At 37.4% G+C, this 120,739-nt stretch overlaps 4 protein-coding genes and 1 long non-coding RNA gene across 17 annotated transcripts; 3 read left to right on the top strand and 2 right to left on the bottom strand.

Moving 5' to 3' along the window:
• The first annotated feature begins 271 nt into the window (after positions 1–271).
• grhl3 (grainyhead-like transcription factor 3) lies at positions 272–11,543 on the top strand. Of its 2 annotated transcripts, none has more exons than XM_079632675.1 (15): positions 272–670; positions 1,884–2,043; positions 2,133–2,197; positions 3,025–3,241; positions 3,470–3,549; positions 3,732–3,882; positions 4,390–4,501; positions 4,793–4,887; positions 5,808–5,966; positions 7,040–7,121; positions 7,405–7,538; positions 8,179–8,305; positions 8,435–8,520; positions 8,627–8,691; positions 10,487–11,543. In XM_079632675.1, exons 1-15 carry the CDS (start codon positions 654–656, stop codon positions 10,602–10,604), a joined length of 1,668 nt encoding a protein of 555 aa, XP_079488801.1. In that variant the 5' UTR covers positions 272–653; the 3' UTR covers positions 10,605–11,543. The 2 variants fall into 2 exon arrangements, with proteins under 2 accessions (XP_079488801.1, XP_079488802.1); XM_079632676.1 differs by having other exon boundaries at positions 531–670; positions 3,109–3,241.
• Positions 11,544–13,089: 1,546 nt separating this feature from the next.
• cldn23l (claudin 23-like) lies at positions 13,090–17,263 on the top strand. The gene is made up of 3 exons (XM_079633467.1): positions 13,090–13,267; positions 13,511–13,570; positions 14,372–17,263. The coding sequence occupies exon 3, from the start codon at positions 14,434–14,436 to the stop codon at positions 15,106–15,108; it is 675 nt and encodes a 224-aa protein (XP_079489593.1). The 5' UTR covers positions 13,090–13,267; positions 13,511–13,570; positions 14,372–14,433; the 3' UTR covers positions 15,109–17,263.
• A 268-nt stretch (positions 17,264–17,531) lies between these two features.
• Positions 17,532–46,268, bottom strand: cnksr1 (connector enhancer of kinase suppressor of Ras 1). Of its 8 annotated transcripts, none has more exons than XM_079632299.1 (22): positions 46,017–46,194; positions 42,968–43,125; positions 38,633–38,835; positions 38,422–38,506; positions 32,832–32,873; positions 31,748–31,867; positions 30,438–30,497; positions 29,684–29,752; positions 29,131–29,250; positions 27,212–27,300; positions 25,513–25,542; positions 25,236–25,345; positions 24,312–24,436; positions 24,005–24,038; positions 23,741–23,916; positions 22,884–22,957; positions 22,406–22,477; positions 20,636–20,709; positions 20,167–20,240; positions 19,530–19,632; positions 19,244–19,422; positions 17,532–19,073 (listed from the first exon to the last, which is right to left on the bottom strand). In XM_079632299.1, exons 1-22 carry the CDS (start codon positions 46,066–46,068, stop codon positions 18,756–18,758), a joined length of 2,367 nt encoding a protein of 788 aa, XP_079488425.1. In that variant the 5' UTR covers positions 46,069–46,194; the 3' UTR covers positions 17,532–18,755. The 8 variants fall into 8 exon arrangements, with proteins under 8 accessions (XP_079488425.1, XP_079488424.1, XP_079488426.1 ...); XM_079632298.1 differs by having other exon boundaries at positions 25,513–25,548; XM_079632300.1 differs by lacking the exon at positions 25,513–25,542 and having other exon boundaries at positions 46,017–46,211.
• A 6,199-nt stretch (positions 46,269–52,467) lies between these two features.
• LOC307009832 lies at positions 52,468–53,878 on the bottom strand. Its single transcript, XR_013800114.1, has 3 exons — positions 53,730–53,878; positions 53,310–53,489; positions 52,468–53,185 (listed from the first exon to the last, which is right to left on the bottom strand). It is a non-coding gene; the product is annotated as an uncharacterized lncRNA (long non-coding RNA).
• Positions 53,879–58,105: 4,227 nt separating this feature from the next.
• rps6ka1 (ribosomal protein S6 kinase a, polypeptide 1) lies at positions 58,106–115,292 on the top strand. Of its 5 annotated transcripts, XM_079633951.1 has the most exons (23): positions 58,106–58,746; positions 67,944–67,988; positions 97,453–97,506; positions 101,676–101,792; positions 103,052–103,133; positions 103,971–104,051; positions 104,914–104,993; positions 105,074–105,180; positions 105,777–105,814; positions 105,901–106,043; positions 106,149–106,219; positions 106,942–107,030; positions 107,245–107,309; positions 107,423–107,525; positions 108,227–108,357; positions 109,308–109,433; positions 109,805–109,894; positions 110,909–111,067; positions 111,770–111,931; positions 112,642–112,718; positions 112,836–112,953; positions 113,031–113,168; positions 113,250–115,292. In XM_079633951.1, the coding sequence occupies exons 1-23, from the start codon at positions 58,684–58,686 to the stop codon at positions 113,370–113,372; spliced, it is 2,262 nt and encodes a 753-aa protein (XP_079490077.1). In that variant the 5' UTR covers positions 58,106–58,683; the 3' UTR covers positions 113,373–115,292. The 5 variants fall into 5 exon arrangements, with proteins under 5 accessions (XP_079490077.1, XP_079490078.1, XP_079490080.1 ...); XM_079633952.1 differs by lacking the exon at positions 97,453–97,506; XM_079633954.1 differs by lacking the exons at positions 58,106–58,746; positions 97,453–97,506 and adding an exon at positions 64,697–64,818.
• The last annotated feature ends 5,447 nt before the right edge of the window (positions 115,293–120,739 follow it).

The following is a 120,739-nucleotide window of genomic DNA, read 5'->3' on the forward strand; positions in this document are numbered from 1 at the left end:
ACACGTAATCATAATTGTTTTGGGAAAGTATGTGTAATGAGAGAGCGTAATTAAACGCACATAAATAATTGTGACTTCCTTGTGACTACATTATGACTATGTAAAAAGGATATAGTAAAATATAAAATAAAGCAAAATATAAAATAGTTTCAATTAATTGGAAAAGGCCATAAAAACAATGCAGCCAAAACCTCCCTCTTTCATTCTATTGGAGATTGAGAGAATGACACAACCTTTCATTTGCATATTAAAACCATGTTCTTTCACCTGTGCCTTTGGTTTCTGATCCCAAATAAGATGCATTTCACACCTGTGGCTGCAGACTCTCAGTCTTTTATATGAGGTGTTAATGAGTTAGACCCCCCCCACACACACTCCCCACTCATACTGAAGTTTCTCTCCAGCACTGAGAGAGTTAAGGGAGGATACACCTGTCCTATCACACACCTGTCTCAGGCTGGCAGCCAATCAGAGCAAAGAAGGCAATCTGCTATTTGGATAAATGGAGAGACGATGTGGATACAAATCAAACCACCTCATTTATCAGGATATACACACATAGACACACATTCAACCAGACGTACAAACACACCTGGGAGAAGAGACAAGATAACAAACTAAGGATTTTATCATCACTGCCTGTCAGAGGAGTCATGACCAAGGAGATTGAGTAAGTCATTATTTGTTACATTTATTTCCATTAGATTTTACAATGGTATTTTTTTTCTTTATTTTTTGCTTGGCTGTGCTGAACACATACCAATTATTATAATGTTTAAAATAATTGCTGTACCTGCTTTGCAAAAATCCTATTTGTTTTATTAAGGATGTATATATATATTAAAATATTAAAACATTATTATTATCAGCAACTGTCTAGACATTCTCAAATGAGTAGTTAATGCAGGACTAACAAATTCATTTTGTTTCATGATTCATCTGATTTTGTGGGTTGCGCTATAGTTTGCAGTTTCACCGCTCTGAGCTGTCTCTTCCTCTTGAGTAATGTCTTTCTCCTCTTCTCCCACTCTCCCTCTGCTCGCGTGTAAACAGGCCCCCACATGAATGAGTACATGAAGATCATTTCTGCTGAAAATTGACACCAGGACCCAAACACACATTCTCTGTCTCTTCAGCTCACAGACACCCTGGTGTAACTGTGGTCCCGAGTGCACAAAAATAGAAACACATCAGTCCTGTGCTAATGTGTTAGATGTTGGGGTCTATGTCAACATGCAGGTTTCTAGAATTAGTTAATAGGGATACTTAACAGGGATTTAAATTCTATGCAGTTTTTTTCTCTTTTTTTAAAGAAATGAACCAAAAATGCTCATTCATTAAGTGTGAGCACAGGTGCCTAAACAGCTCTGTTTGCATTTTAGCTTATCAAAGCAGACCACCTCATTGCTAATCCTAGTAGTTCGGGAAAGTCCCAAAACAAATCTGTTTGAGGAGTTCTTCAAATCCTTGTCTTTTGTGTGTGGTGCTTGTGTTAAGTTAAAATTAAGTTCCTTCACTTAGGGTTTGCTTCTGACCGTTGATCCATTTCAAGAGTTTTTGCCCTTCAGAGTATAGATGAGAAGAGAAAGTCAGATGTTTGCCATGAGTTTTCTTCACATTTAGCCTTTTAGCTTTTCTTTTTTGCCTGAAATGATGTGATTAGGGAGGTTTTCCCGAGCATTATATTGGCTTGAAGACTGAAGGCTTCACTTCATTAAATGTTGTGGTTTTGTCACTGAGCATCGTATGTGCACCAGAGGCACATTTTTGTGGCCTTTTTTTGCCATACATCACACTACCGACATTTGCAAAATCACAGGTTGCAGTTCTTGGGAATGCTTGATGTTTTATCTGTGCTAATATCTCATTCGTCTTTCCCCTAGGGCTCTCATGGTACAACAGAACGAGAGTTTCAACTACTTGCGCTATTCAGACAATTACATGATGGACTCTTGGCCTTACGAGGACGAAATCAGCAAGACTAAACCCAGACTTCAGTCAGATGAAGACCTGGCTATTGACATCTTCTATGATACCTGCAAGGTAATTATTTTATTTTTTAATTAAATATATTTATTTTTCATTATTCAATGTGTTATATACATGACTTATATTCTAAATATTTTTTGAAGACCTCAAAAGAGCCGATGACGACATGTACCCGTGGTAGCAGCATGTACAAATCCAGAGAGGAGAGGTAAGTTTGACCATAAACTTTTATGATTTATGAATCAAAATGCTTACAATACTAATACAGTAAAAAGTACTGTCAGTATAGTATCAGACCGAAGGCAAGATGAACATGTCATAACAGTTAAGGTGATGATACACAGGGCAATATTTTAAGCAATGTTGCTGGGCAATCTTGCCGAGCGATTGTTGCTTGGGCACTTTCCCATTGAAAATGGGCAATACATTTATACCTGAATAATTTAGATCGGCCATGGACCCTGTGTCTCATCTGGTTGCCCGTTGTTGGCAACATTGTCCATCAACATTGCTCAAAAAGTTGCCCTGTGTATCATCACCTTAAGTCATCCAGATTTAAATGTCACATTTTCTCCATCCAGTACTATATTGCTAGGTTGAGTAATTTAGCCAAAGATTATCTGAGGTCAGAGCTGGTTCAGCTTTTAATCCTTTTCTTCAACCCATCCCAAAAACGACTGAGTCACTACACAGCACCCTTTTGTGCAAGTGAAAAATAGCTGCCTATAGAGCTTGTTGTTGGTCTCCCCGATGTCAAACCCAGCCGAGAAACTCAAACAGTGAAAAAAAAATCAGCGTTAGGTAGCAAACAGCTCCCGCCCAGAGTGTTTGGCTTTGCTTTTCATGAAAAGAAAGCTCCATAAACAATGCAGAGATTGAGCAAAGCTTTTATTGACTTTAACACTTTTTTGTCGTCATTGTTTAGATAGGTAACAGATGACCTTGTGTAAATAGCATTAAGGATTGAGTACCATTAATAAAACATTCAATGTGCAACTAGAAGGTTCATAATATGTATTGGCATTTATCCCATAGGACACCAAACAGCTCTTCCCCTGAGCTGGCCACACTGGAGAACGCTCAGATTATGAAAATTCTTTCTGACAATATTCCCTTCAGCCACGTAAAGCAACCACTGGCGAGCACTGAAAGCTACCCAGTCAACATCAACAACATCTTGGAGTCCCTCCTCCCCCACCAGTCACAGAAATCATGGCAATCTCACCCAACCTTTCTCGAGGTCACCCCTGAGGTTTGCAAAGCACATTTATATATATAAAAAAATATAATAATATTTTATTTTAAAGTAGTATACTGTTTTTATTTAAATAATATTATATATGAATAATAGTATGTAATTTGTTTTTTGTTTCTGAGCCATTACAACAAAAAATATGTCATGAATGCCTAAAACAGGTGCTTTGTCGTCTATCATTACCATCAATTTATGACACATGTGTTTGTCTTCTTCAAAAAACAGCCTCTCAGCAACCGCAATGCGTTTGTGGGACAGACAAGCCCTGTATACTCCTACCCCAACTCTTCTCCAGAGAGATACAGGTGAGACAGGCTGCCTGAGCCTTTACAAATCTGTCATAGTTTTTTCTCTATCATTCTTTTGCCTCTATAAAAAATAACTGTGTCATTTGGTTACTCAGCTATAAAAAGTAATAGATATTAGTAGGCTATGTAAAAGACTGAGCAATGCTGTTGCATAGTTTTCATTTGACTTTTTTTCGCAGGAATGACTTCCAATTCGTTCTCGGCTCCCCACAAGCTTCCCAGCACAAAACTACACAAATACCCATGGTGTACCTCAACAAGGGGCAGTTTTACCCCATCACGCTGCAGGGAGTGGACAACGCTGCTGGGGTGTCATGCAGCAAAGTAAAAGTAAGTTATACTTTCATAAACACAAATTGAGAATTTCTAAAATTGCGTAATTGTTGGAAATGAAGGTCATAATTCATGCTCGCCATATGACATTTTTTTTCCCTTAAAAATAATTAATATAATCTTCTCCAAAGAGAAAGAGTTACTAATTAAGCATTTTTTAAAGTAACGTATTATTACATTTTTGTGGCTTGGTAACCTTGACTTGCAACTGCAAAGAAGAAAGGCAAGTTTCCTTAACTCTATACTAGGCCAAACTCATACTGTATGCATTTGCATATTGTAAGACTCTAAACTCAGGTGATGGAGAAGAAGGTGTGACAGATTGGTTCTTTTGTTTAAAGCATAAACTGCTGTGGTCAGTGACAAAGCAGAGAGAAAGGGGTATTAGTGTGGTTACATCGCTTGGTAAACAGCAAAACGCCAAGTATTTGTCCTACAGGGAGTCACCACTCTCTAATAACAGGTTTTAATAATACTTTCATTTCCTTCCTTTCTCTCTTTCAGACGGTAATCATGGCTGTGTTTGAGAATGACAAGAGTCCTGAGATGCAGCTAAAATACTGGAACCACTGGCACGCTCGACAGCCTACCGTCAAACAAAGAGTTATTGATATCGGTGCGTAATATCACTCTACCCAAAGAACACTGCAAAAACAATGCTTAATATTTTGTTGATTTCCAGTCAAAATATCTTATACATTACATAATATAAGATTTTTAAAGATATGTTGAATTACAATATTTTCGTTTACCTCATTGGCTACATGGCTTATCATTTTTATTAGGAAAAAAAGGACAATACTGATTTACTACTTTAAAGTCAGATGTCGTTTAAGGTGGAAGGTTTTGATCATGTGTTGAATTTAATATAATTTATATTAATAAATTCTTCTATATTGACTCTCAGCTGACTACAAGGAAGTTTTCAGTGGAGTGAGTAATTTGGAAGAGGTTGCTTTCAACGCGCTGTCCTTTATCTGGAACACCAATGAAGAAGCAAAGGTAAAAAGCACACACACGCACAGATCCACCTGTCACTTGTTTTTGTAAAGTGATGGGTTGAAAGGAGAATCATTTAGAGGAGTGTCAGAGAACAGTGGTATCTGCGGTATGCGGCCTCCTTAGGCACCTGTCATCATAGGGAATAAAAAAGAAAGAGGGAGGGAAAGAAGCAAGCAGGAAAGAAGAGAAAGAGAAATAGGGCACATTTCAGCATGCCCCTAGGGTAGTGATGGGTGGGACAACGAAACTCACAGCAGGTGGAGCAGAGACAGAATACAATCACTGTAACGCACTTGTATTGACTTAATAAAAACGCAACTACAGCAATATGATAAAAGTCATTTTAAGATTTATAGCTTTAGCTAATACTTGGAACAACTAAATCACCAATTCTTCTGTCAAATATCATAATTAAGTAGTCTAATGTTATAAAGTTTATAGTTGCCAAGCAATATGGCAACAGCCCTTTTTTCTTATCATAATTTGCATTCAAATATTTCAAATGTTAATCTGAAAACTAAATTTTTTGGACATCGGCACCTGTTCATTAATTTATTGCTTCAGTTTATGCATCATCCTATTATTTAGATGATTGTTTTTTTATTGTTTTGCCTCCGGTTCTAACATGTTGGATCTCGCCATGTTGTTCTCCATATGGACACTCCTTTTCTTTTGAAATGAATTGGAATTATTGAACAACCATTCACGTCATTTTTGCATATGACACATCTAATGTGTCTTATTCCTGACCCTTCCTTTTGTCAAAGCATAGGTTTTTGTGACAGGCCTGCGCATGAACTAAACAATGCATGTTTTTTTTACTCTGCATTTTTATTTTTCATGTTGTTGAGAGTAACAAATCCAGCTTCCTAATTAAACAATGCTTGCTTGAGATTTCATGTATCTGATGTGTTTCGCAGGTGCACATTGGCATCAACTCTCTGAGCACTGACTTCTCCTCACAGAAGGGGGTCAAAGGTCTTCCTCTGAATCTTCAGATCGACACGTATGATTTCAGCTCAGGGAACAACCGTCTTATTCACAGAGCTGTTTGTCAGGTCAAGATCTTCTGCGATAAGGTGAGCCAGTGCCCAATTATGTGTCACATTTTTTTTTTTTTAGAAAAAACATAATATAAAATGTTTAACTTCTATGAAATAAATTTAGATTTTAATTATATATTTATATTATTAAATTAAAACCGAAAGAGAATCGTATAACAGTGTGAAAAGATGCACGCATACATTTCAAGGCTTGATGAAAACTAAAACTTGCATCAGAAACATTAAGTTTCATTATCAGGGTGTGCATTGGATTTCTGTAGCTTGTTTGGCTCATCTTGGACTGCGTCATAAACTCGAAAACAAAACATCGTCCTGACTCATGACCTACTAAGTTATTTACTCATAAAGCGGTGTATGTCTGACCTCTGAACTCTTACTGGCACTTTTTCAGTTACGCGATAACTGTTTATCACTGAAGCAAAAAAAAAAAAAAAGACACTGAAGTATTTGTGAATTTTTCTTTTCACTATTTCAATGTCTCTCACCCTTACTATGTCGGGTACCTCTATCTGATTCCTATTGATCTCTTTTGTTGAGCTGATCAGATAAACGCCAGCACACTGCGCTATCTCCCTCATCTCTTTAAAGCTCATTTGAGTGTTCCACGGCGGCCATAGTTATTAGCTGATTGACTGTGTGGGTGAAATGCATGATGGGAAGGTCAGATTTAACACACGTCTGACTGGTTTAGCAGCAGAAGGTGAACAGAGTTCTTTACTGCATAGCTGTGGTTTCTCAAGCTGGATCAAATGCAAATCTACTACACAGCTGGCACCTAAACTAGACATGAACTCAGAGTTGTTTATAAGAAGGGTTTTATATATATATATTTCACAATAAATATTATTATGAAGTATGGAAAAGGAGTGAAAAAATGTAATGTTATTTCTTACTGATACCCTTTGTAACGTTTGTTTTATTATTGTCTCTTTTCAAATTAAAACCCCAAGCATCTGTGCAGTTAGTGTTTTAAGAGTTAAAAAAAAAATTGTATTGTTAATTCTTGATTTTACAAGCTGTCCTGATATGCCAGATAACTTTTTATTTGCTCAGATTCTAAATGTTTCATTGCTCTTAAATGCTTGCAGGGTGCTGAGAGGAAGATGAGAGACGAGGACAGGAAGAGAAGCAAGAGGAGGACCAAGAATGTTGCAGACTCCAGCAACAACGGTGAGTGCCGTCAGTCACATAATTACAGCCTGAGACTCTCAGGGAACACCCATTACCACCCTACCAAAATCGTAAGAGAATACAGAGCAAATGTTCCCCGTTTGGTGTCCATGTTGTGACTAATGATGTGTAAAAGAGGGCTCACAAGCTTAAATTACCTGCGCGGGCTACTAGCCAAGCAGTGTTTTCCACCAGGGTCTAATCTGCGTTAATTATGCCTTTATAAAACATTTTCATTCATTACTTTGAACGTTATGTTAAAACGTTTTTTTCTTCTCCTCAGGTTGCAAACAGTCCCTAGTCTCAAGCTCTGTTGGAAAGGACTCTACCTACTTTAAAACTCTAGATGATCACGTCACACAACCGGTTTTATTCATCCCAGAAATGCACTTCAGCACAATGCAGCGCTGTGGCCTGGTACGTCTGTCTTTCACACATATACACACACATGCTCTTCCCTACATCCTAGGATATGCGGCTTACCGCAGCATTGTTGAGTCATGTTCACCAACACCCCGAGGGGTGAGAGTATGGGAGCGAGAGAGGGAAAAGTGTGGGAAAAAATGTGGTGGGAAAGAAGTGGGCTTGGAAAAGAAAGAGAGAAAGTGATCTCGAGATCAGACATGCTAACTGGTGCGCTCCAGAGTTTACATGACAGCGAGCGAAACTCACCTGAGATGGGGACGGCCATGCTGACTGACACAGGGATTAACCCGTGGGATCTCAAACACACGCACACACACACATCTTCTGAGGGTGTTGAAGAGATGCTTTTCAGCTGTGTTTACACAGGCTAAGAGAGGAGGGATGGAGACTGTTCCGACAGGCCTTTTTCCCACAGTCCAGATTTCAACATCATTTCATAACACCAGTCGTTTGGCCTTTTTACATGAAGCCAGAGCCCACATTAACGTCTCTAGCATATTAGCACAGGATTAGGAAATCATGAGACCACCCTACATTTTGTTCTGCATTGTCACTGTGATAATATTGCTATCATTATCATCAGCATGTGACATTTTGATAATTTTGATTTTATCTCTTTGTTATTGTCCAGGTGCCCCCTGTTAGCCTGGAAGAAATGGAGAAGACATCACGGAAACGTATCAGCAGCTACGCAGAAGGCGGAGACCAGAGCAGCTCCCCTCCAATCAAACAAGCCCGCCAAGACGAGCAACAGAGAGGTACAGCAGACTCAAGATCATTTTAGTAAAGCAGTAACCTGGGAACATAACAAAACAATCAAAACAAATTGTGATAAAAATCACAATCCCACAGTTTTTTTGATAGTAGATTCTTTATATTTTATTCAGTTTTACTCTACGTCAGACGAGAGACTGAGGAAGTATTTGATGCCCTCATGTTGAACACGCCAACCCTCAAGGGCCTGAGAGAAGCGGTGAGTTTTTCAACCTCTCTTTTTACGTTACACATTTTAGCGAAGATCTCACTTCGAACCTTGAGAGGAATTGTACCTAAGACGTGACTCATTTCTTCCTTCTCAGATTTCAGAAAAGTACGGTATGCAAGAAGACACCATTGGGAAAATCTTCAAGAAGTGCAAAAGAGGGTGAGTGAGATAAAGCTGAACTTCACTGGGCGAAAACGTTTGGGGACTGTTGCAAGCTGTGACGAAGTCACGGATACAGATAGAGGGATGTCGAAACGCTGAACGACTGTTAAACCCATTTCTTTTAATCTGAGCTCCATCTCAACAAGCTGCCAGGAAGCAAAGTCGACAGACCGGGTTGACAGGAGATCTATAGTGTTTGGAATGTGATGATTGCTGCTCCCCCTTAAAAAGACAGTGAATTAAAAGCAAAAGAAAAGAAGGAAGACAAGATGATTTCAACATAGGTAGTCATCTGACTGCGCTGTATGTTTTTATGTGGTTTATGAAGCTCAGTGAGAAACAGTAGAGATGAGGGCTCTGATAGGAAGGCGGCGCTGGTGTCTGGTTGTGTAAGAGAAACTACGTGCAAACTAATGAGTCTCGGCTCTGAGAACACCATTTATCTCTTTGGTTGGTGATCACCCATGACACCATGTAGATATTTGCGCTTACCTGTTCACTCATCCATTGAGGAACATGTGTGGGAATAACTCACCTCAGTGCATCATAAAGTATAAGGCATTAAAATAAAGCATATAATTATATGGCTGTATTTCACATGCCTGCTGAAGCGTTCAAGGAGCGTTTGACCTAGATAGGTACAAAGAAACATGTCCAGGACCTTAAAAAAAAGCTTTTTGTCTTAATCAACCTAGCCTGAAGCTGTGTAACTTGGAGCTCAACTTTCCTCAGGCCGTTAGCTGATGATATGGCTGAGGGATAGGGACAGGTCGAGCCGCATTCTCGCTCGTTCTTTCGCCCCAATCTTCAATCAGACTGCCTCAACCCTCAGGGCTGGGAGAGCTGGCACAGCCTCGCTCTTAGTCGGTCATACACCCGAACATTGTATACATGTTGGTCGGTGGAGATGACTGTTGTGCCAAATAATAGATTGCGTAAGTCGTGAGATAAGGATTTGTGTTTTTAAGGATCTAAATCAGGGTCTGCCCTCAGAGAAGGAATGATGAATGCTTTAGAAGATTGAACATGAATGCTTAAGGTTTCTTTCAGCAGTCGGTAGGCCACAGTTCATCTGTACGTCAGTCAGTGTCACTCAACAGCTCAGTCATAGTGATTAAAATAAATAATGTGGAGCGATGTGCAAATGTCAATGACCGGGTGTCAGAATTAAAGCGTTATGCCATTTGTGCCGATGAGAAGCAACTTTTGATCTAAAATATCACTGTAAAAAGGTATCAGTTGACTTAACTTAAAAAAACGTGAGGAAACCTGTTGCCTTAAAACTTCATGCGTATTGAAAAAAGTAATGTAAAAAAATGTTTAAGGCAACGGGTTTCCTCACTTTTTTTAGTTTAAGTCAACTGATCACTTTTTACAGTGATTTAGTTTGTGTGTGTTTGGTTAAAAAAATACACAATGGTACCTATCACTATTATTACAGTAGCCTATTAGAGTTTTTTAATGTATGGGTATATGAAATGTTGTTTTTACATTTAGATTACTTTGTTGTCATATTACACTCTCTTATATTTATTCTTTAAAAACACTAATAATTTATTAACAATGTTAAATGTAACCTTTAGAAAATCTCAAAGTGAATATCAGGCTGTGCATTATAATGTTGTGATGTCTAATTTCACCTGTAGCATTTCAAATGCTTTTAATTATTAAAATAGTTTAGAATTTTAATATCGCCAATATATTGGTTATCAGCACAGCATGACAATTATAGGGCAGAATTTTAACAAGAATTTCTAGAACTTATTTTCTCTCTCTTTCTTACTATCCACAGGATCTTTGTGAACATGGACGACAACATCGTCGAGCATTACAGCAACCACTCTGCCTTCCTCATTGAGATCACTGAAATTATGATCAACCACTTTCAGATCACACTAATGGAGTTATAAATGACATCATCAACTAGACACACCACATCTGGGTCTGCGGGCAGCTTCTCTCTGCCCTCACGATCAAAAAGCACGACTGTGAGCCAGATTCTGCAGTGCCAGAGCTGTCGCTATGGAAACAAAAGAGCTCACCTGCCAGTTATATCACTATCAGTTTCAACAGACATATCAATATTGACCAGTGTAAATACCAGTTACCTCTTTTGTACCTTTTGTATTTTATCTACAACTATTTTATAACATGAGCAATTATGATCAACAAGGTAAATTGTAAATATTAATTGTAAATAGACATAATTATCATAATATTGTGCGTTGACATGATTTTTTAAAAAGTTATATGTTATTATTTCAATGATAAACTTGCCTTTTCAATGCTGCCTCTTTGCTGCTTATGATAGGCCTATCATTTCTACAGGATGTGAGGCGTTTGTATTGCTTTATGCTTTGCATGTTTATTAATCTTTCCGCGTTACTTAAGCATACTTCCAGTCAGGGTGCTGTAACTATCAGTCTAGTTTCACATCTGAAACGCTCCACAAACACACACAAGTGTGTCACACACAAGTCGCACATTTCCATCCGTAAAGAGCCGTGTAGGCTATCTGTCAGTGTTTCGATCATCACATTTTGAAAACTGGCTCCACACATTTCGAATATGTGTGGCTGTAAGGGTTGTCAGGACAACAGCTGGCCATTTGTCCTCCGACATTTAAACAAGAAAGTTCGGACGAACCACTGCAATAGCCTATCGAACTTGCCCAAACATCAGATTAAATCATGCTGACTCAATTTGTGGCTTTTACTTCACAAAACTTACATTTCAAATGCTTTGTATTTCTGTCAAACTATGTTGATATACTAAAGCTGTGTTTCCTTTTTTACTGCCTTTGCTTTTGTAAGGAAAATAAAATCCAAATCAAAAATCCATCACAGGCTACTCAAGTGTTTTGTCATTGAATTATTCCTTGCATAAATCGTCAATTCTGCACGCAAACTGTGATTGATGAAGTCAGAAATATGAACAATATAGTGTAGCCTAAGAACTCAAATTGAAGTTCACAGGTGCCATAATTTCAATTTGCACTTACCTATTTCACAGTTGTGTGTCAGATCACAGCAATGTTTCCCGCCTTGCTTTTCAGTGGCGGCGCTACTCGCGCAATGCGCGGTTCCCGCGAAAACAAACATGTTTTCACTAATGACTCATATGAGTCGGTTCTTTAAAATGATTGCCCCAAACAGACACAAACTTTTAATTCGAATCCTTCATTGACACACCGAATCCATTAGACCAGCTATTGCCTTCACGTTATTTTTCAACACGGAATGTGAATGTGCCAGACTTCCGATTTATTAGCCGGTAAAATCAAATAATATATCATTAAGAAATAGGCCTACCCCTTTGTAATATTAGGCTAAGCATAACAAGCTGTTTTAGATAGAGCTAAAAATAACTGGAAGCAAATGACACCAGAAATGTTCCTACTTCCCAAGTGTCATGAACTCTGCGCATTTACGTGCTTATAGTCGGAACAGAAATAATGGAGGACACCATTATTATTATTGCATATTTACTGGGAAATCTTATAAAAGCCAGAATTATATTTAGCGTTATTAACATATTAAAATTCGCTTTGCTATTGAGCTGACAATTCAAGAATTTCAGTCAAATACAGGCTTCACTGTGTATGAAGCATAGCCTACACGCTTCAAATGATATAGGCTACTCATACGTGACAAGGCGATGTAGATGTTGTGGAAACCGGAAACTAGTAAAGAATACCATTCACAGCAACAATCCTCTCCCCTCCGCCATGTTTAAAGTTCTATGACCCGCCCGACTCGAGATCTTGGGTATCAAAATTATCTTTGAGCTTAATCCCAGTGGTAAATACGACTTGAAGTTGAGAGGGTGTTCATGTCCAATTTTTTGGAAAAAACACTCGTATTTATGATAATTCCGATAGTATGTGAAGGCCTCATGACTCACCGATCTGCAAGTTATGCAATGCTTCTTAAACAGACTTAAGAAAGCAAATATAGTCAATATTGTATGTTTTATGTAGGGTAAGATTGGATAAAATGTCCAATTAATGACACCGAAATTGATTTTTTTTTTTTTTTTTGTGACAAGACAGCAATATCCCAATACATTTAATGATATGGCTATGGCTTTTTTTGTGTCTCTGGAACACAGTGATCTGCGACATTGTATTATGCTGAATGTCAAATGTTTTTGTGTCTATTTATTAATGAGGGAATTATTGGACACAATGTTTTTAGATTTGAGGAGTAAAAAAAAGGTAAAATTAGACCCTTGGGGCAAGATTAATTATTAACAAATATGATAAGAGACTGGATTTTAAATTAATATTTGTTTTCTATCCATATTTCCATGTCTCTTTTTCTTTCATCAGATCATCTGGTTTAGCAGGCAGTCTGCATTTTGCAGTCGGCACACGTCAGACTTGCTGTTTTTTTTCTGTTCTGTTTTGTGTGTGTGTGTCTGTTTGAAAGAAGGATGGGGGTGTATGGAAAGCCTCATACAAAACTAGAGAGAATCTGAGATTGAGGGAGAGAGAAATGACAGAAAGCAGAAAGATTCATCTCAGAATTAACAAAAAGAGCAGCTGAATGATCATTCATTTTTCTCCAGAGAGGTAAGTGGATGACACCTCTGCTATTTGTGATTCCAATAGAGAAGCAGATGACCGTAACATCTCCGGCAAATGCAAAATCAGGTCAGGATATAAGGTCAATGCACTTATCTTGCATCTTTGCTTTCTATTTGTAGTGTCTGCTGTGAGTAGTTTGCTAAAGCCTCATCCTGTTGATCCTTGTCATGATGGAATGAGTTTACAAATTTTACTGTCTCTGATCACACTGTCATGTTGTTTTTCCAGATATTTAATAACTAGTGCGGTTTGAAAACAGGCGTCAAAGGTGGCAGGTGCTTTCACAATGTAAGTAGCCTCATTTTGTTGGTGTGGCAGATTCTGTTGTTTTTTCATTAACATATGGGTGCTAGTGCACCATTTTATATGTTTGTTTTTAGGTTGCCATGCAACAAAGGTGACTGAAACAGGAAATTAATGTGTTGATAGATAGTACTGTACTCTAAGCGCATGAAGTGATTGACCAAACTGTTGAAACGTATAACCACACCCCTTCCGCAGAAACCTTTGAAGGTGATATTGTCAAGACGTTGGTTAACAACCGATTAGATGATGAAAATACACAGCTGTTGTCAAACAATATTGGGTGTCTACAGTTTCATGTATCTACAGTCAATTGCAGGTTCCCTTTTGTCCTTGTCTTCTATGAATGTGTGTGTGCTCTCTCAGCTCCCAGATGTCTGGCTTCCTGTCTTATATGTCTGTAAGACTGTTTCAAAATGCGTCCAGTTCACAATATCAACATCGATGACAACACAACCACACATTTACGTCAGAAGACACTAGCACCTGTGGCTGTGTACAGAACTGTTTCAGATATACTGTAGGATCGTCCAGGTTACTGTCTCTTAGCAACAGCAGGCCATTCACCTCCACTGTGCTGGTTGCCAGGAGTGACGATATTTCTTAGAGCTCAAAGGAGAGTCAACGGCTAACAAGACGTGCACATACGCACTCTTTCTCTTTTAGATCTAACAGACGGCAAAACCAGGAGTGTATTTCTGCCAATGGGAAACGGATTTAAATGAAAGCATCTTCTAGAATCTGCAAGTAGAATGAGTGTAACTGAAATGTGATTCTTTTCACCAGGTATTTGCCAGTGGTTTCACACTTAACATCGTCCTAAAGAGCTGAACATCAACAAAGACACGATGCAAACTCCAGCGTCCATGCTGATGGGAGTGGTGTTCGCACCCTTAGGCCTTGTGCTGATGTTCACTGCAGCGATCACCCCGCAGTGGAGGGAGGGTCAGGCGAGGCTTGGTGCGGCAGGGCGGGGCGGAGCAACGGAGCTCCTCCTACTCCGCTCAGACGGCCTATGGGAGAGCTGCCTGCAGGTAGTGCACTCGGAGGTCAAAGAATGCTGGCCCGTGTCGGGGTCCTACCAGCGGGATGCTCGGGTTCGAATGGTCCAGGGAATGGTGCTGTCGTCCCTCTTCCTGTGCGGCGCGGGGATCGTGCTCGCCAGCGTGGGCGTCCGCTGCTGGACCGATATCCCGCTCAGGAGTGTAGCGGCAGCCGGTGGCCTGTTGGTTGCGCTGGCAGGCGTGCTCAGTTTGGCTGCGTTAGGAGTGTATACTCGGCATCTTTCGAAGCTGGGGATCGAGGTGGATTCAACCGTATCGGAGACGCAAGGACTCAACGTACACAAGCCACCCCGGCTAACGCTACACCCGGCCGGGTCGCTCTACTTCGGCTGGGTGGGAGCTTGGGTACAGGTGCTGGGAGGGGCCGCACTACTTTTTGGGTTCAAAAGCATGAAGTGTTCAATCTGCCATAAGCAGAGACTCAAAGAAAGTGCTGAGATGTATGAGGTGAACTGTTAGATGGACCGTTTGTGAGAGATGAAAAGACACTTATAGTGTTCAAACACATTGAGATTGGATGAATAAGGCTATGTTCAGACCGCAAGCAAATGTGGCCCAAATCCAATTTTTTTGCTCATATGTGACTCACATCTTTTATTCATGACTGTGTGAACAGCACAAACCACATCGAATCTGATCTTTTCAATTCAGATTTGAGCCACTTCCATATGTGGTACTAAATCCGATACAGGTCAGGTGTTTTGCAATGCGACCTCACTGAACAGTCAAATTGGAATTCAACTGTTGCATCACTCTAGAGCAGGAGTGACCAAACTCGGTGCTGGATGGCCACTGTCCTGCAGAGATTAACTCCAACTTGCCTCAACACACCTTCCTGGAAGCCTTTAGTTTAGCTAGTAAGACCTTTATTAGCTGGCTCAGGTGTGGTTCTTTGGGGATTGAGCTGAACTCTGCAGGACAGTGGCACTCCAGGAGCAGGATTGGACAGCCCTGCTCTAGAGCAACATTCATCTCAATTCTGCACTCACAGGAGTCAGATTTTACCGACCCGAAGTTATCAAGACAGTTGCGAAAGGTAGTCAGTAATGGACAGTGATGTGTCAGAACTCATAAGTATTACAGTGACAGCTATTTGTGATACAAGCACAAATACAGATGATACAGATTTGAGATAAATGTTTAAAAACTCTACTGTGTTTTTTCGACTTTGTGGCAGATCACACTATAAATAAACGCGTTATCAGTTACTTTAATGTTCTCTGTTTACTTCCGACAGCGTGCTGCGTGACGTCTTTTATCGTTCTTTTGCGCATGCAGGTCAGTTCAGGACCATGATCAGTTCACACTGAAATATGATATTGGGCACATTTAAAACAACAATCTGAACAACTACGCAAAAATAGGATTTGATCATTAAGGCTTTTGTGAACGTAGTCTAAGAAATGTGAAACAGTACACGTGATGTCTAAAGAGAACCATATTAAAATGTTCAAATCAGTTACCAGAAGGCCCGTTCACACCAAGACCGCTAACTATAAATATAATGATAACTATTAAACTAACATTGTTTATTATAAGCGTTTTTATCGTTTATCAGTTAACGTAAAGTAGTAAAGTAAATTAGTTCTGAAAGTGATGCCATTGATATATTTCTTCTGTGTCGTCAATTAGAATGATTAACAAACTTTATAGTTATAATTTTTGGTGTGAACGAGCCGTCAGGGCTGGTTCACTCAATGCGTTTTTGCATTACACTGCACTGTATTTAATTGTTTTTCATGTAAACATGCCTTAGACAGACATATTTGACCATTGCACTGCATTGCTGCTTATTTCAGCGTTTTGCACATTGGCTCCATGCTTTTAAAATGCCTTAAGTTTTGTTAACTTCTTGTCAGCATCTCGAGACTTCTTTTCAAATCTGCTGCGATATGTCTTGCATTTGTTCCTTTGTTGCGAATACGTAAATGATTGTATGCGGTGTCTCTCTGTATTTGTCTCATTTCGAAGGCTGCGCCCTCTGGAGATCGCATTTTCTCAGCCACATATGAGACTGCCTCATTTTAGAAAATTACACTCACAAGTAAAACAGAAATTACAATAATTTACGTCAGTGTATGCCATTTTTTATTGGTTTCTTTTCTGAAATGAAACCAATGTCATTAGCCAATTAGGCTTATGACATCAAAGTACCGCGAGAGCGATTCAAAAGCATAAGGAGCCGCCTGCTCTCTAATCGCTCTCGCGGTACTTTGATGTCATAAACCGATCGGTCGGTGCAGCTCCGGTTCAAATCGAACAAGCCTATGCCTTATGACAGTCGGCAAATGGGACAGAGGGCACAACCTTAAAAATGACACAACTTTTATTTTGTGGTAGATTTTACTGTTCATCATGACAGTACTGTGTTGTTCTTTCCAAAGCTGTCCTGAAATGTAAGAAATGTAGGCTAGTGTCACAAGGCTGTAGGCAATTTGGGCTTTTCCCACTTGTGCTTGAGACGTGTGTCGTGTCAATTCGCAAGCAGTATTATTCTGTAATAGCCTATATTCTGTGTTTCTATTACTAACTGTACTTGTAAATAATTATGTTTTAAAATGTGTTATTGACTGTAATGCCTATGTGTAAGGCTACTGATTAAATGTTTCAAAGCATTTTTTTCCTGCTTCTCATGTTATGTGAAAATTCAGACTGCTTGAAATATTTCAGTCATCACAACTGCTGGTTTGTCTTTGTCATGCTAACTAATGATTTTACACTAAACGGCTTGTTCTGGTAAATACATTTTACACTTTTTTTAATGTTTTTTTATGTTACACTTTTCATATGTTTTAGATTGAAACAATTAGCCATTATATAATAATATTTTATCAAATGTTACAATAAATAAATAAAAATAAGGCACATTGCAAGGCATAATTAATGCATTAAAAATACTTTTATAATGCACTATATATAAAGGCTTTAAGTAAAGTGTTACAGAATGAACAAATTAGTAGTTCTTTTCCTCCCAAAACTATTTAATGAGCATTTAAACCAATTTCAGAGGAACAGATGCAGTGAGATTTGCTCTAAATAAACACAGTAATTGTACACTTTATATTAACATAAGGCAAATGACAAATCTCAAATTTATATTTCTTTTTACATTTTTTTTTATCTATGTCTATACATTGTATGAACAAAAAAATTAAAACAGCAAAATGAAATAAATTATTATAACATTTTGCGATTCTAATTTGTCAACAAGACTTTGTCTGCATGACAAGTCATTTAACACTCTCTCCTTTGATCAACTGAAAAGAAAAAAAAAGCTATTTGGCTGGTGATATTTTAGAATAAAATAAAAAGACTAAGAGAGAAGCTTCAGATAAAACATATACAAACATGCAGCCATTATACACATGCATATACAGTGTTGGAATAAAAACACTGAAAGACTAAAAAGGAACAGGTGGCATATGCTCCACCTCGTGAACAAAACACAGGGCGCCACTGTGTGGCAATTCTGGGAAAATTACCAACGCTGGGCATTTAATACAAACGCAATGCGAGGTTGAGGTAATCATTTTTTTTCCTCAGGAAATATAGTTTTTGAGCCTGCTAAACTTGTTTTCAGGATCTGCAATGTCAGAAATTATCTACAAAATAAAAAGGAAAAATTCTTATAAAAGAAATACTTTCTTGTCAATCGTGTCTGAACATACCGAAAACATTCATAAAACATTTGTTGACATATTTAAGCAAACCTTACACATATACCTAAAGTAAAAACAAATATGCATCATAATAATATAATTAATCTAAAATATGTTTAAAATTACATACATCGGTATAATCAACATCCTTTAGCAAGTGCCTAAAAGTTAAATGTGTTCTTTTGCCCATTTGTTGTAGTTCATCATACATTCAGTGACAGTTTATAGTGAATGTACAGTAGAAGTACAAAGTAGTACTGAAGTAGCTGAAAAGCTCCAGATAACAGATCTTTCTTCTTGTGAAACGGCCATCACTCTGTGCCAGCTGACTGCAATTCGGCTCCGCACATTTGTCCCAGTGTTGCACTTTTGTTTCTCTATCTACTGGTATTTGTTTTAATACAGTACAGGAGGAAAGTGGCTGTGTTTGCAAATTCTGTACACGTGTCATATGTAAAAGAAGCTCTCTGTAGGTGTTTCGCCCGTGACTGTTTGCATCGGCACCTGTGCATCTGTAGGAGTGAAGCATCTGTCATCAGGTGTCTCTGAGTCTACCAACTGTTCTCCATCACTCAGGGCCAGTCCGCTTGCCTCGTCGCTGACCCTGGACACTGTGTCTGTGCTTGGCGACTCTGCCTGTTTCTGCTGTTTCTCAATGTCCAGCAGCAGCTCTTCATTGCACTGCTTCCACTGACGGAACTTCTGCGATGAGAACTCAGAATCCTCTAGGATCTTGTTAATCAGGTGAAGCTCCGCCTCCTTCGCCTAAGAAACACAGGTAGCCAATGACAAATGTTGAGACCACTGTGTGCCTGACCTGGGTAATTATGTAGTACTGCATACTATACATCTATTATCGTTGACGTGAGTAGGAAATAATCCTAATAACAGTTCATGTTTGGTTGTGTGTGTGTGTGTGTCAATGCATGTCTAACCTTGAGTGTGCTCTGGAGGGCACGGAGTGTGTGTATCTTCTCATTGATAACAGGGTTTTTGTTGCGTTTAATGAAGGATTTACGAAGCTGGTCGTAAGTCTTCGGCTGATTCTGACCAGTCAGAGACACTCCTTCTTTCTTCAGGCTATGGAACATTTCATCCATCTCATCTAATTTTCCTGAGACATAGAGAGAATTTGTTTGTTTATCTTGACAAAGTTTCCAAAGGATTTAAAGATCTAAGATAAAGAAGCTGATAGGCTGATAGTTTATGCCGATCATTTACCTGCAATTTTACTGCCCCCTGCTTGTGAAATGGTTAATGGCTCTGACATCCTGTTCTGCTTACCCTTTATTCGAGGAAGTGTGTTTGATTGAGTTTGGGTTTTCTGTTACAAAATAAAGAGGAAAATCTGTAAACCATTTTAATTTCCAAGGAAAAGTATACAGCACACAATATTTTTCTAGTTTGGATAAGGGAAAAAATAACTTTTTTCCACATTGATAATAACAAGAAATGTTTCCATCTCCGAACCAGTAAATGATTGTAATAAGAATTTTTTTCTGAACCCCAATATCCCAGCATATCAATGATTTCTGAAGGATCATGTGACACTGAAGGAGTAATGGCTGCCAAAAATTCAACTTTGCCCTCACAGGAAAAAATAACATTTTAAAATATACTTAAACAGAAATGTTCTATTAAATTGTAATAATATTTCACAATATTATTGTTTTTACTGTCTTTTTGTAAATATCTAATTATTTTTTCCACACAAAAAATTAAATCATTAAAACCGGTTTTGAACCACATGAGGTTGAGTAAATGGATTTTTTTTTTATTGTTATTTGTTTTGTGTATGTATGTGAAGTGTGTATGTCGGTGTGTATTCGTGAGTGGGTGTGTCTGTGTTTATTCTCACCGTATTGACTTTCTTCCGATGAGAAAGTGGTGAACGTGATGTTTCCTCCTCAGATTCGGTTTCACTGTAACAGTCTGACAACAGAAATATCATTCATGAATCCAGCACTGACAGAATTTTTTTTACAAATACACTTGAAAGACAAGTAAATAAAAAGTTGCAAATACACTTGAGGAATAAGGAAACAAACATAATATTCAGTAGAAGAAAAAAAATTATAATAAGTTACATAAGATGACAATGGTATTATATCTGGTATTATGGTATATATTAGTTTACTGGAATGCAATGGGGAAAATCAGGCATCTATGTGTTAAAGGAATGGAGACCAAACTCGGTTGAAGGCATCAAGTTTGGACTTTACGAATTCTATGCCAGAATTTAATCAAAATTCTCAATAACTGTATATTGAAAATGTTGCATAGAAACAGCATTAGTATTGGCATATACACCATGAAAAATGTCCTACCTTCTTCACTGTCTGGTTGACTTTGGACATATTTCTTGTTTTTCTGAATGGCTGCAATTAGGCATTTAATCCATCTTTTTAGAGAGAGAGTGAGTGAGTGTGTGTGAGAGAGAGAGAGAGAGAGAGAGAGAGAGAGAGAGAGAGAGAGAGAGAGAGACACACACAAAAGCAGTCAAAAATACTGATTTATCAGTGATAAATTATCACCAATCCACATGTCTCACCATCACTAGTTTCCAATTTGCACTAGAAGTGATTTGTATTGTGTTGTATTAGGCAATGAACACTAGGGGGCATAGGTGACGTGTGAGAGATCCTTCATGCGTAAAACCCATAGACAGTATATAAAGGTAAAAACAAATGATTATGTGTGTGTGTGCTGTAGAAAAGAGCAATAAAAGGCAGGTAAACATGAGGTGGGAGTGTTTAATAGGTTAAAGGCGTTGGCATTAACATTGTCTCCAGTGCCGCAGACCGAGACTGTTGCTCTCTGTATCTGACTCTGAGCGTCAGCTGACTCACTGCTTTACTGCAGCTCCTCGAGTGCTGCTCAAGAGGTCAAAGTCATTAAGAGTCATTTTAGAGTTCAAAGCTTTTCACACTGAAGCTCAGATCAACCACTGCAACTTGGCAACAGAATATCTGAACAATCGTGCCCGTAAATAATAGACATAAATGGCATAAATCTCTTCAGATGAGACCAAGTCACCTGATTGGTCTAATATTATCATTTGGCAAATGAGTGGGGGAATGATAGGTGATAGTTAACATAACTGCCCAAGGTTCTCTCCAGAACATCATATCATCGGCTCTATTATTAGAGGTATGAAGCACCGGAGTTTGACTGGTCATTGGACAAATCATGCAGTGTAAAAGAGAGCACCAATCTGTAGTGTTATTACATAATATACTCAGCCCTGAATCACTGTAGAGGTGCCATGCAGTGGCTGTTGAATTATCTGATCAGCACTATAAAACTAAACTAAAAGGTTATTTTCACAAAATATGTTTTTAAAGAACAAATAGAAGGTTTTCCAGCTTATTTGCTGTATTATATTAATGGTGAAATGTGGAATTTCTGGTTTCCAAGCAGGTTTCCCAAAAAAATCCTGCTTTCCCCTTCGCCCTGTTTAAAATGCAAAATTCTATCTCAAGAAAATTGAAATGTATTAGTGTTATGCTAAGCTAGCAGACTAAGCTGTTTTCTTGTTACCCAAATGTTTATTTGACCATGTTTTAGCCTCAGTGATATAAAGTAATATGCAATTAAAGATATGAATGAATATATTTTCATGATTAAGATCAAGTCTGCTAGATTGTGACAGTCAACTGCACAAGCACTACCGACCCACAAGATCAGGTTACACAATTGTGTAAATTGCACTAAGCACAGATTTGCGAGCGTGTTTCATCATAACCTGATTTGCTTTTTTTTTTTATCAATAAAAGAACGAAGAGAGTGTACAAATCAATTCGGCTCTCAGTATATGCAATTTGTTCTAAATTTCCCACACATTGTTTACACTTTTTGTTAAGTAAACCTGTGAATCGCTTATTATTACACTCCACCATACAATGTACAATTGCATCTAACACATCTATTTAAATTCAAAGATCAAATCACAGTCATTTGCATATGAAGATAAACTGCAGGTGCACAGCAAGATCTAATCATTGTGACATTTCGCTACTCAATGATTTTTACTAAATGCTCTCTAAGACATAACTGTCGTATAGAGAAAACAATTGTTTATATGCAGCCAGACTCACTTGCTCATGTCGTTTACATTATCAGCGGCGAAGAAAAAATTCTGGAAGCGCTGGTGGCGCATTTTAAATACACTAGGAGAAAAAGAGAAAGAGATCAGATGATATTAACCATTAATCTTAGGGCAGAAGCTTTAGCAGCTTAATGAAAACTCATTTGTCATCATGGTGGCAGGTTGTGCTGTACAGTGTATGTGGACTGCGGGGGAAGATCTGAGGAATGTAAAGTGTAATTCTGTTATTCACACATCTCCGGCTAACTGCCCTCCTGTGCCAGATACTCTCACTCTCACAGCCAACCACAAACACAGAGTCCGAGGAGCCGGGCGACTTCTGTTTCTTTATGATAGTGTGAACACAAACAATCGTGCTGAACGGGGTTTAATGCTGTTCAGTCAATAGATATGCTTTTATGCTTTTAGCAAATAATGAATGGGTAAACCACTGCCAGCAAGTGTTGTATAGTGCAGAAGATACTCACTACTTCCTCTTGTGTTCTCCTGCGCTCTCTATATTGTAGCTGCCGATCTTGATTAATCCCTCCGCCTTCTCCTCCTGCGCAAAGAAAAGGGTTCAATAATTATTTTGTTAAGTACGTCATCTACATGAACTGATTTTGTACAAAATTGAGTTACAAAGATATTAAAATTATGTCTGATACCGATAAACTGATAACTAGTGTCATTTAGTGGGCGGTATTAAAACTATACACCATTTTGTCACCAAATTAGAGGGATAGATAGTTCCCCAAAAATGAAAATTTACTCACTCACATGTCCTTGCAAACCTGTATGCATTTCTTTATTCTACAGAACATAAAAGTAGATATTTTAAAGAATGGTGGTAAACAGTTTTGGTTCCCAGGGACTTCCATTGTGTGCGTCTATGTGTGTGGGGGGGATACAATGGAAGTCAATAGGAACCGAAACAGTGTTCAAATTATCTTCTTTCATATTCCATAGGAGAAAGAAGGTAATACAGTTTTAGAATGACATGAGGGGGAGTAAACGGCAGCCTTCTAATTTTTCCCCTTAAAAACAAAACTGTTGAAAATAAAGTTGCAACTTTTAAATGCAACAAGTTATGCTGGCATCACAACATTATAATGTACAGTAGGAAGAACGAATATTCAGATCATAATAAACACTGTTATTAAAGACTGTTACAACATCCAATATTGGCTTAAAAAAAAAAAACTCTAATATTGTCCAATATTGTAAAGATAAATTGTGCATCCCTTGTAAAGGTGAAAACACTATCAAGGAGAGTGCCAATTTGTGTATCCACTTATAAGTTTACTTGCAATTCAACCACTTTACAAAGTAAACTCGTACTAACCTGTTGGCTGGTATACCAATACACCGTAGGACCTTTCAGGACGAACCAAAATCTCTGCCATTTCTGAGTTATGAAGACATTTGCTTCTTTTCTCTTCTTCCAGAGCCAACCGTCACAGTCTGGCCGACCAAGTTCACGACAGGACACCCTCCTGCGGCTCATCGCTGTCCGTGTTCCTTATGTATACAAACGAATCAGGTTAGATTCATTATTTTGCAATAGATGAAATTAGGTGTTCTAGAGAAAAAAAAATCCATGCCTGACCTTTAGTAGAGCTCTTCTTGTTCTCCTTTTCTTCCTGTGGTTAGAAGAAACTTAGCATTACTCTGAGATCACATGGTTCAAAGAACATCAACTTCTGCTGATGTCATCCCAGTTGCCGCATTAAAACACTTTATTGTGAGATGCCACAGCAGATGCTTCTCAATGACTCACAATGCACTCAAGGGCACAAGGGTGACAAATCATTATAGTATCTCTCCAAAATGCATCTTGCTCTTTAACAAGGAGAAAGAACAAAGTGTACTGAATTGGATGTCACACAAAATGAATGTATTTTTAGTGTTCTTACTCTTAGTCCTGCCATGTCAGGACAGGAGCTGGTGCTGGCTCGTTTGAGCTCCTGGTCTCCTGGGGACGGACTTCTTTCTGCAGATGAACTGACTTCCAAACTGTTTCGACTCGCACGCTGAGAGTCTATAAGTGTGAAGACAGAGTTACATTTACCTTATAGAGCTTATAAGCTGCAGAAGTCTATAAACTAACAATTATACATGCTCAGCAACACAGAACCAATGAAACTATGGCCGTTGAAAAGACTACCTATAAGTAACATGAATTATTAAGCTGAGCTGTTTCAACCTGGCTTATGCTGTTTACTGGTAGTTTAACTGGTAGAGCCATGCTGTTGACTAGAAAAATATAGCCGATGAACAATATTTGGTTCTGTATCTGGAACCATTTTTAATAACTATATTTTTTATTACTATTAAAGATTTACTAACTTACCTCTGTTCTGTTATATTATTTATCTCAGCCTTGTTGGTTGTGTATAATGTGAAAAGTTTGCCATGATCATGTTAAATCAAAGCTACCGAAAGTTTTCTATTTCAATATATTTTAAAATGTAATTTATTCCTGTGATCTTAAGCTGAATTTTCAGCATCATTACTCCATCTTTAGTCACATGATCCTTCAGAAATCATTCTAAAATGCTGATTTGGTGCTCAAGAAACATCCCGTCACCTTTGATCAATTTAATGAGCCCTTGCTAAATTATAGTATTTACAAAAAACAAAACAATTACAGGAGCCAAAGTTTTGAACGACAGTGTACGTGAAGCGAACTGTACTTCATATTATGAATTGTGATGTCTGTGAAAAAATTTATTCATTACTTCTGGGTGGACAAAATGTACAAAATCTGCATACATTATGCATTCATTATGGGGGCTGATGTCTTCAGTGTTTTATGTTCAATCTGCAGTGACTTTTACCTGCCCCTGGCTGGTGGCGTTTTAAGGTGATTGACTGATGTTCATCAGAGCTTAGATCACTAGAGAGCGCTGATTTCTCCCGTTTGAAATGTGTGCCGTCTGCTGCTGATCTATGGTACATAAACACACACACATTATATGATTGCATATGACACAAAAAACGTTTCCTTTGCAATGCTATTATACAGATGCAGCTTTAATGCTATGAAAGCTGACCCAAACGCACACATACTATAGTTTAGCCATGCTACGCACACGCACACAGAGAGAGAGAAACCTGAGATAGCGGAGTGCTCGTATGTCCTCACTGTAGCTTACAGAAAAGAGTTATGAAACAAGAAATTAGTTTATGAAACACACAGGCAGAGGAATGGAGACTTTCACTTCTAATACAATTAACTGAATACGTGACGTTAACTAACCACACATGCATTATCTTATAGCTGTATATTACTGCTGAATGGAAATTACTTTGACACACTCATCTCTGGCTGATAACAGAAAACTTAACACTGAAACAAGGCACGTTTATAAAAAGTACTTAAATGTCCTAATTGAACAAAGGCCTAATCCTGGCTTAATCTGAACCCTGTCTGTGAAACCAGGCCAATATGTATTGTGAAAAGCGCTTTACAAATAAACTTGATTTAAATGGATTAAATTGAATACACAGTAAATTTACTGTAAAATAGATAAATAATGGAAAACATAGAATCCATGGTAAGCATCATGGGTTATCTGAGAGAAGCGTCAGAGGAAATTATAGGAGCGTCAGAGGAAATTCAGCATCAGAAACAGCAGCATATAGTGATTATAGGAGCGTCAGAGGAAATTCAGCATCAGAAACAGCAGCATATAGTGATTATAGGAGCGTCCGAGGAAATTCAGCATCAGAAACAGCACCATATAGTGATTATAGGAGCGTCCGAGGAAATTCAGCATCAGAAACAGCACCATATAGTGATTATAGGAGTGTCAGAGGAAATTCAGCATCAGAAACAGCAGCATATAGTGATTATAGGAGCGTCAGAGGAAATTCAGCATCAGAAACAGCAGCATATAGTTATTATAGGAGCGTCAGAGGAAATTCAGCATCAGAAACAGCAGCATATAGTGATTATAGGAGCGTCAGAGGAAATTCAGCATCAGAAACAGCAGCATATAGTGATTATAGGAGCGTCAGAGGAAATTCAGCATCAGAAACAGCAGCATATATTGATTATAGGAGCGTCAGAGGAAATTCAGCATCAGAAACAGCAGCATATAGTTATTATAGGAGCGTCAGAGGAAATTCAGCATCAGAAACAGCAGCATATAGTGATTATAGGAGCGTCAGAGGAAATTCAGCATCAGAAACAGCAGCATATAGTGATTATAGGAGCGTCAGAGGAAATTCAGCATCAGAAACAGCAGCATATAGTTATTATAGGAGCGTCAGAGGAAATTCAGCATCAGAAAGAACAGCATATAGTGATTATAGGAGCGTCAGAGGAAATTCAGCATCAGAAACAGCAGCATATAGTGATTATAGGAGCGTCAGAGGAAATTCAGCATCAGAAACAGCAGCATATATTGATTATAGGAGCGTCAGAGGAAATTCAGCATCAGAAACAGCAGCATAGTTATTATAGGAGCGTCAGAGGAAATTCAGCATCAGAAACAGCAGCATATAGTGATTATAGGAGCGTCAGAGGAAATTCAGCATCAGAAACAGCAGCATATAGTGATTATAGGAGCGTCAGAGGAAATTCAGCATCAGAAACAGCAGCATATAGTTATTATAGGAGCGTCAGAGGAAATTCAGCATCAGAAAGAACAGCATATAGTGATTATAGGAGCGTCAGAGGAAATTCAGCATCAGAAACAGCAGCATATAGTTATTATAGGAGCGTCAGAGGAAATTCAGCATCAGAAAGAACAGCATATAGTGATTATAGGAGCGTCAGAGGAAATTCAGCTGAGATGGCCAAACTCACCTGAAGGACAGAGAACGGACTGAAGCTGCCACCCTCCCCAAAAGAGAATGTCTGTTTTTCTCTTCCTCTTCTTCCTCTTCCTCCTCTCTCTGAAAGTAAAGAATCGATGAGATCCACGTTTGGAAAAACCCAATGACTCCTCTCATGTGGCTAGTGTTTTTTATTGTGGCGAGACATGTAGATGCGTGACAATGAGTTCATGTGTACGTTCATGTCTTGTGAATGATCATGGTTAGTTTGTGGCATGCATTAGTACATTTATGTGTCCATTTCCAGTTAGACTGTGCTAGTGACTGTGTTTGTGTGTGGGTTTATAAAGCAATACTTTGGGGACAAAATTGTTCAGAGAAATCATTATTATTATTTTAATTCTGTATTTTAATTCTAAATGCAAAAGCTTACTTTTAGCTTTAGGCTACATAAAAACAATAGATGTCTATGTGTCCTTATTTTAAAAGTCTAAGTGTTGGGTTATTATTGTTAACTAGAACAAAAAGTAAAACCATAAAAAAGTATTACTTGAAATAAGATAAACATTAACAGAAATAAAATCAATTATAAAAAATTATTGTTGTCAAGGCAACATTTCTATTTTTGTTTAGGTTGAAGTACTAAAATAACTAAAACATAATAAAAAGAGACATATGACTCAAATGTGTTTTACTCAAAATTCTTAAAATGAAAACAGAAATATAAATAAAATGTAATAAAAAACTAAACCTATAATAGTATACAAATAATAATAACAAATTAACAATGGAATGTGTTTGATAGCTCAAAAAGTGATTGTGTCCGGATTCATCAGTAAGTAATGGGTCTGGTAAGTGTGCATTTGTCTGAGCTCTTAGCGCAGCCCTGAGGATCAGTCCCTCAGGGTCACCAACAGACCCAATCATTGTAAAAGCCACATGACTGCTACATCACACACATCTCTCTCTCTCTCTCTCTCTCTCTCTCTCTCTCTCTCTCTCTCTCTCTCTCTCTCTCTCTCTCTCTCTCTCTCTAATTAAAATAAATCAATTTTTATTTTAATAAAAAAAATGTGTGTGTGTGTGTGTGTGTGTGTGTGTGTGTGTGTGTGTGTGTGTGTGTGTGTGTGTGTGTGTGTGTGTGTGTGTGTGTGTGTGTAATATCAGGAGGGTAGGAAGTGGGTACTGGAGGGTAGGAAGTCACTGCTGTCATGACGATGCATTTAATAAACAAGTTCAAATGGAAATCTGATTGTTTCTTTCATTTGAAAACGTTTATTGTAAGTGTGAACGTGTGAGAGAATATGTATTCATTGCAGTGTCACAAAGAGGAAATGTGCTCATCGAACAAACACAACCACGTGTGACGTGTTAACATGTGATGTCAATAAATCTGTTGCAAAGCAACCACTAAAAGAATCAACAGTGTAAAACCCTGGCAGCACCTCATATGAGACTCATGTGTTCATTTCAAGCTTATTATTAACACTGTCAAAACACATTTAGCTTTTGTTTAGACAAACAGCAATACCAAATGAATGCAATACAAAACAAAAAAATGTTTATAAACCCGATCCAAATCACATTCGTAATTGGTTTGAAATCGGTTTCTTTTTTAAAGGATTTTGTCGTTTAAACTCCCTGAATGCCAGTCAGGTTTTTTGTATCTTTTCTCATCATTTAACTTTTTATGTCATAACAATGTTTCTTTTTCAACTATTTATGTCATAGTTATGATTTGGGTTCAGTCCTAAAGATCAGATTTGATAACCAAATCAAATGAGTCCAGTGTGAACAAAGCTGAAACAACCCTAAAGGATTTAAAAAGCTGAAACAACCCTAAAGGATTTAAAAAACTGAGTCCAGAGTCATTGAGCTAAACTGCCAATTTAAAATGAGTATGTTAATGTATGTATATATATGTATAGTAAAAGGATGAGCCTTTAGTACCTCAGAATTTGCTTGGCTCTCCTTGCGTTTCAGGAAACCTGGAAGCCTTCTCAAAACCAGAGATACTCCATTTGGATTCTCCTCCAGTTTTTTAACAAGGTTTGTCCTGCTCCAGCCAACCTGGAATTGTATTTATCATTTACATTGCGTTAAATAAATGTATATTTGCATCCAAAATGGAGGTTCTTTCGCACCTAATGCTTGATGCGGCACCTTTCTATGGGTTATTTTCAGAAAACTGTGCTAGATTTATTTATTCATTTCATTTGAAAAAGTTATACCTGAAATAACAGAGGAGATTTCGCCAACCCTGTTACATTCAGAATGTTTCAGTGTTTAACATCAAGAAGCATCAACGTTTGTCTTTCTTCTATGTGCCTATCAGTAATAATAGGGCATTGAGCCACAAAATAACGATAATCCAATTTAGTGGACAAAAGACATCTGCTCAAATCCAGCGGGCAGGTCATCAAATGAACGACAGAAGTCTTTATGTAAATAACCTTTTACGATTATTTAGTGCAGTTATTAGCATTGAACAGTTGCTACTTACTACTATCTGTCCGTTGACCTGAATGACCTCATCTCCCGCTAAAATCTTCTCGCAGATCTCTGTAGAAGACTGTAAGACAAGATTTATGAGTATGTACAACATAAGATGTACAACAGAGTATATCAGTACCAAAAACTACAATGGCGTAGAAGGAACCACCCACAAATAGAAGCATCATGCCCATTCAAACTGACAAGTGCCGCTTTTGAAACCAAGTGCATTTAGAATGCAAACTCAACATATTTAAGGTTGGATGACTAATTATTTAAAATAATAGTGTAAGTTAAAAACTGTTTTACTTGTGATTAAATGTGCCTCTTTTCCAATACATTTAAATGAAACTAAAGGAAATTACATAACTCCCCTCTTCCCCCATTTCTGACCATAAGGCAGTTTACTTTGAAGCATAGTTTTCTCTTATTATCTAGGAAAGAAAAAATAATCAAACTCAAGATTTTCATTTTAAGACAGCTTTCAAACTAGCCCACTTTTTTTACAAAGAGGAAGTTAAGATTTCGGTCACACTGTTCTGAGAGTCAAGTTTGACTGACATACTGTATGTGTCGATTCATTAACAGGATCGTTGACAGCAGACTTCAAAAACACCCTCACGTATCTCCCAGCAGACAATTCAAGGGGTGATTTAAGTTTGTATATGCTAGAAAAACACTAATTTTCTACCTAAACAAATTAAATTATACTTTTACATCTTCCAAAATTTATGAAGCGCTGGGGTACCGTCAACCTGTCCTACCTCAGCTGCTGTTCCAGTGACAAAATGATTTCTGGATCCTGTGGTGGTGATCTCAATTCCCTATGTGAAAGAAATAATGTATCAAGCCAAGATTATCTTAGACCTCAGCTAAACTTTAATTCAATGGCTTATATAAAAGAGATGAAAATCCGGGCTGCTAATTGGTCTGTGAACCCTGCAGATTCGCTATAATATTTAGCCTTCCTGCCGTCTAGATCAGCGAGCATTATGGAAAGAAATTCAAAGGGAGAACTGAGGGAGCTTGTTCAAACCGGCACTGGTCAATGAATCGACTGCTGCAGTATTAGATGTTAGACAAAGTCCGATCTAAATAGTGTTGATTCTGCTGAAAATGTGCTGTAATTACAGAGACCTCCTGCTTAAGCGACAATGGACCAGGGTGGTCCAACCTTTATTAGTATCAGTCAGATCAATAATAATCAATCATGTCCAATTATTATATTCTCCGACTTGTTTCTCCAAAGCATTCATGCTAAATGTATCAAAATATGGACCTAATGAGTCTTCCAACAATATCGCTCCAGGAAACAGCAGAGGCAAGAATCACAAGACAGACATACATTTGATATTAAAGTACAATGTACTAAACAGTGTAAAAAAAAAAAAGTGTAATTAGATTTCCTCAAATGGTTTGTGGATGACTGCCAATGCAATCATGCATGTTGCATTGCGTGTTTGTGTCTGATATGAAGACACACACAACATAAATGCCCAAAATTAAATTCAAATATGTCAAACATGACAAAAGACTATGTGAACCTTTATAACTAATCAAGTTTCTCAGAGTATGGCTGTTCTTAATTGAGCTGGGGCAAATTTAAACCAATCATGCTATTTTTAATTGCACAATCTATCAGACACCTCACAGAAAAGCTTCTCTTTTGTGGAGCTGCTTAGTGTTGTTAAGGTACAGAAAGGAAGAGCTTTACATGATTAAACAACATATTAGCTGAATATAATACAAAGTGCAAGGACTGTCTGAGTAGAAATGATTTATTAACACTGTTTAATGAAAGAGATAAAACAGACAGAGTGCAGAAAGAAGATGCAATTGGTTTAAACTCCATCTGTACCTCTATACTAAGCACGGTTAGTTATTTAACATTTGCCAAACAAAGGGGTAAATTAAACAGCACCAAAGTATCTAAATAAATTATGAATCTAGAAAATATTTGCACTGCTGAAAGCCAGAGAAAAACAGGGACGCGCACTGGACAACATAGAGGATGAAACACAGAAAGAATGAATTACTGTACATAATTTGAGTTATAAATGATAAGATGCATTACCACGTGATCTCCTGGTGAGGTAGGGACCAGTTCAACACTCTCCAGCTGTGCAGTATGGGTAAGAAGAGTACATGGACTAACGGTCAAAATCTCATCACACACTGCTACCAACTGACGACACTAGACAGAAAGACAAAAATAAAAACACATGTCAGTGTAACTGACGATGGATCATCTCTTCTAAAGTAATCCTACATATAATTGGATTCCAGCGAGTTATATTTTCAAGTCACAATGTGCACTAACATTGTCCAAAAGTTCAGGGTCAGTAATTTATACTTTTATTCAACACATTAAATTGATCAACAGTGACAGACATTTATAATATTACAAAAGATTTCTATTTCAAATAAATGCGGTTTCATTTAAACCTTTTACATTATTCAAAGAATCCTAAAATAATATATCATGGTTTCCTTGGTGAGCATAAGAGACTTTCAAAAACATTAAAATACATCACGACCCCAAACTTTTAAACGACAGTGTAAGTGTACTGTCAATATAATACATTTATATAATATAATATAATATAATAATATAAATATAATATTAAAGGAATGTTCCAGGCTCAATACAAGTTAAGCCTTATCAATAGCATCTGTGACTCTTGTTTAGAACAGTAAACTAAATGTTTTATATTTATTAAAGTGCTGTAAAAAAAAAAAACAAGATGCACATTTGCTCTTTCATTGTACGCTTATTACACTAAACAATTTTTTTGAGTGAAAATTACTTTCTGTGGTAAATGAATGCATACCACAGAATCTGAAGTGTGTCATTTCTGTGCCACTACCAGTCACATGATGACTATGATATGCATTACATTTGTAAACAAACAAAAATAGAAATAATGTAGAGCTGTAAAAACGATGAATCGCATCTAACATAAAAGTTTGTGTTAATATATATATTAATACACACACACACACACATATATATCATATATAACAAACTTTTATGTTAGATGTGATTAATCGATTTGACAGCATTAAAATAAAAATAACGAAAAACCTTCATATTAATTCAAAGGGTCAAAAGACATGCGGAAAGTAAGAGTGAAAAAAGAAGACCCATGATCTCTTACTATGGAGATGATGTCCTTCTCCTTTTCAAACACAGCGGTTTCCTACAGGGAAGAGAGAGAGAAAATAGAGAACATTTACTAAATATGCAAGTGGTTCCACCCACTGAGGAGTTTGATGCACAATCCAGAGATCTACAAACACAGAGTTCATCTAACCCACTCACTCCTTGACTGATTCAACTCGTTCAGCCCTCTCAATGAAACACTTCCTTAAACAGAATGACGCTACACACAGCAAACACCCCTCGGACCATTCAATCCACAAGCTGAACTAAGAACAAGATTACGTACACGCAAACACACTCTCAAGTGTAATACCTGAACATGTAGATCACAGTCTAATTAAAGGATTAGGGTGGCCGCTTAGGATCGGTGGCAACCAGACATACTGATGCGGCAAATCTTATGTAACATCCCTAAAGATAAACATTGAATCCCAGACCACTAACAGATTCACTTCAGCCAATATACAACTCACTCAGCCATGATGTTCCGTACAAACAAAACCAAAGCAAATAAGGGCTCATATTCAACCTCAGATCTGTTTGAATTGGCTGAATGTTTTCAGTTAGTCCATCTGAGGAACAAAAGTGTGTACTTACTGGACTCAGGTGTGTGAGAGAGAGGATATGACAAAGCACGCAGCTGAATAATTTTGAAGGAAGGGATACGTGTGTGACAACGATCGCTCACTTCTCGTTACGTTAAACAAGTGTGTCACTTCCCCTCCTGACAGAGCGACAAAGTCATAATGTAAAAAAACAGTAGGTGGAAATACAGATTCAGAGAAATAAAAAAGTGATTGGATGGATGGATGGATGGATGGATAAATGAATGGATCGATAGATGGATAGGTGCTCTATAAACACAACAGTTTTGAGTAAAACAATGAGATCTGACAGAGAGTCGGCGTTTTAACAGCACAGGTTTCAGGGATTTCCCTTCAAATGAGAGGAATTATCTGCTTTGTTTAAGGTGTTTGGATAAGCATACGGTTGTGCTTCCAAGCAGGTTTTTATGCACAAGGGCTTGGAAGTAAGATGTGCCGTTGTCACGGAAACATAATTGTAAAATTAATGGAATGACAGAATGTATAAGGTCAAACAGGACACACATACACACTGGTCATGTAATTTAGTATAATATCTTCAATATTCACACCCTGCCAAAGAAAACTACCAAAGTGTCTTTTTATAGGTCATTATGGTGCAGTTCAAGCACAGTTCAGTATACAGCCGTGCAGAGAAGACCAACGGCCAAGGTCAAGAATTTCATTAAATACTACATTCAATTTCGGTTTATTTTTCAATAAACCCTATCGTATACCTCCAGAACACTTGAAATATACGGCACGTGTCTCATAGGATAATTCTGTGATGCCTTTACATCTTTTTTTAAAAAGCTTGATGCTGGTTGCCATTTACTGGCATTATATGGACTAACGCGAGGTTTTTTTTTTTATTCTCCTTTTGTGGTCCATAAAATAAAGAAGGGCATATGGAATTAGAACAACACCAGGGTGTGTAAATAACTTAATTTTAAGGTGAACTATCCCTCTAAACCATTTTGTATAATCAACTGGAAGCTAACATTTAGATCTGCCTCCGGTTTTTTAGTGCAACTCCCACATTTCAAAATCCAATCAACAACCAATAGGTAGTACCCACCCTTTATTTTTTTCTTTCCTGATAATACATTACACCTAGATGTACACCACAATATGGAAGACAAGAGCTGTCGCTACTTCCGTTTCTGCTTCTGAATCGCTACTTTAATTGAGGTAAGAAGGAGAGATTACGTCTCTTCTTGCCCTTGCTTAATTTAATTTCTTTTACCCTTTCTCTAAATATAAATTTTATTGTATCAGTTATTCATATTTCTTTTTTAATCACTATAGATATTTTGTCTTTTGATATTTTCTGAGCAAATGCAATACTGAAAACTAAATTTGAAAACTCAGAAAACGAGTAAAAATGAGAGATCTTTGAGACACAGCTGATATTCATTGTCTCCCCAGTTCTGCTGTTTTCCTGGTCTTTTAGCTCTATTGAGGCTGACATCCTCACACAAAGGAGCTTCATTCAGCTCAAAAGCTTTTACCTTGTTTTCTTCTAGTCCTCAACAAAGCTCCTCGTTTCACATTGATAATGATCATTGACTCTATTTTAACACTGCAGAAAGAGAGCGAGAACTTCCCTCAGTGATAAAACACAGGTCAGCTGTTGTCTCCCCTTTCTATATCTTCCTCTCCCTCTCCTTTTCGATTTACTGGCGGCGTGACAAATAACTGCATTTGCAGCAGCATACAATGACAAAAATGGAGCAGACCAAAGTATATAAATGCTTCTGTCTCTAGGCAGAGACAAACAACTAAATCAAATGCTCTAGTAAGGGGGCACAGCCTTCAGGCCAGCAGACCTGGAGATACTAAAAAAAGATCTGCCTCACATCCTGCATGGGTTCGTTTACACCTTTCCAAGGCATAAACAACACGCATGCTTGTTTTCCCATCATGGTGGGAACTTTCCATTGAGCTGATGAGATTCTATGCCCCTATGACTAAAACCTAACTCTTACAGAAACCTTTATACATTTTAACATTGTCAATAAGGCATTTTAGAATGTTTCTTAAGCTTACATTCCATACTGTACTACCTTCTAAAACTCTGTCCTTCATTTTAGGAACTCCACAGAAGAGACGACTTCTAAAATTCCATGACACAGACTGTTTATTAAATAAAACAACCATTTCCTCTCAGCAGCACAAACCGGCAAATATTATACTTCAAACATGTGAATGTTGAGGGAAAAAGTGTATTCAGGGTAAAAAAGATAAAACAAGCACACACAGTACCTAATCGATGTGACCTTTTCTTCTTAATTCACTGATGTGTTATTTCAGTACAGTGTGTGTGTGTGTGTGTGTGTGTGTGTGTTTTTGTTAATCTCCTTTTACACCCTCTGTCTAACTCCCCGCCTCTTATCTCTCTTTTAATTAATCTATCTTTCACTCCTTCACCTCTCCTTCTTTTTAAATTCATTACTCCTCTCTCTCTTTCTCGGTAAAGTCATCAGCTGACTGCTAATTATTCCACTCCCCGGGGAAGCGCTGCCAATACAGACAAACACACCAAAACTTGCACAGATGCAACTATATCTCAGATCAAAAGAGCTTCTCTTCATATCTGGGTTATCCCTGGAGTCACTGAATATTTGTTCATCTGTTCATCAAAAAACACCACTCACCACCAGTGAGCAAGACACAGTCATCCATGTATGACACACACTAGTATCACCAGAAAGTTTAGCTTGACATGGTGACCTTTGGCTTCACGTGACGTGGTTTCTATGAAGATCAGAAGCCCACCTGTCCCCTAACACCTGTTCCAACACTCACCTTCATGGTTTTAAATGTCACACACTTATTAAAATGTAAGTAGAAGGAACACTCTATTCCCAGAAACCTTTAGACTTAAAATCCCACTGTAATTATTAATAGAGACAGGAGTGGTCTGGCTGGCCTCAGTCAGATGTGATCTGTTTTGATTTAGAAGTTCATATGTGATTTAATACACAAAAGGTTTATCCTTATGCAATGAAACATATATCGGGTCATATATGTATATTGCATTTTCTAATTGAACACTACTTATATTACATAAATAATATAATATATGAAAGTATTATTTATATATGCACTACTATTCAAAAGTTTGGAATCAGTAAGATTAAAAAGAAAAAGAAATGAATACCGCAGTTTTATTCAGCAAGAATGCATTAAACTGATCAAAACTCAAAGCATTTATAATGTTACAAAATTCTATTTCAATGCTGTTCTTTGGAATTATTAATCAAAGTAATATATATATATCTTAGTTTCCACAAAACTATTACACAGCACAAATGGTTTCAACATTGCTAATAATAAGAAATGTTTCTTGAGCACCAAATCAGCATATTAGAAGAATTTCCGCTACATTTTTTATCAAATACATGCAGCCTTGTTGAGCATAAGAGACTTCTTCCAAAAACATTAAAAATAAAAAAAAATGTACAGACGCCAAACATTTGAACGGAAGTACCAGAATATCACATTTGTATTTTTACAGTTTGCCTCAGAGTGTTGGACCTCACTGTACGTGAGAATGATCATGTAAGGATTAGTGACCCAGAACAGCCCTGAGTTTGTACATTAACTCTTCTTTCACTGCTACCATCCTTACATTAAAAAGTTACTGATTGCTGCCCAAGAAAGCATTTGCGCAATAAACACAGAATATGGTTTGTAATGTAAACAGGAAGTATACAAACAATGCACTTAAATTAGAAAAGATACCATCAGCTTTAGGAAAACAAAACTTCGCGGGAGAGAAAACAACTACCTAGTGATTTACACTGTGTGTGTGTGTGTGTGTTACATCTGACAGAAAGGAGCTGATAGCATCAGGTGTCAACATACTTAGTGTGCACATTGTACATTGTTTCTCCATACACACACACACACACTTAGCTTCTTTCTCATTTCCACACTTTCCTTCCCCTCTTTAGCAATGCTGTTTGCTTTTAGAGTAGAAGACTGTGAGTCACATCATCAACGATTCAAAACCCTTTTGTTATTTTCCTCTGTGATTACACAAACAGCACCAAAATGTCCTTGAAACTTTAAAGCGAACAAAAAAGCTGCAAGAAACATGGAGCAAATGGTTCAGATGCCTTTCGAATGACGAAGCAAACACAAATCTTGAAATAGACGCTATCTGAATTTCCAACGACACTGAGTAAGTCAACATGTTTTATCATTAGTATATCTGTGTGTTTGGCTCTGTGTGCAACCCAAGTAAACTGTAAGACTCTTAAACTTGTGAATCTTTTTAGGTAAAAGTATATGAGATTAATGAATAAAAAATGATAAATAAAATAAGCAATAAAATTGTCAATAGACAACAAACCTACTATTCCATGTCCAGATGAAAGATACTCTTCTGGTGAAGTGAATATCATGTGACCTCTTCTTCTTTACGCTCACCACAGGTGAATAACACACGACCAAAAGATCTTTCAGTTCTCATAGTCTGTCTTTCAATGCCCCTCCCCTCCCTCCCTCCCTCCCTCAGAACTCTTGAGTCCAGTGAATACACATAATGAAAAACATATGTTTGTCAGCATTTTTCTGAATATCAGTCATGAAGCAAACAAGCAAAGCAATTACTGGACAACATGTAAACTGCATCCAAAAATATTTAGGATAGCAAGCTGCACAGATAGTTTCACAAATAGGCAGTATGGACAAACTTAAAAATTACCAGAACCTCTATTTGACTTTGACTGATTTTTAAGTCACTATTGCCTGAGCGCACATTCAGATATTTTCAATTAATAACTAAATTTCAGTATGTTACTTGCAAAAAGTTATTGAATGTTTTCAGAAGACTTGGAATACAGCACACGAGCTTGACAAAAAATCCCGGAAAAAGCAATGTTTCAGAAGAAGGAATGTCATATAGGTTTGTAACCAACCAATGACCAATGACACAGTTTTAATTTTTGGGTGAAAACTACCTTTAAAGCACTGTAATATGATCACACTCACCTTATGCACTGTGGTATCCAGATCTTTACACAAAGTGGCGACTTTCTCATTTGCTGTGTATCCGGTCTGCTGAGCAAACTGATACCTGTAAAAGACATACACATTATGACTGAAAATTAACAAAATATCACAACACTGCTCCATGCTCAAACTCATGGCCTGAACACGAACACGGTAAACATCGCTCTGTGGTTCAGACTGTGATTCTCACCTGCTGAGCATAGATGCAAGTCCATTGGATGCTGTGATCACGTCCACCACCGCCTGCAGTACCTGTTGTGGTAGCTTGGTGGCACTCTGTCCGTCAATGGTATTGACGCGCCAGCGCCCCTGTATGCTCATCTGCAGAGTGTGAGCCACTGCACGCAGCTTCTCCGTCAAACTGCGCAGGCTGTCACCCCCAACACTGTATGTCTGTGCAGACATGGGAAACATGTTAGGTGCCATTCACATCGTGTTCAGAAAGAGTGTTTAAAGTGAAAAAAAAAAAAAAAAAAACAAGGTCTTGAGATCCGTTTTTAAAAGGTGACGTTTTTTAACGTCATTCCTCCTGAAAAGTTCATATTTACAAGTTGGGAAGTTGTAATTATGACGTCATTGCATTCAACTTTGTTTGGAGCATAAGCAATGTATCTTTTTAAATTTTACTTCAACAATATGATGAATAAAGAATGTGCATCAGGTGTGTTTTTAGTTTTTTTTTATGTTAACTTATGAAGGTGCTGTGTTATATATTACAGTGGTTTTCAATCCTGGTCCTGGGGACCCACACTGATCTGCACATTTTATATGGCTGCGTCCAACTCACATACTCTCTTAAGTAGGTACTCATTTTGAATAAGTACTTACATTGCAAGCTATAAAAAAAGTGTAGTTGTGGTCAGAATTATTGGCACCCCTGGTAAATATGATCAAAGATGGCTGTAAAAATAAATCTGCATTGTTTATCCTTTTGATCTTTCATTAAAAAAAACATGTTGGCCACAATTATTGGCACCCTTTTATTAAATACTTTTTGCAACCTCCTGTTGCCAAGATAACAGCTCTGAGTCTTCTCCTATAATGCATGATGAGTTTGGAGAACACCTGACAAGACATCAGAGAGCATTCCTTCACACAGAATCTCTCCAGATCCTTCAGATTCCCAGATCCATGTTGGTGCTTCTTCTCTTCAGTTCACCCCACTAATTTTCTATAGGGTTCAGGCCAGGGAACTTGGACTTCCATTACAGAAGCTTCATTTTGTGTTCAGTGAGACATTTTTGTGTTGATCTTGATGTTTGTTTTGGATCGTTGTCCTGATGGAAGATCCAACCACGGCCCATTATTAAGATTTCTAGCAGAAGCGGTCAGGTTTAGATTTTTTATCTGTTGGCATTTTTCTAGAATCCATGATACCATGAATAGTCTGGAGGCCAGGACCTCTGGCAGAAAAATAGGTCCACAGCATTAAAGATCCAGCTGTGTATTTAACCGTGGGCACGGGGTTCTTTTTATCCCTGTTTGCACCAAACGCATCTGGTGGGTTTGCAGCCAAAAATCTCTTTTTTTTAGTTTCATCTGACCACAGAACCAACATCCAGTATTGTCTGACAAATGAAAATGCTGGAGATTGTTTTTGGATGAGAGAGGAGGATTTAGTAGGGGTTGTTAGATTTTTTTTTTTTTGTTAGGCTTTCTGACCCCAAGACTCAACTAATCTCTGCAATCTTCTATCTGTGATTATTGGAGATTCTTTGGCCACTCAAACTGTCCTCTTCACCGTATATTAGGACGATATAGACACACGTCCTCTTCCAAGCAGATTCGTAATATCTTTAGTTGATTGGAACTTTTTAATTATTACCCTGATGCTTTAGCTATTTTCTTACAGCCACTTTTTCTTTTGTAAAGCTCAACAATCTTTTTCTGCACATCAGAACTGGTTTTACTCATTGTGATGGATGATTAAGGGAATTTGGCCTTTGTTTCCTCATATTTATATTCCTGTGAAACAAGAAGTCATAGCTAGACAATTTCACGTTCCTAGTCACCCTGGTGTGCTACAAAATTTAAATATTAATGGGAATACTTCAGAGATATTTTACTCATAAAAAAATTCTAGGGGTGTTTCATAATGTGATTCCCCCCACTTTCAATTATTTTACTTGAAATTTATTTACAATGAAAGGAAATCATTTTTGTGAGTTTTTTTTAATGAAAGATCAAAAGGATAAACAATGCAGATTTATTTTTACAGCCATCTTTGATCATATTTATCAGGGGTGCCAATAATTCTGACCACAACTGTTTATAGTATGGAAGTAATCTGGACGTCCTACATTTGCCATGTTGTCATTACCATGTGACCTACAACGTCAGTTACGTTGCTTCACTGCCATTCACAAATCCTCTTCCATGGGCAGCATCCGAAATCGCATACAGTACTTCCCTACTATATAGTAGGTTAAAAAAAAAAACAGGATGACAAAAGAAGTATGTCCGAATTCACAGTACTCATAAAACTGTAGGCAAAAAGTACCTGGATGACCTACTACTTCCGGCAAGATTCTGAAGCGTGCATACGATGGACATTTTACTATCCCATTATAGATTTATGGATGGCAGTAAAGCGATGTAACTGATGCTGGTAGATCACATGATAATGACAACATGGCGAATGTAGTATGTCCATGTTACATTCATAGTATCTAGAACATCGTTTTTTTAGCGCTCGTGAAGTAATTAATTATTCAAAATAAGTACCTACTCAAGAGAGTATGCGATTTCGGACGCAGCCATGGTTTCATGGGATAGTAAAGTGCCCATCGTATGTACTACCGGAAGTAGGAGGTCATCCGGGTACTTTTGCCTACTCTTTTAGGAGTACTGCGAATTCGGACATACTACTCTTGTCATACTACTCTTTATTTCAACAAATTTACCATCAACACAGACACTGCATCTATTGCATCTGCCATATTTTCTCACTGATGCCCCTGACTCAGAAACTCAGCACTTAAAGAAAGTTCAGAGCTTCCTACTTGTAATTACAATTTTGTGTTGTCGTTCATGTGATCAAGTCATAAATATGATCTTTGCGACATAACTTGAACACACCATTAAGATAAGGCAAAAAACACAAGCACAGCGGACTCTCACACACACATTTATATTACGGTATATAGAAAAACTATTCTGTGTGAAAGGCCTATTAGCATGTTTGTAAGTGCATGTGTTCTGAATTCCAACAGAATAATAATCACAATTCTCTTTCTCTCTCTATTAAAATCATTTGGTGTCCTTAATAAACATATTTACCTAGTATATATGTTTATATCTCATTTTATCACTCACTAAGTATTTACCTTTTATTCCACTCAAAAATATCTGACATATTTTCTATCCTCACACACACACACACACACACACACACACACACACACACACACACACACACACACACACACACACACACACACACACACACACACACACACACACACACACACACACACACACACACACACACACACACACACACACACAGAGAGAGAGAGAGAGAGAGATCTGAGAGATTCCTGCGATTTGAGGTTTGTTACAGTTCCTGTAATTCTCCTGGTAATTCTCTCTATAGCAAAGCAAGAGCAGTTGAGCCTGACGTTTACTGTTACGACACACGTAGGGAGTCCTGGCACCATCAGGTCCACATTAATCCTCCCAGCAGGCAAAACATTTACAGCACATGGAGCATATCCACTGTCAGCTCACTGGAAGCTTCAGTCAGCGAGCTAGCAATAAACACATTTGTGACAAAACCAGTCACAAGTCAAAATTATCGAATATTAAAATTAAAATTGCCAAAAATCATTAGAATATTAATTTAAAATCATGTTCCATGGATATTTTGTAAATTTCCTAGCGTAAATATATAACAAATGTATTTTTGTGAGTGGATGCAGCAAAATCACAAACATAAATGGACAACTTTAAAGGCAATTTTCTCAATGTTTTCTTTTTTAAGTTAGTTGTATCTTGACCAAATATTGTCCTATCCTAACAACCCATACATCAATGAAAAGCTTATTTAATAGAGAGAGAGAGAGAGAGAGAGAGAGAGAGAGAGAGAGAGAGAGAGAGAGAGAGAGAAGTGTGTGTGAAGTGACTCATTGAAGTGCTACAGCATTCTTCCCCTCCATAACAAAGGCTCTAAATTGGGCAGCAGACGCTAACCGACACATACACTACCAAAAACTTATACAGAAATACTTCAGAAAAACATCAGATGAAATAACAGAAGGATTATTACAAAACAATTACACCCTGTATTCACAAACCATACACTCAAATCCAAACTTTATAGTCTTTATACTCTATTCACATCCTTTGTTCTAAACAAAGGGCTAATAATAAATAGACTAAATTTAGCACTAAAAGCATTCTGAAGTGTGAATTAAGGTATTATTTAGTCCAGGAGCATTTTTAGATGTTTTCACAAAGATTAATGAGACACACATGCGCACGCGCGTACACACACACACACACACACACACACTCACACACCTACCAGAGCACAGAGTTTTTCCACAGCCTCTAGTATTAGCTCCTGATGTCCGATTTTATGCACTCCGAGATTCTCCAGCCTGGAAGAGGAGAGTTGCAGCAGATCTGAGCCAGAGAGCTGCCACTCAGATAATGAGTACTGCTGCAGAGGAGCATCCAGACCTAAAAGACACACAGACATATCACACTAAGTTAGCACAGAGACATTCAAGTTCATCATTAGTCCAAGTGAGAATTGAAGTTCATCACAGTACCAAATGTTACTGGATACAAATGTAATAAAATAATTATTATATACTACCATTACAAAGTCTAGGGTCAGTATGATTTTTTTTTTTTTTTTTTATACATTTTTATATAGGCCTATTTATTCAGCAAGGATGTATTAAATTGATCAGTGACAGTAAATACTTTCATATTGTTACAAAAGTTTCCTTTTTATATAAATGCTGGAAAAAAATTCACAATTTCCACAAAAATATTAAGCCGCAAACCTTACAATAAAAACTTTAACATAGATAGTAATAATAAGAAACCTTATTCACAAGTAACAAAACTCAGCTTTGCCATATAAGGAATAACTTACATTTTATAATATATTAAAATAGAAAAGTCATTTTAAATTGTATTAATATTTCACAATATTAATGTTTATATCAAATAAATGCAGCCTTAGTGAGCATTAGAGACTTCTTTGAAAAAACAACAAACCCAAACTTCTGAATGCATCTAAAAATTCAAATTATCTTCTTAAAAATACAAAAGTTAAAAGAGAAATATATAATCTCAAAAATATATAAAGTTAAAAAGAAAATATATAATCGTCACTATTATAAATGGAGAAACAAAAATGTTAAATAAAAATATTGAAAGAAAAAATGAGTAGCGAGTAGAAAGAGTGAGATGCCAACACATTATGAATGAAAGGAAATGGCTACATCATGAGATGCTAAGTACCACCCACTGAACAATCCACATACACATATGAAAACAATTCCATATATCTGTTATAATGAAAGAAAATGAGGATAAAGAAGGTGCCCAGGAGGCATGTGGGTCATACACACTAAAGCTGTTCAGCAGCTGTTGTAGTAAAACACACACCTGCTACAGTGTGTTTACTTTAGGAAAAAGCACTTTAGAAATTCTCATCTGAAAGCAGTTTCTATTGTTAACTAGTTTCCAATGATCAAGATGAAGATCCAGCTGGAGGTACTAGATAGATTCTCGTCTGCACATACACATGTGTGACACTCAAAACATTCAGGGTTTAAGCTTTTTTCTCTAAGCTGGTGAAACACTAAGATTTTAGGCCCTGAAGGAAATTCCTTTGCGTAAAATTTTTATGCAACTATATCCACAGCCAAAAGATTTTATAACCATATGAGACTATTCTCTAGTCTATTCATAACACGTGTAAAGTATTTTTCATGATTTTTTTTTTTAAATAAAATGAAATGCTATATAAAATGCAATCTAACCGCAGTGAATATAAGGCTTTGTTATCATATTTGGTTTGATATAATATTTATTCAGCCTTTAGAGATCGCATATAGCTCCAAAACAGGATGTAAATGATCATAAGATACAACCTAATGTCCAACATTTGTCAAACACTTAGACAAGCAAACACGTTAGAGAAGGGACATGCTTCTGTTACAGTCTAATAGATTATAAGGGCTTCAATAAGATCTATACACGAACACACAACTAGACAACATTAGTAAAGTGCACATTATAATACTTGTATTTTACAGTATATATAGTTTTACTATTATTACTATTGTTTCTTTGAACTCAAAAAGCCGGGGAAATTAAGTTACGATTTGTTTACAAAATTGTATTTGAGGAAAAAAGCAAGGAAAATTGATATTATGCATGTGTGAAACAACTGGTGAATTACAAAAATAGGGTGAAGATTTTATTTGAAGTTAAGATACAGATTCAAGTAACCAAGTTAATGGGTGGAACTGTTGCAAGCATAATAAGAGATAAGGCCTAGGAAGTCAAAAGGCCCACATCTCAGTTTCATATGCTGCTGTCAAACACCCGGCCTGTTCAAAATCCCCTTAAATTAAAATTATTTAATTTATTGTTATTTACATTATTGTTAATTATGCCCTTCAAACTAAAATGTTTACAGTATTTAAACTGTTTCATAAATTGTATTAAAATTTTGCTCAAAGGCCTAGCCAGTTTAATGCCTGGACTCGTTGTGACAACATTTGGCATCATGTGTGTTCCATATCTTTTTTTCTGTGCAATATTGGTCGAACTTTTTTTAGTTGCCAAAGACTTTAAGGTAGCCTATGTGCCTATACTAAAATTGAATTTCAGAAACATTCATTGAAGTATTAAGTAAACTAATTACTAAGCCACTGTAAATACAATAACTCAATAAAAGCAAAAACGCAGTACATAAAGAGTAAAAGGCCAGCAGTGCGTAATCAATGTTATACTTTACACGTCATAGTTGGATTATACATGAAGACATATGTAAGTACAACTGCTGCACACAATAACCATAATGGTTGATTAGTATTACGCAATACTACAGTATAGTACACTATAATACTAATATAAATATATATTTAAACACACAGCGACACAAACACTACTGTGAAGTATAAAAGAAACAACATTGTAGAGTTCGAGTGTTAAAGTGAAACGACAACATCAGAACTGAGCGAGAGTAATAGAGACATTCGCATATAGAACGATGTGGGCCAGTCTGAACTCGCACAGAGAATGACAGCAGCAGATTTTATCGCTTTGCACATGATGAACGACGTATCAGTAGCCTACTATAGCATAGTGTTTTTGAAGTTTGTTAAATCTCCCTTGTTGTATTCACCAGCTGAATTAGTTAGTTACGCGCGAGCGTTTATCAACAAACTAAAGCTCTTCCTCATTCCACCAACACCTTCCGTTCCTTAGGGATTTGTGTCGTTCCTGTTTTATTCGGCCATATCTTTCTGTCGACCTACATGAAACCAACTGTCGGTATCTAAGAACACAAAGACACAGACATAAACAAAAACACACCCGGTTACCTTTGAGCCACTCGGTGACTCTCTCGGTGCTCCAAGACGCTACGGGCTCCATGATCTAAGGAGCATGAATTCAAATCCGCGAAGTGGATCAGAGCAAAGAAAAGTTCATCCTGCTGTCTGTCTGGTTGGCACACCTTCCTACAGGTAAAGCTGCGCTCTCGGCCAATGGTGTTCTGCGCACACTGCGCCTGTCTCAGTTTGCTGGGCGGGGTTCATGAAACTGTCATAGAGGCTGTTCAATGCCCCGAGAACAAATCTGTTTTTTTTTTTTTTTCGGTTTGCCAAATTACCACACTTCCTCCTTGCAAACTTGAAAAAATTTTAAATCAGCTTTCTGATAGCATTAGTAGCCTAAGTAAAACTATTTTAAATCCAATTTTAATTTAACAAATGTAAATTCTGTCATCATTTACTCACCCTCAAGTTGTTCCAAACCTGTATGAATTGCTTTGTTCTGTTGAACACAAAAGATATTCTAAAGAATGTTGGTAATCAAAAAAATAATAAAAATAATAATAAAAAAAATAATAATAATTATTATTAATAATAAATATATATATATACTGTGGAAGTCAATGGGGACCAGAGATATTTTGAAAAAATATGTTGTGTTCTACAGAACAAAGAAACTCATACAGGTTTAAAACCTGTAAGGTTTAAAACAATTGTCATGAGTAAATCATGACAATTTTTTCATTTTTGGGTGAACAATCCCTTTAAGTTGAAATTTAAATTTAAAGTTATATATTTTTTCTTACAAATGTTTTTGAAACATATGTGAACATCTCTCTGTTGTTTCTAACTGTCATTATTGTTTCTTGTTGACCAGTAGAGGGTATTCTTTTGAAAATACAGTTTAGCTAACGGTAAAGGTTTGCAATAGCAAGCTAAGCTTTGAAAGCATGAGATCCCATTACGGTACGTTCACACGGGGCTTCAGCGTCAACGCTTGACGGAAGGCGTGGCTGAAGTTTGGCAGACGCCATGGTCATAGCAGCGTCAGCCAATGAAATTAGACAGGAATGACAGGCTGAACGTGAAGAACGTGATTGGCTGCCGCCTGGCTACTGTATTTGCATAGAGCGATCCTGATTGGCTGACGGTACTGATCCACTTGTCCGACACGAATGTTGTGTGGTGTCGCAACGCCTCCCCACATGTGAACGTTGATGGGCGTTCTTCTAGTTTACCGCTATGGGCGTGGTTTTGAGCCAGCGGCCAGTCAAAAACAAAGGACCCGCGAGAGACTTCCCTCCGTCTCCATGTGCGTGCTTCTATTGGATAGACGCCTCGCGTTCAACGGAATTCATTTGCATAAAGATGGGCATCGGCCAGCTTTTTGACGCGCGGCATTTTTTCAAATGAAGCACCGCCTTCCCGGAATGCTTTGCGAGCGCGTCAAAGTCGCTTGACGTCACCCATAGGAATATAGTGGAGTGCAGCGCGACAGAAGTGTCGCACGGACAAGTGGATCACCGCCGTGACGGTACTGATCCACTTGTCCGACACGAATGTCGTGTGGTGTCGCAACGCCACCCCACATGTGAACGTTGATGGGCGTTCTTCTAGTTTACCGCTATGGGCGTGGTTTTGAGCCAGCGGCCAGTCAAAAACAAAGGACCCGCGAGAGACTTCCCTCCGTCTCCATGTGCGTGCTTCTATTGGATAGACGCCTCGCGTTCAACGGAATTCATTTGCATAAAGATGGGCATCGGCCAGCTTTTTGACGCGCGGCATTTTTTCAAATGAAGCGCCGCCTTCCCGGAATGCTTTGCGAGCGCGTCAAAGTCGCTTGACGTCACCCATAGGAATATAGTGGAGTGCAGCGCGACAGAAGTGTTGCACGGACAAGTGGATCACCGCCGTGACGCTTCGGTCTGCGGCGCTTCACTGGCGTTGCTCGCGGCAGAAGTTGAAAAATTCTCAACTTCTGCCGCGAGCAACGCCAGTGAAGCGCCGCCGACGGATCCACAATCCTTTTCGGCAACGCTTGACGTCACCCATTCAAAGTCAATGGGAAGCGTTGACGCTGACGCCCCGTGTGAACGTACCGTTATCCCTTCAGAGCGTCTCCAAAGCCACGCCTCCTTCAAAACACATGAACACACACAGCAGAGTCTGCAAAGCGTCACGAGACAAGAGACGGTGTTAAGCTTCCATGTCTCAAAGCACATAACATTACAATAAAAATGCATGTATACAACTGAAAGAGCACTGACCTGTACTTACTGACTGATGCATATTCATTTCGACGTTGATAGTGTTGCCAATGAAACCCATAAATTCGAGTCACGAACCGCTCCAAGTATAACGTCACGGGTTTCCATCTCTTACAAATTACAGTAAGCTAGTTATGGTGTGAATGCAGCATACGCTACTTTTTTGGTTCAGGAGGAACTGTAGAAGGTGGCTGCTGTTTGTTTGCGGTGCTCTGTGACCGACGTCTGTCTAACTCTGCATAGCATGAAAGGATGACGCGTGATGTCTGCGCGAGCAGGGTGGAGGTGTAGGCAGGTAGAACATTGTACCATCGAATGCAATGATTGGACGAACATTTCATGGTCCCACACCTTCCACGGACAACATATAGGCTATACATATAAATACATTTAGACTTAACATAGTGATTGCTATCAGTATGTGAAGAGACTTTTAACCAGCAACAAAAAATGTGTCTGGAACAAATTGCCTTCCCTGCCTTTAAAACAGTTTACCGTTAGGAAATTGTGAAGAAAAAAGGAAGGACTTTTGACTGGAAGTTTTATTCACCAAGTAGGCTACAAACGCAATTGCACTTTAAGGTGCTATCTGCACATATATATTTATAAATAAATAAATATAGTTTATGTTACTTTTTTTTCTTCAAATATGACCATAATATCTAAAATACCCCTTAATCATTATCTAATTAATCCAGTGTACAATCCAGTTGGTTAGTGGTTTAAGCTGGTCTCAGTCAGATCTAATTTGATACTTTAATATGGGTTTTTTGGTTTTTTTCTAACAAACCATTTTGCTGGTTTAAGTGTTTTTTGTTGTTGTTGTTGTTTGTTTGTTTGTTTTTTCATCAGGGCATTGTACTGCACTCTAGCGCCTTCTACTGTCTGTGTGATAGATGCATTGTTTAGGTGATGTGTGTGTGAATGCAGAATATATATTTTAAAATAGTTGACTTAATGTACAAACCTGAAAAGACATGTTTCAAAAGCACCATGCAGTCTTGCCTCCATATATAATTAATTTCTCCCATTCAGATCCAGTATGTTGTAAACAGAGTGCATCTCTGTATGCATGTGCAATAACTTAAGGCCATAATGCAGAGACGATATATGATTCAGAACATATGGCTATGGAGTAGATGATAGTGCTACATAAAAGAGCAGTCGCTTCAAAAACAAAGCAAGTGCATGCTTTGATTTGCATTCTATTGTAGAGCATAGAGGCGGCCGAGCAGTGAGTGGCCTTATGAAATCTATCCTTGAAGCTCTTGAACTCCTGATAATAGTTTTACTGAGTTATGGCGGCATTGTGTCCATCCATGCACAAAGATGACCTGACCTGGTATACATCATTCAAAATCCTTTGTTCTCGACTCTACTAAAGATTCATGAGCAACACAATATTACGAAGGTCTAAACTTGCATTTTGTTGCAATTGTATGCAGAAGTTTATTAATCCAATGCCATGGAAATGGGTGAATAATATACATTTTTATTCCAGTGAAATAATTTGGCTGTATACATAATGTTTCAATTCAGTGTTTATTTTGTATCATATTCATTTGAAATTGACCCTTGACCTAGTTTCAAGCTGTGTATTGGTTCTCAAATCTCAAATCTTTAACTGCAGTATAAATATAACTGAGGCCCTGAGGCTTTCGTCCTCCCAATTCAAGCTAGAAGAAAATAGCCAAATACCATTCAGTCTTTTGCATGTCTGAACACATCAGGTTCTTCATATTGACAATGTAAAATGTAAGAAATGAGAATCTCTGTTTTGCCAGCACACTTGCCAAATCTAGACCCAGATAAATCTCAGAACGTCAAGCATTCTACACCCCTTTCCCTATAAAACAAACAACAATGTGACGATTACAGGCCTTTGCTGGAGTTAAATGTATTTGTTTTAATGCCTTTGGCACATTGAATCAGTGCTGGTTAGTAACTGATTACATGTAATCTGGATTAGTTCATCAGATTCCAAAGATTAAGTACTTGTAAAAAGATTGTATTACATTTGAAAATATTTGTAAGCAGACTACAGATACTTTTTCATTGATTACATGATTGCATGTTATTCTCCCAGTACATATAATTTATTTATTCTACCGGTACTTATTTTTTTAATTTCTATAAAAGTCTATTGCTTATGTACGTTCACAAGGTCTTGTACGTTTGCGGAATGTCAACAATAACTGTTAATATCGTATGACATGCATGTAAACAAATACTTTTTACATTTTTTAAAATAAATGTTTTATTATTATTTAATTTTGATGATTTATTTACTTAGTAACTTTTCATTCAACTTACGAACCCTCTGCAGTTCCATCACACCCAGTCTGTGAAACCCTTACATATTTTAATGTTTAATGCACTTCATGTTGCTGATAACAAAGAATGGAATATATTTTCTTTCCTTTTTTATATCAAATCAATGTGATTAAAAAATTATCTAAAAAAAGTAATCAAAAAGTAGTCAGATTACATTACCTAAAATTAGTCATCTTTACTAACTAATTTTGTTATGCTGTTTGGAATTTGGAAAATGTCTGATTATAATTAACCAGTTTTATTGGCATCCTCTGGAACACTTCCTCGTCGCACTACTTCTCTTGAGTACGGTAAACAACTTTATTGATGCATACGCATGCAGCTCATTTGGCTGTTGACATCTAACAGGGCATGATCCAATCTGGGTTTTTTTCATAAGTGTTTGCTGGTTATTTTTCTCAAGATGGCTGCTAAGACAAGACTAATTACGCAACGCAGATTGAATTCACACCTGGCAGACAGACAGAGTGAGGACACTGATAAACTTCCTGATGGCACAAGAAATGCATGTTTGCACTCAGAGAAACTGTGCGGTTTCATTTTAATCTGCATTAATGTATTCAAATGTGCTGTAAGGTACTTTGCCAGTTCTAGTTTTGCATAACATTTAAAGGCAGCTGTATTGTGTGTTTTGCATACAAAATTAATTTAATGCACAAGATGGCTCAAAATGTTGGAGGATATTTTCGATTTAGGAGACTCATTACTTTTCCAAACCTACCTTCTGGCTCCTAACTTAGGCCTCTCTGTAATAACATATCAGAAAGGCATGTTATGTTTGAAGGGAGTGGTATGCAGTTGTACTGTATACTCTGCAGAGTACTGTATGTGCATGGATTGTCCAACTATGTTTGCTGAAATGTGCAGCATACAAACCCACCACACACTGAATACTGAATCCCACAATGCAACGTGCTCAGCTTGACGTTACATTTCCAGAATGATGAATGAACTGGAAACTCACCATTACATAATAGCTAGTGAGCATAGTGTCTCAAAAATTCTTCTTCTTCTTCTTCTTTTTTTCAACAGGGGAGCCTGGTACACAAAATGAATCTGACATCACTTAAACAACACTTCATGGGGGTGAGGGAACAGTTGGCAACAGCTGGAGTGCTCGCCATCGGATTCAGTTTTTTATTCTATATTTTATGTATTATTTAGCTCTAAAATTATTGTATTGTTATTGCTACACTTCTTATGCCAATAAAGAATAAATATTTTAAATTGAAACTGAAATTGAAATAGAGAAAAACATGAGCGCGCACACACACACACACACACACACAGACAAACACAAACACACACACACACACACACACACACACACACACACGGTTCGAAGAATCAAATTGATTTGGACTCATTTTACATACTTAGTACAATCACCAAAGCCCTTCAAAGCTTCACATCTATCCTTTGATCAGTGTGCTGTATTTGTTTGTGCTTTTGCATGCAGCCCGCAGGAACAAATGAACAGAAAGAGTGTTACCATTCTAATTTGGTACGTGGGATATTATCCCATCACAATAAATTCAGATTGAAAGCTCACAAATTGGGTAAAGTATTCTTTCACCATGACAACTGTAAATTCAAGCAAGGAAATACTGATTGGGTAACAATGCACATGAGCCTCAGCCAGAACTTCTGGAAAGGGAGAGAAAGGGGTGCCCTTCTGCGGAATCATTTTTGTTCACTTTTACATCTACCTTATTTTCTGGTCAATAACGAGAGAAGTATTAAAAAAGTATTCTCACAACATTTTCTAAAGTAAACTAATCTGATTATGGGTCCTTAAAAAATATAACGAGGTTCATATCAATTTTTAGATTCAACCCAACTATGTTCATGACTTGTTATTTGATTGGATTTTTTTTTACAAGATTGGATCCAAGATGCAAAACAGTCACATTTATTTCAGGATTGATAACTTGATAGTGCTTACTGAAATAAAAATGCAACAGTGAGGTCATCATGAGACAACACTATTCTTATCTTTTGTGCAGTATGCAATATTCATATACTCTGAAAGTAGCTACTGTCAAAACATTCAAAATTATAGATAATATTACATTTTAATATTATATTACCTACTACACCTATTATGGACTAATTTGTCAGTTGGCTACTTTACCCTTTCCTTATTACAACTTGAGGAGTGCCTCAGTACACAAGGAATGCTCACAATGGCGATAGCTCATAAATCTGCAGTGTTTGAACCATATGCTGCATATTAGACAACAAACAAGAGACCCACTGCATTGTGAGAAAGACTATGCTAGCTAATGAACTCTATATATTGGGTATTTATGTATATGGAATATTATCAATACATACTAAACATACTAATAACACACCACATGCGAAATTTCTTTCAAATGAAGCAGTGTAAATGTGTGCATGTTCAACTGGCATTATGTCACTCAGAACTGTCATTAAGATTTCCGTGCAGTCCAGTGGTTATTCTGCCCACAGCAGCTCCATGGCTCCTGCAGTCTGCCGCTTGTTTCACACCCACACACACTTCCTACTGATTGTCCAACAATTCACATGCACACATGGGTGTGTGTGATGCAGTGTGGGTGGGAGGCGGGCGGACATCCTCTTGAATAGTCTCTGTGTGTGAGAAGATCGGGAGGGAGGCACATTGTCAGTTACTCAAGAAAGAATAAAGTGAGCATATAAGACTACTGTGTATGAACAGGGTTTTAATTGTGGCATGTCTTAATGCAATGTGCACCTCTGCAATGTCATGTGTTAGTATGAGTCATCTTCCCATGATGCTTGAGCGTGATCCAGACAGGGACTCCCTGGGGTCTTTGAGGGTGAAGTGATTCAGCTCTTCAGCTTGAAATCAGATCACAGCACCAAACACACACACTATTGCCCACGGAGGAAGTGCAGGTTATTCCTATGCAGGCTTTTTAAGGTCAAATAAATGATATACAATTATACATAACAGCAGTGCAGGACGTAAAATCACTGCACCAAATATCAAAGCTTTTGTTTAAGCATTGAGGACACAAATATATAATGTTTAAAGAGGTCATGAGATAGATTTTTTTCATTATTTTAATGTTACTTGAGGTTCACTTAATAACGTTTTTAAAATATATACTTGCTATTACGTAAGTATTTTAAAATTGAACATTATCCATACCTTCATTTACAGACAAACCATCATGAAATTTACTTCCGGTTTATGATGCAGCTGCTGTCAGATCCAATACAGTTGGCTTCTTCTTGATGTTCCGAACAAACATATAATCGTCCGACGTGATCTGGGACACCATCCACTTGTTTCCGATGCTGGGATCCATCTGAAGTCAGTACAGAGACACACATGAGCAGTTTAAACAGGCTGCGTCAACGCAAACATTCGTTTACTCTTGTATTTGTCCTGTTGTCGACAGACTCAAGTGCGTGGATTATACCAGAAACTGAACGTGCATCTGTATACTGTATCCAGTGTAGACAGCGTCAGTAATTATAATGGTTTCTATTTGCTATTGACACAACGCCACGCTCACATCCACTGCAGGCAAATGTCAGTTGTTAAGCGACTGAATGCCAGTGGGCGAGGGCTATGCAGTGATGATACATAACTATTCGTCGATGTTTAGCTCAGAGGTAGTCATATGCAAATGTATTTGTCCATGTGACGTAACGAATCCCACAATATCCAAACATTTTTGGAGCTTGATTAAATAAATACTTTGTTTATAATGAGGAGGATGTTTTGAGGATGATATGAAACTTGCAAGGTGTTTTAATAGTGCAAGGGACCCCAAGGAAGTGCTAGGGGGGGTCAGTGGAAATGTTTAAAGAAAAAATTCACAAAACCAGTCATAATCGCACGGGTATATTTGTGGCAATAGTCAACAATACATTGTGGGTCAAAATTATCGATTTTTCTTTTATGCCAAAAATCATTAGGATATTAAGTAAAGTCCCATGTCCCATGTCCCATGAAGATATTTTGTAAATTTCCTACCGTAAATATATAAAACATTTATTTTTGTGAGTGAATGCAGCACAATCGTGAACATAAATGGACAATTTTAAAGGTGATTTTCTAAATGTTTCTATTTTTTGCCCCCTCAGATTCCAGATATTCTAATAGTTGTATTTCTGCCAAATATTGTCTTCTCATAACAAACCATACATCAATGGAAAGCTTATTTGTTGAGCTTTCAGATGGCGTATAAATCTTAATTTCATAACATTGACCCATGTGACTGGTTTTGTGGTCCAGGGTCACATATAAATAAATCGTTAAAATTTGATTTATAAACTAATAAAAAAAATATATATATATATATTAAAAACAATATGTTGATGAATAAATAAATAAATAAAATAACAGTTCAGAACTATAATTGAGGGAAAAGAAGAATATAACTTAATAAAATCTTAATATTTTCAACCTAATTTGCATCAACATCAATTGCACACCAGACCAAAAAAGCTATACTAAATATCTGTGTGTGATAGTGTGTGATAGCCTATATCACCGGCCTCTAGGTGGCATTACTGAGCACTAATCCACTAATACCATTAGTAATAAAAAACCCACAGATATGGAGCTGACAAACCTTTTGTTCTTAATGTTCATTGTTCATACAAAATCTCTCACATTTTTTTTCAATATGGAAATGTTATATGATTATATAAATGTTATGTAATGTACCACATTTTATATAAGTGTATTATAAGAAAATCTACCTCTGTCTGAATTGATTCAGCTCCTGCCTGTATGCGTCTAGTATTTCAGTAATGCTCAGAATTTATTTCAATCTTTCTTTTCTGCACTTCATTCTGTTTTCAAGGTCAAGGTTTTCAGGCGGATTTTCAAAAAAACACAGGTAGCCGCTTTGGTAAGGACCTTGGAATCCCAAACCAACCAAATAAACATTACATCCTACATTACCAATGTCACAGATTAGCCTGGCATAGTCCAACATTATCATTAGTGTATTTGAGTGCCATTAAAAACATTTTGTGCCATCATTTGACTCAATGAAACATGGTCCTCTGCCATGCACACTTCATATCCACCCACTACCATCTCATAAAGACAACCATTCATACTCTGTTTTACTCTGGCAACAGATTCACGGCACGCTGACAGATGGTCTGTGGTTGCCAGTGGTAACCACTCTCAGAGAAGCAACAGTTGCTCTTCTCTGCTCCCTTTGAGAGAAGAAAAAGTCAAGAGGTATTGGCATATCACTACCATGCCACAAAATGGGCAAGCCTATTACAACTGGCAACTTGCACGGAACAGCAATCTTGGCATGATGGGAAAGGAAATTGTGCCAGGGGAATATACTTTTCTTGATTGTATATAGCAACAAAAAAAGCTCAATATGTAGGCTACTGTGATTATTTGGCCAGTCAAATGCAACTGAAATGCACAAACACAGAACAAATGTGTTGTGTCAGTGTTGGACAGTAGAGGTTGGTACAGCTAGGTGGTAGTGCCATTTTTTAAGAAGCAAAACTGTTTTATTGATGGAAAAACACTATACGTTACCTTTTCCCAGACAAATTCGAAGCAATCAAATGGTCTGCTGTTTTTTGAACCAGCGATATTCAATTAATTCTTAGGCCTGTTATATATTCTACATGTGTGAATGTAATCTAGATGTACAACATTCGTCATTTTGCCATTACCATGTAACACAGTCAGTTGTGTTGCTTCACTGCCATTCAAAATTCCTCTCCCGTGCCTCATAGGATAGTAACGTGCCTATTGGATGCACACTTTGAAATCTTGCCGGAAGTAGTCATCCAAACACACTCATGGAAATTTTGAACTATTTAATGTTTTGGTGAATTGGTGGCTAATTCATTTGAATTTGTACAATCTCATTCGTATGTCATTTTTTTGTATCTGCTTTCACTGTGATGTTTTAGGGTGGGGTTTCACACAAAAACTTACCGAATGTTTCCATATGAATCACATGCAGTGAGGTCCAGGCAGACGAGCAATGATTATGTCAGGGATCATATTTGAATAAGGAATAACACATTTTATTAAACAAAAGTATATCCAATAATATCCAAAGTATTGTATAACAGATGAAGTTTGTGAAGATAGAGAAAGTATGTAGCCCATTAGATATTTTCAGAATGAAAGGAGAGGAAAAAGAGAAGAAGCAGCAGAAGAAGAAGCCCTGAGTCATCTGAAACATGTATTATGCTGTGACTACACAGGAAGGGACTAGGGAAAGTACCTATCGAAGTTCTTTTTACTTCTCTTGCAACCATTTACTGATGCATTCAGGATAAAATTGACCCTGACAGATCTTATTAGGTCATCATGTTCCTTGTAAGGCACACGGAATAAGCTAATGAGCAATTGTGGTTTTAACACCTTTAAAAGAATATCGCAGATCTTGCATTAAATCTCATGTTTGAGAGATGGAAAAATATTTTGATACCAAGCACATTACGTAATACCCACCCGATCTTACAGAACAGAAGAGACTAAATAGGCCTATCTTACATTTGAAAATGATCAAACATATCAGATATAGTAGGATATATGTAAAAGATTAAAGAAATCAATAACATGTAAAAGAATAATCATGCATCATAAGAAATATATAGACTAGAATTCATAAATAAAAGATTAATAAGATTCATAAAAAGGAAAAATTCAAAAAGAATACAATTTGAATATGAACATTTTTGCATACATGCATTTATAACTTTAAAAATCACTGCAATATACAGAGTTCTTTTCTCATTGCCTACTTTTTTATGAATACGAATTCGACACACTACTCTTTTCACGCTTTTTTTTTACCATACTTTATAGTAGGGAAGTATGCATATTTGATTTGAATGCAGACTAACAGTAATCGAAAGCCATTGAACTACCAAACCCACAATTCCATTGGATTACCTATACCATGTATTTTGGAAATTAACTAGTATGGTATTCTTTGAAGTAGGCTACCACGTAAATACCATTTTACATTAATATGGTATTCATTAACCAAACTGTAAATATAGGCTACTAGGTAATGTATTATGATGTGTCAATGTTAATACCATCACTCAATTTATAGGCTACTTTTTTTGAAAAGTATAAAACAGGCCTGGTTTCACAGACAGGGTTTCGGGGATTAGACATTTGATCAATTAGGACAAGTAGCTTTTGAAAATGTACCTTTGAAAGAAAAAAAACAAACATTACTGGTGTCCATTTTGAGACAAAACAATGGCACAGACATATTTTTAAGATATGTCAGAGAAAGTTGCTTTCAGTTAAAACAGCTCAAACATCCATTTCTAGGACTAGCATAGGCTAAGCTTCGTCTGTGAAACCGGGGGATATTGTCATGTATTTGGGTAAAATAAAGACATGGTTTAGAAGATGGATTTTTCTTTTTACCTTTTCAGTATAACATTTGGTTGTTGGTATTAAAAAAAGTTACATGAGCTTTAAATGTAGCAAACTACGTTTCACTGACCCTGTGTCAAGATGTCCATGCAGCTGAAAGCTTGCAGTATCAGTAAGTGTCCAGAGAGGGGCGTCAGTAGAGGAGTAGTAGGAGAAAGGGGCTGGACGAGAACTGTCTTGATCGGCTGAAGCTCGTGCGCTTTTACACTGTGGATCCCGTGCAGAGCGGAACACACTGACAGCATCGGCTCCTCTTTCTGCGTCTGTGTGCACACCGATAGTCAGTGTCAGTAGACACTTTCCACCGCATTGCAAAAACATATTTAATCTCATTTCCACGGAGGAGACGCGTTCCATCGCTGCAGACGCACAGCGCATGTCTCTCTAAAGCCGAGTTCACCTGTGTGTGTATGTGTGTGTGAGGGGGAGAGATTTCATTTCCAGGAAAAGGGGTTTGCAAGTCTGCTTCCTCACAGGACCGCGACCAAGTCATCTATACGGGAATAACGGCTTTGGTTTTTCGACGGAGTGATTATTATGCGCGTCCTGTGCGGATTGTAAGAGAGGAACTTAGTCGCACGTTTGCTCCTGAGTCCTGATCCAAAGAGACCGGTCTGCTCGTTCCAGCTGGGAATACACGGGTTCGGAAGAAATTCCCGTCCAAATTTGAGTACTTGGGGAAAGACAGAAGACACGCAAAATGCCACTTGCTCAACTGGCAGAACCATGGCCCAAAATGGAGCTCGTGCAGTTGGAGACGGAGGTGAGAGGTGGTGAAATCACAGCACTAAAATTAACTGATTTAATGAGTCCTCAAGGCTCCTCTATCCGTGCCAGAGGTCCACGTGTTTGTCATGTGAGGAGTTCACGAGAATTACAGCAATCGTATAAAAATGTGAAACTTTATAATGAAATGAAATGAAGAAGAAAAAAAATCACTAAACACTGGTGCAAGTATTTGCAGATTTGACTCAAATGTTCTTTTTGGAGCGTGAGCATGACGCGCCGCGCTGAAGTAGCGCAGGTGAGATGTTTTTTAATGCTGAAGGGTTATTCCACGAAAAGGTGTCTAGATCAACGTTTTTAACAATAAAAAGCTGTCACTAACTTTTACTATTATAGCCTAACTTATAATAGACTTTTTAATAGACAATCCATTATTTATGGATGCATGTTTTGGCCTGTCCCTAGCTCTGTTTCCAATTCTGCTTGCTTAATGCATACAAAGCCTATGCACATTTTGATTTTGAGACAAATAATATTATATGCAGCAGCCGTGTAATCATCATAACTGTCATTAAAATTATTTACAATTCAATTAAAAACATAGCTAATTCTTTCAAGATTCAAGGACAAGTTTATTTTGTTTATCATTTTACTTTTTTACATAAAGAATCATCTTACATAAATCAACCCTTTTACAATGAGTTTGCACAGCGAACCACATAATATGCACATAAATATCAACATTATAGTTCACTTAAAAATGAAAATTCTGTCATCATTTACTCACCCTCAAGTCAAACCTGTATGAATTTATTTGTTCTATTGATAAGAATATCTTATGAAGAATGTCAGTAACTAAACAGTTGATGGACCCCATTGACTTTTTTTTTTTCTACTATGGAAGTCAATGGGGTCCATCAACTGTCTGGTTCCCACATTCTTCAAAATATTTTCCGTTATGTTCAGCAGAAGAAAGAAATTCATACAGGTTTGAAACGACTTGAGGGTGAGTAAATGATGACAGAATTTTCATTTTTAAGTGAACTATTCCTTTAAATTCTCTTCTAATGACCATCTTGTAGTGTCATGACCTTGGTCAATAGGCTAGAAATGGAAAAATGATTGCAAAATTGCCTTACTCTGTTATTATAACCCCTGGTTTGGTTTCACAGACAAGGCTTAAGACTAAAATGCATGTTTGAGTTGTTTTAACTGAAAGCACATTGCACTGACATCTTAAAATGTCAGAGCCATTGTTTTGTCTCAAGATGCACACCTGTAATGTCTTTTTCTATGCCACGTTTATAAAAACTCCTTAAGCTTCTTAATTAAACTAAGGCCTAGTCCTGGCTTAATCTATACCCTGTCTGTGAAACCAGGCGAGTCATAGGGTTAAAGTTAGTTGGAGGTTATATAATGAAAAGTATTAACTCTTAAAGAATTCTTTAAAATCAGAACATTACATAAAAATCTTGCTGCCTTTTCAAAATGGAATAGGCTCCAATTTCATGGAATGACTCTGCAGCGTGTACCTTTAAACTCTAGTGGAAAAACATTGGATTTCTTATGTTCATCTCAGTGAAATGACTTCTTGCTGTGCCAATTGTCTTCTCTGGGGTACATGTGAAATGTCAAAAAATCTAATAAATAATACAGTAGTCTAACGTCATTAGAAGCACTAGGAAATAGTATTTTTTGAATTATCAAGCACTCTAATATGTGTAGCCAGACTGTTTAATTGTGGCGCATGGGACAAAACTGACGATTTATTTGCATTTATGTTTTTGCTTTAAGATACATCATAGTGAATCCCAATAACAGCTACAGTACATGTTTGTAATAATCCACTGGTATCTGTAGGATAAGCTGATCTCCTGTTATGCTTAGCTTTCATACAGTGAGCTGTTTTCATTTCCTTTTCGTTTGCACTTTACATTCAGATACGTTGGTTTGAGGAATCATATCTTTTGATCATAGACCACAGTGTGCTACGCACTTAATGTCAGTGTTGTACTACAGTAAACTTTCAGGCCTTTGCATTGTACAGCGCTGGAATTTGCTCCACCAGCTTTGGCTGGAGACCAATCTTATAACTACAGGGCAAGCAGAGACAATATGGCCTGTGAAGTCCATGATGATTAATGAGAATGGAAGGAAGATTTAGTTTCTTATCTTGCTCTCAGACTAATGCTGATTTCTTTTGAGAACAGCAATATGAGACGTGTTATTTAGTCTTTTGTTCCTGTCATTGTAATCTGTGCAATTTAGAGCTTAAATTAACTTTCCTTTTCCCTCGCCTTCTGGTCGCTCACCACTGTAATAGGTTCACCAATCAGGCGACAGCCGGTTCGCTGCAGAAACATTCTCAATTCTTCTCAGAACTTTGAATGAAATTCTTTCTGCAGATGAAAACGAGAGGAGAAATTAATCTATATTTATAAATATTTGCAGAATAACTGTACTGATTAGAATCTTACCACAAGACCTTAAAGTGCTTCCTGATGCAGACTAGACCAAAAAAATGCACAGGATTTTCAACTTCATGCACTGGCAGTTTTTACATACTTGCAGTGACAAAAGCCTTCAAACACGCGTTGTGTGGAGATTCAAGATGCCGGATAAATGTGCAGGCAGAGTCCAAATGTAACTTTTGCACACCTGCCATTAGTGAGTAAATTGGGCTTGATTCTTACCAGCCATGTAAATGTTTTTTGCATTATTTAAAATGAGTAAATAAATAAACGCCAGATAAACAGAAGTTGCATTAGTTGCAATAGAAGTGTTCTTTAGTATATGACTATGCACATAGTCTGAGAATCATCAGCAAGTATCAGATTATCATTGTTACAGTTCAATTTAAAGGGGTACTTCACCACTGGAAAAAAGGGCTTTCAGTAAAACTTGGCTGCCTATAGTCTCTTTTTTTTTTTTATTCGTCTTCAAATTTTTTCGGCAATTTTTGAATACTGTCTTCGCTTTTGTTACATTTAATATTCTTTCTCAGCCCTGAAACTCAAACCGTTTTCCGATGCCACCCCCCAGACAGTATACATATTTAGGTAGCCTATTTAAATTAATATCATAATCGTGCGACTAGTTGGCTAGTGCTTGAAAAATCTTTTGTCGGGGCAGTCCTAATATTTAGTTGAGGTTTTGCTCAGAGCACCTGCTGTTCACGTCTTTGATGGCTGTGTGCTCTCTGGGTTTCAGCAGTGATTTTGTGTTTGTAATCATATACTGCATAATGATTGGGATTATTATTTCAAAACCCTGCAGCTTACATGGAACCTGGAGCCTGTTCAACAAGGACTTCCTCCAAAGTTTGGAGGTTAGATGGTGGAGAACAACGAAAATATTTGAAGCTGTATTCTTCCATTAAAGGACAGGCGTTCTGTGAGCTCCGGGAGTCACGAGTTCTGTCCTCACTCCATCTCCCGAAATGTATTCCTTCCTGTGAACCCGGGAGCCTCCCAGATTTGCTGGAAGCTGTTTGACGGTATATCACAGTGTATGAGGCCCTGTCTGTCCCACAGGGAGGGTTCATGTTTCACTCGGAAGAGCCAGTTTGACTGTGTTTTACGAGGTTATCTTTGAACTGAGATGGATCCACAACAGAATTCAAACATTCGTGTTGCTGGATTCACGTGCGCTAATCAGATGTTCTCTGCTCTAGATGCTCTCACTTTCAGTTATTCTATAAGAAGAATATTCTTCTAGAATATTAATTAGAATTCAGTCAGATTTCTTCCACTTGCTTTCTTGTTCTTGCATCTTAGTAAATACCACATACACAATGCCGCATGCTTTCAGCATATGTTCCGTCGGGAATATCAGATGTTTAAGTTGTGTGTTTCCGGTCTCGGCAGTCAGTGTGTGCAGCGGTCTGAAACGTGAGAAGGCATAGCAGCGCATGATGGCTGGGAATATGGAGATGATGTGATCCGGAACTCTGAACTAAAAGTCGAATTTCTTCCTGTCATCTGTTTTTTTTCTTCCTGTCATCTGTCTTCTAAAGTCTCAGTCTTTGAAAGTATTGAACGTTTATCTTTAATTCATTAGTTTTAATGATTAATTTGTGGTTTCATTCATGATTGGATTCATCTGTCATTTCTTTGTCTTCCTTTCCACTTATCTCTCTGAGTCTAACTTTATCCCCGTCGCTCCTGCTGTCAGTTTCCTTTCTTTTATCCGGGCCACACACATTCTGTCAGACCTTCGTCTTTGTGACACATCCATTGTTTTTGTCTCGTATAACTGCTTACAATGCAGTCTTGCATGCCTGTCAGGTTTGACACTGAATTAGACACAAATTTTTTGTGTCAAATGCCTAAATCATCCGCAAGTTGATAATTCTGACTCAATTTATTTATTTACTTTATTTTCTTGCTTTTATTTATCTATTTCCTTCTTTAATTTTTTTCCCTTCCTTTACTTGCCCTATTTTACTTGCTTTTTATTTAATTTCTTTCCCCTAACTTGGCATATCCAAACAGCATCACCTGGTCTGTAGGTTAAAGTTGAGACTACATAATGGCCTATAGTTGCATTTCAATGTTCTTTTCTCTAAAAATAGTGTGACGTGACCAGTAACCCTCTACGCACACCTTGGCAATGTAATCGCCATTGGCTAGTAAATTGTTTTGGTTTTTCGCCAGACTGATATACTATTATTTATTAAATATCTAAATGTACACTCTTAAAATCAGTCAATCAAGCATTATATTATGATAATTATGATAATCAGTCATTATTTAATGAATAATGATAGAAATGTAGTAATTAGAATTAAAACTTGATAATCATGCATGAATGCATATTTGTCATTTTAACTGAACTTTGGACTGGTGATGGTGCTTAAGATATGGTCATTCAGTGTTTATGTAAAAAAGAGGATAATAGTAATTCATAATAGTAATTATTATTAAAAGATAATAATCCTACTACTAATTCTATTAATAACAATATACAACACATGAGCTGCTCCCATACTGCTGCTCGGTTCATGATTGTTAATCACGTTGTCAGCGTTCCCTCGAACTAATTTGCTGAGCGCCAGCCAATAAGATTGCCGTTTGCGTATTAGTTCCGCCCACTACCGGAGAAACCGGCATATCTTCTGGTTGTTCTTAAAAGCTGAATAATTCCAGATGAACCGTTATTTTGACAGTAAAAAACAAACAAGAATTTTGGTTACATGTAACGCGTCGATTTTGTGTGGAACGCTTTCTCTCTGCGTGTGTGAGAGAAACGCGACGGCGAGGTGTGCGCCTTCACACTAGAGTTTACGGTACGTCAAATACAGGTACGCTGAGCTGAATTTGAATAACGTTAGATCGCTTGACGGAGAGCGAATGCGAAACTCTCAAGCGCTTATTCAGCGAGTAAAAATATATCTATGCTAATGGAGAGTAAAATATAAGAATTTATTAGCTAATGATGATCAATGATAGACATTATTTAGTCCCACAGAGTGAAATTTACTCGCATTGTAGAGGGTGGCCTACTCAGGGACTTTAGAAAGATCTAGAAATCCTCAAATCCCACTTTCACCTGTCAGTCACATTTGTGAGGAAGTAAGTCACACGTAAAGACTGACTTTTGATATTTGTTACTTCAGGGCATGGCATGATGAAATAAGATTTGTCTCTTCACCTAAGTTAGTCCAGATGAGTTTTCTTCAGTCTAGGAGTGCAGGAGAGTTGATATTTGACTGGACTAGTATTATACTGTCTATAGTTAACAATCCGGCATTTCTTGTGCAAATATAGGAAGTATGTGATTTATTCAGGCTTTTTCTAAGTTAGTGGTTCTGTAATTAACTCCTTCCCTGTCAGCGTTTACTAAAAGTTGCCAGCCAGCATTTTTGATCATATTCACAAAACTTTAATTGTTTTGATTAAATGTTTGATGATCACATCAGCTTACTTGTGTGTAACGTTAAGCAACTTCTATCCGCTCCTTCTGGTCTACGCAGATGATCTTCGCTTGTTTTTGGATCCAGAGATTCTGTATTTCAGAAGATCTGCAACAGCACCGTTGTATAACAGTGAAACCATGGATTGCCGGAAAACTTGTCAGGCCTTGATCAGTGGCGACCCAACTGACAAAGGTTAAAAAAAATGTCTTTAAAATCAAACATTGAAATGTATTAATAGTACCCCGAACCATTAACATGACAGACTGAATAGGAAAATTGTCATTTATAAAGGTCTCTTTTTTATGCTTTTTAATAGCCAGTAATTAACCTACAGAACACATTATGCTCAACAAAAAACACATTTATCCTTTCAAGAGAACTTTTATTTGAATGCAGTTTTGTTCATGGTTTTGGGGTCTCGGTGAATTTCCATTTTAGCATCTGTCAGATTTGACTAGCTTCTTCCAAGTGGCTGATTAATTTGCAATAAAATAGTATTAGAGTTTGTTGGACATTAAATTTTTTATCTCAACATCTAAAGGCAACTATCTGTTCTCTCCTGTCGTGCACTTGTCACTCGAAATTCAAGCCTTTTTAATTCCTTTCATGTCTTTTTCCTTTTTTCCTCAAGGTTTTCATGTTTCATGTAGACATTCCATAGACATAATTATTTTTATACAAACAAATTATTTTAATTCTATCCCCTACCCCTAAACCTACCCATCACAGAAAAATTTTGCCATTTTTACATTTTCAAAAAACATCACTTATTATAATATAAAAGCTGTTTTACACACACACACACACACACACACTTCCTCTCACCTCTCCGAGGAACAGTTTGGTCCCAATTACTCACATACTATTTCTGTAACAGGGTCACATTATGAGAGAGATGATGTTAATTTTTTGCAGACAGCTCTTTTATCACTTTCATAATCATTTGCATCGTGTTTTCAGGAAAAGAGTTTCAGGGTCATGTGTGATCAGCGGCCCTGATCAAGAGGCTGTTATGTTGTGTTTTTACTTTAGTGCATTTTACATACACTCAAACTCCTTGCTTTCTATGTGTGTGTTTTATTGTTTATTACGTGAATAATAGTTTTTTTCTTCTTCTAGAAAACCAGAAGTTGCGCTGAAGCTCTATTCTGTTTGTCATTTTAACCTCATGAGATGATATCCTGAAAGGAAACACATACTTTAGACATGCTTAGCTGATATTTTATGTTTCCGTTTCTAGATATGAAAGGTCAGAGAGATGCACAAAAAAGTAAAACAAATTGATAAGTAAATTAGGTACAAATTTCTCTCTTTCATTCTCTTTGTAGAAGGATCTGCTATCAAACCCTATCTATGAAATGTACATCTTGTATTTTATAAAGATTTCAATAAGCTTGATTGATCAAAATGTTGAATGCATTAAATGTGTGCATTTATTAAGCACAGCACAGCTCATATCATATCCCTTATCAGTTTCATTAGTATCTGGTGTTCACTGATCACTTTGACACAGTCCGTAAATGATTTACGTAAGCAACATAATCAGTTCTTGTATGAACAGTTATATAAGCAGACACGTGTTATTTCTGTGCTGCTAGCATAATGAATCAAAATTGCAAAAATAATGGCTGTCTTTAAACCCGTCTTCTCTTGTTTGGTAGATAGTCTCTCGCCCCAAACTCACGCCATTGGTCAAGGTGCTCAGTGTTTTGATAAAGCCCAAGTTTTTAAACTTTTCTCCTGAGTAAACCTTAAGGATTGATTATTTATATTGTTTTTGCATTTAAGCTCAAGTACGGTACTTTAACATAATCTTTAAAGGGATAGCTCACTCAAAAATGAAACTTCTGTCATCATTTACTCACCCTAAAGTTGTTCCAAGCCTGTATGAATTTCTTTCTTATACTGAACACAAAAGAAGATATTTTGAAGAATGTTGGTAACCAAACAGTTGATAGGCATTGACCTCCATTTACATTTCTTTATAAAAGGAAGTCAATAGGGACCCCATCAACTGTTTGGTTACCCATATTCTTCAAAATATCATATTTTGTGTTCAGTAGAAGAAAGAAATTAAAATTTAATTATTTGTTTTTGTTATTAAAAAATAAAAAAGAAGCTTGTAGATGGCCAGTCTTGCTCTTTGCAGTTACCAGAGAAACTTATTTCCTGCGACTTTTTGTATTTATTTTCACCAAAATTGACATTGACGGTAAACTGGAGCTTTTCTAAGACGAGTCGTCTTAACTTCCAGAGCACTTGAGTGAATCGATCTGAAGTCAGCATAAATAAACTAAGCTCCGACTTTGCATGTGACGAATCCTTGATCTTTGTCTGTTTGTTTTTTTCTCTGAGCAGGCAGAATTGTTTTCTTCCTTCCTCCAATTATTTTATTTTTTATTTTTGTCTCTTTCATTTCCTTCTATTCTCGCTCAAGGTTCTGTATTGAATGAAATTGAAAGCAATGGCCTGTGCAGGGTGTGATTGTGTTTTTCTGATGGTTCTTGAGAGAATTCAACGTTGGGACTGCAGAAATCAGTTGGCATGCCGGTAATTCTGCAGAAAACGAATAGGCCTAAACATGACACACATTCTCTCTTTGTCTTCACATATATAAATAGTGTGTTTGTGAGGTAGAGACTTACAGAATTCCATTGTGCTTTAATAAATGAAGAAACTGTTCATGTTTAGCTGAGATCAACTATTATCAGGTAAATTCTTCTCCTAGGGGGGGAATGAAGGGGATATGCCCACGAGGAAGTCTTGTCTACATGTTTTACAGTATTTGTATCTATTTTACATGTGTTTGGATTCTTAGTGGGTTGTGGTTTGCTCTCTCATCTCATCTGAATTTTTATTATTGGGTCTCAATGTTGGTCGTCTAACACTAGATACAGTTGTTCCCAGATTTAGACATGTACTCAGTCTTTTTCCTGGTCCTCTGTAGGCCTTTTGTGTTTATAGTGAAACTATATAGTGAAATTCTATAAACAGTGAAATGTGTTTATAGAATTACATCTGAAGATCCAGCTTGTGGGCAGAACAGATGCTCAAGCACATTGACAGAAAGAGTGTGTATGTGAGTCTATATAAGCAGCCAAGCCTGTAAAAATGCCCCGGGAGCCATTGATTATGTCATCTAGACATAACATGCATTTATGATTTTGACATGACAGCTGTGAGCCGTCAAGTACATGCATGCACACATGCGCACACGTGTTTTTATTCTAATATATGGAAAGTATTAAAAGAAGAGTAGTATTGTCCAAAGTAGTACTGCGTATGTATTAATAAATCTCTTTCGGTTTCTCTTTCAGAATGGACAGAGCACCACTGAGGATGGAGTCACTGCAGATGATAAGGTAGGACCCAGCTGACCAAGTACACAAATGCACTTCATGAACTTCATGTTCTCCAGCAGTTCCAAAATCAGTTTCAGATTTTTTTCTGCCAGTCGAGTCGGTAGTTCAGATTTTTACTTGCTCTACCGCGGCATCCTTATGTTGCCCATGATTTGATGAATATGTAAATATGTGCTATGCACTTTCCTTTCAATAACAAAATAAACACAACAAAAATGACAGTGGTGAGAACTCGAAGTCACAGTGTCCATGTTAAAGAAGGCGGAGCCTCAGAGCACACTTGCCTATTATGTCATTGCCACTAATGGTAATTTAAAGGGGTTTATTGGCAAGCTGTTTAGAACTTTTTGCTTTGGCCTGGTTTTGTTAGAAATTACATTGCACAAGTTTATTCTTTAATTTCGCTTGAAGTATATTGGGGCCTTAAGACTTTTCTCTGCTTCTCAGGGTGCTTTCACATCTGTAGTTCGGTTCATTTGGTCTGGACCAAGGGTGAAAAATAATACTTTGTAGCCTTTTTCAGGCGTTTTGGTTCCTTTTCACACCACATTGATTGCTCTGGTCCGAATCAGTTGATGGGTTGATGAAACGAACCAAAATGCAGTCACGTGACAACATCCACATCACAGGTTGGCCAGATGTGTCTTGAACGTATTTCCATAACTGCCCTTCGATTGGTCAGAATTTACGTGCGGGGAAATTCCAACAGAATTCTTGGAAGTAAACAAAGAGGAGGAAAATCCGACAGACAACGCGCCGCTTTTTACTATGAAGAGACAACTGCGTGGGCTGATTGTATCTCTGGTCATAGTTTATTATATAGCCTAGCTCTACACCACTTTAGGCAAACAATAACAATTGAGAATGAAGCGAGGATGCGGCTTGAAAATAATGTTTTAATGCACGCACGCAAGTCACTTCAGGAGGAGACGGTGCATTAACGTTGCTAAACAGTGACATTATGCACAGCGCAGCTGACTACGGCAGCTGGTTTAGTCCAAAAATGTGGAGTTCAGTTGGGTCTGTTCGAGGTCGGATCACGTTCTCACCACAAACAAACTGCTCCAGATTTTGTTTGAAAGTGTACCGAGACCTCCTCGTTTGGTCCGCTTTTGGTGCGCACCCGAGTGCGATTGCTGCATTCACACCTGCCCAAACGAACCGCACCAAGGGGGACAACGACTTCTAGTGTGATTCAACCGAACTAAATGAGGCAGGTGTGAAAGCACCCTGAATACATAAAACATTAGCCTTGTATATTATATTGTTTCTTGAGTAAAGAAAACACTGTACTTATTCATACAACCAGTTCTTAATTTACCCTTGCATTGCAAACAAGCAGAGACAATCCAAAATGTGTGCAGCACTTCAGTCACTATTGAGGCATGGTGGAGTTAGGAGGTTTTACAGACACTTTGAGGATCCAATGGAGTTACAAGTTTTTTAAAAATGCTTTTCAATGGTTAAATATTTGCAAAACCCACAGACAGATGTAAAGCGTAACCAATAGTAATGGTTTTTTTTTTTTTACATGAAATGAAAATGAGATTTGAAGTTTCTTTTCGAAAATCACTTTTTCACAAATGTCTCTTCTGTTGAAATGAGGAAATTTGTAGGTAAAAATAGATATGATTTGTGATCTCATGTTTGAGCCAATTGTTGATTGCCGTGTTTAAGAGAGCTCAGAGCCGCTTCTGTCTCACAGGAGTGTCTAGGCTAGGGTATATTGGCAGCTTTCTGAATCAATCAATGGAACAAGTGCTAAAATAATTCAGTCTAGAGTTCTGGCTCAGAGACTCAGAGGGCTCTTTGTGTGACTTAAGGGGTTGAATTACTCATAGCCTATCTGTTCCAGGGTCCATCTTGACTTTTTGCAGCCTGTCTGCATGGGGAAAGCTTCTCTCTCCCTCACGAATCCCTGCATTTGTTGTGTTTTTATGTGTAACATGAGCCTGATGTGATGGACAGAGAAGACAGCCTGTCTCCTCCTTCAGAATGTGCTTTTCTCTGTCTTTCTGAATGGTGAGCTCACCTCAGAACTGTAGTGAGACCCAATCAAGATCTGTAATGCTTTAGACCCGGAGACTGCAGGTTCTTTAATTTAGCCTGTCCAAAGACAAAATTACCTCACTTGAGCAATAATTTTACTAGTCTCTGAGACTTTATCTGCGAATGATAAAATATTAACGTGAATGTTATTATAAATACTATGCATAGCATCTAATTTGTCAAGACTAGTATAGCCAATCAACTTCTGGTTAAATATTGATTATGAGAATAATCAGCATTTGCTTGATTGGGACTAATTCTTTAAGTGTTTGTATTTCCTGATGTTTCTTGACCGTGATTGCATAATCATAATTTGTTTGTTGGATTATCATGTCTATATTGCAGATCTTATTAAATGCTCAATTTCTAGCGTGGTTTGACTGAATCAATGAAAAAAATTTAACTTTTCATATAAAGAATGTCATATCACGATCTTATAACGAACAATCACGATTCACGATCTGAATCGCAGACATAAAATATCATGATCTCTACGATTCGCTTGTAAAATTAGATTGTGACGTCTTCAAGATCGATCACTATATAAATTGTCAGATCGCCCACCCCTATTTAACATAAAATTTATTAAAATAGATTTTAAGATTTTTTTTTTACATTTGTAAAAAAAATTTTATTAAGCACTGGTAAATTCTTATTACTCTGTGTCCTGACATTTGCTTTTGAGTATCTAGTATTTAGTAATTCTCATTATTGTGAGTGGTGATTGGCATTAGATTTTCATGACTGTAATACACTGAATTAAAAATGTTTAATCACTGTACAAAGTTAACTGTCTGGCACAACTGCAAATGGCTGGTTAACTAAATATAAGGATATTTCTTATTTGCCTTTTTTCTTTTTTCTTTTTATAAATATACATAGTACATCTCATTAAAATATAAGCCTACATACTTTGTTGTTCCATCATTTATTTGATCATTTTCACATTACAGCAATGAGAATAAGATATTTTTGTTATTATGGTGATGAGAATTTGGGGTTGTCTGTAACTGTCAAGAAAATATTGTCACAGTTTAATGTTCAAAATATGTCTGATTTCTTTTGATTTAGGCGTGACATTTGACCTGGACATGTTTTCAAATTCTGAAACGTATTAACAGAACTAGCGCGGCACATAGCAGACACAGTGATAACAGGCTGAGCCCGTGATTCATGAGGCCATTACTGCTGGCCGATCCACCAGCTCACGATCTGTCACTGGTCCCTTTGATGCATGCTGATTGGTTGTTGTTGTGGGAACGCTTAACATAAATCACACAAGTTTTTATTTTATTTTATGTCAGCAAGGAGTCGTTGGTGAGGGTCTTTTAACCGATGATGAACTTAGATGTGATCTATGGTTGTCATAAAAACAGAGAAGTCAATCTGTTTGGAAGGACAGAGTTGGCAAAACAATCCAGCTAGGAATTGCAGCTAATCTGAAGCAAAACAAGGCCATTCCTTTCCATCTTTGTTAAGGGAACATCATGTCTAGGTCTAATAGAATGGTTAATGCGTGGGAACAAGTGTTGAACCGATGGATGTAGGAGATCAATTATAAAAAAAAAAGAACAGAAACTGCTAATGAGTTGAAGTCTGTTGCCCTTTTTTTTTTCTCTCCCCAGTGATATTATTTTGATACTTTGATATTATTTGGCCTTGTTAAACCTGAAGTGTTAAAATACTATCTCCTCCTCTCCCAGTTTAAAATGTGTAGACATATATCAAACAATAAAAATGGTTGTTCTGTTTGTTTGAGCATCCCGACCAGCCTGACACTGCAACAGTGGCTCAACCAATAGAATGCATTTAGTGACGGGGCCATCTGGAGTGTTTGGGGAAACCTGTTTGGAAACATCTTTGTTTTTTTGAGGATGGTAGTGGTGCAAACATAATGCACTTACGCCTTTAAATGTTCATTTCTCAATATAAAATTAAGCAGTTTAATCTGTAATTTATAATAAATATGTTCAGACAGTGTTTTTCAAGAGGCCCATCTTGACACGGATCTAGACTAGAGCCCTATTTTGTCTCAGCTGTAGGACCCAGGCTTAAGGATCAATATTGAACGCTGCTAATAATACTCCTCCCCAGAGAGAGCAGGCAGGAATAAATAGCTGCTTGTCCAGGAATCTCTGTCAGCCTGGGTCTTTAGTTGAGCAGAGTCAAGAGTAACATGTCAGAACCACAACAAGACAGTCTTGGGTGTTAAGAACAGAGAATTTAATGAGACCTTATCATCTCTATTTCATGTAATTTTTCAACTTCTCACTTTCATCCCACTTTCTTGCCTACTTAAGCATCTCATCATCTCTTGCTTCCTCTCCAGTGTCAGAAATTAAGATGCACATCCTGGCTGATATGGCAGTCATCTTGGACGTTTAAAAAGTTATAAAGATCCTTATTTTTAATACTTTTTTAATGGGAGAAACATTACTATTTAGTGGCATCGTTTGGCATCAGTAGTTTGGCAGGGGACTTTTTTTTATGATGATTTTTTCCCTAACAATATAAAAACTGAATCAGTTAACTGAAAGTTTTCATTCAGAACAATAATGGCTGTTATCCATAAAATCAAACCAACATCAAATACAAGTAGTTTATATATAATGCACAAGATATAATAAAGTCATAAAAGCTTTTCTGAAATATTTAAATATTTTTCCAATCCCTGTGATAAATTATGCTGTTTTTAGGAACTCTAAAACACTCATAATATATCTCCTAATAATATATTTGTATAATAACTTAAATAATAAATCATTTACAGCTTAGCTTAGCTTTATTAGTCTTTATTATTATTATTATTATTATTATTATTATAAATTATTATTTTTATTAAATAATTTGTCTTTTTTGTTAGCCCAAGACTAGGGATGGGCGATATGGCCTAAAATCCATATTGCGATATACATTGCAGCCTCTTGCGATAACGATATATATCACGATATATAAATTATAATAAAACCATTTCAGAACAGGTTACACAGACCCTAAGGAAAGCCAAACAATTTTTTAAAGAAAGAAAGAAACGGTGTATGTAGTTTTGAGAACATTTATTGTGCAAAACTGTAATTATACAACATAATGTTGCAGATAAATAAAATTCAAGTACACTAGCTGCAGAGACTTTGTTTAAATATTAATGTTTGTTTAAAGAAACTAATGTTTAAATATTATGGCTAGCAGCATAATATCATTTCATAACATGAAAAAACTCACTTGCGGCACCCTCCTCCCCCTTTCAATCGCTGCTCATGTGCATTTGTTATGATCACGAGACTTCCAATTTCTATTTTGCCTGGACGGTAGTGCCCAAGTTGCAAGGCGGGGAAAGTCACCGATATCACCAGAACAGGTTGTTGAACCATCCAAATGATTTCTAGACAGTTTTATTAGGTTAAAAAAGTTGCCAAGTTCTTCTGTAAAGTAATTTTACATTTAGTAATTTTACTAACAGAATGAAAAGCCTTCACCTAAAGTGTAAAATATCTGATCTGAGAATATAATAAAAAATTGAAACGCATATGACACCTGCGTCATTTCCCCAAGCACATGCTGTACATATTGGCTCCATTAAATCGTCATTCTGAAGTAAAGTGGAAGATTATGGTCATCTTCCATTAGCTTGAAAGTGGACAGACAATTAATGGCAATGACTTTGACTGTTGCTGTGTATACAAGTGTGATCATTTGAGCAGAAGGTTTATATATATATGTATATAGGATTTTGAAATCAGCTAATCTGATGAATCTTTAACTCATTTCATGTAATTAGTGAATTATGGAGTGCTGAATATTTTCCAGGGATATTTCCCTCGCCCTGTAGTCAAAACATGCTCCAACTTCTGTGATCATTTTGTTTAAGGGTGGTTCCTCGTGCCTGGGTTAAGTTGGTCATGTCCATAATTTTTTTTTAAAGAAGGTTTTTAGTCAATACCGTCTTATCAAAATAATTGACCAGGATTCATTTAACAAGGTGCAAAGTAGGGCCTCACAATAAGGACTGCCCAGTGGTCCAGGGCCAGCGCGAATAATGCTCAGGCCAGTTGACGGAAATGTCAAATGCCTGATCGGGCCAGTGCTGCATCGTCACGAAAGTTTATAATTTGCACATGTTTTTAAAGGGATAGTTCACTTTAAAATGAAAATTCTGTCATCATATACTCACCCTCAAGTTGTTTCAAACCAAAACATGCTAAATTGAGTTCTCTTTCTCGTTGTCTTTACCTTTACCTGACAAATTAACAGAGTTCTGTCAAAATGGCCGTCTTGGCATATCAAAAACAGTGGTTATGTCTTAAGTGAACATAAACAGTTATGAAAGAAATCACATGTGTAACTCCATTTGGTCATTAAAGTGACCGCAGCCTAATATTTCTGCAGCTGTCTGTGTCATAAAGTTAATCAAACAACAAATGACAAATAAATTCTTTAGTCTAGCAGTGAGTGATTTTTTTCTAACTATAATAAGGATTAATCTATATATTATATATACAATTTATAGTGAAAACTATGCAGTGCTATTTTACATTTGATTACTTTATTCAATTTCTGTACCTGATAGACCTACCTGAAAATCCCGACCGGGCCAGTCGGAAAAATCTGTAGCGTAGAGCCCTGCAAAGTATCTAATTTTTTTCTGTTTTCATCTTCACTTCTCCAGTGATGAAAGACAGACCTCTTCTCAGTCATCACTCTGATTTCTGCTAGTGACTTTGGCCAATTTAAGGAGTCATTTACAAAGCCATTGCAGAGAATTGGAACAAAATCAAAGGCTTGTGTGAAAATTGAAAGCGAGAAATTGGTCCTGTACGAGACAGTTCAGCTCTAGAGAGCAGCAGAAGTACTAAACTATGAGTCAATTCCATATGATGGATGTATCTGGCCTTGTGGTGCAGTTCAGTCCTCTTGGCTCCACTTTCTGTGAGTGTATTTGCTGAAAGTCCAAGCTGTTCTGTCTTCTGTTCTGTGTCTCTCAGAGCTGAGGTTTCCAAGTGCAGGAACGCCCCTCTGGGAGAAGTCAAATAATTTCTTCTGTTTATAAAGTGCTGTCAGAACTTCTGCTCATTCTTTAGAGAGCCAGGAGAAAAATAAACTATTTATAACACAGATGTGGTTTGACGCATAAAGCCCATACATCCAAAATATCATTTTGAAATAACTTTTTTCAGATCTGTTCCATCATGATGATCAAATTGTTGTAAAAGCTCTTTTCAAGTGATTCAGGAATTAAGTGAGAAATATCACCTTTTGTCTTCATTTTTAATTTATCTTCTATGTAATGCAAAGTTTGCATCTATTCTTTTGTTGACCAGCCTTCAGGGACTTTTAAATTGAGCTGAGAGCGTTATTTAATTATTGGAAAACAAATTTGCCAATTTATTTAACTACAATAAAATATGAGTAATAATAATAACATTTTATGCCAACCTACTTATCAGCCAATAATTTCATTATTTTAATGTGGCTTTTTTCCTGTATGATGATGATATCAGGACAGCTGTATCAACCTGGCATTTTTAACTGTACACCCCTAACAAAAAATATTAAAATCACTTTTAATTTAAAAATGTAAAACTAGCAATTGTTATTGTGTAACTGCATTTCTTTTTTTTGCATGAATGTAAACGGGCCAATAAAATGATCATTATAGTACATCATTGGTCCACATAGTAATAGTCTACTTAGACTCAAATTCCTTCACATATAGTCCTACTTCTGCTATTTCACTGGATTTTAAAATCCCTCGACACATTCATGCGGTTGTTTGCTTCCTCCATAATTGATGTTCACGTGATGTGTTGTCCTGTTTGTTAGAAAATGTTGTTAAATTGATGAATGTTGCCCCTGTTGTGTTTTTGCTGTGTGCCGCTTTGCTGACTATATTGACCTTGTTGTCATGGTGTTTTATAATCGGCATGGCAACAGCATGAGGTTTCGATGCATTAAAAAGAGATGGAGAGCGAAACAAGCATGTTGAAACATTGTGGCTCATTGTTAGTTGTCAGAGTTAGAGTAAAAGGTTTTTAATGAACGCTTGTTCATAAATACTGACTATTGGCACTAATGAACGAATGGAGTCTTGCCATAAAAATTGTTTGTGAGAGAGAGGTGTTTGTGTTAACGTGAGAGAGGTTGATGGATGTACTGTAGAAGCGCTCTAATAAACATGCACAATGTGCACCATGATATCAACAGTCATTTACAGTAGAAACGGTTTCAAACTCTTACAATATGTTTGCCAGCTAAAGGCAAAAAATTCCAATGTAATGCAATGCAGCCTCAGTAAAGTGAAATATGGCTGTTGACAGACTTTTTCTTGTGTTTATTGAAAATATAGGCTGTTGTGTGGTTTTTGTTTTTCTACCGAATCTTGCCTAAACTCTGTGCCTGTTTAAAGACTCTTTAATATTTGATAGAAGCTCTTTTGCTTAAACAGCATAAGAGACTTTGGGCTCTTAATTACGCACCACTAACTGTCACCTACACTTACACAAATACTCTGAGCAGATCTTAAGTCACTGTCAACATTCATTATTTATTTGTCCATGTTTTTGTGCATAAACTCAAAAGTTAGTTTTTTGTATTATAATTTTGAAAGAAGTCTCCCGCTCACCAAGACTGCATTTATTTGTTAAAAAAAATCAGAAAAACAGTAAGACATATTACAATTGAAATGATTCCTGTGATGGTAAAGCTGAATATTCAGGAGCCCTTACTCCAGTCCGCAGTGTCACGTGATCCTTCATAAATCATTTTAATATGCTCAAGAAACATTTATTATCAATACTAAAAACAGTTGTGCTGCTTAATATTTTTGTGGAAACCATGACCAATTTTTTTCAGGTTTTTGTTTTCTTCAGAATTTAATTGAACGGCTTCATGAAAAGCCTGAATAAATGCAGAGAATAAAATACATTGTAACTGCGGAGAGGAATATTCTCAATGAATAATGACTTACATTAAATATTTGAATGAAATATTTGAATGTTTATTTTCTTTGTATTCCATGTAAGCAACTTGGACATTTCTACCAAACAACCCGTTTTGCATTCAGCTGAAGAAAGTCATGTGGGTTTGAAACAACATTAGGGTTGAGTAAATGATGCCAGAATATTAATTTTTGGGCGAACTATCTCCTACTCCTAGCGCTGTGAAATTTCTAATGTAGGTGGGATTTAACTTGGGACCTTTTAAATGCAACACTACAGTGTGAAAAAAGGGAAGGGAAGGGAAGAAAGGGGGGGGGGGGATTTTAGTCTGAAACTGAGTCTGTGTGTTAGTGTATTCCCAATGGAAAAGGGAGGGTTGGGTAATAATGTCTTTTCAATTGGTGAGAATTTGATTTGTATGCACTCTTATGTTAGATAATGGCCTTTTAGGTTCGATTAGCACAGCTGGGGTGCCTTACCATAGCGTGAGTGTGTATGTCTGTGTTTAAAGGATAATTCCGGTATTTAACACCTTGAGTCTATATTGTAGTTTGTTTTGGATGAACAAGAGTGGTGGACAACATTTTTTTGATAATGGTTCCTCTCTCGAGTTTTTTACTATAAAAGAATTGGCCATGGACCCATTTAACATGGGAGTCAATGTGCATGTCCGAAAATGTCATTAAAACAACCTTTAACATTATTTTTCAAAACTGTGCAACTCACCGAGTGATTAGTGATGTTAGTTGATGTTCCAGAAACAAAAAGTGTTGCGAAATACAGTTTCTGTCGTGTTTTATTCGTCATTTTGTAAAATCCCATTGTTGAAAAAATAGTTCCACTATAGCAAAATAAACGGATTGGAATCATATATTGCGACGATATATTGTTTATAATCATCAACGAACACCACTAACCACTCGGTGAGTTTAACAGTTTTGTAAACTAACATTATTGGCTGTTTTAATGACATTTTCGGACATGCACATTGACTCCAATGTTAAATGGGTCCATGGCCAATTCTTTTATAGTCAAAAACTCGAGAGAGGAACCATTGTCAAAAAAAATTTGTCCACCACTCTTGTTCATCCAAAACAAACTACAATATAGACTCAAGGTGTTAAATACCGGAATTATCCTTTAAGCCTTGCATAGCGTGAGTTAGTGTTATAGAAGTCTGTGTGTTTTTTGAAAACTGTGTGTGTGTTTAAAGAGAGGTTTTGATATCACTTTCACCATCTGAGTGAAATCTCTTTGAGGTCATCCTCCCTGAAGAGGAACTCTTGTGCTTGCTCATCAATTTTTCAGCAGTCTCGGCCGCTTTGTGGCGCTCCCCGGCACTGATGTTATCTGATGCCCTTAGCCTGAAGTGTGTTTGAACCCTGGTCTGTGGATGAGAGCGTGTTTCTCGTGATCTGTCTAATTTCTTGCAAATCACAGGCTTGAAGGGTTAGTTCTCCCAAAAATGAAAAATCTGTCACTAATTACTCACCCTCATGTCATTCCAAACCTCAGACCTTCGTTCATCTCCGGAACACAAGTTAAGATATTTTTATGAAAACCTAGAGCTTTCTGAACCAGCCATAGACTGCAAAGTTATTACCACTTTCAAGGCCCAGAAAGGTAGTAAAGACATCGTTAAAATAGTCCACTACAGTGGTTTAACCTTAATGTTATGAAGCAACAAGAATACTTTTTGTGTGCAAAAAAACTCAAAATAACGACAATTGGGAATATTGGGGGTTAAGGTTGTTTTGGCCCTGTATTTACATGTTGTGTGTGTGTAGTCTTTTGTTCTATTTGCTGTTGAGATATGCTCTTGCTGTCCTCTCTGGTAATCCTGCGTTTATTGGAGCTCTTCTGTTGATTCATGGTGAGGATTACACCGTTTTGCTCTCTGACCTCCTGCCCTCTCCATACAATCCTTCAGTTAACCAAACCTTTCACACTCAACATGAGTGTCCATGTTGAGCATGTGTGTGTGTTTGGGCTCTTTAACCAGTCTCCTTTCACTTGGAATTACCCTTGTAAAACCCTGCTGGCTTATAGTAGAGCATTAAGGAACAGCATTGGAGGTCTGAGGTCATTGCGCTTTATGGGGAAAATTTGCCATGTGTAAAGTTGCCTCTGTGAATTGATTTCATTGTTGTGACATACTAATACATATGAACTGTAACAGTTTTTTAAAAATGTAATTCATTTAAATGGATGTCACAGGAAAAATTATGCATTTAATCACCTGTATGTACATTTAATAATTGAGGAATTCAAGCTTGAAATGTCATAAATTATTCTGACATGTAAGGTCAGCTTACTTGATTATAAGATTTAACCAGCTACTTTGGAATACAACTTTGTTAAAATGTTCAGGTGCCAGAGCAATATCTTCTTCCGCACTGTGTCCTGTGACTGAAAATATTCTCTCACGGCCCATTGAAGCTGGAGTTGCTACTGTAGATATTTCTGTGCTAGAGATGAAACGGTATGAAAATTTCAGTTGAAAAAAAAGTTTTATAAAATGATAAACCGCAAATTTCAGCCTTTAAACAATTTTTAAAGTCCCTGTAAAGTCAAAATTAAGTATGTTTGTCACACCACAGACAAATGTGTTATTAGCCACCCAGCCAAATTTGAATGATAAAAAAAGCTGGCAAGTACATCAAATAAGCTATCAAAATCTTGAAAGAATGAGCAGTAGTCTCTGCTCTCAAACGCTGGGGGCGTGTCCGCTGGCTGCGCTGTAACTTACACTCATTGGTGGCCACGCACTGCCGATGATGGCGCACCAGTTGTCGGCGCGACGGAAAGATGAAGGCTGAGGCGGGAATTAGTCGGTTCGGCCCCATTCACCAGTAACAGCGGATTATCAGTGAATCCCAGTTGTCTCCGACTAAAGTTTATAAAACTATCCCGTGTAAAATGATCATTACAGAGGCGGATTTTGGCGGTGATCTTCAGCTCTCGATCAAGGTGGCTCTTCACAAAATGAATCCACCTCTTATTGATGTGATCGTTTTTCCGAAATTCAAACAAGTACACCAATCTCAGTGACTCCAGAGGGTTATATCGACACCTGTTGGTTTGGCATGCTCTTGACAATGCTTCATCGTGTGTTTTTGCGTTTTCATGTGGACAGAGATTTTTTTCTCTGGGTACGTGTGGACTAGAAGGGGGTTCAAACTGGAGCCCAATGGGCTCAGGGAGGTATTTGGGAATAATTGGGAAAGTTCTGAGAGAACTTAATTTTCACTTTTAACCTAAACGTTAGGTTCTGCATTAAAGGTACAGTAAGCAAATTTTTTTTAAAGTGTAGTTGAAAAGTGGATCAAACCGATTACCAAAACACACTTGGCGCATTCGTTTTGGTGATTTCAAATATCAGCATTTACCAGAAATCGCTTACTGCAGGTTTAATGTGAAAATAATTTTGTACATGTTTTTTTTCATATAAAGGCTATAAAAACAAATATAGTGAATGTCTATGCAGAATTTTTATTTTTTTATTTTTTATGCTATTCAAAAAAAGTGTTAAAATATTCTAAACCAAAAAAGCAACAACATATTGCTTAGCTACTAAAGCAGTAGTTAAAATTACTAAACTACTGTAAAGCGACATGACTGGTGGATGGTTTGCATGCACAGCACACAGTTGTGACTATAATCAATAATAAAAAATGATAAGCAATGAATATGATTATCGATTAATCTATTTTATTGATTAGTTGTTGCAGCCCTACACTTTTTAATGTCATATTTCGTAACATTTGCATTGTTTTATTTTTGTACTGTGTGGATTGGTTTCGCATCAAATTTTTTCCTCCTTGGGGAAAAAGCTCATGGTTATGGTAATCATATAATGCATGGTATATTTTCATAGTATTACAATCTGATACAATCATTTCAGTATGGGATAATTCTGTTCTTTCTCAAATACTCAAGACGCACTACAGGAACATTACAGAACAATAGACTTCATATTGGAGTCAAGCTGGTATGTAAGCAGAGCATTTTAAGTATGTGTGGTTTGGATCTGACACGATGTATGTATATGTTGTCTAAGCATGGTGATGTGTAACCATGGTGACAAGGCAGGCAAGCCGGGGTTTAGTAGAGTAAGTTAATGCTCTGTGTGTGTGTTTGAATGTTCACTGTGAGCACAGGTCACACTCGCTCACTCAGTCTTAGTAATCGCTCCCTTGAAAATGACAAATCGCCTGCCATCCTAACACAGAGAGTGTGTGTCTGTGTGTGCAAGCTAGTGTGCAAGCTTGTGTGTGTGTGTTCCTGCTGCAATTATGATCCACTTTGAAAGGACCTCCAAGCAGTCTGTGTTCATATCCTGTGCTGTGATTTCAGGACAGTCTGTGTGTGTATGTGATCATGCTCTGTTTAACACAATCTGAGCGTGTATCCTGCTCGGACTTGCCTTTGGGAGGAGATATTTTACATTCCAGCATCATAAGTTGCCTCCAAGGACAGCGAACACACAGGTCCCAAAAGACAATTTGAGACAAGGAAAGACATGAACAGAACTGTTTGGTCTTTAATAGGATTTAAAGATGAAAATAAAGTATTTGAACAGTAGAGAGATTTTAGACCCGGGCGGTAACATCTATTAACCAGTCATGTTTTATTTCTACCTTCTAATCTATAGACAACTAAAATGTAACTGTCTAATGTCATCTTTACACTGCAAATACAGTAATACAGCACACATATAGCATCAAATTTGCTCAGACCTCTTAATGTTGCATGAGGTGGCATACATGCATTTAGATGGTAATTACTGCTGCAGAACTAGGCTAATATGCAATTATGAATGTTTTTGAAAGAAGTGTATGTTCACCAAGGCTGCATTAATTTGTTCAAAAATACAGTAAAAACTATTATATTGTGAAATATTATTTGAATTTATTAATTTGATTTAAAGCAGAATTTTCAGCAGTTTTCAGCGAAATTCGAACGGCACCCTCTTCGTTAAAAGCTAACGTATGGGAAATTGGCAATTTCATTGTGACCTATTTTGTATTTTTTTCTATGAGAGCTGCTTTCTGTATTGTACATAGGCCTATTTCCATCCAGATTACTAAAATAATTTAGATTTATTTGCACCCTCAGATTTAAGATTTTCAAATAGTTGTATACCGGCCAAATATTGTCATATCCTAACAAACCATACATCAATGGAAAGCTTATTTATTCAGCTTTCTTCTGGGATGCATAATTCTCAAAAAACCGACCAACGTGACCCTGGTTTTGTGGTCCAGGGTCACATATATGAGATGCGATTATTTGGAGAAAAGAAATTACTTTTTTCATGTCGTTTCCAAATTATGCAAATAGTGTGACAATTATTAATTGTGTATATTTGGAATACATAAAAAATAGGTATGAAATTAGCTATAGCAAGACGAATTTTCGCCATTTTAGTCCAATATGTCTTAAGTTCCTTCTCTATGGGAGAAATACAGTTAATTATATACACCGTTGGATGTTGTTAGTTGACAAATGAAATTAACTGTGTGAGAGTTATAAAATAAACTGACGCCTGTAGGAAACACCCATCTAGTACTTGCACTAGCTTGTTTTCTTGTCTTGAGCGGCTTGGCTCGGTGTCCATTCATATTGTTGCTGATCCAGGACGCCAGAAGTGCTGTGCTGACACCTGCACATGTGAGTCATTTCAGGCATGTCTCGGCACAAGAGACTTCTGTGGTCTTACTCAGCATTGCAAACATGGAAAATATGACCTGCTCTTTACTCTTATGTATGTTTTTTTTTCTTCCCTGTTCCTTCCATCTCAGTCTGTCAGGTTTATTTGAACCATCCGTGTCTCACTCTTTGGAGTTGGTTCTTTTAATAGACTGGCATATTTTCCCCTCTTGTGCACTGCAGCAAATTGCTGGCACATTTTGCCCATGTCGTCAGCGTGGAGCGAGGATTTCTCCCTTTCTCCCAGCAGGATGACATCATCTTGTGTGACATCACGCCAGTGTGTTCTGCATGCGTGAGCTTCAGTTAATGTGTCTGACTGCAGTGCAGAATACTTGAGTGAACTAATCCGATGCCCGTTCAAACAGATTTCTCACTCTTGCTATCATTAACACTTTTTTTTCTTCTCATTTTTGCACATTTTCTTTGTGGTTTTTTAACAGCTGATATAGAGAGGGAAGGAGTTGGAGACAGATGGCTTGAGGGAAAAGGAGCTACATCGAGTTTGTGGCATTTTATGTTACAGTAATCTGTTTTTTTATGGTGGTATGTGATTGTGTATGAATGTTTTGTGTAATGTTTACCTTTTAGTTTGTGAACACACAAAGAGAAAAAATATATACTCTTCTTCAGTCACATGATCCTTCAGAAATTATTTTAATTTGCTGATAAGAAAGATGTATTATTATTATCAAGGTTGAAAACAGTCGTCCTTAATATTTTTGTGGATACTGCAATAATTTTTTTTCAAGATTCTTCGATGAAGAATTTCTAAAGAACAGCATTCATTTGTAATCAAGGTTTTTGGTAACAATGTAAAAGTGTTTTTAAAAAATTGGATGCGTTCTTGCTGAATAAAAGTATTAATCTTTTTTTTTTATTGTCTGACCCCAAACTTTTGAACAGAAGTTTAAATCACTGTAGATAAAACAGCTGTCAACTGAATGCATATAAAAGAAACCTTGCATGTGTCTGCTTCTAATGCTTTTGAGTACTCACTCTTTAGAAGTTCAACATCACTCATGAGATCACTAACAGGAAACCTCTTGTGTTCGATGCTTCATTTACCAGCATCTCGTACTAAATTATTTTCTACGTTTGAATAAAAATGGGGGTAATTCAATCTCTTTCAAATGCGTGAAGGAGACAACAGTGTTTGTGTCTAGCTGTTTGCAGTGACTATTGTTCACCATCTGTGGTGATTCACACAGACAGTAAAGTCAGTAAAATAAAGAGAATCTTCCAGCTATTGATGTGTCCACATAGCAAAAGAAAGTCAGTCTCTCTCTCTCTCTCTCTCTCTCTCTCTCTCTCTCTCTCTCTCTCTCTCTCTCTCTCTCTCTCTCTCTCTCTCTCTCTCTCTCTCTCTCTCTCTCTCTCTCTCTCTCTCTCTCTCTCTCTCTCTCTCTCTCTCTCTCTCTCTCTCGTAGCCTAGTTATATTTTTTTCCTCACACAGCCTCTTGCACTCTTTAAATATTCTCTTTCAGGGTTATTCTATGTTTTCTTGTATAAATGTCTCCTCAACTGAACTACTGCAGGGGGAGAAACACTTGCAGCCTCATCAGCTTATGATGGCTCAGTTTGCAGTGGTTTTAAACCAATAGACCTTAAATAGATTTCATGTTGATTATCCATTTAATCTCTCTGATCTGCCATAACTGCTGATGGTCTGGTCAAGTTTGCAGGCCAGGGATTGAATCCATCTGGTCACGATCTATGACTCCCCTTAAAGGAGTAGTTTCCAGCTTCAGCCAGAAATAATGAAGTAAATACTGTATGTGCTACTGGTGAAGCTTGTCATTTACACGTTTATTTTTTCGATACAGTATTTCAGAGACTCAGAATCAAGCCGTTCCAGATGCTGTGAGCTGCAGGCGTGTAAGTGAACATACAGTGGCTTCACTCTGATACCGCAGTGCATTTATTCATTTTCCAGCAATCCGTCAAAATAAAAACTTAATGGGATAGCGTTTGAAAATGAAGATTATGTAAATATTGATGATGATGATCTATCCATTCAGTTGTATCCGAGTCCAACCCTCGCCGACCTTATGGACAAGCATTCTCGATGCTATCCTGTTGAGCACTGCTTCTTTCAACTGTTTAATGTTCATATTGGTGTGGCGTCAGTGAGTTCTTTGCCATTCCCTTCTTCTGATTCCACTGACCATTCCTAAAATTACTGACTTGTTTAGTGAGTTTTCACGCATAACATGGCTAGAATAAGTCAGCCGTAGTCTAGTGATTTCAGCTTCTAGTGACATCCCTGGTTGTATTCGATCCAGTACTTCTCCATTTGATTTCCTGGCTGTCAATGGTGTTTATAATGGTTTCTGCCAGCACCACATTTCAAATGCATCGATTTTCCTTCTATCAGCCTTTCTTAATGTCTAACTCCAACGTCCAAGATGATGGTTCTGACTAATATGCTTTTGGTAGTTGGAGTGATATCTTTGTTCTTCCAGATATTATTCATATCAACCACTGCTGTATGGGCCAATGCGAGACTGCGCTTGATTTCAGCTGTGGATTTTTCATCTCTGTCAATTTTTGATCCAAGTAAGATGAAATCCTGAACTGGTGCAATTTCTTCGCCATTGATTTAAAATGTAACTTCTCCACTACTTGCTGTCATATGATCTCTGTTTTTTGTATAAGGTGCAGCCCCATTTTTTTTTAACTTTCTTTCTTGATTTTCTAAATTAAATGTATCAGGTCCTCTTCCCTTTCATCCAGCAAGGTTGTATCATCCGCAAATCTCAGATTGTTGATGGATCTTTCCCTGATCCTCACACCATGCCCTTGCCGATCCTGAACCAATCTGTTTCACCATGAAGTGTGTCCGCACCGTTACTTCCTGATTGGTGTACGGCAATCTAATTAACTTGATCAGATGAATTGGGCTGTAGAGGTCAAACAGAGCCACCCAGAGCTTGTCATGTTCAACAAAAAAAAGCCGAAAGCTTTGCTGTAGTCAATAAAACACACATACTGATCTTTGCCATAACTTGCCATAAGGTATTCTGGTATTTTAAATTTTTAACAGTGCTTTCCCCAACCCTCCCCATTTATCCGTGCTTGAAACCGGCATTTAGCTGACGAATCAACTATATGCCTGAGTTATTATCTACAGTACATATAGCATAAATATTAGTATTGAAATTTTACAGTAAAATAACTTTCATTTTTCCTCTTCATTGAATTTGAGTCCTGAGGCCAGATTTATAAAACATTCTTAAGAAAAAAAACTTTTCTTAACTTCTGTTTTCTTCTTATTTTCTAACTTAAGAAATGTTTTGGGGAATAAAACTATTCTTGTCCTTATTCTTGACTTTTGAATTTAAATTCCTAAAAAATATTTGTAAATAACTTTTTCGTTAAAAAAGTTAGATTAAGTTAGGATTTAAGTTAACCTCCAACGTGTCTTAAATCCTCAAAGGTAAGATGTTTAATCATTGAATTTATTGGTTGAATCCGCCATTTGATTGGTCACTAGTTATTCTGTTATAATCCAATTGGCTCATCACATGGCTTTGTTAGCAACTGTCATTGTTTTGTTTTCTACTCTGTAGAAAATAAACATGCAGATTTTGAATGCGAGAGGCTTGTTTTGTTCATTAGGTTGCGCTGTTAGATATTAGATGACTGTTTATATTTCTTTTTGGCTGCAGCGCTCCATGTGATCAGATTCATGCGGGACAGATGGTGTGTGGAGGCAGAAATAGATTCAGACGTCTGTAGGTGTTGAAGCTATTTTTTTTTTTTCACAGCTGTCTGGCCCGAAGGTTGAACTTCCTTATGACCCTGCTGTCCCTATTGGACAAAAACAGCAAACCGATCTCTGCTCAGAGGTTTATGGATTCCTGCTGTGCATCTTGAGCTCATAGAGGTTCAGTTCAGTCAACAGAATGCTGTATGGAAATTTTATTTGGGAGATGTTGTTTCGTGGGACGTTAGGGTCGTTTGATGCTGTTCGTGGTTACTGCGAGTTTCCAGTTAAATTTCAATGGGAGAAAGAGCAGAGGCAGAACACTCGTGCAGAAAAATCCTATGCTGCGTCTGAAATCGAATACTTCCCTACTATAGTATGCAAAAAACAGTATGCCAAAAGAGTAGCATGTCTGAATACATATTATAAAAAATATATATAAAAACAGTAGATGAAAAGTGCCTTTTTGATTCATTTAATTTTGTTCGTTATTTTAGCTATTACTTATGCAACATTAAATATAACACTGTGACAATGTTTCTGGTATTACAGGATATATTTTTTTATCAATTAAAATCTACTGACATTCACCATAATATTACAGGTGGCACAATCAAATGCTACATGGAGTTCTTCTATACATCACACATGACCAAACCAAACACATGACATACAATAAAATAATGCAAGAAACATTAACTAAATAGCAGAAAATGTAACACAAACCCCCCTAATGGACATGAACCTAATTACAGGTTTTTATTGTAGCATTTTTACTGAATATTTCTGTAAAAATGGCTAACTAGTGTATTTAAAGTAATCACCTCATTCATAGACGCAACATGTTTTTATTTATTTATTAGTAAAGGAAGTATTGTTGCACTGGCCCTTTTCACACCACCTCTAGTATTTATAGACAATGGCTTTACAAATGCAAGTTCTCAAAAATGTCCACTTGTCAACAACAACCCATGTCACAACCCATGTGTGAAACACAAAACGACGTGAGGCTGAGTAAATGATGACATTTAATTTTTGGGTGAACTGTTCCTTTAAGGTTTCCTGTCAGGCTCTACGCTCACTGCTTACTTGTCATTTTAAAGTGACAAACACACTGTGCTGCGGCAGTGTTTTAAATTACACACAACTCTGTTCCATTTATCATCAGGCCTGGAGAAATGAGAAAAGTCAGCCAGGCTTGAAGATGCCCGTCTGTAGTTCACATCCATCAGTTGTTTAACTGCTTAAGACGCTGCTGCTCCTGGCTGACCTTCAGACACTCATTTCAGGTGTGAGCATGTAGCAGTTTAACTCTACCTGAGCTCTTATACTACTGGCCTTTTCGTGAACAGAACACTGTGCCTCTGCTTTACAATGTCTTATTCATCTCCTCTTCCCCTTTCAGCTTTTCTACTCTCAGATTACCCTGGTCAAAGCTGAAGGTTTCGAGTGGATTAATCATTACCCTTTATTGCTGAGGTGTGTTCGGCATGTTGAAAGTGTAATCACACCAGATATTGTTTGAATTATTGGTGATTATTTTAAGGTTGTGCCTTGGTTAACAATGACTTGCTGTGCTAGCTGTGTTGATTCAACTAAAGTCAATATACCAGTGAGTCACAGAATCAACACTGATGTGTCTGTATGTTATCACACATTTGTAAATCTCATCCACTCCACGCAAAACATAAATGGCTTTTAGAAGAATGGTAGTATTGATCCAAAAATCCTTACAGACTCTGAATGCAACTCCCCCTCACCTCCGCCCGATCACCCCGTGCGCCCTGTACTCCTGAATATGATCAACGCATGTGGAGACTTCTTGGCTATATTTAGCCCTTCAAGCAAGAATCTATCCACATTTGTAGGGTTGTGGGGACCAGAAAAAGAAGGTAGTTAAACTGTTTTTGTCCATACAATGAGTCAATTGGGTTCAAAACAACATTGGACTCCATTGACTTTCATTGTATGAACGGCAAAAAAAGGAAAAAACGTTTATTCTTTGTGTTCCACTAATAAAAGTAAGTCATAAAGGTTTGAAATGACTTGAGGGTTAAGTAAATGATGACAGAATTTCCATCCGCAGTGTTTCTCAACCTTTGTGACTCCAAGGCTTCCATTATCCACACATTCGAAGGCTCCCTAGCCCTGTTTTGCGATTTGAAACCATGGACACTCCTACAGTAGCTTCTGTAAATGAAAAAAATTCTAGAAGTTTCCATTGTTTTTCAGGGATCCCACTGGGATGGTATAGGGTTACATTTAAGCTATTTTAAGGCATGAATAATTTTCTTTTCACAGGAAAAAACTTTTAAATATGTAAATTTGGTGATCACAGATGAGTTTTAAGGGATACAATTATTGACGACAGGGCAAACATGTTTAAGATTAGCCGAGGGGCTGTCGATTCTTTAGATAAGCCAATAAGGCAATTTATTCAGTGTAGTGAAGCCTCCATTACGTCCTTCCCTGTGTACCACAGGGTTCATGATTCATGAGCCCAGACAGTTATTTGGTGCCCTTAAGAAAAACGTAACTGTATAAAGGAGGGAGGTGAGGTCTGTGCACGTGGTGTAAGGTGTCCTGGGTTGAACAGGCCTCCACAGAACATGCTTTATGAATTAATGAACTGTGCTCTTGTGCTGATGGACAACAATAATCTCAGTGTGTGTGCACGTTAATCAGTTTTGTCTGGGTTTTGTATGCACATAAAACATATGTCATATCTTCAAACATGTGTCCAGAGTCAGTGTGTGACGCAAGCATTAAGGTCATCTGGTTTTTCCTTTTGCACAGGTGTACGGACACCAGCTCCTGTATGACAAAAGGAGTCTAACCGCCTTACTAAGTCCAGCTTGTTCTGATTCTGTGTTCTGTTGGAAACAGACTGAATGTGTACGTGTGTAATTCATGTAAATGACTACGCATATCGTTATATAGAGCCTTCTGATGCTCCCATGGCTCTAGTCTTCAAACCGGTCTTCATCCTGACAGCAGTTTCCATGGTTACTCTGCTTGTCCTCCTCTCTACGATGACTCCCATTATTTTCTGACACCCCCCACAACCCTAATCTTCCATTCACACCTGACCGTGTGTAACTTATTCACAAATCTCAGACACTAGACTCCGCAAATGGGCTTCTGTCATTGGCAGCAGTGGTGCAATTACTGATTCACTAATTAAACACTGATTGAAACCCTTTGCACCTTCTCTCCTACGTAATGAATCGTGTCTCAAAGAGAAAATGAAAAACGATTCTGGACTTTGCACACAAACTGCATTGCAAGAATTTCCCAAAATGTTATTTCTGTGGAATTATTCCTAAGTCTGTAAACAGGACATTAACACAGGCCAGAAACTGGACACGGCAACGACGGATGCAAAGAGAACAGAGATAAGTGCCAGCAAAGCAAATACTGTACCAGACATGGCAAGCTCACTTTTTGCTATGTGTGAGATATTGGAAGAAAAATATAAATACGGTATTGAATTTGGGGTGGGATTTATATGAATCTATATCTCTGAAGAGAGCTGACTGTCTTCAGAAAAGTTTAGATGGCATTTTCTTTTCCTCTTATCTCCGTATAAAGTAGTGTTTATTGCCTCTTTACGATGACTCGCTTGCTGTAGTCCTCAGTTGTCGCTTTGGATAAAAGCGTCTGCTAAATGACTAAATGTAAATGTTTATAAGCGCTGCTTTGTGTACAGCGATAACCAATGAAATCGCTGCTGTTCCATAAGTACCACCTGACAGAGGGAATTTGCATTTTTATTTAGTTTGTCTGCTGTTCTTGTTTTGTTCAGGTGTCTTCGGTCACATTATTTCAAATCTAAATGTGTACCATTCTGTTTTTGCTTTAAATTTTGAAATTATACAATCTAATTAAAAGAAAAACTGCTCATGCTACATACAGTACATAAAATGCATTTTATTTCAAATGGCTACAGATATTTTTGTTTATGGCCAGTTTAACTGTTATAGAGCAAATCAATTTGCTTAAACAAAAGGGAAAAAAATTGGCAAACAGAATCGGCTAATTTGCTTGTAAATTTTTTTTAATCAGATTCGGCCATGAAAAATCATAATTATTAGTTTATTATATTAACAATGCAATAATGTATGCAAATATTACTGTAAGTTTAACTCTTTTTCTTTTACATATTTAGATATCTTTCCATAAATTGTCATTGGCACAGCTTAAAATAGGAAAATAATTGTAGTGTTTATTATTAATGCTTTAAAATAACTGAAAGTCTTTCCTACAGTCCTGATGATTTTTGTTTTATAGGCATAATTTTTGCATTTTAACACAGCAATATCTAAGTCTTTGGAATCTGTACAGTACTTGTGGTATGCATAGGGCTGGGCGATATATCGATATAAAAAATATATCGATATATTTTTAGATGCGATATGGAATTAGACCATATCGCATATATCGCGATATAGTTCAAAGTTGCGCTGTGATCTTTGCTACAAGCTGCTGCGTGCTTTTGAAGCAGTCTGCGTCTCAACAGCCCAGTGTACAACGCGACAAATACTCACATTAAATGTTTACGCAGAGGAACAGGACACTGCAGTTCTCAAAAGTTCATTATTTGCATGTGCTTTAAAGCCTTGCCGGTTAAACATGTCATTCGCTGCTGATGCGCTGTTCTAACGAGCGCTTATATGAGCGCAAACACCCGACGCGCACATGCACTAAAAGCCTGTCTAACAGCGCCTGGGTACTGGACTAAGTTATCTTTCGAGTCTTTTTGAGCTAATACTGTCAAATACACTCAAGGTTTACATAAAGAAAGTTGGTTATGTCTAAACTGAAAGCAAACCGAGAAAATTGAGAGAAATCTGCGTGTCATATGCGTACAGACGCGCGCTTTCAGGTCTTAAAGAGACAGTAGCCCTAATAGTAAACATGATGCCGCTTGTCCTTAAAGGGATAGTTCACCCAAAAATAAACGTTTTGTCATTCTTTACTCACTCTAATGTTGTTCCAAAACTGTATTCATTTATTTCTTGTGCTGAACACAAAAGAAGATATTTGGAAGAATGCTGGTCCCCATTGACTTCCATAGGAAATAAATATAGAAGTCACTGGGGAACATCAACTGTTTGGTTACCCACATTCTTCCAAATAACTTCAACAGAAGAAAGAAACTTATTCAGGTTTAAAACAACTTGAGAGAGTAAATGATGACAATTAAACATTTGGGGAGAACTATCCATTTAATGTTAATAAAACAACAAAACACAGAGGGCATCACACACTGCTCTTGACTGAGAACTTTAATAGTAACTTTAATAAGAATCAATGTATAATTTATACAGTTAAGTCCATATTTGGCTTTGACTGAACATTTGCTCTCATTTTGCGGAAAAAATATTGAGATATATATCGTATATCGATATTCAGCCTAAATATATCGGGATATGACTTTTGGTCCATATCGCCCAGCCCTATATGCATAGGCCGATTAACTCTTTTAAAACAAGCAATTCAATCTCAAACGTATTTCTAGCCTAGGCCTATATACCTGTACCCTTTCACCAGAACGTTCTAAATTCACTGAATATTATGTTGAAAGGTTATTATTTTCATTAGCCTATATATATTTATTTTAAAAAATTTGTGGACGCCAGATACCGTCAGATTCACACTTCTGCACGAGCATGCACGTTTTATTTCAACGCCCATATTACACTAGCGTGTCCACTGGCACTGAGCAGAGCGAGTGTTTTCAATGAATTCCAATGGAAGTTGAGCTTTAAGCGTGAAGCTAAACTTCTGTATGAACTGAAAACGCTTGCTCTGCTCCGCGCTAGGCTAGTGGAAACGCACTATACAGATTCTTGGAGTGTGTTGTGCGGTTTCACGCGTTTTGCGTCATATGACTTGCGTCATATGTCATTGCAAGACCAGGCTAAAACCTTGGCATGTTTGCAATTTCATTTTTCAACTGTCTAGATTTAGTTCAGGTTTTTTTAAAATAGTATTTTGCAGCATGCTTTGTTTAAATGTATATCGTATCTTGAAGTGAAACAGATGTTTATTATATCATGCCTGTAACATTTGGGTTCACAAATGAATTTGTAAGAATTGTTTCTACTTGAGCTAACATTAATGTAACCATCTGTTATTTAAGTTTATTAATATGAATTACTTTTGAGTATAGTAAAATAATAATAATAACTGAATGTAAATTTTCACATGAAACGCTATTTATTCTTAGTGCTGAAAGTTGGGTTGACATCAATACCGGAATTATCCTTTAATTCCCCACTGGTGGTATGTGTACCCCTTGATGGGAATTTAAATATACCCTTTCCCTCTAAGTGTAACTGACAGAAGAATTCATTATACTTTCTTTTTTCTCTCTCTTTTCCTGAAAAGCTATCTGACTTTGAACGGCTCACAGGGGTTGTGATCTCACCTTTGACTCTGAAATATAATGAATAACGGGATGCTAGTCAAGGCTGGAAGTTTGATTTTCTTTCAATTAGAAAGTAGTGCATAAACGAATGAGGTTAAACAAAGGGCATCTGAAATGTGACCCAGTTACAGAACTGTCTGCATATTTTGATCTGATAATCTGGCACAATTTTTCCCCAGTATGAATATAATTTACAGAGTATGTATATAGCTAAATGAAACCCAATGTGTTACAGACTCGCAACCACTGTAGACATTGAGGCAGACGCATCCCCAACAATATTTAGATTATTCAATGGCAAATGCAGCCTGCATCCAATCTTGAAGATTTGAAACCTCTAGGTACACAGTTCATAAAAAGCAAAAAAATATTTGGAGGAAGATAACCTAATTGAGGAATCTCCTCTTTTTCTGTTAGAAACGGCATATATTTAGCCCCTCCAGACTCGCCATGACTCACTCCAAACTCTGAATTTATTTGCATTTTAACAGCCTATTATGTTTCAGTTTCTGTGTCAGACAAGCCTGTTCACTTAAGCAGTGAGGTTAGCTTCATCCGCTCTTTCTAGTTCTCACACTTATCTGATTTGCATCCTGCCACTCAATTTCTTCTTCCTCCGTGCATAAAAAAAGTTACTTTTTTTATTATTTATTATTATTAGACACAGAATGCCACTCAAGAATGAGAGTTGTGTAAGATAAAAACAATCATCTCAGTTAGGCAGCGATGCATTCTTTTAATGCTTTAGGGTTGTATTATATTGATTTTGAAATGTGTTGTATTGATATGTTGGGTCAAACTTATCTCATTGTCTTTGTCCTGAATTACATTTTGTAATTGTGTTTGTTTGTGTCACACTTGGGTCCACACTTGTGTCTGTCCACACTAAAAATTAAATTGAGGTGTAGTCAATATAATCACATCCAGTCAGAAGATGTTTAATGTACTGTTACATGCAGTAGAATTTTGGACCAGTGAGATTTCACGATGTGCAGGGCTTCTGAGCGCATCACTGCAGAAATAGAAAGAATAAAAATTGGAGAGGGAGTATTCATAAATGTCATAAATCTAAATAACTGCATTTTTAACCTCCTGAGTTTTGTAGTTTAATACTACAAGCACTGTTGTTTGTGTTGGAATGGAACCAGAATAACATGGAAAAAGGGATTTGAATTTGATAACAGGAATAACTCCAGTGGGTTCAGAGCAACTTTAAGGTTCATTTGATTCTCAGCTAAAAAGATTTATAGTAGATAGATGAAACATTAGAGGGTTCATGAACTGTATTTTTTTTTTTAATGTTCTCTGAGGTTCACTAATGTTTTCAAGATTTTTACATTAAAAAAACTTATTTAAAGAGTAATAAACTATTTTCTATCCTACTTTTAACCTTATCTTTTGAACACTCAGTTTTGATGGCATACCGCATTCAAGACTTGGTTGGAAGTAAATGCCCACTGCTATGATTGGGTAACAGTTTTGCCTATTAAAATAATTTTCAACACCATTACACATGTGAAATTGTTTTGAAAACTTCTGATTTTGAAATAACTCGTTACATAGTTTCATATTTGGCAACAACGTGAAACATATATGTGCATTACACATTGTGGGAAATAATTTTTTTAAGTACTTGGAGTTAAAAGGGTGACCTTTCTTTCTGAATTCAGTGTGCTTGTGTTATCTGTGTTTGGACTGTTTTTGGATTGTGCTGCTGTCAAATTTAAATTTAATTTAAAAAAATGCTTCTTTAACTATTTTTTTTACAGCAGCTCTTTTTTATGTATGACTTTTCGTATTAAACATGTTGAAACATTTAAAAATTATGCTTAAATTACACAGCCTTTTGAATTTAATTGAACAGACCCGCGCTGCCCTCTAGCGGCCAGTAACCACACTGCAGCATTCGCGCGTTCAATAGAGAGACACGACTAGAACAATGCGTGCCTCTCAGAGACTCTTAAACTATGAAGTGCTCGACCACTTACCACTGGCTCAACCAGACTATTAGAAGCTCATGTTTATTCGCTCAGTTAATGAGTGTGGCATACATATTCATAAACACCTTTCACATATCAAAGAGGCTCAAACAGTCCCACTTCATGTCTGACAATTAATTATTAAGCCTCTCCGAGCCCTTTTGCCAGATTTATTGGCGTGACCAGTGCGTCTCATTTCCGCTCACACACACCAGCTGCACGCGCGTCTTTGTTAGGAATGAGCAGTTCTGGAAATCCAGTGCAACAGGTGGCCATACAAAGAGACGAGTCGCGTGCGGCTCTCGCGCAGAGACTCAGCAGCGCTCGCTGCTTAGCAACACCCCCGGAGCTGTGACTGTTGCACTCAGATGGCTTTGATTGAAGACTCGGTTGTCAAGTTTGTCCGGGCGTGTTGTTGGGCAGTGCGGACTGCTTGAACATGGACGTTATTTTGTTTTTTAAACTGGTGGCGGGCTGGTGGGGAAGCAGGTGTAGACGTGGTGGGTGGGAGGTCACGATGTTCTTAGTTTGCTGGTAAAGGCTCATGAATATTAATTAGGTTGAGAGCATATTGTAAATATATTTATCGAAGAAACCTGAAAAGTGTTTTCGAAATGTCTAATCGACACAACTATTTTCAACTGTGATGATAAGAAATATTTCTTGAGCAGCATATTACCAACATATTAGAATGATTTTTGAAGGATTATGTGAGTGACTGAAGACTGGAGTAATGATGCTGAAAATTTAGCTTTGCATCACAGCCACAGGAGTAAGTTACGTTTAATAGGCTATATAGTCAAATATACAGCCTTGGTGAGAGTTTTCAAAAACATTAAACATCTTAAACTTTTGAATGTTGATTCATATCAAGGCTCGTTCAAAAACTTTTTTAGAACATCTTTGTCATGTTAACGTACCTTCAGAAATTAAATGAAAACCCTTCAACAATTGGAGATGCTCGTAGATTGCACAAGTGGTGGGGACAATATTGGTTATGGCAAAAATTGGTGTGGAATGGGGATATGCCCGACTACTTCCTCAGCTAAAGCCGTCGAAGTGCGGAAACATGTCTGTGTCAATACAAAGAAAGGAATTGAGTGAGGTGACTCAGGTTGACGTGTGGTTTTCTCAGTTTCACCATTTCCTGCATTGTGCCCTCATTTAAAAACACATGACCCTTCCGTCCCTTGCGTTTTTTGACATTTCCCCATTTCTCAAGACTCAAGAGGTCTGTGTGTGAGAGCAAGAGAGAGACGGACAGCCTCTGTCCTCAGTGACATGGGTCAGGGTGGAGATGTGGAGGCATATATTTCGCACCAAGCCACGCATGCAACAGGCAAGTGTACTCTTCTTTTACCTGAGGGGATCGAGAGATGTAGAGTAGAGAGGTTTGTTTGGCATGAGATGAGAGGGACAGGAAACATAATCTCGCCTGTTACCCTCTCCTTTCAGTTGTGGTTGGGAACATGAGAGGGTCTGTTGTGTTGGTGTTTACTGCAGCTTGATGTTTTCTTGTTTCAAATTCTACAGGTGTTTGTTTTTTTAACTAGATTTTTTTTCTTTGTGGGCGCATCCCTCATTTGTAAGCTGTTTCAGTATGACTTTTCTGTGTGACCAAACTCTGGTTTGAAAATGTCTGCAACAGGAAACGTCTGGTTTACGAAGCAAAAAGCTGCTGCCTGAAGCCTCGTGGGTTGTTCAGTGTTGCGAGAAATACATTGACTGTTAAATCCGGTGTGGTTTCACTTTAATATTAATCGCTTAGTTAAAAAATCTTGTCGAAAACATGAATCTTTTTAGCATGCACTGGGGAGATTACAGAGAAGGATGTGCTCACTCACTGCTATTACAAAATAATGATGTTGGTCTAATGATGGCAGCGGAAGTGCTTTTTGTGCCTCTGTTTGCCCTTTTGCCATTTGTGTTGTGGTACTGGTCATTTTGAAAAGTAAAGTGAAAGATCACATAAGAAGTTTCAGAGTGCCTAGCTGTTGGTCATTGTTGACTATAGAAAAAGATTATTAGAGAAGTTTCTCCCTCTTTCTCTCAACCTCAGCTGAAACAGGAAGTTTCGACTGATACAATTTGTTTCAACACTGAACACCCGTATTAAGTTCTTCATACAGCATTTTTAAGGGATAGTTCACTCAAAAATTTATATTTGGCCATTTATTTACCGCTAAGTTGTTCCAAATCTTTTTTCTATTAGGTCCATAAGACTCACTTTTCATTCTCATTTACTATATTACTATATATAAGTCTTCTGAAGTCATATGATAGCTTTGTGTGCAGAGAAACAGGCCGAATTGAAATCTGAACTTTAACTGTAAACAAATCTTTCTTTTTATTGGGAACTTTTAAACGAAAGGTCTGAACAATTAATTCGCTTACCTGACAGATCTAGTTCTCGAGTTCAACTCACTGACTGTCTTAAACCCACTGGTACATTTGACAATCTTTCTTTTCGTGTCACAGAAAGCTTTCATATGACATGATCCCTTTGGGTGCACTATCAAAACTTTGGTGGAGAGAAGTCTTGAATTTTTAGTTGGTTCATCAGTGCACAGGAGTGTAAAGAAAAGATTAATTTTGTTCCCAGTTTGATTTACTCTGTTCACTTCTTCCTCCCAACCCCACACACAGTTCAAGTCACAGATCACCTGGGTAGAGAGAGAGTTTGCTGATATTAGCGTGAAGGTAAGATCCTGGATTTTTCTGCTGCCACCTGCTTTCCTCTGAGCTCTACTATTATCCCTGTCTGTCAGCTGGGGTCTAACAGGATTTACAGTGAAGGCATGCCACAAACTCTGCGCTGGCCACCAGTCGGTGGTTGTTTCTTCTGATTATAACATCCTCTTGTATGTCAGGCTGAAGTGTTCAGAGTCAGAGGAACCTGTGTGTTTTAAAGCACCACTGTATTTTTAGCTCACAGTTGATGGTGAGGGAGGAGAACACTGAGAGGGGAAATCAGCAAAGCATAATGGGACAGGATGAGCATTTAAGTGTCCACCCGACGGAAACAGACATTCTTTTTCTGGCTCTGTGTAGTTTTTCTTTTTTTGTGTTCTTTTTCTCATTTGTTCGTTCTTTTTTAGGAGTCCAATATTGTAACCTTACTGTATTTGTTCCAGTTTTCATATTATTCTTATATTTTCTTAGTAGAGACACCAAACTAACCCCCCCCCCCCCCCCCCCCCCACACACACACACACACACACACACACACACACGCACACATTAGGTGGCTCTGGAACCGTAAAAGAAAAGAGAAAAACCTATACAGAATAGAGTATCAGAAGAAGGTTGTAATGTAGTCCCAGACATGTTGTTTCTTCTTTCTTTTTTTTAAATTGGTTCTTTTTCTTTTTATATATGGTTAACAGAAAAGAATATTAAACAAGTTCCTGTTTGTTTATTTATATAGCACTGTTTAAACATCAACCAAGTTGTACCAAAGTGCTTTACATACAGAATTTAGTAAAAAACAACATAAGCTAAGCTTCGAAAAACACACACAGACAATATATACACGACATATAAAAACATCTCGACTATCTAATTAGAGGCTAATGACATCAAGTGGCATTTCAGCAAGTTCTTAAAAATGGAAAGTGATTTTGCAGTTCTAATAGATAGTGGCAGCTCATTCCATTGTCTCGGCCCTGTTACCGCGAAGGCCCGGTCACCTTTGTGGAGACGATGTGTTCTGGGCACTATGAGTAGCTTCTGGGTTATGTTTTTAAGTTACCAGTAATGTTAAAATACTATTTTTTTGTTATAAAATTATAATAAACAGATGAAATAAGAACAAAAGAAAAGTTATGTGAATTTATTTAAAAAATGTTTGCTTTTCTTTAATACACACACGATAAAATAAATGTGTTAGTAAGGTAAATTAATATAACTTCTGAATGATGAAATGTGACCCTGGACCACAAAACCAGTCACATTGCGATGTTTGAGAAATTGAGATGTATACATCATCTGAATAAATAAGCTTTCCATTGATTTATGGTTTGTTCGGATAGGACCATATTTGGCCGAGATACAACTATTTGAAAATCTGGAATCTAAGGGTGCAAAAAGATCTAAACATTGAGAGAAAAAAAAGAAAAAAACATTAAAAATCTTTAAAGTTGTCCATTTATGTTCGTGATTGTGCTGCATCCACTCACAGAAATAAATGTTTTAGATATTTACGGTAGGAAATTTACAAAATATCTTCATGGAACATGATCTTTAATATCCTAATGATTTTTGGCATAAAAGAAAAATCGCTAATTTTGACTCATACAATGCATTGTTGGCTATTGCCACAAATATACCCATGCGACTTGTGACTGGTTTTGTGATCCAGGGTCACAAATTTAATTGTTAAAAAATTGTTAATATATAATAAAAAGGGTTAAAATATTTTCTTTCCTCTATCTATCTTTGTTATTACCACTTCTGACACGCATTACTTTGTCACATCCTCGCTCACTCTCTCCATCTCTATCTCTCTCTCGCTCTGTTTTTTTCTCTCTCACACCAGTTCTGTTTTCAGGTCTCAGTGTCTTCCTTCCTCTTCCTGCCTGCTTCACTTTAGTTGTTGAGCAGGGCAGAGCACACACCCTCAGTCCCACACACACACACACGGCCAGACTCTGCTCGCTCCCTCTCTGGGATGAGTTTTGTTGTCTATGGCTGCCCCGACTTCAGGCGGATGGGGGTAACGGTGGACTGCCCTGGCTAGAGGAGGGATGAAGAGATGGAGAAAGAAAAGAGGAAGTTTAAAGTCAGTCAGTTATTGAGTCTCTACCTGTTCAAGCGGCAGCACAGTAAGACTTTAGCGAATGCCACTCAGTCCAGTGAGGAGACGAACAGCACCACGAACTTGACTCCGTCTAGTGCAGCTTTAACCGATGAACATACAACATGGATGCCGGTCAGTGCGCACACACAGTATTATAATCACATTGCTTTGTAGAGGAGTTGTTGTTGTTGTTGTTGTTGTTGTTGTTAGGGTGTTTTTTTGTTGTTGAGAGGAAGTGTTACATTTGTTTTGTTGAATTGGGCCACACTGGTTGTCAGATAAACACAAGTATAATATAATATAATAATATAATTTAACACCGCTAGAAGTCAAACCCTCAGATAAGATGTTAGACAAGACATCAAGTGCGTCTTTCCTGTTGTGTATCTGCAGGAGAACAGCTATGAAATGTCTCTCTCTCTCTCTCTCTCTCTCTCTCTCTCTCTCTCTTCTCTCTCTCTTCTCTCTCTCTCTCTTCTCTCTCTCTCTCTTTCTCTCTCTGTCTCTCTATCTCTATCTATCTATCTATCTATCTATCTATCTATCTATCTATCTATCCATCTATCTATATATCTATCTATCTATCTATCTCTATCTCTGTCTCTCTCTCTCTGTCTCTCTCTCTCTCAATGTTGCAAGTGTCAGCAGCAACACCCTAAAACCTGTCAATGGCAAAATTCCTTATTTTTATTTTTATTTTTTACAAAATATTGAGAATAATAACAATAATGTGATACAGTAGTACTTCAAACCACAACCTTGTTGATTCATGTGCAAAAACGTTGGTGAACATAAACTCAATTCTTAGCATCCACCTATACTAGCATTTATTACATAATGTAGACCTATTCATTTAGCTTAATTTTTTAGAGATAATGTGTAAATAAACCATAAAACTATACATATCACGCATATCATCTGCTGCATCTGCCACAAGGATAAAGGGACAGGTTTTTTTGTTGTTGAAAATTTTCATTACTTACTTGTCCTCATGTTGTTCCAAACCTTTATGACTTACTTTCTTCTGTGGAACAAAAAGATGGTGTTTTGAAGAATGTTAACCAAACCGTTTTGATGACCATTCATTGACTTCCATTGTAACAAAACAACAATGAGACATTTTGTTAAATATCTTCTTTTGTATTCCACAAAAGAAAGTGTCATACAGGTTTGGAATGGCATGGTGGTGAGTAAATGATGAATTTTAATATTTGGTTGAACTATTCTTTTAAATGATTTATATATTTATGTTTCCATTCTGGTGATTTTAAATGTGAATTAGTCACCCTTGTGGGTTGTGTACAAGCAGCTGTTTTTCTGATATTAGTCTAACTGGGTCTGATGGGTGCCCTTAATTGTACCAGGTTCTCAGAATTCAGTTTAATTTTATTTCACCCATTATCCATTTCCTCTCAAACATGTTCCCCCCTTTCTCTTTCTCTCTTGTCACAGGGGAAATGTGACATACAGCACTCTATTTCCAGCAGAGCCTACATTTCTATCATATACTAACTTTAAGAACTTTTCTTTGTGGCTTTAAATCGCTTGAGCTTCTCACCCGCAATCCTGCTGCTTAAACGTGCAAAATAAGTATTTAATAACAAGTGGTGTTGACACCTTAATGTTCTTCAAAAGTTCAAAGTATGTACAACTGATCCCTGAAACAAAAATTATATATACATTTTTAATTAACTTTATCTCCTACCGGGGGCGCTTTGTGGGAAGTCGAATCCTCCTCTGTGTCTCACTTAGATCTCATAATGTTGTTTAGGCCACTGGAGATATTTATCATTAACAATGGTATTGATGAAATGTTGAAATAGCGTGCATTGGTTTGTGTTATATACATGATAATCCACTCAAGCGGTTGCTGTGAAACAATTAAAGCAAATTGCTCATCATTCAGTGTCCTCCTGCATGGGATATTATGTCCACTTAACCCAGCTTTAAGCTTTAATAATCAAGCGTGCCTTCCTGACCAATCGGATGGTCCGATATCATGGCCTTGATATTGCATATTTTACTACCCTATTTCTGTGGTTGATATCCATTTCTGTCTCTTGTGTTGTAGGACGATGGTGACATCAAGGAGATCAACATCACACATGTGGTTAAGGAGGGGGCAGAGAAAGCAGACCCCTCGCAGTTTGAGCTGCTCAAAGTGCTGGGACAAGGCTCCTTTGGAAAGGTAAAGATATGCACAAACTTCTATACTGCATCTGTTCATATATGTCTTGTGTGTGTTTTAGCTTTGATGTGTGTTCCTGTTATTTAGCTTGTGAGATGCTGCTAAAACAGATGGTTCTTTCCAGAAGCAAAGACTATAATGGTGATTTTGTAAAGATGTGTAGAGGGTTGACCATGGTTTCACTGCTGTAGACCAGAGCAATCCTCCTAACAACACAACCATCACCTGTGTTTGGGTTACTGTATTTACCATTCAGACTAGAGAATTAAAAAGAGAATGCCATATAATTTGAATAACATTTCTACAAATGTAAAATGTAACTTCAGGATGTAGAATATATGGTTATAATATATTCTATATCATATTATTATTATTATTATTTTTTAAAGAACCTTAACTTTCATTTTATGAGCCAAGTTAGAAGAACAAATAATTTCCCAAAGTTCTCAAATTGATCTGGAAAGATATTCCATCTTGTGGTGTGTTTTCCAGATATATTGTTTGCCAGCTGTACTCGCAAATTCCATCATAACCAACAAACATTATGACGTGGATTCGAATAGATCATGCGTTTTAGCAAAATAAGCAATCTAACATGCAGTATAGGCCTATTTTTCATTCCATATGTTCAAAATTTATTTTATCTTTTCGTTTGTCAAGACAAGAGAATGCCATTTTTTAAGACTGTGTATTTGCTCTAGTAACCCAAGCCAAACAAAAATAGCAAAGTAGCCCTCAGATGCCTATCATTCCATTCTTATTATTTAAAGATTTAAATTTGATTTGATTTGATTTTCAACTAATTCATTGTTAAATTGGCTAGCTAGTTAATTTCTTCAATGATGCATTGTTCTATGGTAGTAACAAGTTATGTAATTGTTCAGTACTGAATGGTACTCAAATCTCAATGATTTGAGGACCTTTTTGAGTGTAAAGTAAATTTAACGACATCTAGCAATGACTTGTTGAATATGTAAATAATTACATTTACCTAGGTTGATTGTTCATTAAATATCACTTCCTGTCATTCAATTAAAATTCAACTTCCTTTGGGAAGTTTTTTAACTCGTGAATTAGAAAAGAGAGGGATTTTTCAACCCTGGTGTGTGTTGTTGGCAAAACTGAGCGAATTTTTACCAGTGCTTTTATAGCACGTTCCTTTAAAAACTCAGCACCTTCAAAAAGTGACTTGACTAAGACTCATTCAGACAATGTGACTGAATTGTTTAGTGAAAACATGTTTTCTTGTGTGTGCACAGGTGTTTTTGGTACGGAAGGTAACCCCTCCTGACAGTAACCAACTGTATGCCATGAAGGTCCTGAGAAAGGCTACACTCAAAGGTATAGCATCAGTGTAAACACACACACCACAAACCACACAAGCTTCCTTTGCTAACATAAACAGTGCTTCAACAACAGCTACTTTCATTTTGCATTGCTCTCCTGGGCTGTTTATTTTTCTTTACTCTAGTGTCACTCCTAGTTTCTGTGTAACCACAGTTACAAACGCCAACCATGCGTTTAATGGTTCTCAATAGTGACAGTCTTCTTGAATTTACTAGTTTTATATCTACTCTGTCAAACCTATCACAGTATTTGCAACATCTGTATACACAATATTTTGGCATCTTCCCTCAACTGCAAATTTGAATTCATGCCACTCTGAGTGAGGTTGCAGGTTAACAGTAACTCTTCTGTGGGTACACTCACTTCCTGTTTTTTTTCTGTGTACCCCAATGACACAAAATCCCACCATACAGTACTTACAAACCTGAAGTTTTAGATTCAGATATGAATCTGGAATCAATTTGAAATCTCGGTTGTGCTCTCTTTCTATCTCCCAAGTATGCGAATTGGGACGCATCTTATGTTTTCATGAGAGCTGATAACATCACTTCCTACAAACAAATGCTATCTGGTAAACTTCTGCTTCAGACATCCGTTAAGCTGAATCTGCTGATTCATTGGTCACTTAAAGTAGAAAATGTTTTCATGCTTGGCTTTTATTACCATTCTTGAATATATAAATTGCATAGTTGTGATTTGCTAAGTTGTTTTACCGATGTGTTGGCCAATATTACAATTCATGAAGTAAAACTACTCAATGAAGTATGACTTTATGTTGGTTGTGGCCAGATATTTCATCTCAAAACCTGTGTGAAATTGTTCTTGTCACAGTGAGGGATCGTGTGAGGACTAAAATGGAGAGAGACATCCTGGCAGACGTCAACCATCCATTTGTGGTTAAACTCCATTATGGTGAGTAAGTGTGTTTGTTTCATGGTACATTGTAATATTTGTCATTCCATTTCCCCTTCTTAAAGGAAAAGTTTGACCCAAAATTTCAATGAATATGGACTGTAGAAGCACCATTAAAGTATCCCAAAAGCAGCCCATTCCAAGACTCTAGAAGTCACACTATAGCTTTGTGTGGCGAGTACAACAAAAAATAAATTATTCACTAAAAACCTTGCCATCCACCCTTACTCTCCTTGGCAAGTTTCTGAAAGAATTAGTGAAGTCTTTAAGCTGGATCATTTCACTTAATCAATTGAATCATTGATTCAATGATTCAGTCAAAAATCTGACTACTCTGATTTAACTTACTGACTCAACTATTTGGTTGCAGTAGTTAACAGCTCACTGAATGGGAAGACAATTAGTGAATAACAACTTAAAGTTTGGTCTTTTGGATTTTGCATCCTTTTTGAAGCTTCAATGATTTGATGGTGAGTAAATTGACAAGATTATCATTTTTGGATGAACTGTCCCTTTAAATGTCGCAAAAGGAACTTTGAGTGGAAGTCAGTGATAATACAGATGGTTGTTGAATTACTGCTCTATATGTGATTTTGTTAAGCAGGAATTATTGAATGACTTCAATTTAGTGTTCCTGTCCCCTAATTAATTTGAAGAGTAAAGTAGTTGTTTTTACAGTTCAGAGGTCATTACATTAGTAATGGAGTATTTAATGTTGCAATCATGCTATTTACCTGCTTGATGAAGGCCTTATATTGCACAGGAAGCTGTGTGGGATCTTATCATTAATGACTAACAGATCAGATAAACTTCATTGTTAATACACTGGTCATAAGCGCACTCTGTTTGTATATGTGTTCAGCCTTTCAGACAGAGGGTAAACTCTATCTAATTCTGGACTTCCTCAGAGGGGGCGATCTATTCACCAGGCTGTCAAAAGAGGTATATAATACTCATAACAAATGAGCCCAATATCCTCTCCTATTACTCCTTTGTATTCACTCAGTCTCTCTGGTTTTCAGGTGATGTTCACGGAAGAAGATGTAAAGTTTTATCTGGCTGAGCTGGCACTGGGTCTAGATCATCTACACGGTCTCGGCATTATCTACAGAGATCTCAAACCTGAGAAGTACTTAATATACACTCACAGACACATTCAACATAAACTCATTGAGGAGATACTTGACCTTAAGGCCGGGACACATCAAGCCGACAGTCGGCCATTTTTGTTTTTTCAAAAATATTTTTTTGTTGTTGTTGGATTTAGTCAAATGCCATCAGGGTTTTTTGGGCCAATTCAGCATGTTGAATCGGTGTCAAACCATCTGTGAGAGAGAGAGCTCTGGCTGTTCAGCTGAGCGGATGAGTCAGTGCACGAGAATAAAAGCGAAAGCGAGGCTGAAGGCAGAAGGCTGTTGATATAGACAGATATTACTTGCACGCAGGCGCAGAATGCACGTTCTAGTTGACAGTCGCCTTTTTGGCCGAGACGCAGCCAACGAGAGGTGACAACACAGTCTGCTTTTATCGCAGATAGTTCTTTGACGTCGGCTTGTTGTGTCCCTGTCTTAATAAACGCATGTACACACCATGAATTCTGCAACCTGTACTGGATTAGACCTCAGTTACTGTCGAGTATGACTGTGACATTGTTTATAACGTTTTAAAATGATTTTTCACCTAACTGCCGGTAAATGGCATAACAAATATTTTTCTATGTTCTAGCATCCTCCTGGATGAAGAGGGTCATATCAAACTCACAGGTACAATACAAGCACTTTGGTTGAACAAAGAATAGAGATGAAATGTTTGATTTAATTGGTGTAATTGGTCTTGTTATTTCTCTCAGATTTTGGATTGTGTAAGGAAGCTATCGACAATGAGAAGAAGGCTTACTCCTTCTGTGGGACGGTGGAGTACATGGCTCCAGAGGTGGTAAACCGGCAGGGACACACCCACAGCGCTGACTGGTGGTCATTTGGGGTACTGATGGTACGTCCAGATTCACATAGAAATTGAGAAGATCTGCTTTGATGTCACTTAGATTGTCTGATTTATTTGGCTTTAACGTTTGCTTTCTGCTTCTCTTTCGGACAGTTTGAAATGCTTACCGGGTCACTGCCATTCCAGGGAAAAGACCGAAAAGAAACAATGAATCTCATCCTGAAGTGAGAATCCATTGAGTTTTGATCTTTTTATAGAAATGAAGTGTAGTCTTAAACGAAATAATACTGTGAAATTGTTATTTTAAATGAAGCATTTAGGATAAATGTGTTTTACGTTACGATTGGGCTTATTCTTTGTGCTAGGAAATAGTTCAGTTAATCAGACACTTTCCATTTCACTGGTTTGCTTCATTTGCTACTAGAAAGCTGTTAAAAGAACAGCAATTTATACTGTTAAACAACAACTTGTCTGTATTATGTATTATTGTTGATTTTGCCTACACTAAATTAACTTTTATTCAGCAAGGATGCATTAAATTGATCAAAAGTAAAGACATTTGCAATGTTACAAAAATGTATGTTTCAAATAAATACTTTCTATTTTTAAAATAAAACGGATGTATCACAGTTTTCACACAAATATTAAGCAGAAAACAACATTCAAGATTAATAATAATAAATATATCTTGAGCATCAAATCAGCATATTAGAATGATTTCTGCAGGATTATGTTAGACTAATGGCAAATACAAAATTCAGCTTTGCCATCACAGGAATAATTGATATTTTAAAATACATTAAAACAGATACTTTAAATTGTAATAATGTTTCACAAAATGACTTTATAGAAAGTCTTATTCACTCCAAACTCGTGAATGGTAGTGTATGTGTTGTGAGCATTATTCAGTGTCTGAGTCGTGATCATTGTTTGGTTATCTCTTTAGAGCAAGGCTGGGGATGCCTCAGTTCCTGAGCACTGAAGCTCAGAGTTTACTGAGAGCTCTGTTCAAGAGGAACCCCACTAACAGACTGGGTAATGTATACACAGGCATCTACATATACATTCTTTGTGATTTATTGTAACCTCTTCAAACAGCATTAATAGCCTGTTAATCTTGTGTTAAATCTCAAATTAAGTCAATTATATTGATGTATTTGACATTAAAGTCATTGAAAGGAACATTTTATTTAAATGTGCTATATATTCATAGTAAGGAGTGTTTTATTTATACTTTAACTGTTACCAGCATCTGGATCAGATGGAGCCGAGGAAATCAAACGCCATTTATTCTTCGTGACAATTGATTGGAATGTAAGATCATACTTCAAATTACTGCAAATCTAAAGAAGTAGCTCCATTACAGACTTATCCTCCCCACCAGTAAAAGCTGAATGCAACCAAAAAAACTGTATAATCATTTTCAGAAACTCTTCAGGCGAGAGATAAAACCCCCATTCCAGCCAGCAGTGGCCAGACCTGATGACACCTTTTACTTTGACTCGGAGTTCACTTCTCGTACCCCTAAAGGTGAGAGGTCATATCTGTGAACAGTCTCGGTAGGTCTTGTGGTCAGTTTTCTTTTTGGACCATGGCGAGAGTAGTTTGAGCACTCAAACTGGCATTTAAAACAAACTATAGGGGACTTTTAAAGGGATAGTTCATCTTAGGGATAGTTTACCTCTGTAAAAGACAAAAGGAGGAGTAAAGAAGAATGTTCGGCATAAAGTTGTTCTTTTACATATAATACATGTGGATGTAGACTAGGGGCTGTCAAACTCCAAAAATGACGAAAAAAAACATCATAACAGCACTAGAAGCTATTCTTATGAATCTGCACAATAGCTCTGAGTATGGGACGGACCAAATTTTAAATCATTATTCACAAATAGTCCTGCAAGATTTTTATGCAGTAAAAAATGTGCTAATTAGACATGGTCCCCATTCACTTCAGAGCAGAATGAAGATTCTTACACAGAAGAAGAAAAAATGCATCTTTGGATGACTTAAGGATAACCGTTTTAATTTTTGGGTGAACTGTCCCTTTTATAGTTTCCATGGTCTTTTCATGAATAAGCTAGTCATAGAACAGATGTCGTGTTCTCTTTCTGATCTTCAAGCTGAGCTCACTGCAGTAGATTTTGAGTGTTGGGTGGATTTTTCAAATGTCATCAGCAGCTAAAATGGAATATGAGTGTGGGCTTCAAGGTTTCTCTGTTGTCCTGTCTCAGATTCCCCAGGCGTTCCTCCCAGCGCAGGGGCTCATCAGCTCTTCCGGGGCTTCAGCTTTGTTGCCACGGCAATGCTAGAGGAGGAGGGCAAAGAGGAGCCCTCTCAACCCCCTCCACACCCTGTGGTACAGGTAAAACAGCTCTTTATATTTCAAACTTGACATTCAGCTTATAGATGCTGTATGACAATATTAAAGGGTTCAAGGTTAGGGCTTGAGTTAGTCAGTGGCATGCTGTCAATTACAACATACATTTTTTTTTTGTGCCAATAAATGCTGTAACTTTCATGTGATGCTCATAAAGATAACAGAAAAGAGATGTGACATCATCTGCAAGGACTGTTTACATCCTGAGTTGTTTATCTGACCACTAGAGAGCAGTATTTCTACCATTTTCCAACTGATTCATCCAAGAGTGAGTAATAGTCAGTGTTTAATGGAGATGATAACAGGGTTGTGGGAAGATGTTTTAGGTTGGGGGTGCTGTGTGCAAATCACCACATTTGAATAAGAAACAATATTTTATAGAGTCTATAAAACATGTAACAACTCCATGAAGCACAACTAATGTATTAGTGAGAACACTCGTTTAAACGGCAAACACACCAGGACATTTTGAACAATATTTTTGACAATGGTTGACGGCTGTTATATAAAATAAAAGAGCCTACACGGTGACAGGAAATAAAAATGAACACTAAAAACCTGCCTGCCTTACACAACACCGAAGGTGGACTTGTGCTCAGGAGTAGAGCAGACAAATTATTTCTACGCACACTGCAATGGTGTGACTTCTGGGAAATTATTTCTTCAATCATAAGTGCAGTGTAGAAGTTCTGTAAAAAGTAAATGGCTTTATTCCGTTTTAGTGATATCATTCTGTGTTATCCAGCATTCTCTGTACTGAGTTCAAACTAATAATGAGACTCTAGTGTTTGTGTCTGTGTGTGTGAAAGAATGTAATTATTGTGTCTTCTTTGTAATTATTAGATTTTACTATCGGTGCAGTTTGTGTGTGTGTGCATGCATTTGTATTGCTGTTCTCATATTCTCTTCTCTGTTGTGTACCTGTTTCCAAGCAGCAGCTTCACGGTAAGAACATCTTGTTCAGTGACGGTTACATGCTGAAAGAGGACATTGGCATGGGCTCTTTCTCTGTCTGCAAACGCTGCATACACAAAGCAACCAACACAGAGTATGCAGTGAAGGTTAGAGCCTCACTCCCTTAACTTGTCTTAATATTGTACTCAAGTCATACAAGTGTCTTTGAATTATCATTTCTTTCTTTGACATCAGCATTTTTGGTTAGGTTAGATTAGGTTACCTAACCATTTGTGACTTAGTTTTTGAGGATACTGCATTTTACAGTCAATTCATTTGGTTTTTCCAAATATATTTGGATGCTTTGTAGAAAATAATTGATTAATCTTAAGATCTGTATTTCAGATAATATAAATCCATATTTCTTTTTTTGAATGACTAAATGTCATTAAAAAGATGGTTACGTTCACTAAAAGGGTTTTTAGATGCATGTTGTCCTCGGGTGATGAATACATAATTTACTGTATAATGTTGATAGGTGATTGATAAAACAAGCACCGACCCATCCGAAGAGATTGAGATCCTGCTCAGATACGGCCAGCACCCCAACATCATCACTCTCAAAGATGTAAGTACAACAACTTAAAAAATAATAATCACAATTTACTAGGGTTGTAACATGTACACAAACATGACGGTTCAGTACGTACCTCGGTATTGAAATCATGGTTCGGTACGGGTTCGATACAGCAGGGGGGAATAAATTAAACACAAAATCACTTATTTTTTATTCAACTGTTTTATTAAACAAAAGTGTATATGTGTTAATATAATAACATTTTCTTAAGTATAGAAAAATCTATCCTAGCTAATGCTGTAAACTATATGGGGAGCTATATGTTACATAACATAAACTATATGTTACTATAATATTAAAGGTTACAATTAACAACAGAGCCCAAATTACTTATTTTTAGATAATAATCAACATTAAAAAAAGTACTGTAAATTGCACAAAAGGCAGGTTTTGCATTAACTTCTAAATCGAATTATAAAGTAAATTGTCTACTCCCAATTCATTTTTGAAATATAATCATTTGCACAGTTACTGTCATATCTTGTTCATGTACATTTAAACATGCATTAAATAATATAATGTAAATATAATGAATAGGCTAATAGTGCATATGTAAAAAATGCCTCTCTCTCGAGTTCATTTCTCTTACGAACTAACCTGTTGTCAACACTACATGCCCGGGGTAAATGTAATGCTACGTGAGATATTATTCTTAAGCTGTTTTATTGATATCTTTAAAAAAGTTGAAACACTGGTTGAGAGATGTAAACATACTGATCGATCTATCTTCCACTTCTTCTGCGCGTTTTACTGGTAGCAAATCGCATTACATTACCAAACGCTCCCCCTTCTGTTTTGGAGTGTGGATCACTTGTGACAATGTATTCGTTGTGCGACTGCATGCACCGAACCATGACGTCCGTACCGTATGGTTCCGGATACCGTTACACCCCTACAATTAACTAATCTGCCGAAATCATCTGCATTGATGTACAATACAGAGAGCAAAACTATGTATACATACTATAACTCCAGATTGAATGAAATAAAACTGCTGTATTGCAGGTCTATGATAACGGGAAGCAGGTGTACCTGGTCACTGAGCTGATGCGAGGAGGTGAGCTGCTGGACAGAATCCTTAAGCAGAAGTTTTTCTCTGAGAGAGAGGCTAGTGCTGTGCTGCACACTATCACAAAGACCGTGGAATACCTGCACTCTCAAGGGGTGAGAAAACATGCATGGACAAACTTAATCACATTTATCTTGTAGATAAAAACTTGCCACTAATACAGAATCTGTCATTATGATTCATAGCCTAGCTTTCCCCCTCTTCTAAGGGTGTTCCCCAAGGCTCTTCCTTTGGCCCTGTTCTGTTCCACTTCCCTCCTCTGTTGTCAACATTGAGCAGTTTGTATGTCGATGTCCTGCCCAGAAGAACCACAATATATAGTGTTCTTAGGACTAATATTATAGTGTAGCTTTTTAAAGTATGCATTATAGCAGCGCATGAAGACTGAGAATGAACAAATTGACTCAGTTAACAAATAAATTCAGTTAAACCACTCTTCCTTAAAATCCCACCCCAATATAATAAACATAGGAAATTGGGGACAATTGTAACACAACATTTGTTTTATCGCAGTATTTAATATAATTATTATAATATAGATCCCATGTAGTTTTTTTTTTTTTTAAAGTTTTTTTCAAAAGCTAAAATATTTAGTACCATATAAACTATTGAGTAATATTAAAACAATATTATTACTTTAAAATGTCCCCTTGAAATTTGATATTATAATGTAGTTACTATTTGGCGCATATAAATGCATTTTGCACATAAAGATGGCTGGTAGATTTGTAGTTGTCTGCGAGTTATGCAGGAAAATTTAAGTATTTAATCTCCTATGTGTTCTGGTTTTCCTACAGGTTGTGCACAGAGACCTGAAGCCCAGTAATATTCTGTATGTCGATGAGTCTGGGAATCCAGAATCTCTGCGCATCTGTGATTTCGGCTTTGCCAAGCAACTAAGGGCAGACAACGGTCTCCTCATGACACCCTGCTATACTGCCAACTTTGTAGCACCTGAGGTGAGTGGTTGTACTCACAACAGAATGGGGAATGCTGTATAGACCAATAAACAGTAAACTTTACATGGTTCTTTGAAATTTCACACACACACACACACACACACACACACACACACACACACACAAGCTTTCATTTCTATCCTTGTGGGGACATTCCATAGGCGTAATGGTTTTTATACTGTACAAACTGTATATTCTATCCCCTTACACTGCCCCTATCCCTAAACCCAACCATCACAGGAGACATTCTGCATTTTTACATTTTCAAAAATATATAATTTAGTATGTTTATTAACCCATTCCCCTCATGGGGACCGCTGGCTGGTCCCCACAATGGAGGTGATCTCAGGTTTTACTATCCTTGTGGGGACATTCGGTTCCCACAATGCATAATAAACCAAGCCCACACACACACACACACACACACACACACACACACACACACACTCCTAAGGGAATACAGAACCCCCACTGGTCCCTCAAACTTCATCACCCAATCACCTCCCTTTTATTATTTAAGTCTGCCCAATGTTTTGAACTTCAGTGTTATTGAAAAACACTGAATTAAACAATGTGAGCTTCTCTACAGGAATTAGGCCTATTGGTGTAGTATGTCATTTTAAATTATCTGGGATCTGTGTAATGTCTTTATGATATGGAGTTTTTCATATTTTTCTCAATAACTGTTCTGACATTGTTTTGTGTTGCAGGTACTGAAGAGACAGGGCTATGACGAGGGATGTGACATTTGGAGTCTTGGAGTATTGCTTTACACTATGCTTGCTGGGTTAGAACACGCACACATTATCTTCCATTATTAATAAATACTGCACTCTCAATGTCAACACATAAAAACTGAAAACACACCCACAATAATTTTTCCTTTGATTCTTAATTGTTCCAGTTTTACGCCATTTGCCAACGGACCAGAAGACACTCCAGAAGATATTCTGAGTCGGATAGGGAGTGGCCGCTTTACTCTGACGGGAGGCAACTGGGATGCGGTGTCTGATGCTGCCAAAGTAGGCCCTCATCAATACAGCCATTCAAACCTGTCTGACAGGAGTTTATTTTCTCACACACATGCTTTTCCATGCAGGACTTGGTCTCTAAGATGCTCCATGTGGACCCTCACCAGCGGCTCACAGCCAAGCAGGTCCTGAAGCATCCGTGGATTGTTCAGAGAGACAAACTTCCCAACAGCCAGCTACAACACCAAGATGCCAAGCTTGTCAAGGTACCGCTGCCATGAGGCTCTTACACTTATTATATATAACATAAATGTTGGTCTATTACTTCACCAACTCTCTCCTCACAGGGGGCGATGGCCGCCACATACTCAGCGCTGAAGAGTTCCCAACCACCCCCTGAGCTGAAGCCCATCGAGTCCTCATTCCTGGCGCAGAGACGGGTGAAAAAGCTCCCTTCCACCTCTCTGTAGAGAACGGGGAGAGGAGAAATGGAGAAGTACTCCTGACTGAATGCAGTTGTGGAAAGGATGGATGGATGAAAGAACCACACTGAAGCTCTACAGACTAAAGACGGTCTCTTGAACCTGCCAATGACATCAGCACTGGAATGAAGCTGTCAAGCGTGCTAGGCAAGGCAGGTGATTGGCTGATGAAATTTGAGGGGCGTGGCCAGTGAGGGTTCTGTACTCCATAAGGAGTTAGGGGTGTGTGTTTGTTTGTGTGTGTCTGAGATTTCAAAACCGGGTAAAGGATACTGTTATAAAAAAGATGATATTCCCAGTGCATTTATGTCTTGGTACTGTAATTCCTAAATATCAACACTGAGTTTTGGATTTTCTTTTTTATTTCTCAGTTTTTGTTTGTTTTGCTTTTTGTTTATTTGTTATATCTGTAGTTTGTTCAACTGAATTATCATGTTAATTTGCATAAGATTTGTCTGTTCTTGGAAGCTTTTCAGCAGTAGTTTTCTTAGTCCGTCTCTTCCTGAAAGCTCAAAGGGGCCCTCAGCGGAAGGAGAGACGTTCCAGTATAATATTTCACCCAGATGAATGAGTAAAGGTTAAATGTATCTTCCATAATGATCCGGTGAGCATGTTCACACGACTATCAACCTAAACCTTGTGGAGAATGGAAGTGCTTTCTGCATGGATTTGTACAATGCTGTCTTGTTTCTTTCTTGTTTTCCCGACTCGGCACTTTTGCTTGGTGAACCTGTCAGCACTGGTGAAGACTGTTCAAAAATGTCTCCTTGTGTGTTTATTAAACAAAGAAAAGAATGAAAAAGTCTGAACGTGAGATGACGTCTGAAGCTTGTGGCATGGAAAAATGTTGCTCTTGTTAAACCCGTGCTTTTTTTTCTGGATATTGACTGCTGTCTCCTGTGTTTGATTTTGATGTTGTTGCTTAAAGAGAAGTTATTTTATAAAGGCACGTTGAGCACAAAATGTATAAATATGACAGCTGAGAAAACGATTTAATGATTGTGTATATTTTTTATCTTGTCTGTCCTATTCCTTGTTCTCCGTGCGTTCAGAAGCAGAGCGTGGTGGAACGATCAACTGTTTTGTGCTCAGGCTGTTAATAGCGATGCCTTGCAAATTCATCAAACTTCGCTCAAGTATTGCACCCTTTACCAATCAAACGTCTTTTCAGTTTTAAGACATGCTTGCAGTATTGTTTGCATTGATTCAGAATTTTTGAATTAACAATTATAAAAATCACAAAGAATCAGAAAATGATCTAGTTCCGATTATTCTTTTTTACTTGGGATAGTTCACTCCAAAATTAAAATTGTAACATTTACTCGCCCTCATGTCTTTCCAAACATGTATGACCTTCTATATTCCACAAAAGAAGAATAGAAACCGGGAATCCACTTTCACCCTATTGAAAAGAAAAGCATGGGCATTCTGCTATAAACATAAAGTGATACCTTTGTGGAATGATACGAGGCTGAATAAATGTTGACAGAATATTCATTATTGGGTGAATTATTTCTTTAAAGTCAATTCAAAAAGTAAGTGAAACAGAATTTGGAATTGTACCCAAAGTGCTTAAAAAACATAGAGTTTGTCTTTGTAAGTGTGCATTCTGTTTCTCCCAAACTTTATTTGCTCTTTGTGTGGTATTTGGGGTTATTATTGCTTAAACTTTAAAAAAGAAAAAAATCAATTGTGATATATTTGTCTTTACTTGAAGAAAAAAACGCTTAATTTACTGGGAGTCACAGCATTCGGTCGTATTACTGTGTAAATGTGTTTGTTTCTCCTGCCTGATGTTGGGGTGGATGGGCTGGGTGCTGTTTGTGGTAAAGGGGTGTAAATTATCACCCTCTGCTTTTACAGTTAATGGACTGAATTCTAAAACCTTCATCCTGATGCCTTTCTATTAAAAGAAAGAAAAAAAAAGACTTGTCCTGTCTCTCTTTCCCATCTTTCTTTTTTGTCCTGACTTTTTACTTTTTCAGTTACTTAATCATTGGGACCTTGTGAGTTCTCCACCTCATTGTATTTGTCAGTCTTGGCATATTATATATTTTTAATCTGCTCTTGGATTAATGTAGTACAAGTCAAAGAACATGAAAGCTTTGTAAATCAGAATTTAGGCCATGAAGTGGGATTATGTGAGTCTAAATCCACAATGAATGAATGAATGAATGATACCGCTCTTGTACAGTATCTCTGTCTGTTCACCTGTCTGTCTGTTTTTAATACTGTCCTCGTTCTCTCTCTCTCTCCAACATATTTCCTTCCTCTCCATCTGTTTTCCCTTTTCTCCCCAGTAATCTCTCAAGTCCCTCAAATACACAGACATTATTTGGACAAAATTGAAGGATCTGTGAACCCCTGGAGGAAAGGTATCTATTATATTACACATATTTTGCCTGCTTAAATATATAGGAGGTTCTTGTATATTTATCAATAACTCCAAAACTCCTATGGAGTGATAGCTTTTTTTAAGGTAAAATATGCAACCCTGTTAACCATTTTTTTTCTCTTTTTATTCATTTAATTTTGTATACATCGATTCAGGTGGTTGTGCTAAACTTTAGGCCTGTTTAGTCTTGTCCTAGATTTTAGTTGCAAAAATGTCAAGTCTCATAAAATTAATTAAAAAGTTAAACTAAAATGTTTCATTTAAGATCATTCACTTGACTTAAATGATTTATATTCTATTCCAAGAAAATTGTATAAAGCGAGACATGCTTATTAAAGCATCATTTTCAATAAACGTTCATGCTTTCTTTCTCTCCTTGTCCTCTCGTATGTAATCACTAAAGTAACATCTGTAGCACTTCTCTGAACATTACTGATGGAATGCTTGAAATAAATCCATTATTAATCCAACATTGAGAGCCCCCGTCGCTCCCTCTCCTACCAGTAACGGCTCTAATCTCAGATGGATGGGGCTTTTAAAAAGTTATTTAAAGCATTGCTGAGTGATTCTCACTTTGTACTGTCCCAGCTTATTTTTCACTGGCCAGACCACAAAAGGGGGCTCATCATGTCACTATTGCTGCTTATTTATCACAGTTATCTGTTCTGCAGACTTGCACGTTTTTACAGTATCTGCTCAGATAACACTAATATCTTTCAGTGATATTCTCTATTATTTGAAACGAGGAAGTATGCAAAGAAGTTCAAATGCACAATGTCAATTATTGCTGCTTATAAATCCTTCCTTGAATTTTTAAATTATTAATTTACAGTGGTTTTTGAAGCATGTTATTGAGCCGGAGATGTTGGATTTTCCCATTACCTCTAGTGTCCTTGAGATCTGTTCCCAGCATCACTGTAATTATTTGGGCTGGTTTCACATTAAGCTTGGTTAGAATGATGTGGTCTCAGATTGAGGGTGGTATGAGGAAATGGATATGAGTTTTTCTGATGAACAGTCTACAAACGTTTGCCTCTTTTCAGTCCGATATTGATGCATGACAATCAGGTGTTAATATAGTAGGCCTATTAATCATCTATCACACATCAAAATACAGAAACATATGGCTATTTACACTGGCTTGGCTTGGTTTTTAGATAAACTGTTGTCTTTTTGAGACTTAGGTAGAAAGTCATGTCATCAGTGTATGTGGCTAGGAATTGCAATTCCACACCTGATTTCTATAAACAAACACTGCTTCTATAAACTCCAAAAAGTGTTCTGAATGTTCCTTTAACATGGCATAGCCTACCATTTTGTGAGAAGTCAACTGACCTTGCATGCTTTCATAACATGTAATTTTCATAAAAGATAAATTATGTAAAAAAGAAAATTAAACCTGTACATTTTTGACTTTCGTTCATCTTCGGAACATGAAGATATTGTTTATGAATTCTGGGAGATTTCTGTCCCTCCATAGACAGTCTACGCAACTACCACTTTGACGCTTCAAAAGTTCATAAAGAAATGGTCAAACTAATCCATATGAATGAATTGATTGACAGGTGATCTGACCAATCATACTTCGCCATCTGCCATTTTGTCCGACAATAGAGCTGGTAAGTCCCGCCCCCTCCGTAAAACCCCGCTGGACCTCAAAGTTGAAAAACCGTCAATGCAAGTGAATGGGAGAAAATAATTATTTTCTGGTCCCGTTCGAATTGTGCCATGAATGTGAACATATGTTGTCTGTGAATTTTTTATATAATCTTTCGTGTGAAGAATGCTACAATTTAGCGGGTAGAAGTTTGATACGGGTAGACTTTGTGTGAGAGCACTTTGTGGACTACAACTCTTCGCTGCTTTCGACACGTTTGAAACATCAACACCACTAGCTCACGGCTCTAGCTCACGGATCCCGCTAGACATGGCTGTGTCTTTGGTGCACTTCACCGCCTTCTTTCAGGGAGAGGACAAAATCGTTGAGGTTGGCGAAAACCACGGGTAAGTCAACTTTATGGGGTGACGTCACATAGGCGACATGTAGTCTTTCTCGTTATGTCTTTTCCACAACTGCTAGCCGACGAATCATAAAATATACTGTCAAACTTGTAACATGAAAGATTATAAAAAATTCACAGACAACATATGTTCACATTCATGGCACAATTCAAACGGGACCAGAAAATAATTATTTTCTCCCATTCACTTGCATTGACGGTTTTTCAACTTTGAGGTCCAGCGGGGTTTTACGGAAGGGGCGGGACTTACCAGCTCTATGCAGTCAGGCGAGTATGGCCCTATCCCAATTACGCACTTCATGTGGACTTTCGGTCTCGTGGACTTAAATTGCGCGTGCTCGCTGAGTCTACGAGTCCGTAGACCGTCCCATTCATCATTTTAACGCTCTGAAGTGTGCTCAGCAGCGCCCCCTTTGTACCCTTGAAGCGGTCTACCGCGAAGCCCGCATAGATGCAGGCTTCACGCACTTTAACTACCTAGAAATCCTTGCGAATTTGCGAAAGGCCAATCAGACAACGAATGGGAGGAGCTTTCGCTCACGTTAACATGAGAAGAAAATATTTAAGTGTAAATATGGTTTTTATGACCTGTGTACATTTTACCAGTTATTACCTACAGTTTATACAAACATATGGTCATCAACCAGTGGTTAATGTCTCAAACATAAATATATATTTATATTTAATATAAACATAAATAGTGCACTAAATAGTGCACTGAATAGGCTACGATCGCATTATGATTCATTAAATAAATATAACCGAATGTCAGGGCTTACTGAATCATATGTAAATGTAGAAATATAATATTTAAACAACAACCGGACCGTCTTCCTATTTCCGGCGTGGCGATCGAGTCTGTCCCAAAAATACCTCTCAATGCGCCCTCGTGGACTCACGCCAAAGGCCCTATAGGTCTGCACTACATGACGTCACCAAAGTGTGGACTCTGAGGAAGTCCACAAGTCCGGAGTGCGCCATTTGGGACAGGGCCATGGTAGATCAACATGGGAGGATTTGAACTTGAAAAACGGAGTGTACTGAAGCCTTTCCGCGGTTAAAACAACATTCCGTCTTATGTTTATTCATGTTTGTTTGATGCTATAAATTAACTAGAAGGAAGAGATGATCGGTTCACGAGCAGCTTTAGCTGATGCTCTAGTCTACAGCGATCTGTCAGACACATCAGACACATAAAGATCGAGCCACAAAACGGTATTTTTTTAAATTTCTTTTTTTTTAAATCACCAAATTTGAAAGGTAAGACTTTGTTTAATGTGTTTAATATCAAAAGTAACCGAAAAGTAACCTGGTCTGTCAGCGCGTTGTCAGTGCACCTCTCTGCTCCGTGGTGTAGACTAACCATGTTCCGTACAGCAACGATGTTCCGTACAGATGACCTTTTCCCGCCGATTGCTGAATAAATACTTCCAGGTTATAAATAAACTATATATGTGTGTGTACCTCATTTATCCCTCTTTCATCCCTGAACAAGAAAGAGAATCACCCGCCGTTTGTTCCAGAGAGATTTCAGTAAGTTTGCTAGGTGCGCCCACTGCGCCTCCTAATGGAGGGTAGGCAAGCTGCAGCCCAGATAATAGCTTTAGGTGGGGAGACAATTACAGCGGTAAAAAATTATATTTCTAATGGATTAATGTTTCTCACAGTAATATAATCCTCATGAATTGTTTATTAAGCTATCACAAATCATGAAATATATTACCTTTGGTTGAATAACTACTTTGAAATGGGAATTTTTAAACGTAAATTCCGGACAATGGCCACTTGGCGCAACTCTCGCACTGAGACAGGCAGCAGAGACGCACGCAGCACGTCTGTCAACACAGACTGCGGGCAATTACGATTATTATATTTATAATATTTTAACATTTAAAATAGTCATTCTTTAATAAATCAACAATTATATATAATTTTGCGGTTGAAATCTGAAATGCGCTCTGTACGGAACACCGTTGGCCGCCTGTACGGAACACCGTTAGCGTCTGTGAGCATCTGAACCCAGGCGGAAGAGGGACTTAACCCCACTTTTCTGAAATACTATTGGTCCAAAAGACATCAATCAAAGAATAGATCCTCCAATAGGAATTTCCCCTGAGAATGAGCACTCACACAAGCTTGTATGTCTCTCAGCAACAGAGGAGTGGCCGTTGGCGTGCGGTGAAAGGTGAAAAGTGTACGGAACATGGTTAGTCTACGTTATTTTTCACTGCGTGAGAACATCACGCGATACTTTCTGACAAGCGCTTAAAGTTTCATTTTTTAGTTACATTTTTTACTTCTAATTGACAAGCGTAATGATCACACAACGCGGTGTTGCTCCCTCAAGACGCATGATAGTAGTTAGGATAACATATTTTGATAAGTTTAGCATTCTGTATATAGGCCTAATATCTTATATCTCTTGTATGTCTCATCTGACCCCAAAGAGTCTAATTTTATCTTTTTACTTTTAAATCCAAAAACAGTGGTGTGTCCACAAATTCCTCATTAACAAATAGACACAAAAAACGTTGATATACAATACAATGTCATATATCACTATTTTACAGAGACACAAAATTATATAAACTAACTTCAAAACAGTTTCAAAGCAAACATTCCGTCAGAACATTCTGACTTCGAGCTTATGCTGCGTTCATGCCATGTACAGTAGTAACCATAATTATGAGATAGCATAGCAACCCGTGACATACCAGAGCTTTTCACATCCTCAGACTCGGATTTATCCGTTTCTATGTCAACATTATCAACGCTGTCAGTAGCAGTCAGGTGGCACAACTAGAGCTCTGTAAGTTGTTTACACTCATTATTATTGTAATGTTATGAGTTTTGAGACATGAGGTAATTAGTGTCTCTGGTCTTGTGATGCTTTGCAGACTCTGCTGTGTGTGTTCATGTGTTTTGAAGGAGTCGTGGCT

This window comes from Phoxinus phoxinus (assembly GCF_949152265.1).
Source record: "Phoxinus phoxinus genome assembly, chromosome: 13".
In the NCBI taxonomy this organism is placed as follows: Eukaryota; Metazoa; Chordata; class Actinopteri; order Cypriniformes; family Leuciscidae; genus Phoxinus; species Phoxinus phoxinus.

Excerpts from the sequence above, each read along its gene's own strand:
- grhl3 (XM_079632675.1), top strand. Across the intron at positions 5,967-7,039 it reads TCAAGATCTTCTGCGATAAG|GGTGCTGAGAGGAAGATGAG; the intron begins GTGAGCCAGTGC and ends AAATGCTTGCAG. Across the intron at positions 8,692-10,486 it reads TTCAAGAAGTGCAAAAGAGG|GATCTTTGTGAACATGGACG; the intron begins GTGAGTGAGATA and ends TACTATCCACAG.
- cldn23l (XM_079633467.1), top strand. The coding sequence starts at position 14,434 with ATGCAAACTCCAGCGTCCATGCTGATGGGAGTGGTGTTCGCACCCTTA.
- cnksr1 (XM_079632298.1), bottom strand. The coding sequence starts at position 46,068 with ATGGAGCCCGTAGCGTCTTGGAGCACCGAGAGAGTCACCGAGTGGCTC. Across the intron at positions 22,958-23,740 it reads ATTGGTATACCAGCCAACAG|GAGGAGAAGGCGGAGGGATT; the intron begins GTTAGTACGAGT and ends TTCTTTGCGCAG. Across the intron at positions 22,478-22,883 it reads GGAGAACACAAGAGGAAGTA|TGTATTTAAAATGCGCCACC; the intron begins GTGAGTATCTTC and ends TTTTTCTCCTAG.
- rps6ka1 (XM_079633950.1), top strand. The coding sequence starts at position 99,560 with ATGGAGAAAGAAAAGAGGAAGTTTAAAGTCAGTCAGTTATTGAGTCTC. Across the intron at positions 99,737-101,675 it reads AACATACAACATGGATGCCG|GACGATGGTGACATCAAGGA; the intron begins GTCAGTGCGCAC and ends CTTGTGTTGTAG. Across the intron at positions 108,358-109,307 it reads CTCCACACCCTGTGGTACAG|CAGCTTCACGGTAAGAACAT; the intron begins GTAAAACAGCTC and ends GTTTCCAAGCAG.